General features: G+C 44.9%; 2 protein-coding genes and 2 gene segments (V, D, J or C); 2 read left to right on the forward strand and 2 right to left on the reverse strand.

The window, feature by feature from the left end:
• The first annotated feature begins 1,914 nt into the window (after positions 1-1,914).
• Positions 1,915-4,697, forward strand: LOC125436393. The segment is given in 2 exon segments: positions 1,915-2,009; positions 3,779-4,697. Coding segments are annotated over 2 exon segments (369 nt in total).
• Positions 4,698-14,783: 10,086 nt separating this feature from the next.
• Positions 14,784-28,620, reverse strand: LOC125436391. The segment is given in 5 exon segments: positions 14,784-15,495; positions 17,608-17,714; positions 19,892-19,909; positions 20,776-21,114; positions 28,484-28,620. Coding segments are annotated over 5 exon segments (561 nt in total).
• Positions 28,621-39,491: 10,871 nt separating this feature from the next.
• On the reverse strand, positions 39,492-62,489 carry LOC125437033 (transmembrane protease serine 9-like). Its single transcript, XM_048504403.1, has 11 exons — positions 62,450-62,489; positions 60,804-60,969; positions 59,391-59,647; positions 58,116-58,252; positions 56,634-56,771; positions 52,536-52,600; positions 48,354-48,415; positions 46,475-46,637; positions 44,470-44,723; positions 41,467-41,603; positions 39,492-39,730 (listed from the first exon to the last, which is right to left on the reverse strand). Exons 1-11 carry the CDS (start codon positions 62,487-62,489, stop codon positions 39,581-39,583), a joined length of 1,569 nt encoding a protein of 522 aa, XP_048360360.1. The 3' UTR covers positions 39,492-39,580.
• A 42,469-nt stretch (positions 62,490-104,958) lies between these two features.
• On the forward strand, positions 104,959-109,914 carry LOC125437034 (cationic trypsin-3-like; the record flags this gene model as incomplete). Its single annotated transcript, XM_048504405.1, has 4 exons — positions 104,959-105,158; positions 105,983-106,227; positions 107,956-108,092; positions 109,635-109,914. Coding segments are annotated over 4 exons (732 nt in total), but the record flags the coding sequence as incomplete, so codon positions are not given.
• Between the last annotated feature and the right edge of the window lie 414 nt (positions 109,915-110,328).

Raw genomic sequence — 110,328 nt, forward strand, 5'->3', positions numbered from 1 at the left:
TCCTCTGCTCCATTTATTTATCACAACAGTCCTGTGAGGTAGGTTATATTCTAGAGCCATAAGTTAGAAAATGTAGCCCTTTGATAAATAAGTGGAATGGAATGAATAGTATTTAAGGGTTAGTAATTTGACTGTATAAAAGGTAATCAGATCTGCAGGGTGATCCTTGTGCTTCCAAAAAAAAGTAGTGCGGAACGGGGGGGGTTATTATCCTGATTGTGGATTTGAATTGTTTTTGATCTAATCCCTTAACTAAAGTAACTATGATGCCACATAGAATCTGCCTACAAGGTGCCATTTTTCTCCAGGGGAATTACCTTTGTAGTCTTTGGAGATCATTTGTAATCACAGGAGACTGCCAGGTGCCACCTGGAAGTTGGCAACTCAATACCCAAGGTTTTGGCTGAAGGCTTCAAATTTTGCTGAGCAGAGTGATAGAATACACTTTAGGACAATAAATTCCAACACAACATTCATCTTTATTTGAATTTCTTTCCCTCAAGCCTCCAAGTCTTATTATACATAAATGCACGAATCTTAATTGATTGGTGTACTATTTCCTACATAATATTTATTTATTTTCAGTTTTGTTATTTAAAAAATTGAAGAAAATTATCAACCAAAATCAGCAGCAGCAGCAAGAAACAGCAGGGGTGATGTCATCACCAAATGCCTCAGAAAAGAAAATTGTTTTCTTCCAGTTCCTTAATGATAAAAATCCAGGTGCTAAGCAAATATTTCCAGGAAGGGTGTTCCAAGTGCACCACTATTATTAAAGGGACAAGACATTTTTCTCTACCCCTACTCACAGACCAGCGGTTTTATTTTGGTGCTTGTTACTCCTTCTCAGACTTCCAAAAGTGCCCATCAACCAAACACGGCTGGAGGTACTCTGTCTGGGTGCCTGGTTTCTTACCATCCGTTGGGGCAGGCAGTGGTATAGCATCAACGGGGCCGGGTGGGGCGCGACGCCCCGGGTGGAGCAGTGGAGGGGGCGTGGCCAGGCCGCAGAGCAGGTGTGGTGGGGTGTTCTGGGGGCATTCTGGGGCGGGGTGGAGGGTGCTGCAGCAGGGGTGGAGGGTATGCACGCACCCCGGGTGCAGTTCCCCCTTGCTCTACCTCTGGGGTCAGGTAATGGATAGACTTGACACAGCAACAGATATTGGCAAGCACAGGCTAAATGGAACCTCCATGTTCAGAGGCAGTGTACCTCTGTCCACCCGTTGCAGGGACTGTGAGGATAACAATGTGACCTTCATATCACATTTTCTGAAAGGATGACCTGTGGGCATAACAAGTTGCCTGCCTGCCTCTTGCCCCAGCCAGGTTTCCCCCTGCTCTGCCTGTTCTCACAACAGGAGAAACCAGGTTGGGAAGAAATGGCACTGCAGATGCAGCAACGTCACTTCTGATCACCGCAACTGTGACGCCCTATGAATTTCCTAGCATTTCTAAAGAGCTGTGCCATGTGCCATGTGCCATCTAGACCCAGAAGTGACATCACTGCATTGCATGACACTGTCCTGCCAAATGTCCCAATCACAAAAGCTCCCAAGCCAACCCTATTGACTAACAGACTGGTTGGCCAAGAAGATCTTCTCCATCTGTTCTAGCCTAACCTTCCTCTGTTGTAAGAAAGCTTGACTAGCTAAAATTTTGAGTTGGGGGCCTGTTATTAAAGACACAGGAACAGAACAATCCAAACTGAGGCAAAGATTCATTCATTGTATGTCTGAGATTCAGCTGCCTGACAAAGACCAAGTTTAAAGAACCATTAGTAAAGCAGAAAGTTAATAGTTGTGGACAAGAGCTCAGCCCTTCTGCAACCCTATATATTGCCACCAGGGGCCAGTGTAAGAGAGTGACTTGAACTCAGAAAGCAAACAAGGCTTATTACCAAAACTTTCAGCAAAGCTGATGAAGAAACTTCTCAAATCTCACTAGAGAAGATTTCTTAGCAAGAATGTGGCCGGTCCCTGCCTTGCTTTGGTTCGCAGTGAGCATTTCATGTAAGTAAATCAACCCTTCCCCTCTGCATCTTTTGCTGGCTTTAGGATATGTTAGCAACACGGGAGAATTGCTGCTGCATCAAATCTGTCCAGACCTGGAAAATGGTTACAATGTAATGCTGGCATGCTCAAACCTCAGTTGTTCTCAGAGCCTCAGTTCCACATCTGCAAGACAGGCACAAACATGTTGGCCTACCTCACAAGGGTGTACTAAGTATTTTTCAGCTACGTAGCATTCAGATCACTTGACAAACTGTATATAAATACTGGTGTTTTAAATCTCATTGAAAGAGGGCTGTCCACATACAGCCAGTCTGGGGGTATTACTGAAAAGTCCTGCCTCGGGGAAATAATGTGAAATTGCCTGTCTTAAGCCAACAACTCGACACTAGTATTGATTTCTGTACTGAAAAAATAATTTTAAAAATAACTTTTACGCTACAAGAAATGATAATTCCACCATTCCACTCTGAACTCTCTGCTGTATATCAAAATACTTTGATACTGTTTTTGAAAGATTTTAGGAAACTGCAGCATTAGAGTTTTAAAAATGGCATAGTGCTTTTAAAAAATGAGGATTTATTGAACTAACAAATCATGCAACAATTCTTTGTATATCACAGCATAGTTTATATGGTGGGAGGAATTCCAAATTGACTTCTAGACTGCATAAACACACTTTTCTTCCTGGTGGGATAAACATCCAAAATTATAGGTATTTTTAAATACACTGGTTATTTGTACGAAAATTTCAAAAACGCATTCAATAATGAATGATGATTCTGGAAGCAACCCCATTCACACCGGTGGCAAGATTCCCACTGATTTTCCTGGTGGCAGATGGCACTTCCTTGAGGTATAAGTTACAATTTCATCATATATAGTTTACAATAAACTTTATAGCTCTGTAATCTTTTTAATTGTTTGCGGGGGACATACAGCATGAACGGCAACCACTGAATGGCAAGCAGTTAATTAAGCAAAGCTGAAAAGGAGAATCAATGAGCAATTAATTGTTAATGATAAATTACTGTGTGAAAATGTGAATTCATTAGTCAAATGTTGCAGAGATTGGGGAGAACATGTTTTCAGTACCGAGGCCTCTGTGATCAATGAGCAACCCGCTAATGTGATAATGTGAAAATCCCACTAATGTGATTTTCACAACTAAATGAAGGATTCCCCCAGACTGCCCTGATCTTGTTAGATCTTGGGAAGCTAAGGAAGAAGAAGAAGAAGAAGAAGAAGAAGAAGAAGAAGAAGAAGAAGAAGAAGAAGAAGAAGAAGAAGAAGAAGAAGAAGAAGAAGAAGAAGAAGAAGAAGAAGAAGAAGAAGAAGAAGAAGAGTAGGAGTTTGGATTTATATCCTTCCTTTCTCTCCTGTAGGAGACTCAAAGGGGCGTACAATCTCCTTGCCCTTCCCCACTCACAACAAACACCCTGTGAGGTGGGTGGGGCTGAGAGAGCTCCGAAAAGCTGTGACTAGCCCAACGTCACCCAGCTGGTGTGTGTGGGAGTGCACAGGCTCTGGTTGGTACTTGGGTGCGAGACCACAGAGAAAGTCCAGGGTTGCTATGCAGAGGCAGGTAATGGCAAACCATCAACATTGCTGCTTGCCTTGAAAACCCCCTGGGGCCATTGTGACTTGATGGTGTTTTTCACACTTAAGCAAAAACAAGAATGCTAAGAGAAGACTTTCAGAAGGCTTGTGATGTTGCTCCAAGGATTTGTTCACTGATTTCTATGTCTATTTTCTTTGACTGATCGTAGGTGACTCTTCACCGTCTATCACTCAGAGGCCGCAGTCAGTAGCAAAACAGCTGGGCAGTAGTGTTTCTCTGGATTGCAGTTTGGAAGGATCTAGCGACCCTTATTTCTACTGGTATCGACAAATGCCTGGGGGATCAATGGAGGTGCTTTTCTACTCTGTAAGCAAGGGCAACATAGAAGAGGCAGGACCAAAGCACATCCAAGCATCAAGACCTGAGAACAACCAGTTCCTACTGAGCATCTCCAGCCTAATGACCAACGACACTGGGATGTATTTCTGTGCCTGGAGTCGCACACTATGCCAGGCAAATGCAGCTCCTTGACAAAAACCCCTCCTCCCTTTCCTGCTTGTGGCGGCAGGAGTGAAGCAGAGGGTATGGGTCTCCTTTGAAGTGCCAGACTCCCAGCGCAGAAAAAAGACGAAGAGAAAAGTTGTTGCAGCTCAATATGGGAACCCATGATCTTGCCTTCTGCACATGGCCTGCCAAGGGCCATGTTGTTTACTGCCAGGGTTGCAGGAGTTTCATACCACCTACTGCTTGATCTTTTAAAGCTGGGCACAGCAGGGATGGAAGCTGGGACCTTCTGCATTCAAAGCAGAGACTCTGCCACTGAGCCCAGGACCCCAGTCTTCCTGTGACTTCTCCATTAGATTAAGTCTTTGACCTCTTTGATGTGTCAGCGGCCAAGTAGTTGAGAAGCAAAGTGGCATCTTCTCCATGCTAAACCTGTTCAGTTTCTTCAACATTTCCTGATAGGTATTGCCTACTCTGACTGACTGTTGTTTTCCAGGGTCTCCAGTATAGATCTTTCCTGCTGTGTGTGTCCTAAGTGCTGTCAAGTCACTTCTGTCTCATGGTGACCCTATGAATCAGTGTCCTCCAAAAGGTCATCTCGTTAACAACCTTGCCCGGATCTTGTCGACGGAGCTTTCTTTAAAGAGTCAATCCATATCATGTTGTGTATTCCTCTTTTCCTGCTGGCTTCTGTTGGTAATTCTCTTTCGTAAGAGATACCTTTGCGTTACAAGCAGAGCGCACTGAGGCAAAACGCAGGAGAGCTTACACAGGCATGTGTGTGTGTGTGCGGGCAACAAAGAAAATGCGGGACCAATTCATACTTTCTAACTAATAAGAGTAGTCTTTATTTTGAACTCCATTCTGGGTAGAAAAGTGGAGAGATATGCTATCTGCATGGTGTGAGATGGAAGGTGTGTGCAAGAATGGTGGAGAGTGGAGGAGAAGAAGGAAGGAAGAGAGCAACATCAAAGGGCTGATGTCAGAGTGGTAGAGAAAGGCGCCCACTGTCTTGACCCCCTCTAGCCATCTGACTCAATGATAAGTCCCCCTTTTTCACTGAGCCAGGAGACCAGAAGCCGCTGCCATTGGGGCAAATGGGAAGCCTGGAAAGCAAATTCGTCTCCCAGGACTGACTTCCCCAGGCTCCACCCCCACTCGCTCCTCCAAGCACCCGCCCATGTCACCATGGACATGGGCAAGGTCTAGGGTGCCCACCTCCCCCCCCCCCCAGACTCCCCCTGCTGGCTGGGTTCCCAGCCGGCAGCCTGCAGTCTCTTCTGAAGAGAGGGGGGAGTCCAGGGTGGGGTTGAGGGCGCTTGGAGACAGCAGGAAGTCCTGCTGCCTTGTCGTTTTTTGTGTGCCTTGGATGGAGTCGAGGCACGTGAAAACAACGAGACAGCAGGACTTCCTAGTCACGTGGGGGGCCGATTTTGCGCCCCCCCCCCACGTGACCAGAAGAGTGGCGCCTGGGGACAAGGGGTACCCCTTGTCCCTAGGCAGATATGCCACTGCAGGAGACCACACAAAGTCCTTCACTTCCAACAACTTCAACCTTCCCTGCTACCAATTCTTTTTAACTGGAGATGTCAGGGATTGAACGTGGGGCCTTCCACATGCAAAGCAAGTGCTTTGCCACTGAGCCACAGCCGTTCCCCAGCATGATGACACCTGTGAGATAGGTCAGGCTGTGCGTGATGGGGTCAAGGTCACCCACCGAACTATGCGTCTGGAAATCTGAGGCTGGATTTTCCAAGTCCAGTCCAGACACTAAGCATCACAAGTGTCTTTAGTTCTCTGAACACTACTGCGGGACAGCAGATAGAGCAACAGCTGATTTGGGAACAGGTTTTTGCCTCATGTGGGGAAAATGGAAGGAAGGGAGGGAGGATGTGGTTGGTATATCATGCCCACTTAAAGTTATAGGTAGAAAGTGGTGTCACAGAAAGGCAGTGGTGTCGCCTCGTTGACAGATTATTTTGCTTAACTTCAACAAGCCAACAAGCCTTGAAAATAGGGCTGGATTAAGCCCAACTGATGCCATAAACCCAGTCCATTCTTGGTGCTGTGGCGGCTCCGGGGCAGAAACGTGGCAGCCACGCTGCAGCACCAAGGGCTGTGCAAAACTCCCGACTGCATCGGCGTTCTCTCTCCACTTGCAGTGGGGGAAAAAAGGGAGAGAGACCTTGGTTTTTATAAAGGAGGGAGAAACCTTGGGCAGAAAAGCAGCGTGTGCAGGCATCACAAACGAGAAGGTGACGATTTGATCACAAACACAAGGATTTTAGATTTTCATTTTAGATGGAGGGAGGGTGGAGGACTGTGATCCCGCCGCACACGCCACTCTCAGTGCCTGATTTGTTATGTACAACTAAAATAGTATAAGTGAGTGGGGGGAATGGGGCGAGATTCAGCCAATCCAAACGCAGGAAATGGAGGCTGCCCATGCATGTGTGAAAGAGAATCTGGAAGAGCTCGCAGTGCTTAAGCGGTGCTTTTGGGAAATCCCCGGCTTGTGGGAAATCGTTTGGGACTTCCCTCACTGGCCCTGACTCGAGAGAAGGACAGAGCTGGACAGAAGTGGGGAACTACAGGCAGGGTGAGAAGCCCCGCAGCAGGTATGCTTCCCAGCTAAGCCACGGAGCATTAGAAAGTGCAAAAACAGCCTTATTTGGACTGCACAGCCATGCCATAGCCACTCATGACCACTAGATGGAAGTCTGTCCCCTTTGGAGCAAAACTAGGTTACAAAATAGATTTTGGATCTTTATTATCACAAGCCTCTGAAGTGCCAGGGCAGAAGCACTGAGAACATTTCTAAATTGTATGGCAGTTACTTCCTTTGTAGTCGTTTGCTGTAATAGGGTTGCCAGCAGGCCTGGAGAAATCATCCTGTCCCTTTAAATAGTTGTTCAATGTGTCGAAATGGGCAGCTGAAACTTTTCATGGCATGGAGGTGAAGAACATTAAATGGCAAGTAACAGCCAATGAATTATCTATTAAAGAGGCAGTACATTTTTTTCTCTCCAGGCCTGCTGGCAACCCTATTGGGGAGGTTCCTGCTTCAAACTTTGCCTCAGCCTTGAATTTTGATGGGTGGGTATAGGCAAGACACTTCTGCACCCCTCACCAACAACTGAATAGAAAAGTATTACTAACCCACCCTAGGGTGGTTATAGTGATGCTATATTGTTGCCAATTCTTCTTCAAAAGCCAGAAACCTGAGGATATTTGCATAATCTTACATGGTCAATTCCATGCAACTCCGGACAGCATGAAACTCTAAGACCCAATATGACCCAGTAGTTAAGTATCAGGGTTTAGAAGACCAGGGTTCAAATCTCCACAGAGCCATGAAAATTGTTAGGTAGTCTTTGGCCAGTCACTCTCAGCCTAACCTACCTCAAAGGTCTGTTGTAAGGATAAAATGGAGGGATGGATCCATGTATACCCTAAACTCCTTGAAAGAAGAATAGTGTGGAACTGCCATTAGAAATGCAAAAATTCAGTCAGGAGTAAGAAAAACCTGTCAGTTGAATTTCTGCCTTCTCCATAATTGTTATAGGAACCAAAGTCCCGTTCTTTTTGCATCTGTGCCCCACCTTCTTGAATGATGTTCTCCGTGACAGATTCTCAACTAATGTCTCCTTGGCTCATTCCGCACATGCAAAATAATGCACTTTCAAACTGCTTTCAGTGCTCTTTGAAGCTGTGTGGAATAGCAAAATCCACTTGCACACAGTTGTGAAAGTGGTTTGAAAATGCATTATTTTGCGTGTGCGGAAGGGGCCCTAGAGAACTGAAAGAGCTCAGGCAGCTGAATGCTTGAATTCCTATCCCCTCACCCTAATAGTCTTTCCCTCCCCAGTTTTTCTATGCCCACAACCCCAAGACTTCACTGCCAACTCCACTATATGGGTGGGCAGAGTGCTGCCTTCTTTTGCTCCATATGTTGTGATAAAAGAATTGCGATAAAAGAATAAACACACTGCAGAACAGCCAGTAGGAGGGTGATGGGTGGACAGCTACAGTTGGGGACCTGGGTTCCAATCAGCTATGAAGTTTGCTAGGTGCTCTTGGGCCAGTGGATATCTCTCACAGGGCTGTCCCAAGGCTAAAACTGGGTTACTCAACATAGGCTGCAGCCACACCATGTGGATATGGCACAGCCACATTTACACTGGCAACAGAGTGCCTGCATGGGAATTTTGTGCACGTTTACCTCCATCAGCTGCTTTTTTTGACATTTTCCCCCTTTTCAGATTTTTTTCAAAGGGCTTTGTTCAGATTTTTCAAAAAAAATAAATAACAAACCTCACAGGAATTCCTATTGTGCAGTGTTCAGTTCTATGGTTGTAAGAATCAGTTGCCTTGACGTACCAGTTCTCCTGGATTACCAGTTTTTAATTTTTAAAAAGATATAGCTCTAGCCCCTTTTAATTGTGAAGATCTAGAATCCACTTTTTGGAGCACAGAGGCGAGCACCGTGACTGTGTTGAAAAAAATGGTGCCAGTAGGTGGGACCTTCAAAGCTGTGTGACTTCCCATCAACCCAGCCTACAAGCATGACTTGATTTCTCTGAAGACTGAATTTAACTCTTTTGGAGAAAGCTAAGATACAGATGTGTATTTTGTAAAGCCATATGCATGGCTGGTGTAGAATTGATTGGCAGTGATTCTTATTTGTATATTTACCAGAGATTGTGCTAGGGTTGCCAGGTCTGGGTTGGGAAATACCTGAAGATATTGTGGGTGGAGGATCGGGAGGGTGGATTGTTTTTTAATTTTAAGATTTACTTCATTTCTTGGTTTTCCTTTCTCACCGAGACACAAGGCAGGCGACAGAGTTTTGAAAACAAAGTGCAACAGCAGTCGGATACTGCAGTCGAACTAGATTATGAAGACAAGAAATGTATATTGTAATAAATCTTGGTTACAAAGATTAAGGAACAATGCAGTAAACACAGAGTTCATGCAATATACAAAGCACCTGGGGGGGGGGAGGGTGGTGGTGGAACCTGCATGTTTCTGGAGAGCAGCTGCAACCAAGTTATTTACTTGATCAGACAGATGCTGTCTGTTGCCAATGGCCCTAGGACAGTGGTGGCGAACCTTTGGCACTCCAGATGTTATGGACTACAATTCCCATCAGCCCCTGCCAGCATGGCCAATTGACCATGCTGGAAGGGACTGGTGGGAATTGTAGTCCATAACATCTGGAGTGCCAAAGGTTCGCCACCACGGCCCTAGGAGGAGTGTAAATTGACATGCTTGCTATTGGATGTGACAGAAATGTGTCTGAAGATAATTTGGGGTGGAATTTTCTACCTGTTGTCAACAAGTATGTTGGTCTACCCATCGCAGCATCTCTGTTTGGGTATCTGTGGGATTCATTGTAGAATCAGCTCAACTCTGGTCGGGATATAAATTTCACTGATAAATAACAAATAAATAAATATTTCCTCCCTCTGAGTTGTTTAATGTTGCTTATCATTGCACATGCATTGCTTATCATTGCACATGCATTGTTGCACATGCATTGCACATGCATTGTTGCTTATCATTGCACATGCACATTCCCAGACTGATCATACATTGAGGGCCCTTCCGTACATGCAGAATAATACACTTTCAATCCACTTTCAATGCACTTTGCAGCTGGATTTTATTGTGCGGAATAGCAAAATCCACTTTCAAACAATTGTGAAAGTGGATTGAATGTGCATTTTTCTGCATGTGCTGAAGGGGCCTCAGCCAGGCAGTCAAAGAGCATGAAGATGTTGCCCTCACATGCTGGAGTAGCAGTATGGGGGGCAAAAGTGCAAAGTGATGCCCCTCCCCATATACCACATACATATTTGCTTTATATATAAGCATATAATCACCATATATACCATATATACACCATATATACTCAACAACTTTTAAATGATAGAATAAACTTATGTAGACTTCTATGAATTGTTAATGAGTAATTACACTTTTATATTATTGTAGCTATCTAAACATTTGAATATTCCCTCTGTGCACATGAAACAGAACCTAAACAGAAAGCTTTTCAGCCTAGCTGTTTCCCAGCCGTTTTTAAAAATGCAGCACTTGTCATTTTGACATGGGAAACACCAAATATACCTCACGCTCCTTTGTAGCCTGATAAAATACAGCAGAAGAAAAGCTTTATCTGGTAATTATGCTACCAGAAACTAAAATGACTAAATGGAAGCTACTCTATTTTAGTCACCTGGAAAGACTTACTGGAAAAGATAATAATGCTAGGAAACACTGAAGTCAGAAGGAAAAGAGGAAGACTATGACATGGATTGACTCAATAAAGGGAGCCATGACTCTCAGTTTGTGTGACCTGAACAAGCTGTTAGTTCAAGGATTTTTGAAGGTCATTGATTCATAAGTCAGAAACACCTTGATGGCACTTAACACATATGTACAGGTGTTCCATTCTGGTCCCCACCCCTTTCTCAAAGTGTAAATCAGGTCGTTTAGGAAAGGCCAGGCCTATCAGATGAGGGGGCCTTTGGCAAAGTCAAGCATAGCACAGTTCCCAGTTTTAAAGTTAGGTGGGGGGAGATGAGAAGAGCCCATTTTCTTCCTCTCTGCCCCATTTGAATCCAGACTACTCCAAAGCTTGTAGAGCTTCAACAGACCACAAGGCAGGGAGGTGGGAAAGAGAGAGGCATCAAGCATTCTAAACAGTTAACCATCACCAGCTCCCCAAACTCTTCTCCACACTGGAGTGTTTAGTAGGCATCCTAAACCAGTGGCGTAGCACCAAGGGGAAGGAGGGTGTAACGCACCAGGGACGCCAGTGTGGGGGTGTGGCATGGCAGGAATGTTCTGGGGTGGGGCGGGACGCATGTGTGCCCCAGGCACAGTTCCCCCTTGCTACGGCTCTGCCCTAAACCCCCTAAAGTCTCGAGTGCCCCAAGCCCACCATGGTCACTGTGAATACACAATCCTGCAAGTGAAAGAGTAGAAAATGCCTCGGCCTGGGGAAGAAGGGAGCTTAGCAAGGCAAAGGCAAGTTATCTGCGGTTCTTTGTCTCCACTGCGCAGGACTTGACGTCTTTGAACATCTCAGGAAACTGTCACTCCCCCTCCTCCTCGCTCGCCTTACTCTCACCTAATAGCCACCATTTCTGCCTTACCACAGGTTGTGACTCTCCTCTGAGGCCCGAGGTCTCCCACTCCCTTCCCCCCACCTCCTAATTGGGGAATGGGGCCCGTGCTGCAGAACAAGCCACCTCTGCTGGGCAATTGAGTCGCCTCTATCTTCTAGCAGCAGCCTAATTGGGGAACAGGTGAGCCAGCTGAAGAATGAGCAATCTCTTCTGTGCAGTTGAGGCTCCTTTACCTGGGACACCTGCCTCCACTTGTCCCCTTATATCTGGCCCTGATAATAGTGGGAGATCTCCAAGTGCCGTCTGGAGGTTGAAACCCGGCCATTATTACCAATCACTTTGCACGTCTGCTAACGTAAAACATGACTTGACTTGCGTGACTTACATTTTCAAATTGCACAGATGTTCTTTTGAAGTGGCACATTTTAAAAAGCCCTGTCTTTGCTTACAGGTTACTCTTGGCACTGGCTAGGGAGGAATCACTTGCTTGTGGACTGCTGAAAGATTCAAGGAGTGAGCTGCTCTACTGTTGCAGACAGCTTGATGGATGTGACCTCTGGAGAGCCAGGGGGGTTAATTCCACAGTTGGCTGTGAATCTCAAGGGCAGAGGTTGGACCAGCAGCAATTTCTCATCCTTCCCTAATTCACAAGCTAAGTCCGTGTATGCTGCCCTAAGCTACTTGGAGAGAAGATAGGATAAAATTGTGATAATAAATCAACAGAAGAGGCAATATTTCACTGGCTTTATATTCCACACCTATCCCAGGTGCTTCGTTTCATTCCTTGCCTAGTATATACCTATCGCCTCCCTGTGCTCTCTCAAACATGGACAATAACAGCTAATTTAAAAGGGAAATTGGAAGACTGCCTGATGGGATACTTTATAGAGTCCCCAAGTTTGAAGCTGCCTTATAAACATAGGCCCATCTCCGGTTCTAGGCTGAAAATACAAAGCGATAGGATTCCCTACGGACAACACTTAGCTGAAGAACTGCAGTGAGGTGAGTGTCCTCTGCCCTGCAGGTTAATTGGTCCCATTTTCAAACCATTTGCACTGTTAGGAACTTTCTCCCAGATGTTTCAGTGAAATCTGTCCTCAGACACCTGAACTCCACCCTCCCAACAATTTAACCCCATAAGATCAAGTCTTTGCTGTCTTCCATATGACAGCTTTTCAGATAGCTGACGACTGCAATTATGTGTCTTCTCAGACTTTATTTATTTCACTTATTTATCGCCCATTTTTCTCACTGAGGCTCAGACTTCTCCAAGTTCGACTTGCCCAGTTCCTTTAAGCTTTCTTCATAGGATTTGTTTTCTAGAGCCATTCACCCCCAACCATGTTTGTGTCCCTTTTCTGAACTTTTGCCTAAGCCATTAGGCCTTTGAACTGCCTTCTAAAGGCAATATCGTGTATGTGCATCACTGGTACTAGAATCTAGGTCATTTGACACGGCTTCTGTATTGGGCATGGGATGGTAGATAGACCTCCAAAACAAGTAAACACCTGCAACGTCAGGCAACCGCTTCCTGCCATGACATGAAAGTGTGTTAACAGGCTCTAAAACCCCAGGCGTAGGTGGGACACGTCTATGCTCTGCTATTTCCAATAATAGCAGGAAAAGGTGATGGTTTGACTATCATAATGAAACACGCGCTGCGGCAAAGTCTCTTCAAGAGAAAGAGTTTCTCAAGCAAATGGCAAAGCCACATCCTGTTATGCCCCAAAGTGCCTTCCCTCCCCCACCCCAATCATTTTCTTAAAGGAAGAGTAATGGGGTTGGTGAAATGTATGCCTTGACTTAACTTCTACAGGTGCTTTTTCAAATGTTCTCTTCCTTCTGCTTACGTTCTTCTGATTCCACCCAGCTCTGACCTGTCCACTCTGGATTCCAAATCTGACATCTTGTTCATGTCACTCTGCATCACCTGGATATTGCACTATTGTTCTTGACAAAAATTGTTTGCAACGAGATTTTTCAGTATGGACTGGACAAGCCAATCCGGTTGTGAAAGACGGCCATAGCGCAAGGATAGCACAATAGCCAATCTCATGCAGATGCACTCTTTCAGTGCTTTTCAACTCTCTTCAATTTTCAAGTCTGTCACTCTTCTAAGTGCTCTGGACTTGTGTGTTTTGGCAGGCACCAAACATGACATCTCATAAAGTGACAGATGTCAAAAGTAGTGAAAATTCTAAATGCCAGGCATGGTAACCATACCGTACAGTTTTTCATACAAAATATTCCCTGCAGACATGAGAAGGGACATTCTAGTGTATGTATGGGGGCATGTACCCTGTTCCCCCGAAAATAAGACAGTCTTATATTAATTTTTGCTCCCAAAGATGCACTATGTCTTATTTTCAGGGGATGTCTTATTTTTCCGCTCCACAGCTGCATGCTCTGGTGTTCTGTTCGACGGGCATGCTTCCAAACAAAAACTTTGCTACGTCTTTCTTTCGGGGGATGCTTTATATTTAGCACTTCAGCAAAACCTCTACTACGTCTTATTTTCAGGGGATGTCTTATTTTTGGGGAAACAGGGTATGTGTTCCCAATGTCTGTAGGAATGTAGGCCCACCAGACACAGATTATATTAAAATGTAGGCCTCAGTTAGGCCTGGTCAATATGTGCCACAGAATGAGGTGGTAACACTGTGGCTGATTGTTGAAGAAGTAATAGGATTGCCAGCTCTGGGCTGGGAAATACCTACAGATTTTGGAGGTAGCATTGCATTAGGCTCTAATTAGGTGGATTTGCTAGGGCCAGATAGCACACTGCCCTGATCTAGTTGGCTGAGATTAGCACAATCTCATCAAATCTTGGAAATTAAGCAGGGTAGGCATTGGTTAGTCCTTTCATGGGAGACCCCTGAAGAAATCCATGGTCACTATGCAGAGGCAGGCAATGGCAAACCACCGCTGTTTGCCTCTTGCTTTGAAAACCCCATGAGGGATCGCCATGGCTCAGCTTTGACTTGGCAACACTCTACACACACAGATAGCACCTCACATGATTTCTTTCCTGTCACACTTCCCCATCTAACCCTGCACCAGGGTGCCCAGCAGAAATGTTTTAACAGTATTTGAGGGGTTAGAATCCAGGCTTGGGTATAAACCAGTGATGGCGAACCTTTTTGAGACCCAGTGCCCAAATTGCAACCCAGAACCCACTGATTTATTGCAAAGTGCCAACACAGCAATTTTATCTGAATACTGAGGTTTCAGTTTAGAAAAAACGGTTGGCTCTACAGCACGTGTTACTTGGGAGTAAGCTTGGTGAAGCAACCATGCAACGCTTCGAACGGGTGAATCATGACCTAGGAGGGTTTACTCAGAAGCAATTACCGAGCTTACTCCCAGGTAAAGGATCATGCTTTAGTTCTTCTCGCCCCCCCCCCCCCACACGTGACAAACTCTGTGTGCGCGTGCCACCTCTGGCACCCGTGCCATAGGTTCGCCACCACTGGTATAAACTGACTCAAGTCTGGGTAGAAAAGTGAGGGATAATAAAATAAACTGACAGGAACACCGTGGTTTGCTTTTTAAAATGAACACAAATAAAACTTATTCAGAAAGGAACACACAATCAGTTTATTCAGAACGAAACACACAATAAAATGAGACAAGACCCTACCCCCACCAAAGTTAGTTTGTGGCAATACATCTGAGACCCGTTGAGAAGATCTGAATTCTTGTGTCAGAAATGCTAATAACAGAGAAAACACTACAAATTAAACAATCTGCAACTTTATTTAAAAGACATTTAAGATGCTCAAGTTTTTTTTGTGCTTTCAGTGTCTCCTTTTTAATAAGTCATAGACTCTTTTTAGTCAGTTTGCCTTGTTTCCTTTTTCCACTCTTTTTTAATAGAGTCATTTTTAAGCCTATTTCTTTTAAATCACTGGACCTGATCCAGTCAAAGTTAAACACCTCAAACTGCATTGATTTCAGCCCTGTAAACACCACAGCTCTCTCTGAAATCAATGGGGCTTTAAGCCTGTTGTTTTAAGCATGCTTACCTTCAACTGGCATTATTAAAAATGTTAACAAACCTAAATAAAAAAAATGGCCAGTGTTTTTACAAACATAAAGAACTGAATAGCCTCAAACTGAATAACCTCAGACAGAGTCAAAACAAATATGGTTATGTTAAGAAAGTTCAAAAATGCTGCATCGGATATTAGGGCAAGAGTATTTGCATTCCTCTTTCCTTCTGGTTTCAAACAATTCATTGCATGCTGGCAAGAGGTTTCCAAGTAAAGAACTTCTATTACACTTTCTGTCATAGGAAAAGAAAGGGAATGGAATCAATTGTTATTATTTAAGATTAAATATTTAGTTATCTGCCTTTCTCCCTTGTGGAACCCAAGGCAGCTTACAACATGAATTAAAGCATTGTAAAATCACAATAAAAATAATGATAAAACTCATAAAAAGTCAGAATTTAAACACTCCAATTTGGACTGACAATAATAAAAAAGCTGAATCAACCACATGCGGTTCTAAATAAACTGTCTTCAGCTGCCTCCTGAAGACTGACAATAAGGGGGCCAGGCACATCTCCCTGGAAAAGTTGTTCCAGAATTGTGGGGCTGCCACTGAAAAGACCCTCTTATATACCCACCAAATGAGCATCTTTAATTGGTGGGACACTCAGGATTGTATATCCTTCCAGTCTTAATTCCCAGGTTGGAATGAAAGATGATGGTGCCAAGCCATGATGGTTCCAGGTCATAGCATTAAAGGACAAAACCAACACCTTGAATTGGGCTCTTGAATGGACCAGTAGCCAGCATAGAAGATGAAGATTTTGTTGCATTAGCTAGCAATAGGCCATCACAATCACTACAAAACACATACATTAACAGACATACGCCATAACTATCCTTAAAATACATTCAAAAGATAAAAATCTTCTAAATTAAAAATGTCCAAAACAAAAAAGAAAGAAAAATGTTTAGAGGATTATAAATAAAATTTACAGTTTAAAAAAAATCCCAATTCATTTCTATTAAATATAGAGTGCTGCAAAGATGTCTACTGCTAAACAGATTTTCAGCCCCATCCCAAAGAGGGAAGGAGTCCGTCGCTGGGATTGGCGCAAGGCCGTGTCAGCTGATTTGCCTTCCCCAGGGACTTGCCCCAGTGGAGGGGGGAATCCACTTGTGCATGTGGCCCTCCACAGAGATGGAACAAGGTGCAGAATATTGAACCAGTGTCCCTGTGGTGACCTCGCCAGGTGCCAACAAACCTGGAGGAAAACGTCCTGTCCTTTTAACAGAGGCTGAAGGAGATGTTATCTGCCTCCTAACATGAAAAGCTTCTTCTGACCATTTCTTTGTATTAAAGATCCATTTCTCTAGATCTGTTCACAACTCTATCTGCTAGCCTTTGGGATTCTTGCAAAGAACGCTGGGACTTGTCTGACTCAGTAAGGAATTTTTCCCTACTGTTAAGTGAGAGGTCATACTAAGAATCATTTAGCATTCAGTTATACCATAATTCTTATAAGATGATGAGTTATGGTGAACTGTTGTTGTGTAAATTTAAATTAAAAACACACCATGGGGGGATCATGGGAGTTTCAGGTTTTTTTTTTTTAAAAAAATACAGCATACAGAATGGACTTCTAGGGTTTAACATAGTCATTTCTTAACAATTTCAAGCTGAGGACTGGTCTACTATTCAGCAGAATGAGCTTAAAGGTTGCCTACACCAGGTTGTGAAACCCCTGGATATTTATTTATTTATATTTTATTTTTATCACACTTATATCCCGCCCTATCCCAAAGGGTGGCGCCTGGGGAGTTTGGGGTTCAGGTTTGGGAAAAGGAAGAATCTTAGCAGGATATAATGCCATAGAGTCCATCCTCCAAAACAGCTATTTTCTCCAGGGCTCCAGATCTCTGTAGTCCAGAAATCAGTTGTAATTCTGGATGATATCCACCTGAAGTCTGGCCATTTGAAAAGTGATAAACTGGAGTGTTTCACTCTGCACTACAGGTAAGGGGAGTCCCGGGAATAGGTGTGTCAAATACCATGAAACAACAACAAAAAACCTTCTTACAAAATCAGTGGGTTAAATTCAATGGCAGAGAGGAACTTTCCTGATTTCCCACTCCCCAGGCCTAACCTTTATGAAAGGTAGCTCCAAGGGGACAGGGAACTCTGAGGAATGTCATGAGGCAGCTCCTGAATCCACAGCTCAGACAGTCTGGAGTTTGCTAGTGTCAGAAGGATGAGCAGAATTCTGCTTTCTTTATGATGGATTTGTGGGAGGGGGTCATAGAATATATAAGAGTGGGCCTGAGTCTTATTTTTGACCATCAGCGCAAATCCCCTTTAATCAATGCAAATAAATAATTGAATAGAAATCAGAACTTTACATCACCTTTTTCCTCAGCATCAATACCATAACAAACACTCCATAGCAGGTGCTCTTGCAGATAAGAAGAATGTAGACAAAGAATCCGACATAGCCACTGTTTCTATATGACACTAAAAAAAAGAAGTAAGGTGGAAAAATATGAAGGATCACACAGGAAGGCATTACTGTCTATTTTTATGCTATTCATTCATTTATTAATTCATTTATACCCCATCTTTCTCCTCAAGGGGAAACCAAAGTGGCTTAATCAAATTTCTTTTATGATCACAACACCCCTGTTAGGTAGGTAAGGATGCCAAGCCAAACAGTTTTAGGTTGGTTTTACCACTCCTACCCATGGAGTCTGCTAGGTGACCATGGGCCAATTACAGTCCTCTCAGAACTCTCTCAGTCCCATCAACCTCATAAGTGTCTGCTGGGGGAAAGAAAGGGATGGAGTTCTTACAGGTCTTCTTACAGGAAAGAAAAGGGGAGTAAAAATCCAAACTTTTCCTCTTCTTCATTTTTTATTAAAAGGATCTTGTTCATAACAGGGGAGAAGAGGATTTTTCAAGATTATTATCCCTGATTAGCTCTAACCATCATGAATAAACAACCCCCCCCCTTCCCATCTTGGACTAAAATGACTGAATGGTACACAAAGTTTTGATGCTGGGGGGCTGGGATCAGCACACCAAAAGCACAAAGTACCTAGGGTTGCCAATTCCAGGTTGGGAAATGCTTGCAGATTTTAAGGGTGGAGCCTGAAGAGCAAGGACGTAGGTAAGGTAGGGTTCCCGGGTTCAACCCCCACATGACATGTTTGAAGCTCCGCCCCCGTTTGTGGTTTTTGTATTTTAGTGTTTTTTTCAGTTTTTGGCCTGTAGGGGACGGAGTTTTTAAGCTAGTGCCACCAAAATTTTAGGGATTTTTTGGGTGACTCTCCTGATGATACCAACCAGGATTGGTGAGGTTTGGTTCAGGGGGTCCAAAGTTATGGTCTCCCAAAATGGGTGCCCCCATCCCCCATTGTTTCCAATGGGAGCTAATAGGAGATGGGGGCTACACCCTTGAGGATCCATAATTTTGGAACTCCCTCAACCAAACTTCACCAACCCTGGGTGGTATCATCAGGAGACTCTCCTAAAGATACCCTGAAAGTTTGGTGCTGCTATCTTAACAATTGCACCCCTGACAGCAGGTACCCTCCAAATTTCCCCAGATTCTCCTTTTAAATCCACCCCCTTCGGCAAGGATTTAAAGGGAGAATCTGAGGCCCCCTATTTAAACATTGAAAGTGATGCTGTTTCAGGGTGGGGGATAATCCACCCCAAATCGCATCACTTTCAATGTTGCTTTAACTGGGGACCCCAGATTCTCCCTTTAAGGTGAATTTAAAAGGAGAATCTGGGTTCCCTAGTTTAAACACCATTGAAAATGATGCTGTTTGGGGGTGGATTCCAGCATCACAGCGGCCGCCCATGATGTGTGTGTGTGTGTGTGTGTGCAAAGCTCAGATTTTGCACCAGGCTCCATTTTCCCTAGCTTCACCTCTGCCTGGAGGGGAGGGCAGAAAGGACTGCCGGCTGGTGGGAGCCCAGCTGGTGGGGGGAGGCGGCAGGCAGGGCAGGGTAGTCTGCCGTCCCTGGCCTCGGAAAGCTGCTTTTGTAAGCACTGAGGCTGTGGGCGGGGCTTGGAGAAGTGTGGCCACATCCCCAGCGCTGGTGGGGGTGTGGCCCCGCCCCCGAACCCCCCCATAAAAAACTATACCTATGTAACTGCTGAAGAGGCCACAGTTTGGGAGGGGAGGGATATGGAGTATAGTGCCACAGAAGAAGAAGAAGAAGAAGAGTTTGGATTTATATCCCCCCTTTCTCTCCTGCAGGAGACTCAAAGGGGCTTATAATCTCCTTGCCCTTCCCCCCTCACAACAAACACCCTGTGAGGTGGGTGGGGCTGGGAGAGCTCCAAGAAGCTGTGACTAGCCCAAGGTCACCCAGCTGGCGTGTGTGGGAGTGCACAGGCTAATCTGAATTCCCCAGATAAGCCTCCACAGCTCAGGCAGCAGAGCTGGGAATCAAACCCGGTTCCTCCAGATTAGATACACGAGCTCTTAACCTCCTACGCCACTGCTGCTCCTTCCAAATGCACCTTCCAAAGTAGCCATTTTTGCTAGGTGACCTGATCTCTAGCCTGAAGATCAGTTGTAATTGCAGGAGATCTCCAGGTAGCACCTGGAGGTTAATAAACCTAACATACCCATTCATTTTGACACAGATTTGGAGGGAGAGGGATGATTTTGACTTACCTTTTGCTGCATCACAACCTGAAAGCAGAAGAGGGAAAATCTCTGTTAGCTCTTGTTGCGACTGAGAGTGCCGGGGTCAGGGGGGGGTCGGGGAGGGGAGGGGAGGGAAAGGTGCATTTGGATAATAATTGAAATTCAAAAACAGAGCAACTGCCAAGAAGGACTGAGGGGGGAAAATACAGATTGCCAAAGGATACCCGAAAAGCAGTGAGTGAACAATGTGTTACTAACAGTCCAAATGCTGTTGCAAATAACACCAATATTCATAGTATTATTAGTACTATTATTAATGCTAATTACTAATGAGTAATCAATAACAATTAGTAATAAATAATAATGATGTAATTAGCAATAGTGTAAAAGGTAGAGTAGGACTTTGCTTGCACAGGGGTTTCAGAAAGTTTGGGGGGGGATTTAAAATGCTTTTAATTTTGTTATTTGAATGAAACTGTTAGGAACAAGATTCAACTTCTCTCCATGCCTCAGCTTTTGGGTTCTGTCCTTTAAACCCACGTTTCTAGCCCTCATGGTTGAAAAAGATAGGCTGAATTTTGACAGGCAAAAGCTGACAAAATCTCAGAAGCTAGAGGGGTGCCTGAATAATATATCTGGGAATCAGAAGGAGGTTCTTACTGCCCTTGGCATAATTCACAGATCTAAAACAAATGATTCAAAACTAAAGAGATGGTACCAATTGGATTCATTTATATTGTGCATTCGGATGGCAAAATCCAGCATTCATGGTACAGAACTTGGACAACCTGATTAATTTAAAAAAAATAAAAAACAATGATTATTAAAATATACTGAAGTTTCATTACAAAATTTTGATTCTGCTTTAAGTGCAGCCCTTTGCCAACGTGGCTAACCCACATTCCACTCACCTTCACCCTGGATGACACTTTCATAGACATTCACAGTGTCATTCTCATAGAATTTGACTTTACACTGGAATGGACTTATAGAATTCCTCCACTTGTCCTTGGAGATCCTCAAGCGGCTGATCAAGGAATAGGTCTTCGTTGTACTGTCATATTTGGAGAACTCCTCCGTCTTTACCCCCTCTGTTATCTCTTCGTCAGACTGGTACCAGTTAATGTTAACGTGGTCTGGAATGAAATTGCTCGCCAAGCACACAAGGGTGACCACATATTTTTCTTCAATTTCCTGCCTGGAGGGGGCAAAAGTGGTCACATTTGGGGCTCTCGATTGTTGTCCTGATTCTGGAAAACAAATTAAGGCATGGCAAGTAAGGTTCTTGTTCATCAAGGATTCCTTTGTTGGTCAAGTCATTACAGATCTAACATCACTGACAGCCCTTTCCTCTCATTTTGGTATTACCTCAAAGGCAAAACCTCATACAGTTCATATGCCCATCCACTAGTGGGAGACTGAGATGATAGATAGATGATAGATGATGAGAGAGAGAGAGAGAGAGAGAGAGAGAGAGAGAGAGAGAGAGAGAGAGATCCGTCCATAAAACAGTGGGGTGGATCTTGTCCATGTCCTACCACTTCATTGAGCAAAGTTTACATATTTATTTCTTAAAATATTTATACCCACTTTTCCTTTTGGCCTAGATTGGAAGTCTCTCTCCAATTTGAGGATCTTTCTTCCAATTCAAGTGTGTTTTCTGTTCAAGGAAGAGCCAATATAGTTGTAGGAAGGCTCTTTAGGTTGGAGGACGTATAATTGAATTCTTAAACTTTATAAAGAGAGACTTACTTTCAAATTTACTGTGTCTAGGGGGACCCACCCTGACCTGGATGGCCCAGGCTAGCTCATTAGATCTTGGAAGCTAAGCAGGGTTGGGCCTGGTTAGTATTTGGATGGGAGACTACCAAGGAAGTCCAGGGTGTCTGTGCACAGGTCCAAAATGGCAAACCTTGAAAATCCTATGGGTTTAAGACCCTATGGCTCTTACCTTGAAAACCCTATGGGGTCACCATAACTCAGCTGCAACTTGAGGGCACTTCACACACACTTATGGGGACCTGCTTGAAAAGTTATTCCATATTACTCTCTCCCCAATGCCCGATTTAGATGAATAGAGGCCCTAGGTATTCCATTTGTGAGGCCCCTCCCAAGCCCCCTAGATCAATACAGAAAGCAATGCTAGTGTCACGTTATTGGCTTAAGACAGTATTATTCTGAAATAGAGTGCCAGGAAAATTATTGAAGGGCTGTTTAGAGATTACAGCATGTAATGGCAGCATGTATAAGAAAGGTCTATGACAAGTGTCAAAAATATTACACACCTTGGCTGGAGCCCCCCTAGATTCTGAGGCCTTATGTTACGGTCTGCCAAGCCTATAGGTAAATCCAGCAATTTCTCCCCCCCCCCCCCAACATGAAAAATGTAGAAATCTTACATCAATGAACTTTGAATTTCATCTTTTTATATAAACGGATAAATTGAATTACCAAGCAGCAGGCTATTTGTCATGGCATCTTTGCACATTAGGCAGAGGAAAACCCCATATTTGCTATCCCATGTCTGTTTCCAGTTCACCCTGTTCCTTATCCTACCTCTTGGCCCCTGTGACTCCCCTGTGAGATAGTCATCAGCTGAGACCCACACTTTCAGAACCACTGCAGCTCTCCAAAGTTTTGGTCATACAAATTTCTGTGCAGGTATGCGCGCACCCCCCCCCCCTTCTGAATAATATAGTTTAGAATTCAAAGCACAAATCACATGGTTTGGGACCTAATAAGGTTTTTTAAGGCCAGTTTCACATTATAATTTTATAGTGTGCACCCCAGTTCTTTTTCATTTATGCCTAGAAATGTCATGTGGATGCACCAAAGAGTGCTATATGAGGGAGTTGGGGCCTATGCACGGCACCCCCAATCAGCCATAGTCAAGCACTTTTAATTCATGTAGTTTTCATTGAAGGTAATTACGCTGATTGCTTAACTCCTCTTTGATGGGACTGAATATTGCTTCAGGTTGTCTGAATTGGGCACATTGTTATCAGAGTGATTCCCCCCTCCCCACCCCACTTTTGGAAGAAGTGGTGGCAAAAAATAAGATGTCGCATCAGAAACATGTGACAGTGGTTCCAAACAATAACAGCACTATAAATGTCTGAAGCTTAGAAAAATTACAAATCGCTTATCAGAAGAGAAACATGCCACCTGCATTTGCTCTGAACTTCTAGCAGCAATCTTACCTAGGACAGTCAGCCGCAATCTTACCTAGGACAGTCAGCCGAGTTCCAGTCCCAAAGTGTAACTCATAGCCAGACCACGGAGGAACAAAGCTGTGCAAGAATTCTTTTCTCTCTCTCATCTAATCTGGGCAACAAGTCGAGGTGGCTTAGAATGAACATCATCTTTTTTATATCAATGGAAACAGCCCTGGAACAAGCGGAACAAAGTGACCATTGTGGCATGGTCAACACCACAGAGATCACTCGATTGGGATCCTGTTCCCTTAATGCACGGAAATGGGCAGCTAAAGCTGTTCATGGCAGGGAAGCCAATAACATCCCAGGATAAATAACATGCTGGAACTTGGGAAGGGTGGAATTTGGGGAGAGGAGGTCACTCAAAAGAGAGAAGATGCTGTTATGCCCACTCTCCGAAGCTGCCATTTCCTCCAGGGAAACTGATCACTATAGTCTGAAGATCACTTGTAACCCTGGGAGAACTCACATGGAAGCTGGCAACCCTACGTCTCAGCTACAGAGCTGCTGTGAGGATAAAACTGGGAAAGGAAAACCATATATGTGAACGGATTAGAGGAAAGGCAGAACAAAAATGTTCTCAATCAGGGGTTCCTTTTTGAACCTGTGGGCACATTTGGAATCCTGACACAGCAACAAAATGGCTGTCAATGAGAGGCGGAGCCAGTCACAAAATGTTTGCCACACCTTAACTTCAAAAACACAGGGTAGATCCTTGTGCTGTGGTGTCAGCTGCTGCCAAAGTTTTAAAAATCTGACCAGCCAACCAAATTTCCAGTAGTCAATCAGAAGACTTGCAGAACAAAAGCCCTATCTGGCCCCACTCAGTCCCTAAAAACACATTGGTCATCCCTGCACTTGATATCAACAACAGCATGAATGCTTTAGTACGTGGAAAATTGGTGTTTTCAGTTGGTAAACCATCCTTTCCCTGAGTTCTCTGGATGAAAGCACCTAACTGTCCATAACCGCAAGACTTTTAGGCTAGACTTTGTAATGTTTGACATCCATTGTATGTGTTATATTAGTTTCATGGTACCAGAATCTGGATGAGTTTCAGGCCAAGGTTTACTTATGGCTTTAGGTATACTGGCCATGCAAAATATCTGAAGGACCCTGGAAGGTCCTGTATTCCCTTGGTGTGTTCCTTTCTTTGTTTATTCAAGATGATCCCCAACATATTCTTAATTGCAGTAGCCCTACTGATTTGTATCTTTTACCTCAGAGAGTACAACTATGAATGTGAAGGAGTTAAACATTCTTCCCAACCAGACCTTTGCTCAACCTAAAGCCACCAGAAACTAACTTGTACAAAAAAAGAATTGGGGGAAGGAGGGGAATAACAGAGTAACATATAGTTCTGCCTTGAGTTGTCTTCATCAGGACAACATCAGACCCAGTTCAAAGCACATCTGTTGCCTTCTACAGCCTTATGTAAGGACAGTAGTGAGCCAGGTAGTGGCAGAAGTCCAGGACGCGATGCCCACCCCTTCTTGTGACACCACTGCTGGGGATCATAAGACCTCATGGACCACCACTACTTTGAACATGCTGTAGTAAGGAGAGGTATTGAGTGAGATTGAGTGAAAAAGCTGACTGGATCCAGCCCTTTCTATACAGCCTCTAACTTAGTTCTCTTGATGAACAATTTCTCTAATTTATTAACTCCACCACAAAGAGTTAGATACTTTTACAATGCAGGGCCTATGGTCCTCTCTTTAGATGACAATATGTACTTCCAATGTGAAAATGCAGCCTGATTTTGCCCTTCTCCCCCCTACCCTCAGCCCTTCCCATGTTCTAGACTGATCTGATTCCCCAAAGTCTGATCTTGGCAGCACCAGAGGTCATAAATATGCTTTTTCTCTACTGACCCTCTGAAGAGTTTCAGAGGCAGCAAAACAGAACAGTCTATGGGTCCCTATTTGGCTCAAATCTCCGTGTACCATGAATCTCCAAGATGTCCCCTCTTCTTTTTCAGTATCGGCTCATTGTTTCCAGTAATTACAATTAGAATCCCATTGCTGCTTTGCATAGTTATTTTTAACAACATTGAGATCACGCTTGAGAATGGTTTACAATCCTTGCCATGAACACCTAAAGGCTAAGAACTCCTCATAATCCCAGCGTTTCTTACCTAGCACAGTTAGCCGCGTTCCCTGTCCGAAGTATAACGTCTCAGCAGTTCACAGCATATCACTCCTGTAAGCAAACCTGTGCCCCAGAGAACTGTGGTGTTGCTGGTGTTCTCTGTCCTGCCTTCCTTACTAACACCTGCTATTTTTGAGCCTACTGAAATCCACTTCTGGATCTCTTCCACAAACTGTTGGTTCAGACTAAATTTCTCATTGTGTTCCCAGCATCACTACAAAGTCGCGTTAGTATAGTAGCCCCCAGAACATTTTACTTACCCCCATCCTACTTTCCCACCAAGATCTCTGGAAAATTACCTTATTTAACAATCACCTCTACACTGTCAGATCAACTGCCTGCTCACCTAACCAGCTTTGTAGATGAGCACCAATTCCATCTACTTTCCCTCAGTCCAAATCTCACACTCTAGTCTACAACTCATCAGCAGTTCTCAGATGTTTTGTACTAAAACTCAAAATTTAAGACCCACAATATATGGTGAAAATCTCTCCTGAACACCCAGAAGAAGAATACCTCATTCCCACCCCACATCATCTGCTGCTTACCTAGAACAGTCAGTTTTGTTCCTTGGCCAAAGTTCAGTGGATAGTTGTTGGCACAGCGTGAAGCCATGCTAATAAAATGGGTGTGCCTCATGAAGGACTGGAGCACTTCTGCTGCATAATGATACCTTTATATGCTACCAAGAACTTATTTTCTTAACATTTTGTATCTAGCTTTAATAGCCAGTGTTGAAACAAGAATACTGGGCTACATGGACCTTGAATCTTTTCTTATTCATTACAATTCTATGCTCCTTCCAAGGAGCTCTGACTAGCATGCATAGTTCTCCCTGTTATCCTTACAATAATTCATGTTAGGCAGATCAGGATAAGGATAGAGCTCTGTGCCAAAGAACATTTAATAAAAATGCTATATCAATGGCACCTATTTCCCTATAAATTAGTAAAAAAATTCAAGGGGCTGGTGGGGATTATTAGGGGTGTGTGGCTACCAGCAGCAATTTTATACACATTTGGTGTGAGTGTAAGAAAGCAAAAGAGTTTTGGGACATGATAATGGACATGCCATTATCTCATGAATTTTTTTTGTTAAATTATGTAGATATGTTTTCCAGAGATGTTTGTGAATTTGTGCTTCATTTCAAAACATCTGCAAGACGAATTTTTGCACAGAATTGGAAGAAGAACAAAACCCCAAAGAAGGAGAATTGGTTAGCGAAATTAACAGAAAGTATTCACCTATATAAACTAGTCTACTACATAGCAACATGTCTGATAAATTCGGAAATGGAATACTTTCCTATCAAGAATTAGAAATTAATTTTAAGCATTCATGCTTATGTTTTGTAATAGTGCTGTAGTTTGGATCAATTCTATCATGTGCCACGAACGCATTGCATTCAAGCTGGCCACTATTCTCTCTCAGCACCAGCTCTCAGTTTCACATAATCATAATAATGATACAACGCTGCTTTGCTAGGTTGTTTTCAAGAGTGTTAAGATCGTACTTGAGAATGGTTTACAATCCTTGCTGTGATCACCTGTAGGCCAAGTGCTGTTCTCTCTTAGGGTCATCATCTCAGCATTATGTAGCACAGTCAGCCAATTTCCTTGACCAAATTGGAGCATCGGTCTGCTTCACAGCTTGTCACCCCTTAGAACCAAACTTGTTCTTCTGGGAACTTTGATATGGTGGATTAGAGGGTTCTGTTCCTCCCTTTTATTACTGACACTTGATAATTTTGAGCTCACAGAAGTTCAGCTTTGGATCTCTTTCCAGAAGCAATGGCAATGCACTGCTGGCTCAGTTTACCCTTTTCATTCATCATGTTCCCATCATCACTTTAGGACAGCACAAGTCCACAAAATGTTTTACTTAGATGCATCCCACTTTCCCCTCCAGTAGGTCCCCAGAGGTTGGGTGGGAATGGAATCTTGTTTCATTTTCACAACTACCCATAAACTGGACTGCCTGGTCACCCTGTGAGCCTTAGGGTGGATCAGTGATTCCATCCGGATTCCCTCAGTCTGAATCCCCCCCCCCCTTATCTGTCACTCGCCAGCAGCTCTCAGGTGCTTCCCTACTAAAATCCAACTTTGAAAACCTGGCATATGTGGTAAAAATAACTCCAGAACATCCAGATGAACAATACTTCCTTCCCACTCCATATCATCTGCTGCTTACCTAGAACAGTCAGCCGAGTTCCTTGGCCAAAGCTCAGTGGAGAGGTATTCCACAGCGTGAAGCCATGCTATCATAAATAGTAGCTCCCATCAAGGACCGGGGCACTTCTGCCATACAATGACACCCTCATATGCTACCAAGAGCTTTTTCTTAACTTGTTCTATCTAGCTAGCCAAGGTTGACACAAGAATATTGGGCTACATGGACTTTCAGTCTTTACTTATTTATTACAATTTCTACCCAACCTCCAAGAATATTGGGCTACATGGACTTTCAGTCTTTACTTATTTATTACAATTTCTACCCAACCTCATAGTTCTCTTCCCTGCTATCCTCACAATAATCCACATTAGGCAGATCAGGTTAAGGGTGAAGGTAGAGTGTTTATTTTCCAACAATGATATTTGCAGCTACTGGGGCTGTGATTTAAAGCAGCAGTTCAGCTCATGGGTTTTCCATCTCTCCCCCCCCCCCCATCAAAAATCCCTTCCCACCCCCAGCTCCTTTTACTTTCATTGGAGGAAATTTATGAATTTGCACAAATATCAAAACCCACGGCAATTTTCATAACATGTCGTTCCACCCTAAAGCAGCATCCAAACATCACTGAAAATTGTGTCATCATTGTAATATAATCAGTCATTTGTAACTGGGTTGCCTTTGTCCACACAGAAAAATCCAGCTGCGAATGACAGTCATCCCGCAACTGATAGTACATGATTCAGCAAAGTGCAAATGTGGACTGGGCCAATGTTATATAGTGATCTTCAGGACCTAGTGGGCAACTGAACCGTGATCTCTCAATCCAGCCCCAAAGGATATCCACAATACCAAGCTGGTTACAGATATACTAGAGCATTTGTTCATATGACTGAATGGAATCAAGATCAAAATACTCCTTTAGCATCCAGTTTCAGGCATTTTGACCCCTTTTATCTGCCAAGACCAATATATTTTCTGCTTCTGCCTCTATGCCATCTATGCTAACCCAATATAAAACAATGAAGTCAAAAAACTTTCGCTATTCAGGCTGGAGGTTCATGAGAAAATTGTATTTTCTTACCTAAAACAGTCAACTTGGTCCCAGCTCCAAAGTATAGCTTCTCAGTGCTCGCACAGCCAGCTGGCTGATGAAAGAAACACCCTGGCATGGCCCACAAGGAAGCCAATGCTTTATTACGCAAAGACAGTCATTCCATCAGGGATACCCACCCACCACCTGTCCAGTACTGATAAGGAACTAACAAGGAAAAGGCAAAAACATGTGCTTCCTCACAATCAGTTACTAGAACTTGGTTACAGAACTCTTTCGACAGAATCTGTTTCCTGACCATTCCTTCGCCCATCGCTTTAGTTCATGAAGAGGGCTGAGCTGAGGTCTGGACATGGGATTCGCATCTGCATGCAAAGCATGGGACTGCTTGGTTTTGACACAGAAATACATCTATTATTAGTTGCAACACCAAATAGGCCATTAGAGACCCAGCATCTCATGAAAAGCACCGCCCAGAGCCCCCCGGGGATGGGGCGGTCTACAAATTTAAGAAATAAATAATAAATAAAAATAAATAAATAAAAATGTTCATATCCTACCATTTCACATTATAACTGAGAATTTCCCTGTTACCTCATATATGACACTTTCCAAAGGAGTCTGTTCAAATATTCAGGAACAATTAAAAGAGAGGGCAAAGGACATGCGTGGCTGAATGTGATTGCCACTATAAAGCACAGCGAGGACCGAGACAAGGACCAGATCTAAAGGGCAATATGGCCGTCAGTGTTTTCCTCTCTTCTCTTCAGCTATTTTATTCCTAGCATAACACCAGGACTCTGCTGAAAGAAAAACAGCTGGGGAGAAGCTGATTTGGGGAGGGAAAGCAAAGGCATGGTGTGTGTGTGTGTGTGTTTTCTTGCTAGGTTTTTGCTAGCTTTCCGACTTTCCCTTGCTTGATCCATCTCCACACTGCAGTTCTGTACCTCATGGTTTTGGCCATATGGAATCTACAATCCCTAGCTTAATGGTGTGGATCCAATCACACCTCAAGGAGCCTAGAGACCTTCCTCAAGCTTAAAGAGTTCGTCCTCCAACAGAAGACCCATTTAAGTTGGACCAAGACTTTGTTTTGCCTGGAGGAAAGCATTAAACTTTGCTTAATGAAGTGGCAGGATAGGACCAACTCCCCCTCCCCTGCAGTGTTTTCAGTGGTTAATATAGGCCCGTCTTTGCTGTTTTTCAAGCAGATAAACTGGTAGGATCCAACCCCTCAGGTCCCCCAGCCCACCCACATATGTTGTACTTGAAATCTCCCTCCATCTTCCACCTGTACAGAAATTCAGCACATGGGATAGGATTAGGTCACTATTGCACCAAGCCTCAGTCACTAGCCATCCAGTGTACAGCAATCACGTGCAGAGAAACTATTGATGTACATAAAACATGTGTGAATAAGTCACTGAAGAATGAAAGGTCTTCCTCAAGATGCCCCTACATACTTTCGGCTAATTTGTCCTGACACAGAAAGTTCCATTTGAGACTTATCACTGACCTGAAGTGAACATTAAATTTAAGAGTTTCTCCTCAGGCAAAACATCTGTGGAGATCTGAAGGAAGCACAGCTTATTCTGGGGATGGGGGCAGTCCAAACATCAAAAAAATGTTCCCAAATTTTGCCTAAATCAACATTCAAACTGAATTTATAGGTTCCTGCTCAGGCAGAACATCAGAGAATGTTCAAGAGCAGCCACATTTTACTCACACTAAACAGCATTCCTCAAGATGAAGGTGGTGGTCGTGGATGTCACATATCCCTAGTTCGTTATAATTAGTTACAAGCAATTAAATATATATACTGCAGGATCCCCTAAGTACTACAAATTTATCAGCATTAATCTGCTCCAATTGTGGCTGCAGAAGAACAGATGTTATGGATTTCTCTTACCAAGAACTGTGAGTCGCGTTCCCTTTCCAAAATGAAGTTCAGAATAGCTACACAATAGCAAAATCATCACCTAAAATAGGTGCTGCCTGCCTGCCTCTCTCAGTCTCTGCCTTCTTCTCCTGACCTTATGTCCTAACCTTGAGGACATCAACTGTGGTAAAATGGGCCAAATATAACCATCCCCATCAGTCCAACCCATAGTAAAATGAGAAGAGAAAGAGGAATGGAAAGACAGGAATGCTCATGGGAAACAATAATTTTATGGGAAGCCTTTTTAAGGGTACAGTTTGGGCCCACTACCACTTCTTTCCCAAAGTAATTGAATAATTACTTGTCGATCTGATGAAACAGTAGTCAGTATTGAGGATTTGGAATGCTGATTCAGCTTGTAAATCAAGATACCTTCTCACTCCCCCTTATTCCCATTATCAGGTTAGTTCCCAGAATACCATCTGTAGGACCCTGTTTAATGTAAAGTTAGGGTAGAGAGCACATTTTTCTCTTCCTTAGGACATTCTTTTGCACAAGGCCCAGTGAACTAACCCAGAGCTGTGCAAACTCCCACGCATATCTGTAGAAATACTCAGGATTGTGTCCTTTGCTAACAACAAATCAAATGATCATAGGAAGACTTACCAAGCACTGTCAGTTTGGTTCCACCACCAAAGTGTACTGCAGTATTTGACACAGTGTTAAACAGAGATACAAGAACAATTTTCTCATGGAAATCATCAGCTTCAGATATATTGATTTAGAAGCTCAGGGGATGTGTTATCTGACTCCAGGTGAGATAAGCACACATACCTGGTCAACGTTTTTTCAGAAAACATCATAATTTCTTATCTGTTGGTGGAATACGGCTGTCAAAAATGGCTCATCACTTCAGTGATCACCTTCCAAAGAGTTATCTCCATCCCCAATTCTGTTTTTCATCTCTAGAGCCTCATTATTTAAACTCTTGATTGCTTGCAATTTCATTTGGATCTTGCACAGTAGCTCCAAGATAGAGGTAGTCTACCAAACAATATTTTCCAAACTCTACAGCAACAGTTCTGCAAGTCTGTTGTAGCCCAAACAACCTGTGCCACCTTAAAAATGAATGAATGAATGAATTGTGGCACATATATATATTGATGTCTGCAGCTCATCTCACGAGAAGCTTGACTTTTGATCCTCGGATGACAGACAGACATGGGTATAAACATTAAAAAAACTTTCCAAATGGTGGGACTAAAGATTATGCAATACCTAGGGTGCCCACAAAACAAATTAATAGACAGCACAACAGCAAGGCTATTTTTAAGTCTCACTATTTAGATACTATTTTTCTTTGTTCTAAAGATAGGTGGATTGGGAAGGCTATCAAAAGTGGCATATCTCTTCACAGGTGACCTGCTCAGGGCCTACCAACTGAGAACAGCACATTGTGCGTGTAACAAAGCAGTCTCTAATGCACAGAAGTTTATACTCGAAGTTGTTTTAAATGTTTTTATGCATCTTATATGAAATAAAGATATCACTTGCACCTGTGTGCTGGCAAAGGAGCTAAGACTTTTTATTAAAGTTAAGCAACCTAAGAACAAACTGCAGGGAAACAGTCTTGTGCTCATGATGGAAAAATGGAGAATTTGCTCAGAGTGAAACGATGCAATCTATACCGCAAACTTATATTGATTTTACTCCAGGTTAATGGTCATGGCTTCTGTCATGGTAATTGTATTTGGTGAAAGTTTTGGTCAATCTTTTCAATGATTGAAAATTTCTAGGAGAGGCAATTTTAAAACATATCAAGGCATTTTGAAAAGGACATGCTATGCCACAGAGAGAAACACATGTTACTGTGCTCTGAAGATTCCAGCATAGATGAGGGCAAAACATTTGGAGCTGAAAGTACCATACCACAGCCACACAGCCCAGAAGATCTGTAACAGTCAGACATTTTTGAGTTACTTACCTAGAACTGTGAGTCTGGTCCCATTTCCAAAATATACTACACTGCCAGTACACAGTGTTATTAGGCTTAGCAAAATGAACGACAGCTTTCTCTATAGACCATTTTAAGAGCAAAGTCTCCAGAATACCAGTCCTTCAGAAAGTTATTCCTAAAAGAGTAAACAGTGAGGAGACTTCTAAGAGTATATTCAAAAACCATCAACCACACAAGGGTTAATTAAAAAAAACCCTACTCTGTGGTAGCTATCACTTCACTATAACTGCCCAGAGAGATGGTTGTCTGACTCTATCTTACGTGAGCCAGTTAATGAATGCAGAGGTCATCTTATTCTCTTCATTCTCTTCATATAAAGCCATCAGGTAATCTTATTCTCTTCATTCTCTTCATATAAAGCCATCAAGTAATCCCGTGATTGCTATCTCAGAGTGTTTCAAGAAATACAGTGGATCAAGAAATACAGTTCAAGGGCACACAGACAACCTCAGGAGTCCCGTCAATAGTTCTCTCTCTCTATTTATAAAAAAACTTACTAATGGAAGGGAAAAGGACTATCCTGGGGAAGAGAAAATGGGAGGAAAATGGACAGAAACCGGAAACATTTCCAGTTGCTTCCAGGACATCAAGCTTAAAACCAAAAAGATATGAATAATATATATCATAAAGTATTCAAAGTGGCTCTCATACTGGAAAATAAATGTGAGTCTCTGGTCCTACAAAGCTGAAGAGTGATGTGTTACCACAGGGTCACATCTACCATGGAAATTTGCTGTCTCCTCTTCACTAAGCGAAGGAGGGTTTTTGTAAAGGCCTTCCAAAGAAATGTATCACCGTGGCCCCCAGTCCCCACAATGATTTAGAGTAATACAGAAATTAATCTTCCTCTGCAGGTACTAACGGCAGAAGGAGAGTCTAGGCTTCAACCAAGTCAAGGAAACCCAGTGACAGCAGCGGTAAAAGTGATCAAAGTTACGGAGGCAGATGCAGAGGTACTGAAGGGGGCTTTTCTGCTCAGGAAGTCACGGTTGTCTCCATTTCCTCATGGCTGTGCTAAACTGGGGACTGTATGTTTAGAAAAGTGTGTCGAGGACTCTGATGGGTGAGAAACTGCGCAAAGATATCCACCCACTTTCCTATTTGGAAAAAATAAGCATTTCAATATTCAGAGATAAATTTTACAACTATAATTTAAAATAGAGCAATGGGTTGCCAGCCTCCAGGTGGGGCCTGGAGAGCTCTTGGAATTACAGACGATCTCCAGACTACAAAGGTCAGTTACCCTGGAGAAAATGGCTGCTTTGGAGGGTGGATTGTATGATATTATACTCAACTTAGGTCCCTCTCCTCCCCAAACCCACACGCCCCAGGACCCACCCCCCAATTTCTCAGTTCAGAGATGGCAACCCTATATAGCTAAGAGAGGCGGTGTAGTGAAGAGGCCAAGAGCTCCCAGTTCAAATTTCAATCTCAGGGCGTTTTCCCACTTACCTTCTGCCCCGCGCTACTGTAGCCAAGTAGCGCGGGGTCCCCCGGCACTCCCCACTACAGGGGCGGCGACAACGCAGCCGCCCCGACGCTGCTGCTGTCGCGCCCCCTCAGCGTGCGTCATTCCTGGCGCTCTTCAAAACGGCGCCTTTTGATGAGGGTCGTGGGGAAGCCCGGGCGTGCGCCAGAAATGACGTGCGCTGAGACTGCAAAAGCGCAGCATAGGGGGCTATGAGTAAGTGGGAAACCGCTACCAGTCAAGAAGTCATGAGGTAAATTGCTGCTCTCTTTTACAATAAGGAAGCAAGAATACTGGACCACCCGGTACGGTTGTTGTAAAATTACTGAAATAACTCACATGAAGCACTTTGAAAGCTCACCATGTATTACACAATTATTCCTTATTATCAAACATGCAAAGATGCCTGAGAGGGGAAAAAATTGCTCTTGAATGATTTTTGAGAGCTTTTGCAGATGATCAGTTGTCAGCCCTAAGAAATCAGGTTGATTTGAGATGATATTGCTTGTTCCTAAGTCTCAAATGAACTTGCAAAATGCCTTTTCTTAGGTGGGCTGTGTAGTCTGGAGCAGGTCCCCTTCTTATGTGTTGTACTACTCCCTACAGAAACACAAATATGTGCATATTGCAGCTTCTCTAGTTGTGTTACCCTAGCTGCAGACAGCCCCCTCAAAACAAAACAAAAAGGAAAAATGACACATGCCTGAGATTACTAGGCTAAACAAACTTTATTCATCTACTTTTGACAATGAAATACAGTGGTGTAAGGGGGGAAACGGCACCCAAAACAAAATGGTGCTAGGCCCTGCCCACCCGGTCCCCTTGCGATTTCCTCACTTACCTTAGTTCAGCTAACTGAAATCAGCCTGCAGAGGCCTCCTTGGGGTGGAGGGGCTCACAAGGTCTCCTGGGAAGTGCAGTTCCCACAGACTCTTTGCAGCCGGCTGAACTAAGGTAAGTGGTTCGAGGGGGGGAACTACAATTCCCAGGAAACCTTGCGAGCCCCAACTCCTGCAGAGGCCTCCCTGGGGGGGGGGGGAGGAAGGGGGCCTTTGTGGTTTCTGCTCCTGCCGCAGCAGCAGGCTTCTTTGAGCAGCTGGACCTGGTGGGGCAGGGGGAGGGGTGTGGGGGTGATTTTCTGCATCCCACATGACCCCAATGGCACGCGCCTGGTGTGCGGCGCCCCTCCCTGCCCCGTTGCAGCTATGCGACTGATGAAACAGCAAATGGATGAGCTGCAAGCAGAAGAAACATCCATGGAGTAACTTCATGGGGAATCTCCTGCAGTCCACAAAATAGTGGGCACAAGTGGCAGAAATGACAGTAAGAGGTTTGGGTGGGAGAAATAAAGCATTTCCTGCCTACTGGTGTTTGCTCAGCAGGCAGAAATCATCCTCAACCCGGGGGGTGGGGGTGGGGGGAGAGATTGCTGCTTTTGCAGTCTTTGAAAAACCCAGGTCAGGGAAATATTCACTGTGAATGAAGCTACTGGCCACCTGTAGTGCAGCGAAGCAACAGCCCAAGGCTTACCTGGGAGCTGCCTTTGTGTCCACATAGCAGGGAGCAGGTGCAGAAAAACACCCTCAGCTCCCAAACTTTTTTCGTTCTCCACCCGTTCCCTCCACCCGCTTGCCACCCGTTCACTCCCATATAAGTCGAGGGTGGCTTTTTTCAGCACAAAAAATGTGCTGATAAAGTACTTATACGCGAGTATGTAAGGTAATGCAAAAAGGCATTCTATTTTTTTCTAAATTCTGAAAGCGGTCTGTGATGCATCAAGGATGTGAACTTCGCCATTGTTGTGTATTCTCTTAGTTTGTTTATCCATTCTGTAAGATCTGGAGGTTGCAAATTTAAAGCCTTGCTCTAGCAGGTGAGATTCAAAGATCCTTCCTTGATAGGAAATTCCTGGAAATTAGCAGGTGGAGCTTAGGGAGGGCAGGGTTTGGGGAAAGAAGTAATTTTCTCCAGGGGAACTGATTTCTGTAGTCTGGAGATCAATTGTAATTCCTGGAGATTTCCAGGCTCCACCTGGAAGCTGGCAACCCTAGCACAATGCTAGGATAGACTGTAATGAATTAGCCAGGAGGAACACAGATGTTCCCCAGGAGGAATTATCCCAAGTGCTTTGTGTTTGCATACCACTTCAGACTGCAGGCGAGGACACAAATGGCTGAATATTTTTGACTGAAGAATTTTTCTTTAAAAAATCCTACCAATAGTAAACTGGATGTGAAGTGAAAGTATTCTAAACTAGCCATCTTGCAGATATCTAGCTTTTTAAAGGCAGAATCTTCCCCTCACCCCCAATGGTGAAGCACTCAATGTTGTGGGCACCCATTTGCAGTCTAGATGGGTACAGGCAGCCCACCCATGAGAAGCATTTCAGTCAGAACCAGGTCTCAGGCACCATCCATCCTATCAGGTCTGCCCACACAGATTTCGTCCCTGGATGAATTGAAGGGGATTTTTGCTATTGTATATACTGCCCTCTGCTGTGGAACTAGAACCTCGCAGTTTAGAAGCCACCAACTGTGAGGCTGCGTCCACACAGTAGCAATTTTTCAGCTGCCCCTGTGAAAGCAGAACAATAGCCACAGGATTTCTTTTCCTCACACTTTCCTTGGCTCAGCTTCCTGTGGCCACAACCTACAGCAATCTGAGGGTTTTTTTTGTTTAAATGAGTAATTGACATATTTCTGTAGCTTAAAATTGGCCATTGACCTATCATTATAACTAAACACCTGTAGGGATTCAGCAAGTGCTGATTTTTTTTAAAAGAAACACCTTTCAAACACCTCCATGATAGCAGGAGGGAGAATAGCAACTTCAGGAGGCTGAGGGAAGGAAAATGTTGCTGATGTGGGCAAGGCCTACAAAAATATACACCCTCCCATCTGCACTGTGCGCTTTGTGGCCGTTGTTCCCAAAAGATTGTACCATGTTAGGTTTGGGGAAAATATAAAAAAAGCAGAGAGAATCATGGAGATCAGTCAAGGCACGACTGCACCGATGTTTGTTCCAAAAAAACCCCTGCTCCAGTTTAAACATAAATACCATATAAATGATGCACCCAAATGTGGTTTAATAAGACTTTAAACTTATTCTATTAATAGTCAGGATCCATTATTCCTTATCTTTACTTGTATTTAACACATGATTAATGCCAGAGGCAAAATCACTATTGCCAAGCCCTTGAAGGCATAACGACACAAGGATTTATCCGGAACCTTGTAGGCTTGCTGATTGCAAATATTTCCATGACGGAATGCTGACTGACTGATGGAAGCTGCCAAAGCTTGCTTTAGGAATGTAAAAGTTTCTTTGAAGATACGTTTGTTGGTTAATTAGCTATCTGGAGCTGGTTAGCTTCTAGATATTTTCATTAGGTTGGTTGGAGACATTTCTCCATCATTAAACTGAAGCGGTACAGACATAGCATGGGATGTTGTTCCACAGTTGTTACACAACTGTTTAAAGTTTACATTGGAGTGCCTCAGTGTTTACACAGAGGAAGAATACATTGGCAACTCCACTCTCTTCTGTTTCAAGATTACAGTTGTCATTATAGAGTTTACTATTACCTGTTGTGTTTGTTTCTTTCAGTTCCGTGTGAATTGTAATTGCATTGATACAATTTTGAAATCAAATGTGAAACATATTGAAATGACATTGTATTGTTTCATATGATCAGGAGTTATGATATTTTCTATGAGCCATTTTTCATTATGTTGTGATTGTGTACAAATTAATATACTTCTGAACTTTCCCCGGTTTCCTCTTAGATCCAGTTTAAACATGAAGCTAGAGCAGAGGTCTGATACAGGGCCTAGTTAATTTTCTATAGGGGACTAAGAGAAAACAGGATTGTGAGCCCAGATTTATCTTTTGTCTTGTTAGCCACCCTGAGTTGCCTTTGGCCAGGGATAGGGGGAGCCAAGGTGCTGGCAGCATAAATAGACAGAGCAGAGCCTGTCAGCAGATACACACTCTCTGGGCGTTTCCCACTCACCGGGATCCCCCATATGCCGCACGCTGCTCTCAGGGATGCCGCGCACTGAGTGTTAGGGATGCCGCGCACTGAGGGGGTGCGACAGCGGCAGCGTCGGGGCGGCTGCGCTGTCGCTGCCCCTGTCGTGGGGAGTGCCGGGGGACCCTCGCTACTTGAGGAGAAAGTGGGGAAAGGCCCTTTGAAGAGATTCTGATACAGAGATCAGAAGGAGCCAGAGTTTGGCAGAGAGCGGTCTGTCAGATCTGAAGCTGAAGGATTCTGTCTCAGCCGAGTTGGCTGACAGAAGTCCAGTCACTCTGCTAGCTGAGGAGGCTTGTCAGAGAGAGGAAGCCCTGAGTTTGGTGCAGGGTGACGCGCCAGTCAGGGGCTTGACAGTGAAGACTGTCTAGACATAGAGTCTGCCATAACACTGTGTACCACCAGTCTTGGGAAAAGCCCGATCCAGAGACGGTGAAGCCAAATTGGGATTAGGGTGAGAGAGGGAGGCTATGTGTGCCTGAATCTCACTGGGCATAGGCTGTGTGAGTGTATTCAGTGGGTTGTGCATCAGAAAGGACTAGCGTCTGAGGAGGCTCGTGAATGTCCCGCCAAAAGCGGGACGGATGGTCAGCTTACTCTTGTGGGGCACTCTCATTTTATCGATAGTGTGTATCATCATTAGACCGCATGCACAAATTTTGTTTTTTATAGATGGCTTGGGTTTTTGACGCTACCTGTGATGACATCAGTGTCTTGTGCTGATGACATGACAAGGAAGACTGGCCCAGTGGTGGGATTCAGCCTATTCGCACCAGTTCAGTAGAACCGGTAGCTAATTTTTTGTCCAGTTTGGAGAACTGGTTGTAATCCCACCACTGAGTCCTTTTGGAACTGGTTGTTAAATTATTTGAATTCCACCGCTGTATTGGCCCCCTTGAATCTGTGCAGTATAAAGAAAAAAATGAGCCTTCTACAAACTGAGAGGTGTAGGTAGATTGCAGCAAATCCAATGTTTCGGCTTGTAGCCCAACTTTACACAAAATCAGGGCCAAGGGCAACCTATGGAACAGGCCTTTGCTTTGCTTTTTATAAAAAAAATTCTCAAAAATTACCAGAAGGGGGAAACCTTCAACTGTCTGTAATAGATCAGCAGGGCAGTGAGTTGGTGGGGAAATATAATTTTTGCAAGATGTTCATTTAGGTCTGACACACCATTCCAGATACACATACAAACAAAAGAAAATGGGGGTTGCTGGAGGGAGAGAAAGAACTCGTTTCTGTGTCTGCCCGCTTCTATTGCTGTAAGTGGTTCCTATGAGAGGTGATTCAAAATTCCTAGTCCCATGGTAAATTTGAATTAGGAAACCAGGACTTCAGTATTTCACTCTTATTTTCTCCACTTACGCCATCCTATATATGGACTTTGAATCTGCATGCAGGAATAGAACATTGTCCCATGTAAGACACTTGTGCTTTCCTTTCTGGAATGTGGCGGGATGCTGATGGCACATAAAGGATAGAAAAATCAGCACCCTTTAGAAATGAGTTAGAAATATCAAGAAATTAGACAAACAGACAGGCTTTTTGGTTAAATGTAACCAGAGTGCTTGAGGGGTTTGAATCTAAAAAACCAACGTAAATCATTTGGTAATTAGCTGATGTTTATTTCTAGTGTGTGTGTATGTGTGTGTGAATACATATGTATTATTTAGACAGAGTAACAGAGCAGAGAAGGAAACACATACATTGAAACCAGAGGAGAAACGGCTGCTTTAATTAGCAGCAATTGTTTCTTGGATCCAGTCGAGATAATTGCAGACTTTGGTGTAGACTCCAGGATAGCCAGACAGAGCACATCCAATTCCCCAGGAAACAATACCCTGGAGTTCGCCGTCACAAACCACTGGGCCACCAGAATCACCCTGCGAGATAAAGTGGTTGGTGGGAAAGGAGAAAGGAGTAATTTGAGACAGGATGCAATCAGTTTTCCTAGATGGTTGTTGTGGGTTTTCCGGGCTGTGTGGCCGTGGTCTGGTAGACTAAAACATTCCCTTCTCACTGGACACAGTGTGTAACAGACTTCTCTCTGTGATACACCTCTGAAGATGCCAGCCACAGATGCAGGCAAAACATTAGGAACAAAATCTACCAGACTATGGCCACACAGCCGGTAAAACCCACAACAACCAGTTGAATCCAGCAGTGAAAGCTTTCGACAATACAGTTTTCCTAGACTTTTTCTTTTATTCATTCCTCTGTTTCACTCCCTTTTTCGTTTGGTCACCAGGTTATATCACATCTCTCTGACCCGTGCCAAGTCCCCATAACGTTTTCTCTGATTCCTTAGCAAAACTTATTTATCATTGACTTTTAACCAAGGAGACAGAAGAATCACAAAGTTCTCTTTTTACCACATTGCGCCAGAGAGAAGCAACATGACTTGCAGTGCTAACCCCAGAACTGGCATCATTGCCAATCGACATGGTGTGAGTCATTTATACCTAGACCCGACAGGGTCAGGCTTAAAGCTAATTTGTCCATTGGCTGGTTTCAGATTTGCAAGGGGCACTGTTGCTAGTCACTAATATTTTCAGACAGTCACATCACCCCTAAACAGTTTCCCAAAGATATCTTTAGTTAATTCTTTCCTCTGCAGAAAATGACCAAATGGGATGAGTTCAGAATCATACAGCATTCAGTGCAAAGCCAATGAGGTGTAAGGGTTAGAGCAGTGATTTTCAACTAGGGTTCCGTGGTACCCTGGGGTACCGTGAGCATGTCCCAGGGGTACCGTGGCAATGCTAACCCCCTCACTTTTGTGGTGTCTCCTGCCGGCGCCAACAAGGACATGGAGCTGGCTCAGGGCAGGGCCTGCCACAAGGTCAGCATCCACTTCCTGCCCCCCTCCCCAGTTCTTCCCCTCACCCTGGCAGGGGAAGGTGGGGGGTGGTGCAAGCAGGGGCACTGGGAGGGGAAGGTGGGGGTGGTGGCAGGGGTACCGTGAGATATGAAGAGTGAAGTCAAGGGTACCGTGACATTGAAAAGGTTGGTAAACACTGGGTTAGAGTATTGGACCAGAACCCACTCTGCAATGGAATTTTGCTGGCTGACCCTGGGCCAATCTACTCTCAGGCTGGTTACCTACTGCTAGCTGTCCCCCCCCCCCCCATTGCCCCGCTCTGGTATGAAAAGTCGTGTCAGAAGTGTTTTTGCTTTCTCCGTGGAAAGCAAGAAGCACGTGCAGGGCAAGAGGAAGGTGGCAGGACAAGAAATCTTGCCTTGACACGCCTCCTCTCTTGGCGGGCCGCAAATAGGAAACACATCAGGATTAAAAAAAAATTGTCCCAACGCTCCTCTCTTGGCGTACCACAAAGGGGAAGGGTGTCAGGACAAGATTTCTTGCCCCGATGCACTTCCGGTGCACAGCGTGCCCCAATGCCGGTGAATAATCATCCTATGTCTATCATACCTCATAGAGTTGTTGTGTGGAAGAAATGGTGGACAGGAGAATAATGGAACCCTGTCTCTCCACTCCTGATGAAGCACGGTTTTCAAATTAAACGTAGCATTTAATTGTTCTTAATAGTTAATGACTAACAAACAAACAAATGCTCCCAACTCCTAGCCTAGCAACGGGACTGAAAGCAGAATATCTCACCTGGCAGGAATCTTTGCCACCCTCCAAGTATCCAACGCAGATCATATTGTCAGTGATTTGCCCGGGGTAAGATTGTTCACACTCAGCATGGGTTATTATGGGAGCCTCCAAACACTGCAGAAGGTCAGGGTAGTTAACTGGAAGGAAGGAGAGAAGAAGTAGAGTTTAACAAAAGTATGCTGAAGACCAGCAGTAATTTTCCGGGAAACAAGAACTGTCTAGTTCCTAGGATTACTATCACTGATTGATTCATACCATAGCAAAATTACTCAGGTGCTTCCACAATACTTACATCACTAAACTTGTAATAGGCTAGAAAAGGCTGAAAAACACCTGTATGCCAAACAACCAGCTTTAGTTTCTGTCAGTGCTTTGCTCTGGATCACATGAAGTGAGGCTGTTTCAAGATGAGGTGCAAAATGTGCCCCCACTATGGAGCAACAGCAAGTACCATGGGAGTGAAAGGAAGGGCCCCTGCACACTACCCATTCTCACTCCACTTGCTACTGCCATCAGAGGTGTAGCTGGGCCAAACTGCCCCCAGTGCGAGCTCCATATCTTCCACTACCCTCATGGTCTCCCCTGCTGCCCCTGGCAGCCTCAAGCCTTCTGAAGTCTTCTTTCTCATTGACCTCAGTTTCTGTGTCTCCTTTTCCTTTTTCTGTCTGTCAGGCTGAAAAAAAGGCCTATTTGCAGTTCAGGCTTTAAAATGGCCTAATGAAACTATACTTCCCAGGAGACCTTGTGAGCCCCAAGGTCTCCTGGGAACTGTAGTTCCTCAGGCCGTTTTTAGCATGTACTGTGAACAGGCCTTTTTTTCAGCCTGAAAAAGTTCTAGGAAAAGGAAAGGAACTAAGGTAAGTGTGGGAAGGGGGTGGGGGCACCACAGGGGGCACCATGGGAGGCAGGGGGAGGGGCCTGGGGGCGATTTCCCATGCCCCCAGGTGTGCGCCCAGTGCACGGCGCACTCCCTGTCCCCTTGTAGCTCCGCCACTGACTGCCATCGGTGTCACTGTCCCTTCTGCCCCTTCCCCGTCACAAATGGGCAAATGACAATTCCAGAGAACACTCTGTCGACTGGAATCCTCTTGTAATGCTACAGCATAGTTGGCAGAGCAAAGGAAAGGCACCCCTTTAAAAGGCTAAAAATGTGGGAATCACATATGGCATTGAACTGCCCAAAACCATTTTGAAAGTAGAAGTTTTGCTCCACCCCCACTTCCCCTTTCCCCTGCTGGGATGAAGGGAGTGTCCCCATGGATACTCCCTACCAGCCACTCCAAGCATTTCTCTGTGAATCAGATTGTTAAAAGATCTTGTTTTTGTCTGGCTCAGAGAGGGATGCTCCAAGAATTCTACAAGTGGTGTTCAGAACGGTGGGCATCCTCCTTTGATAGGGCTGCCAAATATCAGGTGGTGCCTCGGGAGGTCCCAGAATTATAACTGATCTCCTGCTACAGAAGTCCGATCCTGTGGAGAAAATTATTGCTTTGGAGGGTGACATTTACGGCATTATACCACAGTGAGATCCCTCCACTCCCCAAACACTGCCCTCACGATCCACTATGGACACTCCAGGAATTTCCCAACCATACTGTTTGAACCAGGGGCTTCCTCTACCCCTTTGAGAGGAAATCTCTACATGGAAAGAGCCTAAAAATAGATGACTATGCCTCTGAGAGCAAGCATAGTGGAGTGGTTAAGAGTAGTGGACTCTAATAGGGAGAACTGGGTTTGTTTCCCCCACTCCTCCACATGAGCTGCAGAGTCTTATCTGATGAACTGGATTTGTTTCCCGGCTTCTACTCACAAAGCCTGCTGGGTGACCTTGGGCTAGTCACAGTTCTCTCAGAACTCTCTCAGCCCCACATACTTCACACAGTGTCTGTGACGGGGAGAGGAAGGGAAAGGAGTTTGTAAGCCACTTTGAGACTCCTTACAGGAGAAAAAGGTGGGGTATAAATCCAAACTCTTCTTCTTCTGAACATCTTGAGAGTGGGTTTTCCTCAGGATTATGAGAGAAGCATCCAGAGGACAGTATTACGCATTAATGCTATCTCATACCCAGAGGTTATGAGTCTATACGGCCTACAGGGTCATATGTCTTTCGGTCATGTGGGGGGGGGGTGCACCAGGTGCCTGGCCATGTGACAAAATGGCATGCGCCCCAGCCACACACTGCCGAGCCCTCCTGCCTCCCTGCAGGCTGTCTCCTGCCATCCCCAGGGCCTGGAGACAGCCTGCAGGGAGGCAGGGGGCAGGGCTCAGTGGCAGGCAGCCAGGGAGCCCACTTGGGCCACCCACCGTTGCCAATCCCGGCATCCCCAGCCTCCATGCAGGCTGACTTTTGCCCTCTCCAGGGCCTGGGGACAGCAGGAGCTGGCCTGCAGGGAGGTGGGGGGGCTCAGCTGTAGGTGGCCCCACCCCAAGCACCACCCTCAGCCTTTGTGCAGGCCAGCTTTTGCCCTCCCCAGGCCCTGGAGACAGCAGGAGACAGCCTGCAGGGAGGAGGGGGAGGGGCTCTGCACCCCAAGCCCTACCCCCAAGTGTGGGGGGGGGGCAGGGGGCGCCCGGAGAAGGTGTTGTGTCTGGGCACCGTTTCCCCCCAATATGCCTCTGCTCATAACTAAGGTTTCCAGCTCCAAGTTGGGAAATATCTGGAGATTTTTTGGGTGGAACCTGAGTTGGGCATGGATTTGGGTAAGGGAGGGACTTCAATGAGGTATAATGCTGTAAACCCAACTTTCCAAAGTGGCCAGTTCCAAAGTGAACTGATCTCTGTTGCCTGGAGATTATTTGTCATAGTGGAAGATCTCCAGCCATAATTACCCTACCATAACATAACTACCCTACCATAACATCAGCCAGGAGTCTAGCAATAAAAACAACAAACCATGAGTAGGACAGGACAGCGTATGGCGTTTTTGTCCTTCTCACGCTTAGGAGAATCCCAGATTGGATCTGTAAAACGAAGCGTCAACTGAGGTGCATTCACACACTCACCACCACTGCTGAGGGTGTTGCCCCACCCTGAGATCAGGCATTCGGTGCCAGGAGCTGCACATCCCTGGGGCAGGGGGATGGGTGCGATCTGGGAGGAAACAGCAACAGGCTGGGACAGCTTGATGAGCATAATATCGTTATCCAGGAGCCAAGAATCGTAATTGGGATGGCGAATGATTTTTTCGGAGCTGATAAACTGCTCGCCTCCTTCATCCTGCATAATATCATGCTCCCCGAGCCTCACTTGTATGCGGCTGCAAAAAAAGAAAGAAAAATCATGTGTTCCGAACAGATTTATGTGCACTGTTGCTGTGTAAGTGCTCAGGAGTGTCAAGGAAGCCTAGGAATAGTGTTGTCAGTTGTTCTTTGAAGGTATTCACTAATGGCCCTGGGTTGAAGAAAAAGAGTTTCGATTTGTACCCTGCTTTTCTCAACTGTAAGGAGTCTCAAAGTGGCCTATAAACTCCTTCCCTTCCTCTCCTCACAACAGACACCTTGTGAGGTAGGTGGAGCTGAGAGAGTTCCCAGAGAACTGTGACTGGCCCAAGGTCACCCAGCAAGTTTCATGAGTAGCAGTGAGGAAACAAATCCACTTCACCTGATTAGAGTCTACCACTTATGTGGTGGGGTTGATCCATCCTACCCACATTGGGGTAGGCTGGATCAACCCAAGACCATTAGTATATTCTGAAGGTCCGAAGAACAGACTCCTGACAACACTGTTTCCAGGCCTGTACTATCAGTGCACATTGCAAGATTTCAAGCTAAATGCGTGTTGTCTTGGGGATCCTACTGGAGTGAATCAAAGGTTATATCTAGCAAGAGGTCTTTTTCTAAAACAGAGACTTTGTAACCTCTAGGGCCCCTTCTGCACAGCAACAGGAGAGCGGGTTGCAGGTGGGATAAAGGAACCTGCTCTCCTTCCTGTGCCATTTGCATGCCTCAGTGCTGGCAGTGACTGGAGTCTGTGGAAGCAATATGGGCTGCCATTGTGCCTTCACACAGAGGTGTGTCTTTAAGAAAAAACCTCACCTCCCACGCTGCACAGCTGCGCAGGGAGGACCTTTAAAAACCAGGAAGCCCAGGTTTATTGGTTCGTGCGGAAAGGGCCTAGGAATAGTTTGTTTGTTTGTTTATTCGTTCGTTGTTCGTTTGTTCATTCATTTTAATCCACACATTTCAATAACCCTAATGGGTTCCTAATTGCTGTCAAAGAGCATGCAGGTTTTCTGATTGCTTCATTATCTCCACATATCTGAAGAAGCAAGCAATGGAAAGAGTAAGATTTGACAGGGCTAGCTCCTGGTCATAATTAGATGGTCTTCCTGGATTATCTTCTCCAATTTCTGAAACAAAAAAGGCTTTGGCATGGTAAGATCCAATGCTGAAGGGGTATGCATTTAGATTCTTAAAGAGAAACTTGTAGTTTGAGACACCTGGGTGACTAAGGAAGGGAAATAAACACTTTGTGAATTCACTCACCTTTCAAGAAGATGAACTGCTGGAAAATAATTTCCCATCCAAAAGAGACACACCTGGATAATGTAGTGAATATGTTGTGTAATTGAGAATCTACCTCAGTGTGAAGGCAATCTTGCTGCAAGGAGAGTACTTGTACGTAATTGACCTAAGTCTAGAACACTACATGGCAATTGACTGGAAGTGAGTTGTCACCATGGCTAGCCTTTAATACAATAGGATGAGCTTTTGTAAGTCACCACTTTATTTCTCTTCCTAATAGTCACCCAGGTGTCTTAAACCACAAGTTTCGCTTTAAAAAGCTTCATACATACCCCTTCAGCATGGGATCTTACCATGCCATAGCCTTTTGTGTTTCAAAAGTTGGAGAAGATAATTCAGGAGGACCATCTAATTATGACCAGGAGCTAGCCCTGTCAAATCTGTTTCCAATGACCAGGTGTACTTAAAGCAGGAGATCTTGGAGGACCTCACCTACTGGCGGCTGAACAATATAAGAATGGAAAAAGGAGTATGATTCACTCACGATTTGTAGCAGTGGGCTGCAGATACAACCCATTGTTCATTGATGAGGGAACCCCCACAGAAGTGGTACCCGGAATTCAGTGATACCTGGTAGGGGACAGAGTTCCTGGCGCAGGTATAGCCCCCCACAATCTTGTCATCATCACCATCGTCAGGGACAGCAACTGACAAATGCAAGAAAATAAATTGTAAGAATTCTGCAAGGATAATTCCACAAAATAGAACCCCTAGTAAGGTACAATTTCATAGGTTTACCTATGTTCCTGTTGCTTTCACACTCCATCCCACATGCTGGATTGATGGATAAGTGAGAGAAAAAATGGCAGTGATGATGGTTCAAGTGCCTTGATATCACATCCAGAAAAATATCCAGAAGTAACATAACGGCATCTGTGACACTCTAGGAATTCCCCAGAATCTCTATAATAATGACTATAGAGCTGTGGTCCCGACACACCCATTGACACATTTCCTGGTGCCCACCAAGTGTTGTTAGAAAGTGGGTGAGGTCAGGTCAGACAATTTCCTAAGAAGGCTCCTATTTGGCCACTGGAGATCTAACTGGCTGAGTAGATTAAAATAACATTGTTTGAGTTCACCATGTTGGTTTTATTCTCATTCGTTATTTCCAGTGTATTTTTTTTAAATTACCCTTCTCCTCTGTTTGTGGGCTTCCTCTATGTGTGTGGCTCCACCACCTTTTGCGGTTGGCTCTACTTCCTGTGACATCCATTTTGTGGTTGTGCCCACCACCCTGGGCCTGCCAGTTCAAAAAAAGGTTGGGAATCCCCGTTGCAGAGACTGGGGGAATGTCTGAATCTCATTTATGCTGTGATGTCATTTCTGGGTGTTTACCTGGTTGTGACTTAATGCTGTCTGTTTTCTCCCCTACCTAGACTCTGCCCCTGAAATAGTCCTGGGGATCACTAGCAGAGGGCTGTCAGCACTGCTATGTAGGTCCTCACTACAGGTAGCAGTCCAATTTAACAAGATTCTGGTCCATGTGCAAAGTTGCACAAGTGCACTCGTCGAACTGCGAATCTTCACACTGAAACCAGGTACATGTCAAAAAAAGGTATGAAATTGTCAGCCAGGATCAGGACAAGAAGTAGGATAATTCTATGGATACAGATAAGGCAACCAGCAGGAGATGGAGGGAGGCAGATGCTTAATGCACAAATGGGGGCATAGATCTTCATTGCCATGTGATGATGTCACAGCATTGCACCATGGCATCATTCCAACATTCACTCCAAAACTCTATAGAATTTTGAGGCAAGTGCTGCAGCAGTGGCCCCTGATCCTTTTTTACTTGCATACCCCTTGGCAACCCATTTCCTTAAAATTGTGTCCCCATATTAGCAAGCCCATTACATATTTTTGTGTACCCTCAAATACTCTGGCATGTACCCCTGGGAGTGTGTGTACGCCAGGTTGGGAACTGCTGCTAGTGCATCGCCAGGGTGCAATGCTAGCACTTCTGGGTTGTGCTGGAAGTGGTATCATCGCATCGCACAGTGACAAAGATTGCTGCTCTCCCATTTGGCCACCTGCTTCTGCTTGCCAACCAGCTGAGCGTTGGTGAGCAGCAGCAGGGATGACCAGGAATTTGGCTGCCATTGGCTGGCACCTGCTAAGCCTATGGAGCAAAATCTAGGTCTGAATGCTACACTGCAATATTTTCCCCGTAGAGAAAAAAATCCCTGAAAGTTAAGCAAAACCAGAAGTTCCCGCCCAGTCTGGTCCATGTTGTATTTGATATATTTCATCCAGTTCAGTCTCATTCCTGTCTCATTCTGCTCATTGGAAATATAACTAGGACGGTCTTAGAGAACTCTACAGAGAATTAAAGACATTTTTAGATTTTAGAAAAATCTCACCTGCTGCACCCAGGAATACAAAGAGCAAGAGGAATTTCATGGTGTCTTTGCTGAGGGACTTTCTGTACAAAGGGCTTTTGGAAGAAATCTCCAATTTATACTTTCCTCAGGAGCTTATCTCTTCATTTGAAAACCCTACCAGCTTCCTGCTTCCCAGGATCTTGCATAAACTTCATCAAATATACTTTATCAAAAGCACACCTTGATACATGTGACTCCCAGATGCTGCACGTCTGAAGCACAACACATCTAGAAACAGAAAAAGTAAACAGATGGTTGTGCTTGTGGTAAAACAAACCCTGCAGGTACCTGTTTTTTAATCACTGGTGATGTGGAATTTATTCAGCTGGCCCAAGTCTGAAGCTGCTAGACCCCAGTGAGGAATTCCCATTTGCCAGTTGGATCCTGTCCAGTGCATTGTTCTGCTCGTGGGCTACATTCTGTCTTGATTCTCTATCTTGAGAAGCAGAGGCATAGCGCCAATAGGGCGGGGTGCGGCGCAACACCCCAGGTGGAGCTGCGGCAGAGGTGTGGCCAGGCCGTGGAGGGGATGTTGTGGGGGCATTGCGTGGCGGGGTGGGCGGCGCTGTTGCAGGGGCGCAGGGTGCGCGTGCGCCCCAGGCGGAGTTTCCCCTCTGCCTCTATTGAGAAGAGAATAATTTAGTATGTATCTTGCCACCAAATGCAATGTTTTTTTTCCTTTAAATTCCACATTTATTTCCCATTTGGTTCCGGAAACATTTCCCTTTGTTTTCTTCTATTGTTTTCCTGAACACTTTAATAGTAGGGTTTTTTCCAAACTGTTTCTGGGCCACCTTCCCTTGAACGTGCAATTATGTTGAATTGGTCTTTATTTCTCTGCCTCACCAACACCTGGCCCTTATCCACACCCTATGTAGTTTCTGAACCTTCATTTCAGCCATCCCGCTCCCCTGTTTTTAAAAGGAAATTTTAAACAATCTTCTTGTCATATCAAACTAGTGATGTAACATTGAGGCAGGGTTGGTTGGATCAGTTTTGTCAATTTCACATAAAACTTGCCATGTTAAGGTTCAGGCAGAGATTCAAAGAAGTAGGGACACTAATTAGATTTGTCAATTTTATATCAAGCTAGTGATGTGACATAAGGGCAGAGAACAATTTTGAAGTGGGTGGCAATTGTATCAATGATAGAACAATTGAAAAAGGGTGATTGAAAAGAATACTAGGAGTAACTGCTGCATGTAATCAGGGACTGCTGCAATAACAATTGTGTGTTATTGCAAATCAAATTTGGCCATAAAATGTAGTTATATGTATTGGCAGGTAGTGGGGTTATATAATCTTGTTCCTTCACATAACGATGCCTGCTCTAGGAGTTGTTCTGGCTTCCATTTTGGGTTGGTAGCTCACAATAGCAGAAAAAGAGGCTGCAACATTTTAAACTGTTGCTTCAAAATGTAATTGCAAAGTGTAATCTCCTCCCCCTCCTCCCAAGAGTGGGTGAGCCATGACCAAAGCTGGGCTCCCTCTACCTCCCTACCATTACCCCAGGGTGGGTGAGCCATTAGCAGATGATGGGCCTTACCCTTCCCTCCAGGGTGGGTGGGCCTCGATCCGATGTTGGGCCTCCTCCCCCTTCCCCTTTCCTTCCCACCTCCCCACCCCCAGGGTGGGTGGGCCATGACCAGATGACAGTCCCCCTCCCTCTCCCTCTTCCCCAGGTAACTGTGCACTAACACTAGAGCACCTGTGCAGAAGAAGAAAAGGGGGAGGGTTATTCCGCTGCATCACAGATTATATCCCACCACCATCAGGAATAGTACATTTTCAGCAAGTAATGTGTGGAAGAAATGCAACTGAAGAGATGGGGCGGGGTGGGGGGAGAGATCTATAGGACTTCTGGGTGGGGAGCCGTCAATGTCCTGGAATTACAACTGATTTCCAGATAAAAAAGATGTTTCCTTTTTTAAAAAAATGGCACTTCAGATGGGTGACCTCTATGCTGTTCTACCCCACTAAGATCCTGCCCCTCTTTAAACCCATCCCTCCCCAGGCTCCACCCCCAAAATCTCCAGGAATTTCCCAACCCAGAGTTGGCACCCCTAATCCATTCCATTAGCTTGTAAAACTTTCTTCCACTATGAGCAACAGTCTCAAGAGCAAAAATAAGGCTCGCTCCATAGATGCAGGAGAATTACGTGGTGGAAATCTGAAGGAGGCAGAGCAGATGGTTCCACCTCAGAGAAAGATCATTTTGTGTGTGGGGGGGGGGGGGGAATCCCAGAAATGGAACTTTCTAGCCCAGCTCATTTTTTGCCCCACTGGTTTTTACACAAACAGTTTCTTTTAGTATAGGTAGGAGATAGGGTTAAGGCTTTCAGATCTGCAATAATTACAACTGATCTTCAATCAACAGTTCTCTGAGAGGAAATGGCTGCTTTGGAGGATGGGCCCTGTGGCATTGAACCCTGCTGTGTCCCCTCCTCTCCCCAAACCCTGTGTTCCTCAGGCTCCGTTCCAAAACCTCCAGGAATTTCCCAACCTGCAGTTGGCAACCCTAGTAGGAGCAGGAGAACAATTCCACTATTCCCATCCAAAACCCATCCATGCAAACTTGCTCTTTAAACATATTCAAAGGCCCCTTCCGCACATGCAGAATAATACACTTTCAATCCACTTTAAATGCACTTTGCAGCTCTGTGGAATAGCCAAATCCACTTGCAAACAATTGTGAAAGTGGACTGAAAGTGCATTATTCTGCATGTGCGGAAGGGGCCAAGTACTGTGTTATGGATCTATGCTTTCCTCCCGCACCCATCTTTTCATACAGTATTAGACAAGAGGGTTTTGAATCTCTTAGAACATTTCCTCTGTTCAAAATGTTAATGCGAGTAGCTCACATGCACCTGTTGACTTCGGAAAGACAATTGTGTTGAGTTTTTTTTAAATCAAAAAGGAATGTTAGAAAACAGTGTTCGGGGGAAGTGCCAGTTATTTCATGGACTGTAATATAAGATGATTGGGCGGGGGCATTATTGTACTCTACCAAGGGCAACAGAGATCTTGACCCGTGCTGAGGTGACAAAAAAGTTTCCACAGACCAACCCTGAATTTCTTTGCTAACCTCTATTTAAATCTCAAAGGCGAGGTCTCTGGACTGTCAGTTCCAGATTTTCCATTCCCAGAGTTGTTTCCTATGAGGGGTGTGTGAGTCTGATAGGCAGAACTGCTGGAATTCATGAACATAACACATGCCAGGGGATGAAATTCATACTGAAGGTTGCCACTGGTTGTTGCTATTAAATTAGCCCTGCTTAAGTTCGTCTTTAAGGGCAAGGAGAAATTTAGCAGATGACCCTTTCCCACCAAGGTGCTCTCATCCAAGAAGAACTTCATTTATTACATTCCAAGAGAATTACTAAAGGCACAAGATGCAGACTTACCTTCTGTTTTTTCAAGGAATTGTCCCTTATTTAGCACTAGAAGTGCCCGCTTGCCAAAATTGTTACTGCGCCCATGATAATTTGAGGACTGGGTGAGCAGTTCTGCCTCTTCCAAAAGAGATGCAACAATACTGGATGAAGCAACAGGCAGACTCGCAATCATACCTTTTTGCAAACTGCAGCCAGAATTAGATAGCAAATGTCACACTTTGTCTTTCTCTCCAGTGGGAACCTAAAGCAGCTTATATTATTCTTCTCTCTTCCCTTTTCTCCTCACAACAGTCCTGTGAGGAAGGTTGCCCAAATCCCTGTGAGACAGGCCTGGCCTTTAGACCAGACCAGCGCACATCCACATTTCATTGGGCAATGAGGAATTGTCAGGGTTTTCCTCTAAATTACAATGAGCTTCTAAAGGAGAAAGGAAAGGAAAGCTCTACATAGGGTTGCCAGCTCAAGGCGGGGAAATTCCTGGAGATTTGGGATGGTGGAGCATGGGGTGGGGGGTGGGGGAGTGAAGGAACCTCAGCGTGATGTAATGCCATAGCGTTCACCCTCCAAAGCTATCGGCTATTTCAGAGGAACTGATCTCTGTTGTCTGGGGATCAATTGTGATTCTGGCAGATCTCCAGGCTCCACCTGGAGGTCAGCAACTTTGACTAAACTTTGAAACTAGTTGGGTTTCTGTTACAATAATGGCTGAGAGATAACATGAGGCTGTCTCTGGGCATGCTCAAAGCACCTTTCTTCCATTACTCACATCCAATCCAGAGGGTGGGATGTGTGCGTGGCAGCCAAGGATGGTGCCGCAGCCACACAGCCTTGCTGTCCCCAAACGGGGGCCAGGGGGCACAAAAAAGACAAAAACAGAGGAAAAGTCCTGCTGTCTGGAAACCCAGTTGAAGCAACAGAGTTACAACATGCTCTTTTGTGTTGTAACTCTGCCACCGACGGGTGGGGGTGTTCCTGGGCTGAAACCCTTTGGAAGCTGATTATGGTTGGCTCCACCTCCAGAAATGCCCCCAGCCTGCTACCATCCCCACCAGCACGAAATCTTGTGCCCTACGGATGCCACTTCAACCTGGACTTCTGGGTTCGTGCACTGCAGAGTTGCACAGTGACCTGCCACCTGCATAGTCACCCATCCTGCTGGCATATTTGCCCCTTATTTTGCGAGGTGGGTACCCATGCTGGCAGGGAGGGGGGAAGGTAAGATTAGAAGGTATGGCTTTCAGACAAGCCTGACCTGTGCCGCCTCTCTTTTTAGCTGTTCCCAACTATGTTCTGCATGTTGCTTTGGAAAGGTCTTAATCTAATGCACACTTGGGTCGTTCCCCACTTACCTGCTGCTGTGTGCTACTCTCCCCAAGTAGCACGGGGTCCCCCGACACTACCCACTACAGGGACGGCGACAACGCAGCCGCCCCAATGCTGCCGCTGTCACGCCCCCTCAGCACACATCATTCCTGGCGGTCCTCAAAACAGCGCCTTTTGATGACCCCACGCAGAGAGCGCGGGGTCGTGGGGAAGCCCGGGAGCATGCCAGAAATGACGCGCGCTGGGAGTAGCGCGCAGCAACCTTTGGTTGAGGTAAGTGGGGAAACGACCTTGGAAAGAAATTCAGAGCAGTTGCTCTAATTTCACCAACTCCACTTTGAGGTGTTTTCCTCCCACCCTATGTAGGACATGTAGATTATAGTACTGTAACATCACATGCAGAAGTGCACTTTATTGGGACATCAACTAGTACTGTCAAGATGGCTAGAGAAAATTGTAATGTGTGTGCACAGTACATTCTGGAAATTTTCTGGGGCAGAGTGGGGGGAATGAGAGTAGAAGAGGGCAGCCTGTTACATCACAGGACTGGGGTTTAGCACAGTTGCAAGCCAGTTTACAGAGCAAGGGCTTTGTAGCATTAAAGTAAAATATAAAAAGTGTATGCTTTCCTCGCTGAACAGGCAAAATTCTTCTACCTATACGGTCAAGGCAGGCATCAGGTGCAGTATCTTCTGTCTCTTGTTCTTAACATCTTTTTCTACCAAGCTCTGTCTCTACCTCTAGCATAGCTGCAACATCTCCTATATTCCATTTAAAAAGTGACTTTTCTGTCATACCCTAGTTACTAATACATCTTTTTAACTACATGGGAGACCTGCTTGTCACAGAGACCTCTTCTCTATTGCTTCCCTTCAGCAACTACTATACTACCCCACATATAAAAGCTCCTTTTAGCTATCATGCCTAATAGCTGTTGATGGATTCATTAATAATGAATTTGCCTAATCTCACTTTAAAAGCCTCCCAGACTAGGCCTTGAAAATTTTTTCTTTGGATTTAGCAGCCGAACTCATTTTTCAGCCTTCAAGTTTTTGTAGTCTGATGGCCTAATTTTCTAATTGTTACCACAAAATGTAATCCTAACCTTTTCACTGTTTCTCATGCTGCACACTCATTTCAGAGAAGGGACTATCTTAGAATAGGCTGACCTGACGGCCCGCTTTTGGTGGGACAGTCCCACCTCAAAACAATTTGTCCCGCATCCCGCGGGTTTTTTCAAGTGCCCCGATTTTTGGAAGGCTGCCGCACTGCCTTCTGGGGCGCAAGGCAGTGCGGCAGCCTCCCGCGCTCGCAGCCATAGGAGCGCACGGCCTTCTGGGGCGCTCCCGTTTCCCGCCCTGTCACAGGTTCACAAAGGTGACCATCTGGTCACCTTATCTTAGAAGAGTGTATTCCTCTACCACAGAACTCAATATGTTGGACCTTCTTTGTTGTAGAATACTCAATCTGGGTCCTAGTGTTACCTACCCCTGCTCCCCCCATCTGTTTGAAAGTTTGATGATAATACTCTTGTACCAAAGTACTATGTTCAATAATGCATGAAATAATGGTTTTGACAAAGGAGCACGTAAAAATGGATAATTCTCATATTCATTCGGGACTATATTCTAATGCAGAAGCATACAGTTTTCTCAACAACTTCTCAACTGGCCATACTAACATCTTTATCTGATCAGGCCAAATCCCCACTGAAAATTAAATACAGATACAACCAGGTTTCAAAATAAACTTGTCATCAAGGTTTCAACCTTCCCACTGCAGCATGTTTCTAGTGAAAACATCTATGCCTATCTTGGTTTCAAAGAATGTGACAATCCCCACTTACATGTGATCGGCTTGAAGGGTCTATCCTGATTGGCTGTCGTGCCGTGTAGGGGCGGGAACTTTTTTGTCATAACAGTTCGTGGTAACATGAGCACCACTAACCCCCAGTATAGCTTTCTTCACTCCCCCCCCCCGCCCCCGCTGCCTCCTCCTGGTGTAGAGTCCATAATCAGCCCCTGCACATTTTATCTCCTGTTCAAGGCTGTTTCTGGAACAAATGTCTAGACTAGTTCACCAAACAGCGCCTGTCTCCTTCTTTTCAGATAAGACCACACAAAAAAAGGGACACAGTTGCAAAGAGCAGTTTTTTCTCCTCCTCCGTGGACAGCTTTAAGGAGGCTGCTGCCAGCAGTAATCCAAAATTCGTTGTGGAAAAGAGCACGGGGGGCTTGCTGGGTGGGCAGGGATGGTGGAAATCTATTTAGAGCGGGGGTCTCTGCTGCAGCCATGGAAACGGGGGGGGGGTGCAACACACCAGCCTCACTGTGCATTTGCAAAAGGCAACTTTTGTGTCAGTGTAGGGGATGGTTACAGGTGTGTGGCTGCGATCCAGGGTTGCAGGAAGGGGGTGTGTGCTCAGCCCTGAGAGCTGGTCATCATTGTGCATTTCGTGGCTGCAATTTCATGGCTGACATGACCCGGGCGGGAGGGGGGCTGCCTGCATCCCCCACCTACAGGTTCCTTTATAACACCCTCCCAGTTGGGGGGGTGGCGAGACCCCCCCCCAGTGAGCAGACAAATCGATGACCACTTTTGGAAAAGAAAGCACAATTGAATCCAGTGCACCCCCGTCCTATGCATGGAGGAAAGAACTGGATTCAACCAGGCGTTGTTTACACATTCGCTCGTGCCCACACGTCCACGTGTCCCAGTTTCCATGTGGCTACGCCCAGCATGACAAAAAAAAAAGGCTGGGCGTGCATTGTGCACAGTCCACTGCACACTGATTAGTTGGAAAGCCGTTGCGTCACTCCCAACGGCATGAAAACAAACACACATTGGACTCCTGTCCCTCCCCTTGAATCCAGGTTTCACATGTGTTTTTTGAAAAGGTTCACATTCATGCAGGTCCGGGAAAAACCCATGATGAGGGGTGGAAGTAGCGACAGAACCAGGATGAAGATGGGTTCAGCATGTTAGCAGTGGGGAGCCCTTGCTCAAACTGTGTTTTTTGTGTGTGTGTGAATAGCACGCGTTTTATTGATGGTGGGAATTCGGCCTGAGACAGAGTATAGAGAACTGGATTAGGCCTGGTGAGATCCTCAGTCAAATTCCTACTTGCCGTGGAAAATCTCATCAAGTGATCTTGGGCCGGTGCTTCTTTCTCAGACTACCCTACCTCAGAGGATGCTCCCCAAAGGCTCTGACGGAATAACACTATCAAAAGCAGGGTGCTGGATCTTTAGGAATGATTCGAGATGAGTTGTGCATCTGAAAGATACTACTGAGTTTAACAGATGTATAACAGTCATGGTATATTGTGTTGTTGCAATTGTTTAATTAAAAATAAGACTCAAAATATTTAAAAAGGTTGTCAGGGTTTTATAACATGGGCCACGACAAATGGTGCCATCACATGTGCCTTTATTTGTTCTGTTCCATCATCCATTTTCTGTAGTAAAGTTTCTAATTCAATTAGAAAAGCGGCAAATAACCCAAAAAAGCTAAGCAGGCAGTAGGTCTTTTAATTGGCTGCAATAGTCTCCTGGATCCAGTCAACGTAGTTACAGACCTTGGTGTATACCCCGGGGTAACGACTCAGGGCACACCCTACCCCCCAGGACACAATGCCTTGGAGTTCCCCGTTGCACACCACAGGTCCACCAGAATCCCCCTGCGGGGGAAAAAGAAGACTAGCATTAATACCAAGATTACTACACTTGAATTCATGGTATAGTGGAACCTCGTTTTTTGCCGGTAATCCGTCCGGCGACTATTGGCAAAAACCGAAACTAACAAAAACTGAGGCTATGCTGTCTGCGCAGGTGCAACGCAAACAGCGCAGCCAATTTATGCAAAAGTCGCCTTGGATTTCATTGGCAAGCTGATGAAATCCAAGACGACCAATGAAATCCAAGTTAAAAAACGGCTGGCGACAATCAGCGAAAATAGAAATCGGCGAAAACCGGTTGCCAAAAAGTGAGGTTCCACTGTATCTGCTAAATTTGGAATTAGAAAAACCTAAAACAAACTTTTCAGGCCTCATCAGGACCAGGGAGGACAGTTTGATGATGGAACATCTTTGCGATTCCCCACTAATATTGGTCCTGTTTTTGAACATTCCTCAGCCCTGTCTGCTAATTCTCACTCAAAGAGAGGAGTTGCATTACCAGATAGAACAGGATTCAGAGACAAAACTTCTATTCTGATTAATTATAAATGTCTCCTGTGAAGAGGACTCCTTGTGGCATCTCAGTTCTTTCATCCTTCCAAAATCACTCAGTCTTCAGAATAATTTAGGTTCCCCCTTCTCCGCAATAATGTATTTGAGACACTGAGAACTTCCAGGTTCCACTGGAATGTTTGGGTAGAGCCACATTATTCCATTAGCTTCCAGAATGAGATTCCATTTCAAATTCTGGATGCTCTAGTTTGAGTTGGAAACCTGCTGATTTAAATGCGTCCAGAAGCACCAACAATCATAGGTGCATGCTGTATTTTTAGTTAGGAAAAGTTGTAGAGGTCAAGAGGAATGTATTTTCCCCTGTTCTGTGCAATGCGTCTCTTCTGTGAACTGCCTGTGTCCACAGCGTGAGACTGATTCTTATTAATGCACACTGCTTGTTTCTATCACTCCTTTCCGGCTATCACCCTTTCAAACAGGCCCCATGTCCATTCAGTCTTTTGCTTGAAACTAACCATTCTGCTGCAACCATACAAACCATTCAGATAATTAGAGGCAATCTTTTCTCCCTTCAGAGAACAACTGAGAAATGATCATGTCGAATAGGAGGTTTGCTTCTGTGTCTGCTTTCCCCTGCCATCTAATGTTCTCTCTTGTGTCCCATCTTTTGCTTTATGTGTCAAATGTGTGTGTTTCCCTTGTGCTGAGTGATGTGTCCTACTTGTGTGTTTCCCTTGGTTTAAGTGTTGCAATCTCCGCATGAACCTATTGATAATGGCACAAATGCCATCTACTTCATCTCAATGGAAGGAAGAGTGAGAAAAGGAATCTCACCTGGCAGGAATCTTTGCCACCATCCAAGTACCCCACACACATCATATTTGAAGTGATTTTCCCTGGAAGGGCGTTCTTGCATTCGGCATCAGTTAAAACTGGAGCATCCAGGCACTGGAGAAGCTCTGGCAAGTTGTCTGGCAAAAGAGAAGAGAAAAGAGAATAAAGACATGTTGGCACCACCTGGAAACTGGAGAGTCGGAACATCTATTGAACTGTGAGTGGATGGGACACAGTCTTCTTGGGAGGCAAGTGAGGGAAAATCACTGTTGCAGAAGAAGAGGAGGAGGAGGAGGAGGAGTTTGGATTTATACCCTATCTTTCTCTCCTCTGAGGAGCCTCAAGGCAGCTTACAAACTCCTTTTCCCTTCCCCTCCCCACAACAGACACCTTGTGAGGCAGGTGGGGCTGAGAGAGTTCTGACGGAACTGTGATTAGCCCAATATCACCCAGCAGGCTTCATATGTAAGACTGGGGAAACAAGCCCAGTACACGGTCATGTGGAGGAATGGGGGATGAAATCTGGCTCTTAACCACTATACCACATTGGCAAACAAACCCTCACCCGGCATTATGAAAAGTAGCATGGTGGGGAAACGAGTTCCAGAGTAAAATGTCAGTCCTCCTACGTCGCATTTCAACAGATTATTTTATATGTGGACAAATTCAAATTTGATCCCCTTTTGCTGGCCCAATGGCCGTAATAAAACTGAATAAAAAAAATTTGATCCCCATGCCCCCAATGTGTGTGCAGTCTGAAGTGATGCTATCCAAGGAATGTAGTGCCATGTGATTTCTCTGTGCAGAGCTCTGTGCAATTCCAACAAACCCAGATGTAGCAAGAGGAGGACAAGGAAGAGGAGGGCTGCAAGAGGAGGGAAAGGAAGGACTCAGGGGTGTGGGTGGAGCAATGTGGCAAAGACAAAGATGGCTGCGTAGGATCCTCTCCTCTCCTCTTACATCTAGTCCTAAATTCTCCCTCCCGCAAGGTGTGGATTCATTCATATATGTGCAAATGCAGTTTTGATATGGGCATCTTTGCTCATTACAGGCGAGAAAAGAAGCAGAGACATTGCATTTTAATGCAAATGGTCACAGGGAGAGAGGGGTAAATCTCCCTTTCTCTCCTGTGGTTGTTCCATTCCTAACCATAGGATCCTGCAGTTGATATTTGCATTAGAGAAAAAACTGTTAACATGGATCAGTTTAACCCTGAATCGACGCAGAAAAGAAAAAGGATGATGTGTCCAGAATGGGAAATGCTTCCATACTTACATCCGTTGCTGAGGGTGTTTCCCCATCCCGAGATGAGGCACTCATTCCCAGCTGATACACACTGGGAAGGCAAGGAAACAGCTCGAATGCGGGAGTTCAAGGTGGCAGGAGTGGCCAACTTGATGAGCATAATATCATTGTCCATGTTCTTTGGGCTGAAGCCAGGATGGCGAATTTGTTTCTCGGCTTCGATGAACTCTTCGGAACCCTCTAGCACATCAATGTTGTACTCTCCCAGTCTCACCTGGATGCGGCCTCTGGGGAAACAGTGGTGTGACATAGCACACAATTAACTCCGTGTTCTTGTTTTATCCTCTGTTTGGCCTTCCTGTGTTGGAAAAGGATCTTCTCATGGACACCAGACTCCTTCTCTGTTGAGTGAGTTTTGCTAATTGTTTTCCTACCAACTGTGCCAGCATAAACTGCTTTAATGTCATTTTGGATTTGGCAATTGAATCAGTGGAACAAAGTGATGAGCAAAGGAGAATTTTTTTTGGGGGGGGGGGGAACCCTTTGCTGTCCCATTGCTCTAATCCACAATTCTTTGCAGGCAGCCACACATCACCAGAATTTCCATGCACGCCCACCAAATCGATGGTTGGAAGAAGAGCTCCATAAAAATGAAACGAGTTTGATTTTGGATCAAAATCATTGCGGAATTGTCTTAGCACAAGAACAGAAGAAGGCTCCTAATGGATCAGACAATAGAGCCATCTAATCCAGCTTCCCAGTTTTTTCCTCCGCAATTGCTGGCCAGGTGCCTCTGGAAAGCTTACAGGCAAAACATGAAGGCAATAGCACTTTTCCATTATTCTCCCACCCAGGATTGGGTATTCAGAGATAAACTGCCTCTTTATCTGGAGGCTCTATTTCACAGTTGTGTATAACAGCAAAAGACTGGCCTATTTTCCATGTTTTCAACAGTTTACATGCTACAGTGAATACATGTACAGCAGCATATATTTGTGGACACATCTTTTTAAGAAAGAGCCAATGCGCATTTACTGTTCTAATGATACCAGGGACCAGCACCTGAATAAATGTCAGTTTTGAATTACATGATGAGTAGTGTCTGCATTGAGCATGACACTTGAATGTATTCGAAGAAAAATGAATTGTGCGCAGTGCACAGGTTGCACATGCATTTTCTGTCACTTATGAACACAGTTTCAAGTAATGGCTCTTGCCACATCCCGGAACACCAAATTCTGTAAGTGTGCAACATGCTACATGAAGAAGTTTTTTAAAAATCTTTCCTAAATTTACAGCATCTTTTGTGTAGCAAGATTCTCCGCTTATCCCACCCAAGCTTGGTTGGTTTGAAAATAGGAAGATGAAAAAAAAAAAAAGAACCCTATAAAAAGGACGGAACCAAACAATGCAGTGAGAAAGCTTTGCTTATACCCCACTCACGATTGGTAGCAGTGAGCAGCTGACAGGACCCACTGATCATCAATGAGGGAGCCCCCACAAAAATGGTATCCAGCATTCAGAGACACCTGGTAGGGGACGGAGTGCTCCAGACAGGTGTAACCGCCTACAATCTTGTCATCATCGTCATCATCTAAGTGGAAAGCAGCTGTAGGAAGCAAGATCACATTCAACCGACTAACAGAAGACTGCAAGTGTTTGAGAGAAGTTGTTAAAAAACTGCATTTTAATATCATCAGCGTTTGGAAGATCAATTTATGCAAAGGCACAAAGGCATTGATCGATTAACTAGAGTGAGACAACCAGCGGTACTCTAATGCTTAAACTGTGAGATTTTCTAACACACTAGCAGAATTATCCCAAACTCCAGCCTACAAAAATCAATTTCTTTGTTTTGAACTGCCACTGGACAATATGATGTTTACAAACAAGAAGCAAAACTCACTGTTTCTCTCAAGGAAAGAAGAAACGAGGAAGAAAGATGCTAGTTATTAAGACCCACGAGATAGATTGATTCAATAAAGGAAGCTATGACCTCCTTGCAAGGTCAGAGCAAGGCTGTTAACAATAGGATTTTTGGAGGCCGCCCCTGTTAAGCTAGGTAACACCATTAATTCCTAATGAAGCTGTAAGTTGGAAGTGACCAGACAGTATATAATACACTTAACACTTGTGTATACGACCAGGTATTTTGAAGTTCTTAATCCATATATCACCAGAAGAACTCTTATAAAGGTAGATTAGATTAAGGTTAAGACTTCAGCAAACCGTATTTGGTACTGAATTTAAAAACCTAAATTTAAGGTTCACATTCCCCACTTACCTTAAGCCCCGCGCTACTTGAGGAGAGTAGCGCGGGGTCCCCTCAGCGCCCATATGTGGCTCTTGCAAAGAGGAGCCTTTCAAGGTTGTGGGGACACCGGAGGGCACACGCCAGGATACCCAGCAGCTGAGAGCAGCTTCAGCGTAAACATAGGGGGGATGGGGGAGAGTGGGGAAAGGCCCATTAATTCCCTACCAGAGATTTTCGTAGTAGGGTTCAAACAGATGTTGTTCAATCAGCTTTATGTATCTCAAATGTTAAACCTCCATTGGCTAGATTGTCAAAAAAAGGACACCTGAACTGTATGAGCAACGTCAGGAGGGAGAGTTAGTTCTGTTTATTCAAACTGCTGCCATTCCAGCCATGATTCAGTTAGTAGAACATCAGTGGTTCATTTTGGGGGTTCAGAGATCAAATTTCCACCCAGCCATTCTTTTGTTTCAAATAGCCCGTGGCTCGGTGGCAAAACATGAACTTTGCAAACACAAGATCCGAAAGTTCCTTGACATCTTCACTTACAAGTATCTCAGGCATCAGTGGTTGTGAAAGACCTCTCCATGCTGGAAAGCCACTGCCAGTAAAAATACTGGGCTTAAGCAGGCCAACATTCTGACTCGGCGTACAGGAATTTCACATGGAGACCCACTGGAGTGGCAATGATATGTCCTCCAAACAGGGTCAGAAATAATTTGGAGGGCATAAGTCACACTACATTTAACAGCACTTGAGACAGACCAGCCAATCAAGAAATGAGGCTGGCTGATTCCAATAAGATCAAGAGGAACAAACAGCATTATAAACCCACCAGCTGCACCCAGGCAAACAAGGAGCACAAGAAACTTCATGGTGTCTCTGCCAACGCTTACACTCTCTACCTGCTGCACGAGGAGATTGCTAGGGAAGGCTTCACATCCTAAATATCTTCTGGTAGGCCTTATCTTGCCAACTCCCAGGGCTGTTGCAGCTTTTCACTTCCCAGAATCTTGGCATAACTTCAAGTGTGTTATCAAGGCTGGCATTTCCAAGAACAGAAAGTGGAGACTTTCCACTCCAGAGTCATGACCTTGACCACTAAACGCTCTGTTCAGCTCCTGTCACATCTGTGCAGAGATTCTGAAGGGCCATCTTTGTATGGGAAGCTATGTGGGTCCCAAATTATAAAGGGTCCAGCACCTTGAATTGGAAAATGGGCAACCTGTGATATACTTTCAAAACCAGTGTGATCAGGTTAGATTGGCTTTCTCTGTTCAAAAGATAGGCCACTAATTTTTATACAATTGAAATTTTCCAGTTGTCTTCAAGGGCAGCCCCATTTACAGCACGTTGCAGTAGTCAATTTTGAAGTTAAAGTCACATGGATCAGTGTAGCCAAATCATCTGTCAAGAAAGAGGAACAACCTCCCCACCAACTACTATTTTGACACTTGCATAACGCACCTGGAGCATATGATCTCTTATCGATCTGGAACTGAATTGAGCGAGACAATCTCTTGGTATCCTCTTCTGTTTAGTATAAGCAGAGTTGATATGAAATGCCTCATCACTCCCGCTCTTCATTTCCTCCTCCTTCACCCCTATAAATTGGGCCAATTCTGTTATCAAAGCTGCTTAATATGTTGCCCTCTGATTCAGGGATTGCTCTGAAGCTCAGAGAAAAATCTCTATGGGTGATTCCGCACAGGCCAAATATAACGGGTTGATGCCCTTTTTAAAAGCATTATGGGAGAGAGGTTGCCACAGCATTATGGGGAGAGGTTGCCCCCCCAAATGCTTCTAACCTGTTACATTTGGCTGAACCCGGGTTAAATTAAAGTTGCTAAGTTAGTGACTTTTCCCCTTCAACCTGGATTTTAGTTGCTTCCTGCTTGCCTGCACAAACTACAGCAAGCAGAAAGCATTCTATCCCATCCCTTATCCACAATTATGATAGATTCCCCAGCTGCGTGGTTTGCACGGAAACACAGCATTTCCTATCCAAACCATGCTTCCCCCTGACACTGGGATCCCAGCAATCCTGACTGTCCTCTGCACCTGTTGTGCAAACGACCACACAGACAAGATTGGTTCATTTAACCTATTCGTGTTACCTGTGCAGAATCAGCCTTTGGTAATATTCAAGAAGAGCCACCTGGTCTTGTAGTTATCATTCTCATTTTTAGCTGTAAACTTTTTGATCAACACAGTCCACCCTAGTCTTCAATTCCTTAAATTCTCTTTAGTGACTCCTTCAATAATTTCAGTCCTGCTTGTTTTCTTATCAACTTCTTTCAATGTTATAGTGTTGGCCTGTTTTTTAAATTAAAGTAGTGTGTGACACAAAGTCCCTTTTCCTTACCTGTTTAAGATCTTTGTGTTTAACTGCATCTTACTTTGCAGCCATATCCAACTGTTGGCATGTCACAACTTAAAACCCTTAACAGTTTCCTCCATAATGAGGTTGTAAAAAAAAATCCAGTCCTTCAAGAAGGGAGTTAAGTTCTATCTTAGGGAGAGTGCAGGGACAGATCAGGCCTGGCTCAGGAAAAAGAGCAAGAAGTAATTTTAAAAGGTCACTAAAAAAGGACCCCTGTTTCATACACTCCACCTAATTCAATTGCTCCTGACTAAAAATAGTTCTTTAGGGCTGAGACACTATAAGATTTTGCTATAGCAGAATTGGGCGTGATTGGCACATTGCATTTAAGATTACATGACTCTGTGCGGAATACCTGAGTGCCAATTTTAAACAACTTTCTAATTATTAGTTTCAGTCATAAAATGTTATAATTGTAGTTTGTAGTCTGGTAGTTAATACACTGTATTATTGTATCCCTTTTGACCACTGAGGAAGACCAGCAGGTGGAAACGCATCTGATTATGAGGTCAAAAAAGGTGTCCCATAGTACCCCTTTGTGTATTCTCATTGTGATATTGTATACATAAGGCAGGCTATTGTGGGCCTTTTATAATATGCTGATGATTTTAATTTGTAATTAATATGTGTTTTTCATACTTAGTTATATATTTACTGATCCTCATAATTTATGGGTATTTAATGACCTTTCGGGTATTTAATACCAGTTTGTAGGGTTACATTTGGTTCCCCCCGCCCTTTTTTTTGTTTTGCATCAGGCAACATAGCAGACATAGCAAAAGGTAGCTCAGCCTGGTAGTGTGTCAGAGTGGTTAGCTCTACCTCTGGGAGTGAAGAGACTGATCAAAAGCCCCTTGAAAGCCCCTGGCTGGTGTTACCATAAGTCGTCTGCGACTTGGTGGCACTTTACACACACACAGGAGAGAGCACAGAAGGGGGGGGTTGCATAACTTTCCCAGTCAACGTTTCTCTCCTAACATCAGGTCTCAGCCTCACACATCACACACACTGAGGTTTTTGTACGAAGAGAAGGTGACTTTGAAGTGCTGTGCCTAGGCTGCTGGCACAGAGATACACCGACGAATCCTCTGGCTTCACAGACGAAATCTTCAGTTTGCAGCTCCCTGACTGGGGCCACTCTGCTGTGAAACGTGGCAGAGTCTTGCCGGTATCTATTGATTCTTTACTCCGAAACATAAAGAGAAGCTGCGGCTCCTGCCCTGCATCCTGTCGGTACCAATACATGTCATTGTGCCCTTTAATTGGGTAACACTCAAGTTGGGCAGGTTGGTCTTTCTGCAAAACCAGGCTTGGTTGCTGAGTGATCACTTCACTGGAGCTTCCTGAGAGGAAAGGAGAGAGAGAAAAACTTGATGGTAGTAATATCAGTTGAAAACACCAGCTCAGATGTGAAACTTGAGAACACCCTCTGAAGGTGTAAGAAGTCCCCCAAATCTTTCTTTATCTTTATTAACCTTTAATAGGCATAAAAAGTCCCCCAAATACTTACCAACTTCCAGGAGGCAAAGGAGCACACCCCAGCCGATCCACATCTCTGTTTCTCTGATAGCAGGGTAAGCCTCTGACTTCCACCTCATTTGGGGCTGGTGTGTTACTTCCTTCCTCCGGAGCCAGCACAGAATTGCTGCCTTTGAATAGAGAAATTCCAGGAGATTTTGAGGGTGGATCTTAGCAGGCTTTGGGGGAGGCTGGGATCTCAGCTGGACATAATGCCATAGAGTCCACCCTCCAAAGCAGCCATTTTTTCCAAGGGGATTGATCTCTGTCATCTGGAGATCAACAGCAATTTTGGGAAATCACCAGCTTCCCCTGCAGTTAATGGGCTCCACTTGCAGCCTTGAAATGAGTGACACTGGGGCTGTCCCCTTTGATTCATAATCAATCCATTAATCCCTTGGCTAATTAACCAGTGCAAACATTTTTTAATTATTGGAATTGAGGTGTGGTCATAGTCTAAAGCAGAACAAGGCAATAGGGTTCTGAGGTGGTGGGACGGAGTCTACCACTTCAGAAGTAACATCATTGCTGGTGTCACTGTTACCATAAGTTGGCTGCGATTTGATGGCACTTCACACACACTCACACACATACACACACACACACACAGAGGGAGGGAGGGAGGGAGAGAGAGAGAGAGAGAGAGAGAAGAGCACAGAAGCGGGTTTGCATAACTTTCCCAGCCAACATTTCTCTCCTAACATCAGGTCTCAACCTCTCACACACACTGAGGTTTTTGTAGGAAGAGAAAGTGACTTTGAAGTGCTGTGCCTAGGCTGCTGGCACAGAGATACACTGACGAATCCTCCTGCTTCACGGATGAAATCTTCAGTTTGCAGCTCCCTGACTGGGGCCACTCTGCTGTGAAACGCGGCAGAGTCTTGCCGGTATCTATTGATTCTTTACTCCGAAACATAAAGAGAAGCTGTGGCCCCTGCCCTGCATCCTGCCGGTACCAATACATGGCATCGTGCCCTTTAATTGGGTAGCACTCAAGTTGGGCAGGTTGATTTTCCTCCAAAACCAGGCTTGGTTGCTGAGTGATCACTTCACTGGAGCTTCCTGAGAGAAAAAGAGAGAGAAAAACTTGATGGTAGTAATATCAATTAAAAACAGCAGCTCTGATGTGAAATTTGAAAACACCCTCTGAAGAGTAACCTTTTGAGCCCTCCAAACACTTACCAAATTCCAGGAGGCAAAGGAGCACACCCCAGCCAATCCACATCTCTGTTTCTCTGACAGCAGGGTAAGCTTCTGACTTGCACCTTATTTGAGTCTGGTGTGTTACTTCCTCCTCAGGGTCCAACACAGAATTGCTCTCTCCAAATAGGGAAATTACAGGAGATTTTGAGGGTGGATCTTAGCAGGCTTTGGAGAAGGCTCGGACCTCAGCTGGGCATACTGCCATAAAGTCCATCCTCCAAAGTAGCCATTTTCTCCAGGGGGATTGATCTCTGTCATCCAGAGATCAATAGCAATTTTGGGAAACCACCAGCTCCCCCTGCAGTTAATCGGCTCTACTTGCAGCCTTGAAATGAGTGACACTGGGGCCGTCCCCTTTGTTTCATTGATCAATCCATCAATCCCTTAGCTAATTAACCAGTGCAAACTTTTTTAATTTGTGATCATTTGCATTAAAATGTAATGTCTCTGCTTCTTTTTTCACCTGTGATGAGCAAAGATGCCCATATCAAAACTGCATTTGCGCATATATGAATGAATCCACACCTTGCGGGAGGGAGAATCTAGGATTAGATGTAAGAGAGGAAAGGATACTATGCAGCCATCTTTGTCTTTGCCACATTGCTCCACCCATACTTCTGAGTCCTTCCTTGTCATCTTCTTGCAGTGGTACATCTGGGGTTGTTGGAGCTCTGACAACATCTTTCTGCACAGAGAAATAACAGGGTGCTACATTCCTTAGATAGCGCCACTTCAGACTGCGCACTCAATGAGGACATAGGGATCAAATTTGAATTTGCCATATAAAAAATCCATTGGAATGCAATGTAGGAAGTCTGCCATTTTATGCTGGAACTCATTTCCCCACGCTACTTTTCATAGTGCAGCATGAAGGTTTGTTTGCCAGTGTGGTGCAGAGATTAATGTTGGAGTTACTTGGATGTGGATCAGCCCAGGCCTGTGTGTGAGTGCATTAAAGAAGCTCTTCCAATCAAATATATGCAAAAAAGGAAAACTTACATTTATTTCAAGTAACTTTGCATCACAGACATTGTTCCAGGTGAAAGGTAGATAGAAAGAAACCCTAGTCTAAACAGGAGGAGGAGTTTGGATTTATATCCCCCCTTTCTCTCCTATAGGAGACTCAAAGGGGCTTACAATCTCCTTGCTCTTCCCGCCTCACAACAAACACCCTGTGAGGTAGGTGAGGCTGAGAGAGCTCAGAAGAACTGTGACTAGCTCAAGGTCACCCAGCTGGCGTGTGTGGGAGTGCACAGACTAATCTGAATTCCCCAGATAAGCCTCCACAGCTCAGAGCAGGGAATCAAACCCGGTTCCTCCAGATCAGAGTGGACCTGCTCTTAACCTCCTACGCCACTGCTGCTCCCTATAACAAGTGGGCACTCTAACGCACCATTATGTATGTGCCAGTGTGATCTGCTTCTGTGGGAAATCCCGAACAGGAACAGGTACCAAGCATATTACCATTGTGCTTGGTACAAAGGAGAAGAAGAAAGAAAATGGCTGCACGGTGAAGAAGGAGGAGTGGGTGGCTGGACCCCAGACATGGAGAGCAAACAATAGAACAGCTTAGAGATACATAGCGCCCCCCATTGTCCAGGCATAGAGAAGTTGCTTATGCCAACAGTTAAGGGCAGGTGGACTCTAATCTGGAGAACCAGGTTTGATTCCCCACTCCTCCACGTGAGCAGTGGATCCTTATCTGGTAAACTAGGTTTGTTTCCCCACTCCTATACATGAAGCTTGCTGGATGATCTTGGGCTAGTCACAGTTCTGTCAGAATTCTTTCAGCCCTGTCTACCTCACAAGGTGTCTGTTGTGAGGAGCGAATGGAAAAGGAGATTGTAAACTGCCTTGAGACTCCTCAGAAGAGAGAAAGGGGTATAAATCCAAACTCCTCCTCTTCTTCTGCAAGGCTGTTTCCGCACGGTCCAAATATTCCGGGATGGGCAATATGTTGACTGTATTGAGACAATTGCAGCCAACTAAAAAACCTGCCCCCCACTTAGCTTGCTTGGGTTACTTGTTGCCTTTCTAATCTGTATATTAGTTCAGACTCAGGCCATTTCCAACTGAGAAATTAAATCTATATACAACCAGGTTTCAAAAGAATCGGCACCTTTTCATCGAGGCTTTACCCTCCCACTGCAGTGTGTGTGTGATGAGAACATCCATGTCTATCACGCTTTCAAACAGCGCAGCAATCCCCACAATCTCACGATCGAACGTGCGATCTGCTCAGCGGCTCTTTCTTCCTTGTCCTGATTGGCTGTTGCACTGTGCTGGGGTGGGAATTTTTTTAAACTTTTTTTTTTGTGGAGCTATGTCACCGCGCGCATGTGTAGATAGACAGTAACTGTTTTTCGTGCACCATCTCTCCTGGGTCCACATCTCTCCTGGGAGAGTTACTTGTCTCTCTTGGTCCTTGTGAGGGATTCTGTTCTGTTTTTCTGTAGGGGAGTTGCCATTTTCCTCACTTGTGAAGCATATTTACTCTGTCTTTCAATCACTTGGGCAGGAACAGACTTTGCCACGGGAAATTTATAGCCCCAAATGATGAGATTATGGAAATGTGTGGGAGAGAGCAAGGAAGCATGGCTCAATGTTGTCAGATCACAAAAACGAAGCAGGTCAGTACTGGGAAGGGTTACCACCACAGAACCACTCCACACAGGAAGGCAATGGCAAACCTCTTCTCTCTCCTACCTTGAAAGTCCCTTGCTGGTGTTACCATAAGTTGACTGTGGCTTCATGGCATTTTACATGCATGCGCACGTGCATGGAAGAGAGCACAGAAGGGGGTTTGCATAACTTTCCCAGCCAACATTTCTCTCCTAACATCAGGTCTCAGCCTCACACATCACACACACTGAGGTTTTTGTAGGAAGAGAAGGTGACTTTGAAGTGCTGTGCCTAGGCTGCTGGCACAGAGATACACAGATGAATCCTCTGGCTTCACGGACGAAATCTTCAGTTTGCAGCTCCCTGACTGGGGCCACTCTGCTGTGAAACGCGGCAGAGTCTTGCCGGTATCTATTGATTCTTTATTCTGGAAAAAAAAGAGAAGCTGTGGCCCCTGCCCTGCATCCTGCCGGTACCAATACATGGCATTGTGCCCTTTAATTGGGTAGCACTCAAGTTGGGCAGGTTGATTTTCCTGCAAAACCAGGCTTGGTTGCTGAGTGATCACTTCACTGGAGGCTCCTGAGAGGAAAAGAGAGAGAGAAAAACTTGATGGTAGTAATATCAGTTGAAAACACCAGCTCAGATGTGAAACTTGAGAACACCTTCTGAAGAGTAACCTTTTGAGCCCCACAAATACTTACCAACTTCCAGGAGGCAAAGGAGCACACCCCAGCCGATCCACATCTCTGTTTCTAAGACAGCAGGGTAAGCGTCTGACTTGTACCTTATTTGGGTCTGGTGTGTTACTTCCTTCCTCTGGAGCCAACACAGAATGGCTGCCTTCGAATAGGGAAATTCCAGGAGATTTTGAGGGTGGATGCAAAGGAAGGAAGGCTTTGGGGAAGGCTGGGATCTTGGCTGGGTATAATGACATAGAATTCATCTTCGAAAGCAGCCATTTTTCTCCAGGGGGATTGATCTCTGTCATCTGGAGATCAATAACAATTTTGGGAAACCACCAGCTCCCCCTGCAGTTAATGGGCTCCACTTGCAGCCTTGAAATGCGTGACACTGGGGCCGTCTCCTTTGATTCATTGATAAATCCATGAATCCCTTGGCTAATTAACCGGTGCAAACATTTTTTAATTATTGGAATTGAGGTGTGGCCTAAGCCTCCAAAAGAACAAGGGGATAGATTTCTGATGTGGTGGGATGGAGTCTACCACTTCAGAGGTATGTGGGGAGGTTCTCTTTTTTTTAAAAAAAACCTTCCCAACGTAAAAATTTCCATTATATATAATGTGTGTGTGTGTGTATAATACACACACACACACACACACACACACACACACACACACACAGAGAGAGAGAGAGAGAGAGAGAGAGATTTAACAAGAGTACATCAAAATAGAAGGTTGTAGCCTAGCTTCTTGAATGTTGCTAGAGTTCCACTTACAGGCAATTACTGATGTTGGGGCATCCTGAAAAATGTAATCCATGTCCCCTACAGACTAAGGCCCCTTCTGCACATGCAGAATAATGCACTTTCAATCCACTTCCAATGCACTTTGCATCTGGATTTTACTGTGCGGAATAACAAAATCCACTTGCAAACAATTGTGAAAGTGGATTGAATGTGCATTATTCTGCATGTGCAGAAGGGGCCTAACAGTACAGTGTATGTTACTGCCTCAGCCCTCTGCCACCTCAAGTCTACCTCATTCTGCGGCATGTTTAGACCAGACCTGAGAATTCAGGGATCCTTGTTTAACCGGAGAAGAGCTAGCTCAGGAGCTACCTCCTTTTTTCATGCTAATCATCTCTTTCACTGCCTTGCTCCTGTCAAGAGGACTGGGAAAACAAATTGATGGAGTACATAATAGTAGCAAAGCTAACCAGTTTCGTGAATAAGAAACAGATGAACAGATTCCATGATAAATGGAAAATGTGTTATGCATATTATTTTCAAAATTAAAACTAATTGTGGAAAGTGAAATATATGGTAGAAATTATGGGTGTAAATTAGAATATGGAAAATGTTGAATGTGAAACAGATTAATGGGAGAAAATATGAGCTGTATCTTGTGAGAAGAAATTTTAGAAAATTAGGGAAGTAATTCAGTGGGTTTTTTTATCAGTTTATTGTGGAAAATCAGTTCAGTGCTGAAGAAAGACCCTGGCCACATATCAGTCAGCCTCTGGTATCCAAATACTGTGTCCCTGTGACATGCAGATTGTCACACCCCAAGAGTCAATATATCTGACTCCAAACTATCTCAGAACTTGGTGTTTGTTATCTGTTTCTCAAGGATGTTGTATATGCATAAATACTTTTCTTTATTATTCCGATACCCCTGTTTGATGTGATCCAGTGACTCTGTTGCAATTTGTATTGATAATAGCATCTGCACATGGTGAGGGAGAGGAGCAACCTTGCTGTAAATAACTGTTTATTGCAACTTCTGACAAGCTTAGGAATGCTTTGAAATGTAATCAATGATGTAACCAATATAGTGAAAATCCTATATAAACTGTACCTTTTCTCTGTCATTTTGCCTCTGCCCTGGAAGGGATACCTTTGCTGCAGGAGGTATTCTAATAAACTACTGATCTTTTATACTTAGATCTCTTGCCTCAAACTCTCTTATTTGTCCTCTGAGTCTTTGAGCACAGATATAACATTAGCACAGTGATTTTGCATTTTAGAATGGGACTGTGGTAAAGGCTTGCTGGGATGCGATTAAAGAATTTGTTCCCTTGTGAAAGAAGAAAATATATTTGGTTCAATATATATTTAATAATATAGGGCTAAGGCTTTATAAAGAAAGAGCCTTTCTGATAGTACTACTGTTAATAAGGCTACTATATTAATTCTACTAATGGTCACTCTATATTAGCTGATTAGGGTGATCTTGACCAAATTTTATTCTTCTGGCCTGACACAACACTCTCTAGGTAGATGGAAAGGGTATCATGAGTGGGGAAAAGCTGGGAGGGAGGAGTGAAACAAACCCAAGGCAAGCATGGTGCACACATGTAGGTTCGGATTTCTGGCAAATTGTAGGAAAAGGTTGCAGTTTGCTCAAATTGGGAAGATTCATGCTTTCACCCATCAAAAGCGCAGCTGCTTTGGGACCATTATGTGAAAGTCACACTCGCATAATGTAGTGAATATATGTTGCATAATTGAAAATCTGCCCCGACTAGAAGGTAGGTTTGCCGTGTGGAGAAACCTGTGTGTAAATGGCTTACATGACCTGCTGTTTGTGAGAAAGGAGGTTAGCTGTGGTAAAGAGAGTGTTCTGCAGTCGTGACTGGTATTAGTACCCATAGATTGTAAATGGTGAGACTTACACATGATCACTTTACATCAAGAAAATCAGTAGAGGGGTGGGGTGGAGGATAGGAAAAGGAGACAGATGGAGCTTCCCACTCTTACCTTGATAATACTACCAAGCAACTGCCATCCCCCAGAGTTAAGGGGTCATCCCCGAGCATAAGCAAAGCTGGTCCATAGGCTTGTAAACTTTGGATAGGGAAATTAGCAGATATTTGAGGCTGGAGCCTAGTGTCAGTGGGATTTGGGGAGGGACCTCAGCAGTACATAACTCCATAAAGCCTACTCTCCAAAGCAATCCCTTGCCCTAGGGAACTTAACTTTGCATCTGAAGATCAATTGTAATGCTACAAGAACTCCAGGGCACTCTCGGATGTTGGCCAACTCAAAAAGTAATATCTCTTGTGATCTTTGAGTGATGATCAGTTCTGTTCTTCTGCAAGGGAGTAGCCATTTCTCTCACTTGCGAAGAGTTTTCACATCTTCCCTCACTCATTTGTACAAGAATGATGGGCCACAGGAAATGTATAGGCCCAAACCTAAATTTGATGAGACTATGGGAATGTAAGGGAGAGAGCAAGAAAGAGGGTTTGCTTAACCTTCCCAGCCTCACACATTTCACATACTGAGGTTTCTGTAGGAAGAGGAGGTGAGTTTGAAGCGCTGTGTCTCGGCTGCTTGCACAAAGATACACTGATGAATCCTCTCGTTTCACAGATGAAATGTTCAGTTTACAGCTTCCTGCCTGGGGCCACTCTGCTGTCAAACGTTCATGCCTCTCACCAATGTGTAACAGTTCGTTATTCTGAAACATAAAGAGAAGCTGTGGCCCTTGCCCTGAATTCTGCTGGTACCAGTACATGACTGTGTGCCCTGTAATTGGATAGCACTCAAGCTGGGCATGTTGACCTTCTTGCAGAACCAGCCTCAGTTGCTGAGTGATCACTTCACTGGAACTTCCTGGGGCAGAGAGGGAGAAAGAGTTGATTGCAATATCAGCTCAGATTTGAAACGTGAGAGCATCCTCTGGAGATTAACCTTTTTAGCCCTAAAAAGACTTACCAGTCTTCAGGATGCACAGGAGCAAACCCCACCCGATCCACATTTTTGTCCCTGTAGGAGCAGGGTAAAGTTTTGACTTGCACTTCATTTGGGTTTGTTGTGTTACTTGCCGCTCAGAGTCCAGCATGGGGTTGCCATCTCTGGATTGGAAACTGCAACAGATTTTGGGGGGTGGAGCCTAGGGAGGGTGGAGTTTGGGGAAGAAAGGTGGCTTATCAGGGTACAATGCCATAACTTTTACCCTCCAAAGCAGCTATTTTATCCAGGGCAACTAATCTCTGTCATCTGGAGATCAGTTTTAATACCGGATTGTCAGACCCCAACAGGAAATTCACAACTCGACTCCAGTTAACAGGCTCTCTTCGAGTATTGAAACGGATTGCATGGGGACGGTAACTCTCCAAAGCAACTATTTTCTGCAGGAGAACTTAACTCTGTAGCCTGGAAATTGGTTGTAATTCTGGGAGATTTCCAGTTCCTCTTGGATGAGGGCTTCATTCTACATCCAAAGTGCAGAACTACATGAGGACTCATATGACTGAATTACTGACTGGTACTGCAAACATTCCAAAATGCATGCTGGCAGAGGTGTAGCTAGGTAGACTGGAGCCCGGGGACAAAACTTGAGTTTGGCGCCTCGGGTGTGTGGGGGTGGCCATTTCCCCACAAACTGGCAAGCAATGATTTTTTGCACCAGGTCATTTCTAAATCACCATAGAACATGCCCCAACACAGCAATAGTCTATACCACTCAGCAAAAATCAAACATTTAGACAATTTTTTTAAAATGCTTTCAAAATGTTTTACTACAGCAGTCGTCCCTAGGCAGAAGGGAAAGTAGCTGCCACATTCCTCCAAGCCAGGCAGTGCAAGTAAGCATGTAAAATCTCTCACAAATCACCCCCCAGCAAAACATTTGGCCAAACGAGATGTCAGCGTCATCTCTCACAAAACACCTCCCAGCCCCAGCACTTAACATGGGCACATGGCTCTCTCCCCAATCAAATGTTCTTTTCCCTAATTTTGTCCCTCACACCAACCCTTATGAGGTAGGTTGTTAGCCTGAGAAACAGCTCCCAGCCGAGGTGCAAGTGGGTATTTAGCATGCAAATCTACTCAAAAAATCACCCCCAGACAGCTTCTTACTCCAGCTGTCAAGGATGAGTGGTAGTCACCACCACCCCCTTCCTTGCCAGGCTCTCAAGTATACAGTGGTCCATGGGCTTAGATTGGAGGACTCGGTATAGCAGTGGTGGCGAACCCATGGCACGGGTGCCAGAGGTGGCACTCAGAGCCCCCTCTGTGGGCATGCACAGAGTCACCCCCCCCCCACAGACACACACACACATACAAAGGCATTTATTGGTAACTGATTAATCTGAGATTTTAATTATCTGTGACTGCATCCCAGAGAGTCACCCATTATTTCCAGCATTCCCGCTTTCCTCTGGTGCAGTATCACTAGAGTGCTTTTTTAAGCGAAACATTGGCTGTTGCTATTGCTATCACACCATCCTGATTAGAAGCCCAGTTAGGTTCATAAGGTTGTCAGGACTTTAGAGGTTGGTTAGGATCACCCATGGTCACTACTTTGATACAGGAGGAGACTACCAAGGAAGACCAGGTTGCTATGCAGAGGAAAGCAATAGCTAACCACCTTCTGTTTCTTGCCTGGAATGCTCCATGCAGTTAGGATTGTCATGAGTCAGTTGCAACTCCAATGGAATGTTCTCTTTAATTTGTATTCCAAAAGTGTACGCTTGAAGTTCTTAAAATTCTTTGCCATGATCTCTCGAACAACTCTCAGCTTTCATTGAACACCCCCCCTACCCTCAATAGATCTCTATTCTTTGCAGAGTTATAAAGCTAGAAATTCAGAAATCATGCTGGTAGATCTTTGTAGTAATACACACTTTCTGGACCCTCCTAAACCTCCTATTGTGAGACTGGGGATGGGAAGAAGCAGTGGTGTGGATTCTTAATTCTTTTAACAGCTGGATCTTTTCCCAACCAGTTGGGCAGGCCTCCTTGGAAAGCGAGATAGTTCGCTCGGGCCAAGCAACCCTCAGCTGGGGGCTGCTGTCGCTTCTCTCCTAAAAGGATGGCTGGGGAAGAGGTTGGCTGGGAAAGAAGTGAAGAGGGCACCACAGTTCCATCCACGTAATTTTTAAGCACTTCACTATTTGGAATTTTTAAACAGGATATGGTTGTGGATCAGTAGTGCACAAAGCGCACTCTGCGGCTATCTCCTGTGCCTCCGTCTGAGCCCCCTCCTAGCAGGGTGTCCCCCCCCCACAAAGTGCCCTCCCCCCCTAGGAAGACTCCTTAGTTTGGTACAGGGTGGGAACTCTTTGCCAGCCTGTGTCCCCGCCAGGGATTCCCGCTTTGCTACAACTTCCCTGCCAGGATTCCTTTGGTCCTTCCTTGTCCCAGCCCCTCATCATAAGGCCGTAGCTGGCATCCCCACCACCCCTGAAGTTTTCCTTGGGGGGTTCTGTATCACTACCTGCACTCCGCTTCTAACCACTAATATTGCTCCACAAGTGCTCTGGCACCAGCCATTGCAGGGAAGGAATCGAAACTGCCTGTTGGGGCGGAGGAGCCGATGGGCCCACGGAGGAAAAATCTCAAACAAACCTTCCTGGTGGAGAACCAACAAGCGCCGTTAGGACTGAGTCCCCCTCCCATTCCCGCCCATTTGGGCTTCTAAATAAAGGGAGGGAGCTGACCAGGCCGCTCACGCGCCCCGGCCATTTCTGCATGCACCCCGCACCCCCGTGGAGCGTGTGCTTGCTCGCCTACTCCACCAGTCCTCTCCCAGCCAGAGCTCTTCAAGCGCTGTCGCCCGCTCGTTCTCTGCTTCAGAACAGGAGGCCGTGGTGAAGCGGCCGCATCCCTCTTCCCCCGCAAGTGCATGAGGTGTCGCAATCGGCGCCTCCATAGCACCCAGCCAGCAGCAACCCCTTCTTTCTCCCTCACTCCCTTTCCTAAGCCTTCTTCTACGCGCAGTTGTTATACTCAGGGGAGGGGGAGCAAAACTAAACAAACCTTCCTGGTGGAGAAGCAACAAGCCCTGCAAGGACTGGAGTCCCCCTCCATGCCCACCTATTCAGGCGCCTCTAAATACAGGGAGGGAGCTGACCAGGCTGCACCGACGGCCCAGATGAGTGTGCCAAATTCCCGGTGCCTCCCCTTCTGTTCTTCTGCTTCCTTTTTTTCCCAGAACGGGAGGCTGTGTAGTTTAAGCGCAACCGCGATCCCCCTCCTCCCTCGCAAGTGCATCGAGGTCGTATCGGCGCTTCCAGCACCTGCCAGCCAGCAGCAACCCCCTTCTTTCTCCTCACTCCCTTCCTAAGCCTCTTCTAAGGCCAGTTGTTATGCCAGGGGAGGGGAGCAATGGGCCGATGGATTGATAAAAAACAAACCTGCTTCCTGTGGCTGCATCCAGGAGGGACACAGGCTGTTGAATTCGGCATCTGGCAGGGACTCTCAAGGCAAAAGCCCGAAGCCCGCCTTCTTTGCCACGTGCCTGTGCTGCCTGCTGCTGCCGCTGCTTGCTTCCTCCCGGGCCTTCTCTCACCTCTCCTTCCCTTATGCGCTGCTACAGTCACTTTCAGGCAGGGGAGGAGGTTTGTGCAAATCCCTCCGACCACATGCCGCTGAGAGAAGGAGAAGGAGGCAAGGGCACGGCGGGCGGGAGCCTCACTCTTCCGACTCTGGTGGCTTGTCTGAATGGTGGGACTGGCCCAGAGAGGCTACCGTCCAGGGTGGGCGTGGCTAAGGCAGGCTGCCGACTGCTATGTGCTTGGCTTCACATGATCTGGTGCAGTCTGGGGAGGCGGGGGAGGGAAACACCGGCCGACATTTCCCTGATCGCCTCATCGCGGACCGCCTATTGGTTATGCTGCCGGGGACAAGGGGTACCCCTCGTCCCTATGGAGAAACACCACTGCATGCTGGTGGAAATTTTCTAACCTAGTATTCACTCAGGCACATTAATTTTCAATATGCAGTTCAGGTTTGTTTGTTTTTAGTAGGGAGGAATATTCAAAGCCACCATTGCCCCCTTTCAATCTGAAGTGGTATAGCCTAGACACAGGCTGGCCAGGTGACCTAGCATTTGTGGGAACTAAGGTTTAGGTATGGTACAGGAAGAGTTCTGCTGGAGCGTGCGCAAGAATGATGGAGAGTGGAGGAGAAGCAGGAAGGAAGGAAGAAGTCCCCTGAGAGTAGCAATCTACACACCAAAGAGATAGTGTCAGAGAAGTAGAGAAAAAGTGCCCAGAGTCTTGACCCTCTCTAGCCATCTGACTCACTGATAAGTGAGTTTGTCACTTAGGCAGGAGACCATGCAAAGTCCTTCACTTCTAACAGTATTCACTAGGCATGTTAGTTTTCCACATGCAGTTTGTGCATTTTTTTAAATAGGGAGGAATATTCAAGCATGAACGCCTCCTTTCAATCTGATATGGTGTAGTCCAGAGCCACAGATCCTCTTCAGATCCTCTGAAGATGCCAGCCACAGATGCAGGTGAAACGTCAGGAGAGAATGCTGCTAGAACACGGCCATACAGCCCGGAAACTGCACAGCACCCCAATATTTGGACAGCACCATTAAAAAAAATCTACCCCATCATGCTCCGCACTGGGAACCCATAGCTGCTTATAGTGTTGTCCTCTCTTCTGTTTTGTCCTCATAACATTAATCAAAAAGAATGGAAGGGCATACTTTCTCAGAAAAACATAGGCAGGTGCAGGGGTTAGGTCTCCCACCACAACACACTGATTCTCCCCTGCCAGCCCCCACCCCCAACATCCGTAGATGAGCATTATGAAAGAAACCATTTCTTGGGAAATAGTATTTCTCCCTTAATATTTAATTCCCTAGGAAATGGCAAACTACCTCTGCGGGTCCCTTGCTTTGAAAGCCCCTTGCTGGATTCATCTCAAATCCATTGCAACTTGACAGCACTTTATACACACACATTTCATTCCCTCTAAGGTCACTCACGCAGGTATACACTCAACATGGAGGTTTTTGTAGGAAAAGGAAGTGGCTTTGAAATGCTGTGTCTAAACTGCTGGCACAAAAATACACAGCTGAATCCTTTTGCTCCAGATGGGTAATCTTCAGGTTAGACTTGTCGTTCTGGGGCTGTTCAGCTGTGAAACGTTGAGAACCATTTCTGTGTTGCTGAGAAACATCCCTGTATTGTTGTTCTCCATTATAGAAAGAAAAGAGGAGCTGCAAGCCCCGTCCTGCATCCTGCCGGTACCAGTACATGGCATTGTGACCCATGGTTTGTAGACACGTCATCTGGGCCATTTGGCTTTCCCGCAGGACCAGACTCGGTTGCTGAGTTATCTCAGCCTCTGTATGTCCTTGGAGAAAAAGAGAAAGACTTTTGTTGGTAATTCAAATAAAAAGCAAAGACTTCTTCTAGTAGAAAACAAGTGAAAATGTGTTGAGCCACCCAAGGACTTGCCTATTTCCAGGATGCAAATGAGCACACCCCAACAGATCCACATCTCTGCTGCTCTGAGAGGAGGGTCAGGTTTTGAGCTGTTTTATTCGAGTTCAGTGCTTGCTTCCACTTGGCATTAAAATGGGTGGAAACTGAGGTTTTATTGGCTCTCATCTGGTCAATAAATCTTTAGGTGCTAGAAGGCAATGGCAAACCACTTATACCATTTACTTTGAAAGACCCTTCTCTCTCTCTCTCTCTCTCTCACACACACACACTCACACACACACACACACACACACACACACACACACACACGTGTTGTGAGAGCTCCCTCTGCTGGCAGGCAGAAACCTCAATAAATGACCAACACCTTAGAGCTTAAAAAATAGACATATTCAATCCTGCCACTCACACTAAAAACCTATGTCACTGTGGTTGTACTGCTGTCCGACTGCCAACGTGCTGTAGTTGTAAACCATTATGCTACTACAGAAAGGATGTCCTTCCTGCTCTAGAGGAGGGGGACACTGGTTGAGCTGGCAGAGGTGAAGAAAAGTTATTAGCTCACTCCCTTTATTGACTTCCTGCTGCAGATGAACTCCATGTTCTGTCTGCTGCAGTATGCCTGCTTCTACTATGTAATTTCTGCATCAGTTAATGTAGCATGTTTAAATGCTTCTGCTTTGTTTCAGGTTTGTTTCTGCTCTGTTTCAGATTTCAGTTTGCCTTCAGGTCCCTGTAATCCAAACCCTATTACACTGTTTGCTGGCTGTCCAAACATGTTGACGTTTTTTGACCTACAGTGTGAAACCTGCTGTCACAGTTAGAAAGGTGGACTATAAATGACAGAAATAAATAAAATAACAATAGTAAGGACAGTCGAGGACAGGGCCTCATACATCTCCTGGTTAATTCTGTTTCCACACATGTAAGAGCACACGCACACACAAATATAGATGAAGGAGTAGGTTTGTGCAGGAAGAGGTGGTGGTTTTGAACTGCTGTGTCTTGGCTGCTTGCACAGAAATACATGGCTGAATCCTCTCGCTTCGCCTGAGAAATGTTCAGGTTCAAGCGGTCCTTCTGGGGCTGATAAGCCCTGAAGCGATCTGAAATTTTGCCTGTTTCTTGTTGCGTTTGGTAATAGAAATGAAAAAGGAGCTGCAAACCCTCTCCTGCATTCTGACGATACCAGAACATGACATCATGGCCTTTTTTTTGGTGACACTCGAGAAGGACGGTTCGGTTTTCCTGCAGGACCATGCTCAATGGTTGAGTGATCTCTTCACTGGAGTATCCTGTGGGAGGAATGGGAGGGGGGACAACACACTTGTTTGTTAACTTTACTTGAAAACAGAAGCTTGAAGGAGAATCTTTAGAGCAGTTTCTAAAGGATACCATTTTGAAGCAGACAAGGACATACCAGCTTCCAAGAAATAAATGAGCACAGCCCAACCCATCCACATCTTTGCTGATCTGAGAGGAGGCGGAGCTTCGGGGCTATTCTTTATTGACTTCAATGTTTCTCTCTTGTTCAGGGTCCAACCAATGGGCTCCGTGGGTGGCATCACAATGGGACTCTGGTGTCCCGCTTTAATTGCTCTGATTAATTCACTGGCTCTTTTGGTAATGGATCAAAGTGAGCTACTTTTAACGATGAGGACAGAGAGCTGGTGGATTCCTTATGAACACCACGAGAACAGGATCTACCTCTGTTTCCCATGAAGACTGCATCTTGCCGCTTTGCTTTGCTTCAGGTTCGTCCCTGCTGTGTTTCCGATTTCAGTTTGCCTTCAGGTTCCTGTAATCCAACCCCTATTACACTGTTTGCTGGCTGTCCCAACATGTTGACGTTTTTTGACCTACACTGCGAAATCCGCCACAGTGAGAAAGGCAGACTATAAATGACAGAAATAAATAAAATAACAACAGTAAGAAAAGTCTGGTAAAAGGCCTCATATATCTACTGGTTATTTCTGTTTCCACACAAGTAAGAGCACACGCACACACAAATATACACGAAGGAGTAGGTTTGTGTAGGAAGAGGTGGGGGCTTTGAACTGCTGTGTCTTGGCTGCTTGCACAGAAATACACGGCTGAATCCTCTTGCTTTGCCTGAGAAATGTTCAGGTTCAAGCGGTCCTTCTGGGGCTGGTAAGCTCTGAAACGATCTGAAATTTTGCCTGTTTCTTGTTGCCTTTGGTAATAGAAATGAAAGAGGAGCTGCAAACCCTCTCCTGCATTCTGACGATACCAGTACATGGCATTGTGGCCTTTTATCGGGTGACACTCGAGAAGGGCGGTTTGGTTTTCCTGCAGGACCATGCTCAGTGGTTGAGTGATCTCTTCACTGGAGCATCCTGTGGGAGAAATTGGGGGGGGGGGGGCACTTGTTATTTTACTAGAAAACAGAAGGTTGGAGGAGAACCTTTACAGCAATCTGTACCAGAAAAGGACATACCAGCTTCCAAGAGGCAAATGAGCACAGCCCAACCGATCAACATCTCTGCTGCTCTGAGAGGAGGCGGAGCTTTGGAACTATTCTTTTTTGGCCTGGCTGTTCCCTTCCTTCTCGGGGTCCAACCAACAAGCTCCACATCACAATGGGCGGAACCTCTGGCAGCCTGCTACAATTGCTCTGATTGATCCTCTGACTCTTTTAACTGTCAGGATAGAAAGCGGGGGGGGGGGGGCTGTGTTGTTTGAACACCACAAGAACTCTGTCAGGATCTATCTCTTTTCTTGATTTGTTTCAATGGATAGGCTGCAATATTTTCCCCTCCTTAATGAGGAGTTCCCCTGGTTGACTGTTGATTTCAGAGGAGACTTCTAGTGCTAAATTAATGTTTGCTCCTCACCACCCCACTTACTGTTTCCCTATTCAAACATACCCTTCAGTGCTACAATTAGCAAGGCCCCTTTCTGCACAAATCCCCCAAAACATTTCCCAAAAAAATTCAACCCACCCCCACCCACCACCCACCCCTTATAACAATGTATGTCTGCATTCACTCCCTTGAAATGATCCGGGCTGCCATCTTGTGATTTTTTCCCCTTTTTTGAAAGTTCTGTGTTGAATTAATGCTTCAGTGCTTCACAACCTCATGCTGCATTCTATTCTCCCCGTATATTCGATGCTTCAAAGATTGTTACTTGAGGAGACACACACACACACACACACACACACACACACACACACACGAGGAAGAAGCTTGTGAAATTCCAGACTGTAGAAAAACTGAGGGGAAGGTCCACTTCCCTCTCTTCAGCTTGTTTTACCTCAGATTGACCTCTTCTCTTCCACTCTTTCCATTACTTGGGTTCTCTCCTTTCCCATATAGCCCTTGATTTTCCTTACAGGCATCAATGGCAGCCATTCAGTATTCAGACAAAAGAGGGAAAGGGGTCTTGGGTACAACTGACCCTGATTATTAAACCTACAATCCCACCCCCCTGCACACTCAATACAAAACTTTTCCTTGTGTTTACATCTGGAACGTCTATCCAGTCCAGTCCTATCCTAGATCTTTTCCTTTCATCTCGTCTCCTTTATCCACTGAAACCAAAGATAGTTAATCAATGAGGGATCAACACTGCTTTTACGGTATTGGGTCTTGAACTGATCATACAGTATCACAATTTTGAGTCCTATTAGTAGGGTAGTCTAATGTCCCTCTCCTATTCCTCCTGGTGGCAAAAGAGAAGCAAGTTAGCTGTAAGGGAGGCAAAAAAGGATTATGAGGAACACATGGCTGTGAACATCAAAACCAGCAACAAACAGTTCTTCAAGTACATCAAAAGCAAGAAGCCAGCAAGGGAAGCGGTAGGCCCGTTAGATGACAAAGGAACAAAGGGTGTGCTAAAAGATGACAGGGAGATTGCAGAAAAGCTGGAATGAATTCTTTGCATCTGTCTTCACCCAAGAGGAGGTGAGGAAAATTCCTGCACCTGAACCAAGCTTCTTAGGAGGCGAATCCGAGGAACTAACAAAGATAGTGGTAGACAAGGAAGAAGTTCTGGCAGCCATTGATAAACTAAATGTTACCAAATCCCCTGGCCCAGATTGCATTCACCCAAGAGTTCTTAAAGAGCTCAAGCATGAAATTGCTGAGCTTCTAACTTTAATATGCAACTTATCCTTGAACTCATGCTCCATCCCTGAAGACTGGAAGATGGCTAATGTCACACCAATCTTTAAGAAAGGATCTAGGGGGGACCTCGGGAAATTACATGGCCAGTCAGTTTTGACATCTGTTCCTTGCAAATTAGTAGAAATCTGGCCATTAAAGATAAAATTATAAAACATGTAGAAAAGCAAGACCTGCTGAGAAAGAGTCAGCATGGCTTTTGCAGAGGCGAACTCTGGATTACAAACTTACTAGAGTTCCTTGAGGATGTAAACAGGCATGTGGATAAGGGGGAACCAGTGGACATTGTCTACTTGGATTTCCAAAAGGCTTTTGACAAAGTTCCTCACCAGAGACTATTGAGAAAACTCAGCAATGAAGGAATAAGAGGGGAAGTCCTCCCATGGATTAAAAACTGGGTTGAGAAACAGGAAGCAAAGAGTATGTAAATGGGAAATTCTCACAATGGAGAGATGTAGGGAGTGGTGTCCCCCAAGGATCCGTGATTGGGACCAGTGCTCTTTAACCTATTCATAAATGACCTGGAAGTAGGGGTGGGTAATGCAGGCCAAGCTCTGCAGATGATACCAAATTATGTAGGGTGGTGGAGGAACCACGTGCTGATTGCGAGGAGATTCAAGCCGGACCTTGATAAATTAGGTGGAGTAATAAGAAATGACAAATGCAGTTCAATGTAGCAAAATGCAAAGTGATGCACATAGGGGCAAAAAATCCAAACTTTACATACATACTACAGGGGTCAGTGCCATCAGTCACAGACCAGGAAAGGGATTTGGGCGTCTTAGTTGATAGTTCCATGGGAATGTCAACTCAATGCATGGCAGCTGTGAAAAAGGCAAACTCTATGCTGGGGATAATTAGGAAAGGAATTGAGAATAAAACTGCAAAGATTGTCATGCCCTTATATAAAGCTGTGGAAGCGAATCGCGACTTGGAGTACTGTGTTCAGTTCTGGTCGCCACATCTCAAAAAAGGATATTGAAGAGATAGAAAAAGTGCAGAGAAGGGCGACGAGGATGATTGAGGGACTGCAGCACCTTCCTTATGAGGAAAGGCTGCAGCGTTTGGGACTCTTTAGTTTGGAGAGGAGACGTCTGAGGGGGGATATGATTGAAGTCTATAAAATTATGCATGGGGTAGAAAATGTTGACAGAGAGAAATTTTTCTCTCTTTCTCACAATACTAGAACCAGGGGGCATTCATTGAAAATGCTGGGGGGAAGAATTAGAACTAATAAAAGGAAACACTTCTTCACGCAACGTGTGATTGGTGTTTGGAATATGCTGCCACAGGAGGTGGTGATGGCCACTAACCTGGATAGCTTTAAAAGGGGCTTGGACAGATTTATGGAGGAGAAGTCGATTTATGGCTACCAATCTTGATCCTCTTTGATCTGAGATTGCAAATGCCTTAACAGTCCAGGTGCTCGGGAGCAACAGCCACAGAAGGCCATTGCTTTCACATCCTACATGTGAACTCCCAAAGGCACCTGGTGGGCCACTGCGAGTAGCAGAGAGCTGGACTAGATGGACTCTGGTCTGATCCAGCTGGCTTGTTCTTATGTTCTTATGTAGTGTTTTCAATCCAGATAAATGTTCCAGTGCTTATGGTGAATGCCCCCCTCAAATTGTTCCACCATAATAAAGCCTGTTTCAGCAATATTATTATTGGCACTCTAGCACCCTCCAGCGGCAACAAAGCTCCTGGTCTCTCCTCGTCCCTTTTTCTTACTTTTCATGTTGTTTAGCCTGCTATTGGCATAGAATATTATTGATGTTTTGATAAATAATAGAGGGCTATGGTAATAGAGGGCCACCTCTTTTTACTGAAAATCCTCTGCACTGCATGTAATAGACTGAGAAACTGCTCCGCTCTGAAGTCAGAATGGAGCACACTGGTACGATTAGGTTTCCCATCAAACAAAAGTCTATAGCCTCTTTTGTATAAATTAGAGCTCTGATCAGAGCTGATGAGATACTTCATACACCTCTGAAAACCAGCAATATTTCAGAATTCAGATTTGCTTTCTCTCCCTCCAGATTCTGCACCTGAAATCCGCTGTGAAGCAGACTTTTGACTGCGATATAAATCCAGTTTAATTTCCAAGCAACAACAGGAAGCATTGCCAGATTCAAGTCAAGTTGAATTGATATAAAAAAGGAGGAAGTTCTATCAAAAGAGGCATAACGTCTAAATTTTAAGATATAGTCCCACAGTACACCTCACTAGTGAGCCCACACATGGAGCCCTGTGTGCAGTTCTGGAGACCTCCCTTCAGAAAAGGACAGCATGGAGTGGGTACAGAAGAGAGCGATGAGGTTGATCAGGGCCTGGAGACTAAGCCCTATGAGGAAAGGCTGAGGGACTTGAGAATATTCAGTCTGGAAAAGAGAAGATTGAGGGGGTCATTTATTTATTTATTTGGATTTATATCCTGCCCTATCCCCGAAGGGTTCTGGACGGGTTTGATAAATAATAGAGGGCTATGATTGCTCTCTTTAAGTATTTGAAAGACTGTCACTTAGAGGAGGGCAGAGAGCTGTTCCTGTTGACAGCAGAGGATAGGACTCACAATAATGGGTGTAAATTATAGATGCAAAGGTACTGGTTGGATATTAGGGGGGAAAATTGCAGTGAGAGTTATTCAGCAGTAGAATCGGCTGCCTGGGGAAGTGGTGAGCACCTGGCAGTTTTCAAGCACTGGCTGGACAAACACTTGTCTGGGTTTAATGTATTGTCGAAGGCTTTCACGGCCGGAATCACTTGGGTGCTGTGTGGTTTCCGGGCTGTATGAGCGTGTTCTAGCAGCATTCTCTCCTGACGTTTGGCCTGCATCTGTGGCTGGCATCTTCAGAGAATCCTGCATTGAGCAGGGGGTTGAACCAGATGGCTTTCATGGTCATTTCCAATTCCATGGTCATGTGACTCTAAATTCAGAAAGTTGCAAGCCAATTGGAACTAGGAGAATTTGCACTGCAAGTCTGCATTCCCCTCAACATTGTGTTCATTGAGAATTATGGTGCTATTTTAATAAATGAGTTTTTGAACTCCTTTTTTAATATGTCCAGTATTGTGAAGTTGGACCTAATCCTCGTCTATGCACCTACCGACGGGAGCAGATTTGGGCTGCTCCGGGGACTTTGGGGAGAGGAGCTTACTAAACATCACAGCAGATGAATGCCTTGCCTTGGTGGATCACAGGTTGTGCTGGCTAGATGTCTCCTTTTTGAACTAGAAGAAAAATTGTGGTAACAGTGCCACACAAGAGACCAAAGATTCCAGGTGAGAAATGTAAGCAATGTAGCAATAAGCAAGGCTCGCATGATCCTGACATGTATTTGGGATGGTCAAATTATTAGTGTCCCACAAGGATGAAATTAAAGGAGGAGAAGAAGAAGAAGAAGAAGAAGAAGAAGAAGAAGAAGAAGAAGAAGAAGAAGAAGAAGAAGAAGAAGAAGAAGAAGAAGAAGAAGAGTTTGGATTTATATCCCCCCTTTCTCTCCTGCAGGAGACTCAAAAGGGCTTACAATCTCCTTGCCCTTCCCCCCTCACAACAAACACCCTGTGAGGTGGTGGTGGGCTGAGAGAGCCCTGGAAGCCAGGACTAGCCCAAGGTCACCAGAAGCTGGGATGTTAGGGAAGTGTACAGGCTAATCTGAATTCCCCAGATAAGCCTCCACAGCTCAGGCGGCAGAGCTGGGAATCAAACCCGGTTCCTCCAGATTAGATACATGAGCTCTTAACCTCCTACGCCACTGCTGCGTAGAATAAATCCAATGAAAAGAGATTGAATAATAATGTATGCGTGTACAAATAGGATGTACTTGTGTTCATTGTGACATGTGAAGGGGGGGAACACTCATCACCTCCATTTTATTCACTTTCATTTTATTCTCACAACAACTCTATGAGGTAAGTTAGCCTGAGAATGAGTGACTGGCTCAGGGTCTATGGCAGTATTCTCCAAACATGGCAGGCTTCATCACTCAGAGAGCTTCTGCACATACATGAAAATTTTAATAATATTCCAAACACCTCCTTGATGGAGAATCAGCAGAACCCATTACGTGTAAACCCCCCAAAGCCCCCACACACACACACACACAACCCAACTGGGGAAAATGCAGGAATGGGGAAGATCTGCAGGTAGGTTCACTTATTTGCTGCTTGTCTCCTTCAGATTCCCCCTCCAGCCCCCACATTAATGTGAAATGGTATGTTCCCTCTTGCAGACACACACTCATTCTGATTAACTGCAGAGGTTTTTGTAGGAAGAGCTGGTGACTTTGAAGTGCTGTGTCTTGGCTGCTGGCGCAGAAATACACAGCCGAATCCTCTCGCTTCACGTGCGAAATGTTCAGCTTACTGTATTTCGTACCGAACTGCTCAGCTTTGAATCGTTCGGGATTGTTGCCGGTGTGCACTAGTGAGTTACTCTGGAACACAAAGAGCATCTGCAGAGCTTGCCCCGCATCTTGCCGATACCAGTACATGGCCTGGTGCCCCTTTCTTTGTTCACATTTCAAGTGGGCAGCTTCGTCTTCCTGCAGGATCAGGCTTTTTTGCTGAATGATCTCAGGATCTGAGCAAACTGTGAGAGAAAAAAATAAAACAATAATAAAAAGGGTTCCCCCCCCCCCACTCAAGTGAGAACCTTTAGAACAACTATTAAACAATATGCAATATGGTGGGGGCGGGGGTCTGAGCCAGTGTTTACCTACTTCCACGAGGCAAATGGCTACACACCACCTGAACCACATCTCTGCTTCTCTGTCTGTCCTGTGGGCGGACTTTGCAGTCTGGGGTTTATATGGCTGCAGAGTCTAGTTCTTTCTGTGCCTCTCACAGCCTCTGAGTGTGATAATGATGCCGGGCAATTGGATCTGCAAGCGTTTGATGTGTCAGTTAGTGGGTTGATCTACTGAAACTCCAGCTGATTCATTGGTGTTGGGCGCTTTTAACTGACGGGAGTGAGAATCAAGGGCTTGCTTATGCTTTCTGGGGGGATGATACTCTCGACAGACCCCTCTAGGACACCTAGTAGTGCTGCATTAGAAGGCAACAAAATCACCCTAGAATGAGCGGCTTGCAAGTATGCTTCAGATTTGATGAAAATGTCCCCTAGTTGGTTCAGACAAATGTCTTTTCTACATGAGTGTGGTATTGTGGTTAGAGTATTGAACTAGGATCTGGGAGACCCAGGTTCAAATCTAGCCTGTGCCATGGGAAACTTATAAAATCTCCCAAGCAAAACAGGTGAAGGAAGTTGGTTGAACCTTGCTAACATGGAGGCACCTCACTGCTGGGTATAGATAGATGATGGAAATATGCAGCGGGCTGCCCTGATCTCGGCATTATTTCACAGTTCAATGGGGAGCGGGGTTTTCCTAGCTGCACTACTGAGTTTCTGCTGCTCTATGTGTAGAAATCTACATTTAACTGAACCACATGTTGCTGATCAGTGACCAGGGACAGAGAATCTAGAGATATGCCAATGGATTTAATCTTTTGCTCAATGTAACTTAACCAGATAGATAAAGAATATTCAGTGAGCATAAGAAAAGTGAACCTAGCAGGATCAGAGCAAAAATGTAAAAATAACCAGAACTTAAATGTTTCTAACCAGATTTCAGTTTCTAACAGACTTTGATTAGTTTCCAAACACCAAGCTGCACAGGGAACACAGTTAGGTATGCCCAAGATTTTAAGGAATAATGATTGAATACCTTCTATGGCTTAGTTGAATGAATTGATCCATTTCAGTAAGCCTAAAAGCAATTGAGCAATCAGTTTGGAATTAAAGACCCTGAGGATTCCTGCCATACATTGATTAAAAGAAGCGTGTAATGGCTAGCATACTAATTTTTGCTATATTGATTGCATAACCCAGCTTGCATTATAGTGATAGTGTATTGTTAAATGTTTAAAATGCTTGACTTGGATAATGATGTCCCCCCTAATATTCCACTTAAAATGCTCCAGTATCTTTGACAATACCACTATTTTAGATTTCTCATAATTCAAAGAGAATTTCTCATAATTCATAGAAACCGAGAATTGATACAGAAGTCATTTCAAGCTTAACTGTGACATTGCATTGTTTGCTGTTTTTGTAGTGGACTTTCGGTATTATTGAAAAAGGTGGACCATAAATAAATACATTTATTTATTTGGATCTTTACCGGTAGGCAGTTTTTATCCCCAATGGGGACCCAGAGTATTTTACAACATTTTTCTTCCGTCCTCCTAGTTACTTCTATAACCATTGATTTAAATGTTGATGTAGAAGTTCTGGATAATAGTCCCAGGGTGATTCCCCACAGGCAAAATAATAATGGGTTAAGGGGCATGAAAAAAGCATTATGGGGAAGAAGTTCCCACAGAACTCACCCCTCAAATGCTTCTAACCATTTTATTTTGTTGAACCTGGGTTAAATGAAAGTCATTAAATTAGCAACTTTCCCCCTTTAAACTGGGTTTCATATGTTTCCTGCTTGCCTGAAAAAACTACGACAAGCAGAAAGCATTCTACTCCCTCCCCCCTTCCGTCCACCATTATGGTACCCTGTTTCCCCGAATATAAGACATCCCCGGAAAATAAGACGTAGTAGAGGTTTTGCTGAAGTGCGAAATATAAGGCATCCCCCAAAAGTAAGACATAGCAAAGTTTTTGTTTGGAAGCATGCCCGACGAACAGAATACAGAAATATAAGACATCCCCTGAAAATAAGACATAGCGCATCTTTGGGAGCAAAAATTAATATAAGACACTGTCTTATATTCGGGGAAACACAGATTCAGTAGACAGCTGCCATTAGAGCAGATTCTCCAGGCGGCTGCCATTTTGTGCCGGTATGTTTGTGTGGGGGGAGAATTCATGGGTGAGGGGATTCTCAGATGCGTGTTTTGCTGGGAAACAAAGCATTTCCTGTGCAAAACTCCCTGCATCCTGTCACCAGGCTCCCAGCGATTCCGGATGGTCCCCGCACCTGCTGTGCAATTTGTTAATTTTATTAATTTTTAACACATTTTAATACATTAATACATTTTAAAATAAAATTAAAACAACAATTAAAAACCTGCAACCCCCCATTGCAGTATAAACACTTTAAAATAGGCAAGATGGCAGCTCAAAATCTTCAATAACCCTTAATATCCCCTTTAAAACCTGGGTGACCACTAAACATAGATATCAGCCTGGCAGGCCTCCAAGAAAAGCCCAGTGAAATAGTTCCGTTTTGCAGGCCCTGCTGAAACCGCTCAAGTCTCGCAGGGCCCTGATGTCATGCAGGAGCATATTCCACCAGGTAGGGGCCAGGACACAGTAAACCTAGTCGAAGCCAGCCAGATTTTTGGGGGGCCAGGGATTACCAAAGGGGAGGGAGGGGTGGCATGCAAGGGAGGGAGGGAGGGGTGGCATGCAAGGGAGGGAAGGGGAGGGGAGGGGCTCCGGCATCTAGACATGGCCCACCTATTCTAGCGGAGGGAGAGGGGGGCAGAGTGGGGGAGGGGTGGCATGCGAGGGAGGAAAGGGGAGGAGCAGAGCAACCTAATTGGGCAATATGGGAAAAGGCAATCCCTTAGGTATGTGGGTCCAAGACTGCTCATAGCCTTAAAGGTCAAAACCCAAACCTTGAAAATGACCCAGTACTTGATAGACAGCCAATGAAGATGGCAAAGGACAGGTGTTATGTGGTCCCTGCTAGAAACTCCGGCGAGGAGCCTAGCGGTTGCATGTTAAACGAGCTTTAATTTCTGGATCAGGTTCAAGGGCAGGCCCATGTGGAGACAAGCAATTGGCGAGACAGGCAACACAGGTTCATTTAACCCATTGGAGTTGCCTGTGCAGAAGGGACCCCAGAAACTTTCAGACTTTATTAATTGAAGGGTCTCATTTTGGAAACCTTTTTCTGGATATTTGACTTATGAGGAGCTTGATGAACTCAAACCCAACAAATTCCAGCTGCCTCTGAATTCCACATGGGTTCCAGAGGTGGCAGGTGGCACAGAGTTGAATGCTGGGACTAGCTAAGTCATGTCCAGTGTTCAATTCTGTGCTGCCTGCTGCCTCAGCCCATGTGGACTTTGTAGATGGTCAAGCAAAGTCCAGTGTTCAGCGTGTGCCACCTTCTACCTCCGACACTCAGCCAGCCAGCAGATAAGTGAGGGAAGAAGGGATAAAGGAGATGAGGGAGGGGGAGAGGGAATCCCCCCCATTAAAAAAAATGGCAACAGAACCAAAGTGGCTCACATAAATCCCCCCAAATTGGCAACATTCAGAATCTACTTTTCAACTCCTTTAAATCACCATTTTTTAAGAATAACTTCCCTCCCCCCAAATATGACCGACTATCCACTGTGGCTGCTCCCCATCCTCGCCCTGCTCTGGCATGAAAAGTTGTGCCGGAAGTGCTCTCGCTTTCCCCATGGAAAGCAAGCACATGTGGGGCAAGAGGAAGTGCATCGGGACAAGAAATCTTGGCCCACTGTACCTCCTCTCTTGTCATACCGCAAAGAGAAAGCACATCAGGACAAGATTTCTTGCTTCCAGCCCCACTGCGTGCCACAGCACTGGTGGGTAATCAGCATATTTTTCAGGGGTTTGTCCATTCAGCTTTGCTGAATGCTCACCTCTAGTTGGTATTTCCCTTGTAGCTCCACTCTCACACCATGCACACACAATGTCAAACTAATGGAGGTTTTTGTAGGAAGAGGTGATGACTCTGAAGCGCTGTGTCTTGACTACTGGCACAGAAATACACAGCTGAATCCTCTCGCGTCACGTGCGAAATATTCAGGTTGAGGTGGTATTCCTTGGGCTGCTGAGCTCTGAAATGCTGGGAAATGTTGCCCCTCTCTTGTTCTTGTTGATGATAGAAATAAAGGAGAAACTGTAGACCTTGCCCTGCATCCTGCCGAAACCAGTACATGTAGGGGTGGTTATCTGTTTGCTTGCATTTCAGCTGGGCAGTTTGGCCTTCCTGGAGGACCTGACTAACCAGTTGGCTAACTGCAGCCCTTGAGCATCCTAGGAGAGAAAGAGACAAAACTCGTTGAATATTATCATTTAAACCAACAGCTCAAAGGAGCGCCTTCAAGTGATTTTGAATCGCAGCCAAAGACCCACCAACGTGTAGTAGGCAAATAGCCACATGCCACCCGATCCACATCTCTGCCTCTCCAAGATGTGGGAAGGTTTCTGACTTCGGTTTTTATATAACCGTTGCCCTCATTTCCTTTTCTAGCCTCACTGTTGTGTGGGGGCAGAGGGAGACAGAAACAGAGAACTTTGACTGATATGCTCCTGAGATTCATGTGTTTGTTCACAAAACTTTCAGCTCATTTATCTGAGCAGTTCCCTTTTAATTGATGGATCTAGGACCCCTTCTGCTTTAGGATCTTTCTGTCCCCATGTGCTTTTCTGTCAGGTAGAACTTAAGATAGCTCTATGTTCCCATTACAGAAGTGGTTTGCCATTGTACCCCTGAATAGTCACACCAGATTTTCTTGGTGGTCTCCAATCCAAGTACAAACCAGACCTGATCCTGATTAGTTTCTATCAGTAGAATTTAAAGTGGATCCACTCTGGTAAGTTGAGAAGGTCTATAGTCTTCTTGCACTCACTGCAGCCTCCTAGCACTTTGGAAAAGAATACTCTCTGCACAAGATGTTCTTTCCATAGGAAGATTTTACTTTAGCAGTTGCAAGGTTACACAAGTCTATGCTATACAAGACTATAAAGCTATACAGAACCCTTCAGCAAGAACAAAGTTGAACACACACTGAACTTAAACACTCAACTCACTCATACTGAACTTACTTTTCCTTTGCCCCGGCAACAGCCTCTCATTGGTCTAGAGCAGGGGTAGGGAACCTGCGGCTCTCCAGATGTTCAGGAACGACAATTCCCATCAGCCCCTGCCAGCATGGCCAATTGGCCATGCTGACAGGGGCTGATGGGAATTGTAGTTCCTGAACATCTGGAGAGCCGCAGGTTCCCTACCCCTGGAGTCATAGTTGAACTCACCAATCATGTTAAAGGTTAACTGCTACTTTGCCCTAGACAAACTTCTGCTGATTAGAAGATGACCCTTTTGTGAACCTTTCTTTTTTTAAATATCATGACAGTTTCCAACATCCCATGAGATCAGGCTATGATGGGCTAACCATCCCATTTTCTGTCACTGAAAGATGAAAAGATGAGGAGTTAATTCAGTCCTTTTCTTCCTCTTCAATGCAGGCCATCCATGTGGGTCCTGTGATCTTAGGAATAATCTTTTCCTGGGTCAAAAAGAAGTATAGGGAATGAGATGAATGTGTGTGTGTGTGTGTGTGTGTGTGTGTGTGTGTGTGTGTGTGTGTGTGTGTGTGTGTGTGTGTGTGTGTGTGTGTGTGTGTGTGTGTGTGTGTGTGTGTGTGTGTGTGTAATCAATGTACTTTCTGTTATCACATTCATTGGCACCTAGTGACTTCTTGAGTCTTGAAATAGAAAAAGAGATGACTAGAACAGAAAAGAATACGGGGAACTTCAGGTCAGTTCCTACTGGCTTACTGACTTGGTAAGCACCAAACTCATCCCAGGCAGGTAAGACAAGAGGGACAGCCATTGGTTCCCTTAAGCCTTCCCACTGGGACCTCACAGACAGAAAAAATTAGCAGCATTGAAGGGACACCAAAATAATCCTTTCCTTTATATCAGAAAAAAACCCTACAACTGAGGCTTGTAGACGTGAAACAAAGAATCAAAAGTTTGTATTTACAAAAAATAAATCAGGATTTTTGGAGGGGATAAAATTGAAATTATATAGCTGGTTTCTGAGGGTACTATTTTACAAGTTGTTTCAGTATCTTTTTACAGTGCACACAAGATTCACACAGGTCACTCACTGTCTTTAGTGCCTTCAAGTTGTTACAGTCATATAAATTCTCCTCAAACTAAGGACCCACCAGAATATGAGACATCAAGGCACATCCAGCTCAGTAGGTTGGAGCCATCCTTTCAGATTCCAAGAGTTTCAATGAACTGACATGGCATATGTAGTCTTATACCCTACTGAAGTCCCTCCTTTCCCCCAAACCCTGCCAGCCTCCCTAGGCTCCATGCCCAAATCTCCAGAATAGTTCCAATCCCAGCAGTCCTAAGAGGTGATGGTTGTGATTTCATGACAATGAAGTATGTGGAACAATGTGCTGGGGACAGACACCAGGGCTTCTAAGGGCCTCCAGCATTCCAGGCTGGGACTTCCCTGCATCATTCAGGCTTCAGAGCTTGTTTTCATGCTCAGAAAGGGACCCGTGAATAAACCAGTACTTGTGATTGACAGGCAGTAGGGAGCTTCAGGTGTGGTCAAGTCTGGCCCAAATGTAAGAGCTGTCCCTTTGCTCTTTCTCTGTTCTGCAGAGCAGGGCTTTTCAGCATGCCACAAACTCCCCTCAAGCACGCTGGGCTGGAGAATTCTCTCTAAATGGGAGAATAGCTTCAGGCTGCCCCTGACAAAATTCACAGTTGTCACACATTTGTGAGCATGGGAGACGACTGCACTATGAAGTCAGGAAACTCAATGCCTGGGGCGACAGTTTGTGGGAAACTTCAGGGACCACCATGTTTCCCTTCCTTCTGCTGGTGTGGGCAAACCTTTGGTGGCTGCTTGGTTTCCCATTGTCCTATTGGTGTACTTCGGGGTGGGGGGGGTGGGCTGTTGGTCTGTGGGCTGTTTGTGGCCTAGACAGAGGGGTGGGAAATGCCAGGGTGTTTGTGTAAGACTGTGAGGCAGAGAGTTCGCACTGTGTCTTTACTAGCTGCACAGAAATACCCTGCCGTGTCTTCCAGCTGAGTTGCAGAGATAATCAGGGAAGCGCTCAGCTGACTCAATCTGTTGATAGCGAATTTCGTTTTGTTCATTTCCATCACAGGATCGTTCCCCTGTACAGAGTAGCCGATGAGCTGCATTTGCCTCTCTTCGCTGTGGCTTTTCTGCCGATACCACAGGATGGTAAGGTAGGTTGAGTCGTCGTGTTCACAGGGGATACTGGCCTTGGCCTCCATCTTGAGGATCATGAACCGTTCCTTCTGGGTCACTGTGACTGCTCTGCAGAGACCTGGAAAAATCCAGGGAATATATAAGGGTCACATAGGGGATGCTGCTCATCACCTGTCAATTCCATCCTAGTCTGAAATCCTTAATTAGACAAAGAATCTCCCAGCTCCTTTTCCTCCAGATCCCTCCTAGTTTCCACATCAACTGCTCACTAAAACGTTGCTAGAAAGAGGTCGCTGAAATTTCATAGGCCAGAATTTCAAAATGAAGGCCGCATCCAATCAGCCTACCCCTTTCCAATATGTCCTTTATTTCACCAATGTTCTCCTAATCTTTTCTATCCTCCTACAGACCTCAGGTTCTCCCTTCCTGGAGCAGCCCTTTGCTTAGAGATACCAGAACTACAGCTCATCTCTAAACTGCTCGGATCAAGTCCCCTGGAGAAAATGGCTGCTCTAGAGGATGAACTCTATGGTGTTAGATCCCGCTGAGTCCTCCCCAGGCTCCAACCCTAGAGTTTCCCAACCTTGGATGTGGCAATCCTACACCCCCCACCGATAGCTGGGAGGATCTAACAACTCTACAAATGGCAGCCATTCAAACATGAAGGAAAAAGTGGACTCTTTGGCACAACCTGGCCCTAGGTGCAAAACTCAGGAAACCTCCACTCAGTACAAAACTGGGTTTTTTAAACACCTGGAAGGTTATCCACCTCTATTGTCTAGGGCGGCTGATCCTTTCTTACATCTTTTCCCACCACCCCCTCCTATTTAGATAATCATAAACAACACACCAAAGTCTGTGTAGGCACTAAACTATTACACCTAAACTATAGCAAGTGCAAAAACTGGATGAGTAGAAGTTACATACAATATGGAAACACAAAGTGATGCTACCATACAAAAAACTACAATGCTGAAAAACTGGGTCTTAGAGGTACGTTCAACAATGTAGACAAATGCAAAGCAACTCCAAAACAGTCCATTTGGTGAAGTACTGGTTCATCTCCTCATCTGCAGCTTGCATTTTTCATGCCTCTGACTACTATGGAAGTCCTTAGTGACCAAATATGGAGATATTCCTACCTGCCAAGAGCTGCAGGCCCACAGAGAGACCCAGCAGCATTTTCCACCTCATAGCCTCAGTTGAAAGGCAAGGACAGACAAGGAAATCTGTTGCACCAAGGCTGATGTGGGGTTCTCTTCAAGAGGTGGCTCTGCTAAGCAGCTCGTAAGTGGGAGGGAACAACTTTCAGATAGACTCACCACGGGGGCAGAGAAGCTAGAGGCCTGCAGAAAAGGGGAAAACTCACCCTTATCCAGTTAGTACCATTTAAAATGGAAGAGCTAATTCATCATCAGTTAAAATGGACACTATATTCTTTTCCATAGAAAGATAATAGTTCGGTCAGTTGAGGTGGAGTGGTTGGGAAAATTGTATGCTTCTGCATTTGAATATACTCCCAAACAAATATGAGAATTATCTTTCATTTTTTACACGCTGACTTTGTCAAAGCCAATATTTTGTGCATTATTGAACATGGTACTATGATGTTAACAGCACTTATACCAAAATGTATTTTTACTCTCAAACAGATGGAGCAGTGCTAGGTAGGCACTAGGACCCCAGTGTAACATTCTCCTTGCCCCCATTTTATTCACTTCCATTTTATTCTCACAACAACTCTATGAGGTGGGTTAGAATGAGAAGGTGTAATTGACCCAGGGTCTATGGCAGTGAACACAGCTCTAACCACTACACCACACTGATATCACAAATTTACCCTACAGGCAATGAATTTGAATACTAGTATTCTTCAAACATGGCAGGCTTCGTCACTCACAGAGCTTCTGCACATACATAAAACTTTTAATAATATTCCAAGCACCTCCTTGTTGGAGAATCAGCAGAACCCATTACGTGTAAACCCCCCTCCAAAGCCCCCCCCCCCACAACCCAACTGGGGAAAATGCAGGAATGGGGAAGATCTGCAGGTAGGTTCACTTATTTGCTGCTTCTCTCCTTCACATTCCCCCTCCAGCCCCCACATTAATGTGAAATGGTATGCTCCCTCTCACAGACACACACTCTCTCTAACTGCAGAGGTTTTTGCAGGAAGAGCTGGTGACTTTGAAGTGCTGTGTCTTGGCTGCTGGCGCAGAAATACACAGCCGAATCCTCTCGCTTCACGTGCGAAATGTTCAGCTGACTGTATTTTGTACTGAACTGCTCAGCTTTGAATCGTTCGGGATTGTTGCCGGTGTGCATGAGTGAGTTAGCCTGGAATGCAAAGAGCATCTGCAGAGCTTGCCCCGCATCTTGCCGATACCAGTACATGGCCTGGTGCCCCTTTCTTTGTTCACATTTCATGTGGGCAGCTTCGTCTTCCTGCAGGATCAGGCTTTTTTGCTGAATGATCTCAGGATCTGAGCAAACTGTGAGAGAAAGAAATAAAACAATAATAAAAAGGGTCCCCCCCCCTCAAGTGAGAACCTTTAGAACAACTATTAAACAATATGCAATATGGTGGGAGGGGGGGGGGAGGTCTGAGCCAGAGTTTACCTACTTCCACGAGGCAAATGGCTACACACCACCTGAACCACATCTCTGCTTCTCTGTCTGTCCTGTGGGCGGACTTTGCAGTCTGGGGTTTATATGGCTGCAGAGTCTAGTTCTTTCTGTGCCTCTCACAGTCTCTGAGTGTGATGATGATGCCAGGCAATTGGATCTGCAGGCATTTAAAAATTGTATGCTTCCGCATTTGAATATAGTGCCAAACGAATATGAGAATTATCATTCATTTTTATTCACTGCCTTTGTCAAAGCCACTATTTTGTGCATTATTGAACAGGGTACTTTGAAGTAAGAGCATTTATGCCAAAATGTATTTTTACTTTCAAATGGATGGGGGGAACAGGGCTAGGTAGATACTAGGACCCAAGCGGAACTTTCTACAATAAAGAAAGGCTGGCATGCTTTGTTCTGTGGTGGAGGAGTGTACAACCTCTACTATCACCTTTCTGTGGAAGAGAATATAGCTAGTCAATTTTGAATGAGGTAGTAGCCAGCAAGTTGTGACGGACTTATTCGTTTGTTTGCTTGTTTATATTTTTTATCCCGCTCTATACCTAGAGTCTCAGGAAGGGTTACTACATAAAAAGTCCAATGCAACCTAAGAACAGTTACAACATATAACAATAAAATCTGTTTAAAATTTCATTACATTACCACAGCAATAAGAAGAAGCCATCTCTTCAGCCAAAGGCCAGGGAAGAAAGGTGTGTCTTTACCAATTTCCTGAATGTATATAAAGAAGATGAGCCCCACAGGGGAGGCCATTCCACAACCTTGGGGTCCCCACTGAAAAAGCCCTGTCTTGAGTCTCCACCTTTTTTTCACCACTGAAGGCGGTGGTACCACCACAAGGACTTCATCTGCTGATGTTAGGGGACGTGCAGGTCAATATGGGAGAAGGCCTTCCCATGGAGTTTTAATGGCAAGAGATGATGGTTTACCATTGCCCACCTCTGCATAGTGGCCCTGAGCTACCTTGATGGTCTGCCATTTAATTAATAACCAGGGTTGTCCCTAGTTAGTTTATGAGATCTGATGAGATGAAGCTTGTCAGAGTCTAGCAAACTTTCTTTCCTGATAAACGACTCCTGAATTATCCACACTGAACTTGCAATTCTTTTAGTAGACCAGTAAAGCTTCCATGTCCTGTTCCTCGTGTATTTCCACCATGGAGCCAGTTCCTCAAGTCCAGAGAGGTGTTCCGGGCTGTTGCATTTTAAGATTCTGAAGGAGTACCTGGAAAGATTATTGGTTTTAAAAAAAGAAGACTCAGATCTTTCTGTGCAGTGTGATTATTGCCACTCTGTCGCCCTCCAGTGGCAATGAGGTTTGAGAGAACCTGTTTGTATTCTCCCAAGAGATCCTGTTTGCTGGGTGTTTTGTATGAGAGATTAAAGTTTCATTCACTTAAATCAGAGGTCAGAGATGTTTTATACACATTTGAAAACCATCAGATTTTTGAATTTGGAATGTTTGGGGATTTTATTTGTGACAAGCTATTTTGCAGGACGCTTAATACAATGTAAACGTTGTCAGTTTTAAGGCAACAGTAGAGATTGGACTGGAAAGATCCAAGAAATTATGTAATGTCAAATTCAGGTCTTAAGAGAGCAATCCAAAGCAGCTCAAAATCCTAAGCTGCATGCAATGAGGCTTACTGACAGAAAAGTGTTCTTGGCAGTGCACTGTTAGTGTTTTTTCCTTACTCTTTCTTACTGTGTTTCACATACGGATGTTGGTTGATTGTGTATTCCTCCACCACAGAATAAAGCATGCTGAACCTTCTTTGCTGTAGAATGTTCTGCCTGGGTCCTAGTGCCTGGCTAGCCCTGCATACCCCATCCATTTGAAAGTAAAAAATACATTTTGGCATAAATGCTCTTGTGGCGTAGTGGTTAAGAGCAGGTACATTCTAATCTGGAGGAACCGGGTTTGATTCCCCGCTCTGCCGCTTGAGCTGGGGAGGCTTATCTGGGGAATTCAGATTAGCCTGTGCACTCCCACACACGCCAGCTGAGTGACCTTGGGCTAGTCACAGCTTTTCGGAGCTCTCTTGGCCCCACCCACCTCACAGAGTGTTTGTTGTGAGGGGGAAGGAGATTGTAAGCCCCTTTGAGTCTCCTACAGGAGAGAAAAGGGGGATATAAACCCAAACTCTTCTTCTTCTCTTGTTCTTATCAAAGTACCCTGTTCAATAATGCACAAAATAATAGTTTTGACAAAGGCAGTGCATAAAAATGAATGATAATTTTCATATTTGTTTGGGACTGAACTATCCAAGGAATAAACATATTAAAATTAACTGTAGTCCCCCATAACATGCCACGCATACAGTCATTAATAGGAAAAGGAAAAAGAAGAGGGGAAAGAAAAGGGAAAGGGAAAGGAAGTCCAGCTAGTTAAACTGTCTTCAGCCATAGGCCTGGTGGAACAGCTCTGTCTTACAAGTCCTGTAAAATTGTACCCAGTCTCACAGCTCCCGAATCTCATTTAACAGAGCATTCCGCTGAACTTGATGCTCTGTACTAGTGGAAAGTGTCATCAGGTTGCAGACCCTATAGGGCTTTCATGGCAAAGGATGAACCAAGGTGGTTTGCCATTGCCTGCCTTTGCATAGCAACTCTGGTATTCCTTAATGGTCACCCATCCAAGGATGAGTTGACCAGATTGTCACCTTTTTAAACCGGGAACAGGGTGGGCGGGAGTGCACACACGCACGCGCGGCTGCAGGAGCGCACCGCCTTTTGGGGCGCTCCCCAGTTTCCCACCCTGTGACAGGGTGGAAAGGGGGAGCGTCCCTGAAGGCAGTGCGGTAGCCTTCCAAAAATTGGGACATTAAAAAAACCCTGCGGGACACGGGACAAATTGGTTTAAGATGGGACTGTCCCGCCAAAAGCGGGATGTCTGGTCACCTTGTCCAAGGACTACCCAGGGCCAACCCTGATTAGCTTCTGAGATCTGACAAGGTTGGGCTAGCCTGTGCTTCAAATTACGGAGAGAAAGTAGGAAGAAAAAAGTATTTTGAAAATTAAAAATCTACCCACCCAAAAGAAAAGCCTGATGAGGAGTGAGCATTGTCAGAGAAATGGGAATTATTGATAGCAAATGCCACTCTTGGCACTTCAGTACTGACGGAGGAGAGAGTCGAGGGGAGATAAGCAGTCGTCTTAATGACAATAGTGGATTTTGAGGAAGTATTTTGAGGGAAATAATTTGGAATCTGCAGCAAGTTAGTGGTAGAGAGTAATGCCAAGTCATGGCTGACTTCTGGCGTCCCAGTGTGGTTCTCAAGGCTTGAGATGTTCAGAGATGGTTCGTCATCGCCTGCTTCTGCGTAGTGACCCTGGACTTCCTTGGTGGTTAGAATCCAAGTTCTGACAAGATCAGGCTAGCTGGGTCCTCCGGGTAAGACCTGCAGCAAGTTACACAGTTCAAAAATGTTTTGAGGGAAGGTTGTTTTCTCACACAAGGGCATACTGGTGTGAAATGGCATAAAATGATGCCCTGCAGGCACTGACTGCACCCACCCCTACCCCACAGCTCGCCCTCCACAGCTGCACCAGAGGCATCCCCCATTGCTTCCCCTTCCACCACACAGGAGCCTGCAGGGGCGCTGGGCTATGCCTGGTGCCCTGGGCCCACCCCCAATGTCATGGCCAGGCTGCACAGTGTTGGCACGTCCTGGTCAGTGGCGGAACCTTAGAGGGCTTAAAGGGGCCAGGGTAGCAGGCATGTGGTGGGCAGCAGTGGCCATGTTGCGGTCATGAGGGGCTGAATAAACAATCGGGGCAAGGGGGAAGCAACCGGCAAGTGGGTTTGTTGCTGCTGCTTGCTCCTAGGGTGAGGGCAGGGGACAGTTCAGTGTCCCCCCTCCCACATTAAAATGGTTTCTGAATCATCTGCCTCCTCTGCCCCCCCACCCCCAATTAGCTATTGCACACAAGGCCCAAATAAAAGATATAATGTTCAAAGTCAGCATTCTTATCATTTATAGTGCTGAAAGTAACGGGGGGAAAGTATTAAAAATAACCAGGTGTATGAAAAACCAGTTATTTTAACTTTGTTTACATTTTCTGTATTTGCCTTTTATGATTAATGCATGGTTGAATCTATGTTTCCAATCCACCTGCTGTTGGTGAAGACCCAAGTATGGATTTTCGAGCATTCCCTTGTGTATTTTTCCATCTGAAGGAAGTCCTTGAGATAGAGATTAAGTCTGTTTGGAGGGATAAATATTCAGCAAACCCTTCTGGCTTTCCTGACTGAGAGGAAAAGACCATGAAGTTCATTTTGTTCATAGCTTTCTTGGGAGTGGCAGGTAAGTTTCTGGTCTTTACAGATTGTTTTAGGAAACAAAACATGGAGGTGAATCCTCTCATCTCTTTAAGAAGCTTCTTCTTGTCCCAACATGAAGGATGCAATATTTCTATTGACTTAAAAACACAACCTAATATGGTCATCCAGGCTGAGATGGAGATCTTTTTTTCCTGACCTTTTGGCATGCACACATCTTCCTTAAGCCAGGGTGGTGTAGTGGTTAGTGTCAGGGGGACTCAGGTTCAAATCCCCCCTCAGTCACTGGGTGCCTTGGGCCAGTCATTTACTCTTGGCCTAGCCAACCTCACAGGATTGTTGTGGGGATATAATGGAGGAGCAGAAAGTGATTAATCTGCTTTCAGTCCCCATTGGAGATAAAGGTGGGAAAGAAATATCTAAGTAAACAAAGTTTCTAACTCACAGCCAAATAGACACAGTCACTCTAAAACAGTGGTTCTCAACCTTCCTAATGCCGCGACCCTTTAATCCAGTTCCTCATGTTGTGGTGACCCCCAACCATAGAGGAGCGGTGTCTCTGTTCCTAAGACCATCGGAAATATGTGTTTTCCAATGGTCTTAGGCGACCCCTGTGAAAGGGTCGTTCGACCCCCAAAGGGGTCGCGACCCACAGGTTGAGAACCGCTGCTCTAAAAGCATCAGATTGTGTGACCCTGACTAGCAAAATATTCAACCATAGGCACTTCCATCACAGCATTTCTGATCCTTGAGATGTGCTCCAAAACTCTAATTTTTAATCTGCAAAATGTGTCCCCCACGTAATTTCCCCCACATTCACAGGTTATTAAATATACAAGGTGAGCATATTCATGGCTGAGAACTTTTGTTTCCTGCAGGTCCAGCTGTCCGGGCCCTGCGGGACTTGGGTGAGTTCCGCAGGGCCTGTAAGACGGAGCTGTTCCGCCGGGCCTTTGGAGGAACCGGCTGTTGATGGTGCCCCCATCCCTGGCCCGACTCTGACATCTGGGCCAACTGTCATCCTAGACTCGCCTATCCTCCCTTTGGGAGGGGAGGGAATTTTAGAATAGAATATTGATGTTTTCCAATAGTAGACCACTGAACGCCATTCATTTTATTGTAATTCTTATTATATCTGCTAGGAATGTTTCATATCGTCAGCCGTTTGGCACTAAAATGTTTTAATTGCTTATATTGTTTCTTCTTTCATTGTACACCGGCCCAGACTTCCTCCTCGGGAAAGGGAAGTGTATAAAAGTTTAAATAATTAATTAATTAATAAATAAATAAATAAATAAATAAATAAATAAATAAATAAATAAATAAATAAATATTTGGCAGTCAGAGTCACATCAGGGGAACCTAGTTCTGACTTGTGCCAAAATGTCTCATCTATGTTGTGCCTTAGCGGTGGAGTTTGTTTGCAGAAGCTCCTCAGTTCAGTCCTCGTCATCTCCTGTTAAAGAGATCACAGAGCAATTGTCTTTATTGGCATATTGTTATTGATCTATTGATCAATTATTATTGTTATTGATCTGTCCTTATCTATTCTGCTAATTTCATTGACTTATTTTCTGGTGGGATTTGTTGTATTGGTTTGTTTCATTTTCTTCGTTTTCCTGTTTCGCCTGTGAATGCCTGTAGAATACAAATTTCCTAAACAAATAAATAAGTAGCATGAAAGACCTTGATATTGAAACCCAAAGGAGTCACTGCCAGTCAGAGTAAGTAAAAATAACCCAGAGGTGAGATCCAGCAGGTTCTCACAGGTTCCCGAGAGTAGGTTACTAATTATTTGTGTGTGTCGAGCGGGGGTTACTAATTGGTGATTTTGCCACGTGATTTTTGCCTTAGTTACGCCCCTCCTCTCAGCAGTAGCACGCAGAACTTGAAGCAGTCTAGCAGGAGGTGCACCGGCGTGCGTGGCAGCCTGCGCCTGCAGACTGCATTAGATCAAGCTTCCCGTAAGGATTCCGGCGATCATGCCAGGCTGCGTCCTTGCCACAGCCCCGCCCAGGAATGCCCCGCCCCTGGAATGCCCGGCCATGCCCCGTTGTGCCCCGCCCACCCCCATTGGCGCTACGCCACAGTTTGAATCCCACCACCATGGGAACCTGTTACTAAAATTTTTGGATCCCACCACTGAAATAACCAGGATAAATCGAGAGTCTCACTTGGTAGAATGCACCTTTATATGTTCAGACATAGCAAACCCAGTATTTACCAAGCATAACTGCATCCATCTGGCACTGGATATTTCACTGCAGTTGCTATGTAGCAAGCATTCGCTGTCCAGGCTGCCTAATCCATGCAGGAAAACCCATTTGTGAATGTCTGCTATAACTGACTTGGGGACTGCTGCGTGGATTCTTGAAATCACCCTGAATTACCAGTGGTGGGATTCAACGGTTAAGTAACCGCTTTCAGCGAAACGTTTGTTAAAATGGTTGGCGTAAACAACCAGTTTGATCAGTATTTGAATCCCACCACCAGAACCGGTTGTCAAATTATTTGAATCCCACTACTGCCCTGGTGCAGTGGTGGGATTCAGCAGGTTCGTAGCACTTTGGCAGAACCGGTTGTTAAAATGGTGCTTGTAAACAACCAGTTGATAAATTATTTGAATCCCACCACCAGAACCGGTTGTCAAATTATTTGAATCCCACTACTGCCCTGGTGTATAACTTTTTGGCCCTGTCCCCTGAACATAATATGCTTCATCTTTTCCCCAGTTGCCTTCCCAATCGATGACGATGACGATAAGATTGTAGGAGGTTACACTTGTCAGAAGCATTCTGTCCCCTACCAAGTGTCCCTGAATTCTGGGTACCACTTCTGCGGTGGATCCCTCATCAATAATCAGTGGGTTGTGTCAGCTGCTCACTGCTACAAATCGTAAGTTACAAAGAAATAAAACAATTGTTCTGATCCTTACAGCCCTTGTGCTCTGAAATGTTTTTCAAGCATAGAGTTGCCAGATCCCCCTAACCCAGGGGTAGGGAACCTGCGGCTCTCCAGATGTTCAGGAACTACAATTCCCATCAGCCCCTACCAGCATGGCCAATTGGCCATGCTGACAGAGGCTGATGGGAATTGTAGTTCCTGAACATCTGGAGAGCCGCAGGTTCCCTACCCCTGCCCTAACCATTGCCAGGGGATTGTGGGGGGGGGGGAGTAGGGTTGCCAGATCTAGGTTGGAAAACTCTGGGAGATTTGATAATAGAGCCCAGGGAAGATAGGGACCTCAATGCCAGACAGTCCAAAGCATCCATTTTCTTCAGAAGAATTGATCTCTGTAGTCTAAAGAGCCAGCATGGTGTAGTGGTTAAGAGGAGTGAACACTAATCTGGAGAACCAGGTATGATTCTCCCCATGAGTAGTGGATTCTAGTCAGATAAACTGGGTTTATCTTCCCACTTCTCCACATGAAGCCTGCTGGGTGACCTCTGGCCAGTCACAATTCTCTCAGAACTCTCTCAACCTCACCTACCTCACAAGGTGTCTGTTGTGGGGAGGGAAAAGAAAAGGGTTTGCAAGTCAGTTTCAGACTCTTTATGATAGTGGGGTATAAAAACCCCCAATTCTTCGCTTTTTCCACAGATGAGGTGTAATTCCAGGGATCTCTAAGCATTGCGATATTAGTGGCAGCAGCTTTGCAGGTGTTTACCAAGTGTAGGACAAGCTTGATGAATCCCCTTTTGTTCCTTGTCTCAATTCAGACGCATCCAAGTGAGACTCGGGGAGCACAGTCTGAGCTACAACGATGGTTCTGAGCAATATATCAACTCAGCCAAAGTCATCCGTCACCCCAGCTACAACTCCCAGTCGCTAGACAATGACATCATGCTCATCAAGCTGTCCTCACCAGCTACCCTCAACTCCCGCGTCAGCGCAATCTCTCTCCCTGGTAGCTGCGTGAGCACCGGGGCTCGGTGCTTGATCTCTGGCTGGGGCAGCAATGGGGGTGAGTCTTGGGTGTTGTTTCTCGAGATGTCTACTGTCGCATGCTGGGAGGGTTGCTGTCAAATTGACGGAGGGAAAATAATATGCATATCATGTATTGCCGGAAGATTTCATTGCTGAAAGATTTCAAGGGGCAGTCGGAGGTTTTCTGGGCTGTGTGGCCGTGGTCTGGTAGTTTTTGCTGCTAACTTTTGGCACCTGCATGTGGGTGAAACATTAAGAGCCAACAATAATGGACCACAGCCATACAACCTGGAAGATCAACGACAGCCAATATGTGTGTAGCCTGTGAGTGCAAACTTGATCAGTCCAATCACCTTCTCTGGGTTCGTTATGTTCTGTCAAATAATTCTAGTTACCTCAGAAGTTCAGTCAAATCTAATAATGTTGCATTTGTACGTAACTCTGTATGTAAGTAACAAACTGATGGTCTCTCTATATAAATAAAACCCTGGAACTTTCCCTAGAGAGACCCTCCAATCTTCTGTTGCCATTTCCGACAAACATGTGAAGACTTTTTGTTTGTTTGTTTCATCTGATGTTCCTTCAGTGATCCCTGATTCCTGTTCACAGTTTTATTTTTTTATGTTCTCCGATTCATATTTTGGTTTGGTTTTAGTTGTTTTAATGATGTGCTTTTGCTTGGTTCCAAGTTGTGTTTTATTAGGTACGTTTTCAGTCTGTAAGCCACCTTTGTGGCCCAGATGAGGACAGAAAAGGGAGATATAAATTTTGTACATAAATAAAATAATATCCCCACACTTTGGCATCCCCAGCTGGGCAACCAATATATTTTGAGAAGTGAAAAAAAACCTGAGGTTGCAGTTATTGTCCGGCTGAACAAAGCTCAGAATAACTGGCAAGAATGTCCCAATGACCCTGCATCCAGATACTGATTGAATCCAAGGTCTACTCAAGGTCCACAGATGGATGAATGGACTAGAAGATAGATGAATGCCACAACCTGATGGAACTCTCTGTCCAGATCTTGCAGGATTTGGCTCAGTTTCACAGAGCTTGCAAGACAGAGATGTTCTGCCGGGTCTATGGATGAAGGCAGCAATGGTCTATATAAATAACTGGCCTCCCTCCTTCTTTCCCCTTCCTTCCATTTCTCTTTTTCCCCCTCCTCTCCTCTCCCCCCCCCATGTTTATCTCTCAAGCATGGTATAGTGGTTAAGAGTGGTGAACTCTAATCTGATGAACTGGGTTTGATTTCCCACTTGTCCACACAAGTGGCAGACACTAATCTGATGAACCAAGTTTGTTTCTCCACTCCTCCACATGAAGACTGCTGAGTGACCTTGGGCCAGGCACCATTCTCTCCAAACTCTCTCAGCCCCACCTACCTCACAAGTTGTCAGTTGCAAAAAGAGGAAGGGAAGGTGCTTTGAAGTGGTTAAGAAAAGTGGGGTATAAATCTAAACCCTTGTTCTTCTTCCTCTGAATATATCGGCATACAACTATTGCGGGTTGCCAGAAAATAGAGAAACAAAATTGATCCGTATGTTCAATGGGAATCTGTTTTTATTCACATCTAATTATTTTATTGTAAAGATATAAGGTCTGAGATAAATTCATTTGTATGTGTTCATTATTGGAAGCCACCCTGAGCCCAACTTGTGTTGGGGGAGGACAGTGTGTAACTTGAGTAAAATAAAAATAAATGCTATCTAGTAATGCAGGAGAACAACATTCCAATTATTTTCTTGTTTCCTATTTCTTGCAGTTAGCAGCCCTGATACCTTACAGTGCCTGGATGCTCCTGTGCTCTCCTCCAGCCAATGCAGTAGTGCTTATCCTGGACAAATCACCAAAAACATGATTTGTGTGGGATTCCTGGAAGGTGGAAAAGACTCATGCCAGGTAAACTATTTCTCACTCCAGTGTAAACAAGTGAAGCTACCTTCCGCTGAGGGCCAAACTACATAATATATTTTTGTGATTAGTCAGAATGCTAATCAAGGAGACTTGACAATGGACCTTTCCACACAAATCCTCCTCCTCCTCCTCCTCCTCCTCCTCCTCCTCCTCCACCACCACCTCCTCCACCTCCTCCTCCTCCTCCTCCTCCTCCTCCTCCTCCTCCTCCTCCTCCTCCTCCTCCTCCTCCTCCTTCTTCTTCTTCTTCTTCTTCTTCTTCTTCTTCTTCTTCTTCTTCTTCTTCTTCTTCTTCTTCTTCTTCTTCTTCTTCTTCTTCTTCTTCTTCTTCTTCTTCTTCTTCTTCTTCTTCAGGACATTGTCCAAATAATGCCTCCATGCTTCACAGCAGGGTACTTTGATTCTCTACGCCTTCTTTAATCCATCCTTCAATGATTAACGTCCCCAAAATGAAGAAACTCTGCTCCAAAAATGAAGAAATGCTCCAAAAATAGGTGAGGGGGAACAAAAAAAGGGGTAGAGAAAATGGCACCAAGGAGGAAGTTCAGGGAAGGCAGAAATGTGTGGGAAACGTCTTAAAGAGAAGGCGCAGCCATCTTGTGTGGGAAACGTCTTAAAGAGAAGGCACAGCCAAATGAAGCCATCTTGAAAAGGTTTCAACTAAAGAATCGTTTTAAAACAGCATTCATGTAAAACGTTTTCAGGCTGAGGGTTAAAAAGAAGCAGGAGATGTCTGCAACCCATCTTCAGGGAAAAAAAAAGATAGCTACTTCAGTGATTTTTGGAAAACCCAGGTTGAGAGAAATAAAACGTCCTGAAGATGTTTGGGAGGGGGGTGCTGTGTGAACTTTTTCTCCAAAATGCTTTTATAACATCCTCAAGATGTGATATTTCTGCTGCGCTGAAAAAACCCATGAGTTCTTTAAAAACAATTGCCTTTCTCCATTCTGTGTTATTAGGACTGCACGAATTATCTATTTTCCTGCTCCAACCATAACCCTTACTGCCAGGACTGTATTATTCATAAGGCTGACTAGGCTGAAGCTTAGGGGCCCTGCAGGGACTAGGGCCCATTTTTATTTGCTGAGGCACTTTACTGCCACCCTAGGACTTCAGTCTTTTTGACAGCTGTTGAACGAGTGAGTGTGCAAGGTGGTTGAGAACAAGACACATATTCCTGAGGTTTGTTTTGAGTCAGTGGGGAGCGGGGGTGGGGGCAGCAGGCCAATAGCACGCTAGCATCTGTGTTGTGACATCAGGCTTCCTCCTCCCTTATTACACCTTCATGAGCAAAACAGTCTAGCCGTGACCTTGGTGAATAAAATTATAAGTACAATTCTTCAGGAGACCCTGAAAATGGATTTAGAGCTATGTACTGCAGTCTAATCCAAGGGTCAGGCTGTCAGCTGCAGTGGGGTGAAAGACTGAGGAGCTTAAAGGGCCCAAAGTAACTGAAAGCCTAGGAGCCCAGCCATGGGTTTAAATGGTCCTGCTTACTACATGTATTTTTATCCTATTTTGTTATAGGGAGACTCTGGAGGTCCTGTAGTCTGCAACGGGCAGCTCCAGGGAATTGTCTCCTGGGGTATCGGATGCGCTCAGAGAGGCTATCCTGGAGTCTACACCAAAGTATGCAACTACGTCTCGTGGATTCAGAACACCGTCAGAGCCAACTGAACCCCGATCAAAGTTTTCCTGAAAAGATTTCTCATTCTTTCTTGCCATTCTTAGATCAGGAGATCCAAGCCATCCAAAACCTCATGACAGAATATGCCAGAATAAACAAACATGATGTTTAATACTGCAATCCTTTCTTGGGTGTTTTCTGTGTTTTACAAACAAATAAGGTGTGAGAAAGATGGAAAAGAAGCTGGCACAGAGACAAGTTTGGATGTTGTCACTTAGCTTGGGTTATAAAGGAAATGGCTCTGCCAGCGCTTGAACGCAAGCCCTTTTATCTTGGAATTTATTCATTTAGAGCAATCAACTGTTAACAGTTTGCGGTTTAAGTGGTGCTTTTCTTCTCGATTCCGTTGGCGCATCCCTCGTTTCATAAGCAACACCAGGCACAGAGCCAAGTCTGTTGTCACTAGAAAGACAGCGCTGTATTAAACATTTCCCCACAGCCTTGCATTTCACTTTATCTTCCATCCGGCCACTGAAGCAGCTGAAGAGATATTTATGAGCAGGTGAGATCAGGCTGTTAACAGCTATTCACAGT

The sequence above is a fragment of the Sphaerodactylus townsendi genome, linkage group LG07 (assembly GCF_021028975.2).
Source record: "Sphaerodactylus townsendi isolate TG3544 linkage group LG07, MPM_Stown_v2.3, whole genome shotgun sequence".
Taxonomy (NCBI): domain Eukaryota; kingdom Metazoa; phylum Chordata; class Lepidosauria; order Squamata; family Sphaerodactylidae; genus Sphaerodactylus; species Sphaerodactylus townsendi.

Coding starts and splice junctions, on each gene's coding strand:
- LOC125437033 (XM_048504403.1), bottom strand. CDS start 62,489: ATGAAGTTTCTTGTGCTCCTTGTTTGCCTGGGTGCAGCTG. Junction 58,253..59,390: donor AAACACCCTCAGCAACGGAT/GTAAGTATGGAA, acceptor CTCTTTTGCCAG/ACAACTTGCCAGAGCTTCTC. Junction 44,724..46,474: donor GCAGCCCACTGCTACAAATC/GTGAGTGAATCA, acceptor CTTTTTTTGCAG/CCGCATACAAGTGAGGCTCG.